General features: G+C 45.5%; 1 protein-coding gene and 1 long non-coding RNA gene across 4 annotated transcripts; one reads left to right on the top strand and one right to left on the bottom strand.

Moving 5' to 3' along the window:
- The first annotated feature begins 7,323 nt into the window (after positions 1-7,323).
- Positions 7,324-8,931, top strand: LOC143926938 (uncharacterized). The gene is made up of 3 exons (XR_013262159.1): positions 7,324-7,459; positions 8,043-8,186; positions 8,268-8,931. It is a non-coding gene; the product is annotated as an uncharacterized LOC143926938 (long non-coding RNA).
- A 35,296-nt stretch (positions 8,932-44,227) lies between these two features.
- LOC143927403 (P2Y purinoceptor 2-like) lies at positions 44,228-104,907 on the bottom strand. Of its 3 annotated transcripts, none has more exons than XM_077451468.1 (3): positions 104,746-104,903; positions 53,367-53,526; positions 44,228-46,226 (listed from the first exon to the last, which is right to left on the bottom strand). In XM_077451468.1, exon 3 carries the CDS (start codon positions 46,208-46,210, stop codon positions 45,263-45,265), a length of 948 nt encoding a protein of 315 aa, XP_077307594.1. In that variant the 5' UTR covers positions 46,211-46,226; positions 53,367-53,526; positions 104,746-104,903; the 3' UTR covers positions 44,228-45,262. The 3 variants fall into 3 exon arrangements, with proteins under 3 accessions (XP_077307594.1, XP_077307593.1, XP_077307592.1); XM_077451467.1 differs by lacking the exon at positions 104,746-104,903 and adding an exon at positions 69,824-70,014; XM_077451466.1 differs by lacking the exon at positions 53,367-53,526 and having other exon boundaries at positions 104,746-104,907.
- Between the last annotated feature and the right edge of the window lie 39,272 nt (positions 104,908-144,179).

Raw genomic sequence — 144,179 nt, 5'->3', positions numbered from 1 at the left:
TGGGGGATATTTATTATAACAAAAAGTAAAAAATAATGTGTTTTTTTCAAAATTGTCACTCTATTTTTGTTTATAGCGCAAAAAATAAAAACCGCAGGGGTGATCAAATACCACCAAAAGAAAGCTCTATTTGTGGGAAAAAAGGACGTCAATTTTGTTTGGGAGCCACGTCGCACGCCCGCGCAATTGTCAGTTAAAGCGACGCAGTGACGAATCGCAAAAAGTGGTCTGGTCTTTGACCAGCAAATTGGTCCGGTCTGAACGTGGTTAAAAAAGAAAACAAATACATTTAGACAAGCTATCTGCCAATATAACTTAACCAAAAAGTGCATTCTATGCATCCAAAAATAATATACCAAACCAAATCATTATTCAACCAAAAAAATAATGTCAAAGTAATAACTCCAAGGCCAATAATAAATAACACATTATCTCCGATTCCGCAACATGTCTGTTTGATGAACGGCCATTCAGAAACGAACTGAAAAGCAGGAAATGAAAAGCGCAAAAAAAAGCGCGAATTTAGCAGAAGGAGCCCAAAGAGTGGCGCTAAAGAGCTGAAAAACAGCGTAGTCCGTCACTACGTTCGTATTTATTAGCCAACAATTGTGTGGCTGTGTGTATGCAAAAAAAGTTTGGGCCAATGCCCTTCGGGCAAAATTCCACATTTTTGTTGGCCAACAATCCAATCGTGTTTACAAGGCTTTATGTTTTCTCAATTATGGACAAGCATTATGTTACCAGCAGGCAGCACCACTTATTCCCATCACCAATTACTCTGTCTGGTTTACACATAAGCCTGGCGTTCCAGCACAGGCACAACACTTATTCACACCCCACCACAAAGCCTTTTAATTTGTGTTTACAAGGACAACACCAGCACTGTTGTGCAATGAATATTCAGAATCAAATTGCAGGAAACTGAACTGTATTAACCATTTCAGCCCCAGAAGGATTTACCCACTTCCCGACCAGGCCATTTTCTTGCGATACAACACTGCATTGCTTTAACTGACAATTGCGCGGACGTTGTATCCAAACAAAATTGATGTGCTTTTTTTCCTCAAAGATAAAGCTTTCTTTTGGTGGCATTTGATCACCTCTGCGGTTTTTATATTTTGCGCTATAAAAAAAAAGAGCGACAATTTTGAAAAATATATATATATTTTTAACTTTCTGCTATAATAAATATCAGAAATATCCCCCCCAAAAAATGTCTTCATCAGTTTAAGCCAATATGTATTGTTCTACATATTTTTGGTTAAAAAAAAAATCGCAATAAGTGTATATTGATTGGTTTGCACAAAAGTTATAGCATCTACAAAATAGGGGATATATTTATGCCATTTATATGCGCCCTATAGCCATTAAATAGGCCGCCATACATCTACGGAGATTCGCACAGAGGAGCCAACCTGTCGTCGTATAACGACGGCGGCTGGTCAGCAAGCAGTTAAAGTTAGCCTCTATTTACCCTTCTGCAATTTGTAATGCGACTTTGGACACTAAAGTTGCATGACAAGTCTCACCCCATGTTTTTCAATGACAACCGTTGAAATATATGTGACTTAGAGTAGCAGCGACTTTAAAAAAGGTTCCTGCACTACTGTTGTCTGACTTTCATGCAACTTCAGTGCCAAAGACTGCAATGTAATCCCTCAAACGTTGCATGAAAGTTGTACTTGGATGCTATACATGCAACAGTTGTGCAACAGTTGTCCATTGTCATTGGTCAAAGCCAAAGTCGCATCCAAGTCGCACCCATCCAAAGTTGAGTCAAAGTTGCACTCCAAAGTCATACAAGTGTGAATGGCACCTTAAAGATTGAAATTTCACAACAAGCCCAACAGAAGTGCACTTGATTGGGAGGGCTCAAGGATGAAACAGTAATGTGTAGTAGAGCGGGTGTCGAATGTGCCAACAGCGTCTGTCTCAAGGGGCAGAATGCAGCCTGGCCAGGAAGGAACTGGAGAAAGTGCAGAGAAGATCAACCAAACTGATAAGAGGCATGGAGGAGCTCAGCTATGAGGAAAGATTAGAGGAACTTAATTTATTTGAGAAGAGGAGATTAAGGGGGGATATGATCAACATGTTTAAATACTTACACGTTTAAATACAAAGGGTCAATATAGTGAACTTGGTGTTGAGCTATTCACTTTAGGGTCATCACAGAGGACAAGGGAGCACTGTTTACATCTGGAGGAAAAGAGATTTCATCTCCAAATATGGAAAGGCTTCTTCACAGTAAGAGCTGTGAAAATGTGGAAGACTCTGTCAAGAGCTGGCTCTGGCCAACTCAGTAGATTGTTTAAAAAAAGGCCTGGATACTTTTCTAGATACACCCCCCCAGAGCAAATTGGATCATGCCTTATTGTTTTTTTTTTTTTGCCTTCCTCTGGATCAACTGCGGGTTTAGATAGTGTATGTGGAGGTTTTCAGTTTGTAAGTGTTTTGTTTTTTTCAAAAAAGATTAACTATGTAACTATACATGTAACATTGACTTTCCTAAGCACTGTCTCTACGAAAAAAATGAACACCGTCTAGGGAAACGAGGAGGGAAAAGGGAGGGTCTAGCTACTCTGAACTAATTAGCGCTAAACAGAAGTGGGAGACACATAAGTAAGCATGTTGTAGTGGCCCTAAACTGCCACTAGATGTCAGCACAAATCAGAAAAATAATAACCTGGCATAGTCCAATAAATAGTAAAAAAAAGCTTAAAAGAAAAAAATAAATATAGGTGGATAAAACACTTCCAAACACTCTCCTCCTCCCCTGTACTTTACTTTTAGGGTTAGGAGGCATTCCACTGTGCTCAGTAAATAAAATAAATATTGGATTAAGAACAATAAAACAGATTTATTACTTCCGTTCTGGCAGTCCCAACTGAAATACCTGTCCAATGCAACCTGCACTGTTAGTGTGCGTTTCTAATACAAATAAACAGTACAAAGAAGCTGGTTATAGTGAGGTGGGATTGGCCGGCCCTGAATAAATACAGTTTACAAAGTTTAGAAAGAACGTTACTACATAAGCCACAGTGTGCAGTGGACAATCTTCTCCCGGGTATTAAATGCAATCTAAATATAGCTTTTTTCTTAATTCTATCAAATGCCTTGTGCAACAAAAAAAAGAGACAGCCTAATGGTATAAATGAGGCATATCATTCTCCGGGGTTTCAGGACGCACTGATCAGTGGCTGCAGCTGCTGATCATCTGAAACATTTCCAGCATGGCCCTTCAACAGAAGTTGATTAAGTAATTGACTTCTGTTAAGGAGGGGAGGCCACACATGGAGCAAAGTTTAACTTTTCTTCTGCTAGCTTGAGGTCATGTCCTCATGTTCTTGATCAATGTAATATTGCAAATTATGCCCTCCTGAACCTTATACGCACCCTTCATATATTTAAAGGTGTCAATCTTGTCTCCCGTTTCCCTTCTTTTCTCCAGACTGTACTTATTATTATTATTATTATTATTATTATTATTATTATTAATAATGATTTATATAGCGCCAACAGTTTATGCAGAGCTTTACCGTACAGGGAGGAGGTGGTGGTACAAAAGGTAATAGATGCGGGGAATGATTTGATGGGGTTGTTAGGTGGGTGTTGGATAGGCTTCCCTGAATAGGTGAGTTTTCAGGGATCTCCTAAATTCCAGAGGATGGGAGAGGCTCTGGAGAAGTCCTGAAGACGAGCATGAGAGGAGGTAACAAGGGAGCTAGAGATATGTACCAGAAGTCTCTCCTGATATTTTTTTTATCCTCAGACTTTTGACCATTTCTGTTACCCGTCTCGGGACTTGTTCTATCTAAGGCCGCGTACACACGCGCGGACTGTTCGCCCAACTTTGTCCGTCCAACAGTTTCGGCAAACAGTCCGCTCAAACTTAGCATTGACGGACATGGCCACACACGACGGACGAACAGTTTGCTGAAACCGTGCGCGATGACGTGAACGGCACGTACGACGGGACGAAAAATACGACGTCCTATACACTGCATTATAGCTTTCGGCGTGAAAATCCTTTCTGAGCATGCGCGCAACTTTGTTTGACGAACAAGCCTACACACGAGCGGACTGTTCGCTGAAACAAGGTTTCAGCGGACAGTTTTACGGAATTTCCGAAAAACCTTGTCCGTCCAACTGTCCGCTGAAACTGTCCGCTGAAAGCCCACACACGAGCGGACTGTCCGCCCAAACACTGTTCAGCGGACAAAGTTGGGCGAACAGTCCGCGCGTGTGTACGCGGCCTTAGTGATATCTTTTTGTTTGTGAGATCTCCAGACCTGGACACAATATTCTAAATGAGGTCTAACTAATGATCCATTTAGGGGAATTAGGGCCTCCTTCTTCCTGCTGCTGACCCATCTAGTGATAATTAAATATATATTTAGAGGAATCAGGCCCCCCCCCCCTTCTTCCTGCTTGTGATCCTTCTACTGATAACCAAAGATCTATAGGATGGTAGACTTCAATAGTGCTCACTTATTACTTAAAGTGGTGTTGCCACCAAAAAATAAAAAGCTGCTTAAAATTCGTTAAAAAATATAAATAAAAAATAATTGGCAAAAAAAATTTTTTTACTCACCTCTAAATACCTGTTGCTAGGGGGTCCCTCGTAGTCTGCCTTCTTCCTTGCCCAGACTGGTGACATCACTTCCCCTCGCGCCGCACATTCACCTGGGATCTGTCACGTGTCCCAGGTGACTGTACGGCGTATCACGGCACCCTGCGCCGCTTGCGCAAGCTCAGTGGGTGCCCGGCTGTGAAGCCACAGCTGGGTGCCCACAGTACGCATGACGGCGCCGCGAGCAGAGTGGGCAACGAGGGGGGGCTTCGTTCCCCCGCATCGCTGGACCCTGGGACAGGTAAGTGTCGGATTATTAAAAGTGAGCAGCTGCAGTATTTGTAGCTGCTGACTTTTAAATTTTTTTTAGGGGGTACCCCACTTTAATTATGACTCCTTATGTTTTCGAAATTCACCTATTCCAGCAAAAATTGTCCATTTGAAATCCAAAACTTTAGTTTTCAGGTATGATTTTTTTAGTTTTTGTTTTATTGTAAAACCAAAGACATTGGCGAATGCTAGAATCCAAATTCCCCCACTTCAACATCAGACAATATATCCCCATTTGACAGTACGGGGTCTAGAATATGATCTCCCTGGAATGGGCTTTTGAATAACTGTTTCAGAGAAACCCTATTCAGTGCCTCCATTATATCTCTGTTCCTGTTTATAGTTGCAATTTGGAAATTCCAGTTAATGTCAGACATGTTGAAGTCACCCATAGGTAAAACCTCTCCCTTGACCCATTTAAACTTTTACACAGAGCCTTAATTGCCTTTCTGGTCGATAAGAACAACCCAGACTCTTCAATCTGCTCTTGGTGTGGCCTTCATCGTTGAAACTTAGCTCACAATTTCTGTAACTGTTCTATCATTTCCACTTTCTGGTATCAAGTTGTGAATTACATCTTTGGGGTGACAAATGCGTCTATCTCCAAGGACCTACTTCTAAATCTTTTTGGTTGTGACAAAGATATCCTAGTCATTTTATCATGATCTTATGGTCAGCTTCCACAATAGCTTCATCTTGGCCCAGTGACAGCTCATGGAGTTATTCTTAAAACTTGGACCACATTAGCTGCCTTGACAGTTGCAACCATAAAGAAAGAACTGCAAACTTTGTTGTTTACTGAAAAATTGGACTTCATAGTACAGAGTTTTGAACCCACCAACTGTTTCTTTACTAGATTGTAGCTTTTCATAGAAAGCACACTATCCACTTCGGAGATATAGCTGCTCATGTTATCATTTACGTACACAGAATGGTATGCCAAGGCACACATTACAAACTCCCTAGGACTTCTGAAACTCTAGTTATGTCCTTAATATGCTCTTTGTTTCTGATGTAAGGACAAATTTGAGTTTTTTTACACTTAATCACATACATGGTATTTGAAATGTTTCTTTCCTGTGATCTTTTGTTATGCTTATCTGTTTTTCTTCCTATACATGCATTATTATTGATCTCTATTATCCCACAACCTATTTGGGTTCGCCCAGATACATGATTTGGAGGAGTAACATCTTAAAGGTTCTATATAGTGTATATTCCCTCGTCAGCGGTGTTAAAGCGGTACTAACCCCAATTTAAAAAAACACTTACATTCCCGGCATGCGGAAATGCTAACTTTCACATTGGCTGTGCTCTCAACCAAACTTTCAAACTATCCAATGTCTGGTTTCATAACTGATCACATGTGCAGCATTATGGCAGTTGAAGAATTATTAGAGGCCAAGATGGCAGCTTCCTTGACTGAAAACGTTTACTTCCACTTTAAGCCTCATAAACAAGATGGGAATATCAGACAAATGATCAACCGTTTTTTTTTTTTTTTTGCATGCTGGTCTCATGTGGAAAACCAATAGCTTACTAAAGTTACGAAAATTCTCGTACGGCAGAATAGAATAGAATCGGAAGCAATGTAATATGTTGTATTGTATTGTAAAGTATTCTTTCATTTCTGAGCATGTGTGGTCTTGGTCTTCCGATTTTTTTCGGACTAATACTGTACTGATTAAATGAAAATTGTTATTTTACGATTGCTTAAAAATTATTTTCTAGTGATCTCCATATAATTAGATTTTTTGGAGTGTCAAGTTACCACAATAACATTATTATCTTATATTTTTTATTAACCTCAAGGAGGTTGTTGTCCCTTGTTAATTTGACATTCTTTTTTAAATGTACCTGCCTACTCACAAACGAACTGTCCTTTTTGAATAAAAACACATAGGAAAGTATTTTGTGAAAATAAAATATCCATTTATTCTGGGTAACAAAATAAAGAAGAAGTCAGCGTTGGAGAAACTTTTGGTATTTGCAAAGCCTTTTGCCCCCCAGGGCACACATAAACAAATCTGTGGAAAAGAAAATTGTAAGCTTGAGGAGTCCATATAATAGGGAGCACAATCTGGTCCAGGAAAATCCCAGAGATCAGGACCAGCAGCAAATGACATATCTGTCCCCAGGCTGTGGTACTACAATAGCCTGCGTCTTCTGTCAGACCAGACTGAGCCCAGGCCATCACTTTTTTCTCTTCCCTGCAGACTTCCCTCCACGCTTCCCTGCAGCCTTTCTTGGAGGTTGTGGCTCTGGTGATGGACTTGTGGCAGGAGGAGGAGGAGGAGGATAGGCTTGTGGCTGTTCTCAGTCAGCTGGCCTCTCAACCCCTTCTGAATGACATCATAAAGAATTCCCTCACAGAGGAGGCGTTGGCTCTTCTCCAATTCCAGGAACCTGGTGGCTAGATAGCAGCCACAGGCCTCTTCAGCGTTGGGAGGGCTCCTGAGAAAATCACTGGCTCCAAAGACCAATTAAGGAAACACTGGTCCGACCTTAAACTGAGGGAGCCGGATCAGTATAGAAGAATAAAGAAAGTGCTTCAAAAAAGTAAGTACTTGTCGTGTGTTCCTATTATGATTATTAACTTGCATGCTGCTCCATGTGCTTTTCTTTACTGTTGTACAGTTTTAAATGGCTACTTTCATGTTCGTGGGCACAGTAATTGTTCGTAGGAAACATTGTTCGTTTGCAAATAAATACAATGTTTTTAGCTGATACAGGGTTAACTACATTTTGGTCATGCTAATTTGTCTTAAAAGAAGTTTAGGACATTGTTGTCTAGATGTCTTTGAAACTAGAATGAATTGCAAACTTCATTCAGTGGAATATAAGGAGAGGACACTCAGCAGCTGTTTACACATCTGGACTCAGGAGCACTAGTGTGGGACACCAAAGCAAATTTTTTAGGGTGACCCACACAAGTGCTCCAGTGGATACTTGGGGTGTCTCCATCTGTAAAACTTGGCCAAAAAAGGTAAGTATTCCAGCTTCGTTAAAAAGGAATTAATCATGTCTTCAACTTGGATCTCTGCCCAGACAATTGTACACCACTTCCAAGCAATGTTTCATATTGCTATTTCTGGACTTAAATATCTGTGTGCTAAGTATACCTTTTGTTTCATTCTCATAGGGGAGATAAGACTTGGAGGACACCACTAAGAGGACACCAGAGACCCCCCACATCATCAACAAGATTGGGAAATCAGCACAAGCCGCCCCGAGGATCTGGCAGAAGGAGAAGGGGAGGAAGTGGGCGAGATGGTCACCCAAACAGGTGAGTGTCTGACACCCCAGCTTCAGGTAATCTATGTATGCCTGCATATTTCTAAATACATGTTTTTTAACCAATTTTTAGGTGATGTGCTGGTCGTGGAACAGGAAGCTGAACCTTTAACTAGGGCCAGCGCCCAAAGGCTCATCTACAACATCATGCTGTGGAATGGGGAAATCGACAATATTCTAAATAAACTGAATTTTATGGAACAACAAATGAAGAACATGTTAGATGTGTTGGGGAGAATCTACATTTTTGGTGAATCACATCCATTTTCCCATTTATTGGACTCCCCAAAAAAATTGTTTTTTTCTACATTTTAAAAGCCACATTTTGAAGATGCCCACGGTGTGTCAACATATCCTATCTGCCATTGGGGGATCTCAATGTATGCGTTTTGTGGGTGGATCCCTTCCTCGTAACTCTAGTAGGTGAGAGGAAGGGGTTACACCCCCAAAACACGTCCATTGATCCCCCATAATGGGAGATAGCACATGTTGACATTACCCATTTGGACTCCCAATTTGTGTGCATCTTCAAAATTTGGCTTTTACAGGGGTGACATCACTCCATAGGATGAACGCAATATGAAGACATTTTGGACACTATAATGTCTGATATTGCCTTCAGTTTTTATATGTTGAACTTTGTAAGTTGCAGAGTTGTGTATGTTATGTTTTAAAACATGCCTGTTTGTATAAAAAAAAAAAAATATTGAATAAAATAACAATAGTTTGTTTTTAAATCGTCTAAGTAATTTTGTGTTTATAGTGACAATGGGGCTTATTTACTAATGGAAAATCAATTTGGCGCTACAAGTGCACTAGGAGAACCTAGGAGACAGCCAAAAAGAAAAGCAAGCAATAAAGAAATTTCTAGATTTTATCTGATCATTTTTTCTATTAATAAAAATGAGACATTGTCTGGCATTGCAATGTCCGCCCTAGCCGTAAAATAATTAACATATTTCTCCCTAACTTCATGGGCACTTTAGGGCTCAAGCCAGTACGGCCAGTATCCAGGCCATCAGAGAATTATCTGTAATAAGTCTGGCCTCAGGCCCAACTGAGGCTATATAATTCTGTGAATTTTTTCTTGAATAATTGTGCAGTATGCAGCAGCATAGGATAATATGGTTGATTTTGTAGTCTGCACATGTATTGCTATCAGAAACAGGCAGAACTGGCTGGCCATTATCCCGCAGGTATTCTGAATGACTCTTCTCGCTCTGGCCAGCCAGTAGTTAAAAATCCTCCTCTCTGGGGTGAGGGTCCTTTGGGGGAATGACCTCATCAGGTGCTCGCCCAGCCTGAAGGCTTCATCTGCAAAAAAGACGAAGGGGAGTACTTCCACATTATCCACATCAGGTGCAAGGCCACCAGTCTGGAGACGCTGGTAAAACTCCGTCTGGGCTAAGACTCCTCCATCCGACATCCGGCCATTCTTCCCCACGTCCACATAGAGGAACTCAAAGTGTGCCGACACCACCTCCATTAACACTACACTATGAAAACCCATATAGTTATAATAGTAAGACCCCAAATGGGGTGGTAGCACAATGTGGATATGCTTCCCATCTATAGCCCCTTCACAGTTGGGAAAGTCCCAACAGTCAGCAAAATAGGAGGCCACAGTCTGCCATGCCTGTGGCGTTGAAGGAAACTGTGGAGTCAAACAAGAAAAAAAATATAAGTACTTTTGCACATAACATTGCAAGCAGATTAGACACAAACATTCTTGGCCAACATCAGAATACCATTTATTTTAAGGAGTATTTAAAGACAAAAATATAAGGCCCACTTATCACATTCCTCATCCCATCTGATGGCCCATTGATAAAATTGTATGGGGAGGGAAGGATTTGAGGTGACTTTGGGAGCCAAAAAAAAGCGCCTCCAGCCCTCTACCTGAATTTAAGGACACACATAACATTTGGACACATTTTAGGGGGTGTTTCGGGCAAAACAGTACAATGGAGCTGACAATATATATTGTTAAGGGACTAGGCTATAGGTGTACATGGGCCCAGGATAGCATGCTGGGGAGGTTAGTGAAGGCAAATATGCATGTAGGCCAAAAAAGGAGCATTAAAAGCTCCCAGCATGCATGAGGATAAAGGGGACATTCACAGCATATTCCAATTATGGTAATTAAGGAATGATGAAATAAATACAATACATTAGCAAACATTAAATACATATAATGTGATGTTAAAGGAGAAAACTTACCTTAATATAGTCCTTCTGCAGGACCTGAATGCTGGCAGAACAGGTTTCTGGAATAATGATCCCCAGAGCCTGGGGAGAGATGTCTGTTGAGAACTTGAGGTCCTGCAGGCTTCTCCCAGTGGCCAAGTACCGCAAGGTGGTAACTAGCCTCTGCTCTGGAGTGATGGCTTGCCTGCTGATATAAGGGGTGAGCAAAGCCAACAGATGGTGAAAAACGGGGTCCGTCCTCCTGAGATAATTCCTGAAATCATCAGGATTATTCTTCCGGATCTCACAAAGCAAAGGCATGTGCAAGAATTGGTCACGCTGGAGTAACCAATTCTTGGTCCATGAACTCCTCCTCAAAGTATAAACCCCAACACCAAGCCTCCACACAGCACAAACTGTACGACGAGTATGTACCCGCACCATAGTTTCAAAACGGTCGGCTGGTCAGAACAAACTTAACAGAATGCACTGAAGAACAGCAAGGCCTGTGAAGAGCAAGCTGAAAATAAGCAATGAGCGGACCAGAACGCAATGAAAAACAGATACGAACTGACTGCACGCACTGAAAACCAGATACAAACCCACAAGCACAAACTGAACAGCAGTAAAATCATCTGAAAAAGCGTCTGAAAAGCGCAAATTGTCTCTCACCAAACTTCTACTAACACGAGATTAGCAGAAGGAGCCCAAAGGTTGGTGCACTGGGTATTGAACTTCCTTTTTCTAGTCCCGTCGTACATGCTGTACGTCACCACGTTCTTGACGATCAGACATTGGTGTGATCGTGTGTACGCATGACAGTTTCAGTGGAACTCCGTCGGCAAAACCTTCAGAGTTTATTCCGACGGGAAAACCGGTCGTGTGTACAGGGCATAAGTGAAGATTTCTCCCTGGTTGGACGGCAGACCCAGAGGTTTTCAAGTATTGCATTTGTCTTTTGTAAATAACTTTAGCCTTACGCTATTTTTGACATATATGGAAACTTCACCCCTCCACCTTTCCTACTGTCTTCCTTGTATAGTGTGTACTCTGGTTTAGTTATATCCCAGTCATTTGAATCCTTGAATCATGTCTCTGTAATCACAACAAAGTCCAAGTTATCCCTAGACATAAGAGCTGTCAGCTCACAAAGCCTGTTGCCTAAATTATGAGCATTAGTGTACAATACATGATGAGATAAACCCTGCTGTCTACTGCCGTATTTTTAGTACCAGAATCTTTAACTGAAAAGATTATCAGTCATCATGCAGCCCATCTATGGTGGAAGCCCAGTTGTTTGCATTGAGTAATTACTGCACGCCAAGTACGGAAGCCCTGCAGACTGGATAAGATTTACTTTCGCACCTAATGGCTGTCGAAGTCAGTAGCCCATGAAGCAATGATAACAGTAACATTTTTACTTTTAATAATGTACTGTTCGCAATATTCTTGTTTGCAGTAGACAGTCACTGTAAGGTCAGAAGTAAGTAAATCAATATGAGGACAATTAACAGAATTTTCCTTCTTCCATTTTCCATCTGTCAAATCTAGAAGGACCATAAACTCGAAATCTTACACACGTTGCTTACATAACTTTATTGTCCATGGACTTTGTTCCCAGAGATCGCTGAACTTTGAAAGAAATATTGGCAATTGTTGCAGTTAAAGTGGAAGTGTTTACAACACACTTAAACATTATGGCGTACTTACTCACTAATGTTTCCTCCTCCAGCAATATGAGGCCCATGCGCTCCTATATCGCTGCCTCCACTGACGCTGCTTTTTCTGGTCATTGGGTGACCACTGATGATGAATCCTGTGTATGCACTATGGGAAGTTCTCATCCTGGCATCCAACTCCATTCTCAGCATATTACAGATGCTGGGAAGTGGCCGGGAATGTACACTGTATACAGTATCTCACAAAAGTGAGTACACCCCTCACATTTTTGTAAATGTTTTATTATAGCTTTTCATGTGACAACACTGAAGAAATTACACTTTGCTACCATATAAAGTAGTGAGTGTACAGCTTGTGTATATATATTAAATTTGGTGTTATTGCTCGCACTTTCTCATACTGGTCACTGGAAGTTCAACATGGCACTATACGGCAAATAACTTTTTGAGGATCTGAAAAAAAGAATTGTGGCCTTAGGCTATAAGAAGATTGCCAAGACCTTGAATTTGAGCTGCAGGACTGTGGCCAAGACCCTACAGTGGTTTAACAGGACGGGTTCCACTCAGAACAGGCTTCGCCATGGTTGACCAAAAAAGTTGAGTGTTATGTGCTTAGCGTCATATCCAGAGGTTGTCTTTGGGAAATAGACGTATGAGTGCTGGCAGCATTGATGCATAGATTGATGGGGCGGGGGGGTCAACCTGTCAGTGCTCAGACCATACACCGCACACTGGTCTGCATGGCTGTCATCCCAGACTTCTAAAGATGGTACACAAGAAAGCCTGCAAACAGTTTTCAGGAGACAAGTAAACTAAGGACATGGATTACTGGAACCATGTCCTGTGGTCTGATGAGACCAAGATAAGCTTATTTGATTCAGATGGTTTCAAGTGTGTGTGGCGGTAACCAGGTGAGGAGTACAAAGACAAGTGTGTCTTGCCCACAGTCAAGCATGCATGGTGGTGGGAGTGTCATTGTCTGGGGTTGCATAAGTGGTAGGGAGTTAATTGGGGGAACCATGAATGCCAACATGTACTGTGACATACTGAAGCACAGCATGAACCCCTCCCTTCGGAGACTGGGCCGCGGGGCAGTATTCCAACATACCTCAAACACACCTCCCAGACGACCACTGCCTTGCTAAAGAAGCTGAGGGTAAAGGTGATGGACTGGCCAAACATGTGTAGCACCCTCTCTACCAGAAGGTAGGTGCTAGTAAGGGTTATTTTATCAGATTGTTCAGCACAGGCAAATGTAGGCAGGCCTATGCTGCAAGCTAGGCCTGTCTGTTTTCATATGGGGGTTGGGAGTGGTCAGTGTAGCAGTGGGTGTGATCACCTGAGACGGCTCCCCTGCTTCCAGGGAGAATGTTCTGGAAGTGGAGGCTCGGCCTAGAGCTGGAGTGGCAGGCAACTCATGTGGGAGCCCTAACCAATCCCGGTGTTGGCAGGGGGCGGGCCTCCTATATAAGTTGAGGTCACATACTGCTGGGAGGAGTAGTCAGCTGGGTGACGTGAGGAACGGAATGCTATACAGCCCGGTAGTACACCCCCATCTGGGGGGGGGGGGGTGTAGCGATTGCAGGAGGAGGCCTGGGGGGAGAACTGTGTGGGAACATTGCATCTACATGGTCATTGGCAATGTCTTTGTCTCCACACGGTCGGTGGCAGGGAACTCATGGAGCAGAGGGGCAGGAGAAGCTGTCAGAACACATGGTCCGGAAAAGTTCCTCATCATGGACTCAGGGCTGGTAGGTCGGTGAGCAGGGATGAGCTTCGTGTTTGAGTCAAACGTACGTTCGAATACTGAACATTATGGGCCGTTTGCGCCAAATTCGTGTGGCACTCACGGCCCACGATGCACTGCGCCATCGCAGTGCATTGCTGGCTCATGATTGGCCAAGCATGCACTGTGACCCCGCATGCTTGGCCAATCACAGCACCGGCAGCGAAGAGAGCCATGATTGGCCACAGGCAGGATGCCTGTGGCCAATCAAAGCTCAGGCTGTGTAGTACACGCCCCACACTATATAAGGCCGCCAGCGCGGCGGCCTTGTGTAGTGTGTTGGCGTCTGTAGGAGTTAGTGGGTGTTCTGTGTACCTTCAACACAGTATACACCTTTCGTTATCGGCCGATTTTGCGTTCTTGCTCTTCTATAGTGGTTGTTGTCTGCGTGCCCTAAACCCAGTATACACCATTATATCCACCTATATAGCTAGCTATATTGCTCTTTTTTAATAGAGCTTGCAGTCAGTTGTAGGAGATTGTGCGTGCTGTCTGCGTGCCCTGACCGCAGTATACACCGTTATATCCACATATATAGCTCTTCTCTAATTGAGCCATCTGCCATCTGCAGGAGTTAGTGGGTATTGTGTGTGCCTCCAACACAATATACACTACCCAATTGCTGGTTTTCCCATCTCCCTTCATGCCATTACCATGTCTGGAAGGCCAACAAGGAGAGGCAGACAAGTGCGAGCCGATAAAAGAGGGCAAGCAGGCTCTGTGTCTAGAGACAACAGTGCTGATCGTGGACGCGGTGCATCGTCATCATCAGCACGTGGCCATGGGACACGCTTGTCCTTCTTTTCGGCAGCTGGACATGTTGAGCCGCAACATGCCGAAGACTTGGTAGAGTGGATGACTAAGCCCTCATCATCCTCCTCATCCTCTCTCACCCAGGCTCAAGGTACTAGCAAAGCAGCTGCCAACGCATCGTCTTTCCTCCTCTCAATGTCATAAACAGTGATTCCTTCCCTAGACCCACCACGTCCTCCTGAGGAGTCTCCTGAACTCTTTGAGCACAGTGTTGGGTACATGCTCCAGGAGGATGCCCTGTGTTTTGTAGGCTCTGATGATGATACTCAGCTAGAGGAAGGCAGTAGCGTGAGCGCAGAAAGAGGGGATGCTCAAGAAGGACAGCAATCTGGCAGTCATGTTCCACAAGCTGCAGCATACTGCCAGGTTTGCTCCAGCGATGAAGAGGGAAGGGATGATGAGGGCACTGACTCCACGTGGGTGCCTGGTAGGAGAGAGGAGGAGGAGGAGGCACATGTCCAACGAGGCAGGATGCCCTCCGGGGGCCAGCTTAGGGGCAGCACACTGATTGTATCACACCGCAGAGCTCCGCCTGTGCAGGGCGCTGCCTCTGTGCGTTATTCTAAAAGTTCTTTGGTGTGGGCCTTTTTTGAGACGAGTGCATCAGATCGCACCGCTGCTATTTGCAACATATGTCTCAAGCGTATCTCGCGTGGCCAAAACATCAGCCGCTTGGGCACCACATGCTTGACGAGACATATGTTGACCTGCCATGCAGCTCGTTGGCAAGCGTACCTCAAAGACCCACACCAAAGAACAAAGCGGACCTCTACTTGCTCCTCATCAGCTGGGATCTCCAACCCCACTACACCTTCAGTCCTCTCTGAAACCTGCTCTGAGAGGAATGAAGGTGTAGAATTAGGTGTGTCACAGCCAAGTGCTTCCGGGCACTCTGCTAGCAGTACACCCTGGTCCGATTATAGCAGGCAAATGTCCCTGCCCCAGCTGCTGGACCGTCGAAAGAAGTTCACTCCCAGCCATCCACATGCCCAGCGCTTGGCTAAATTGCTAGCACTTCAACTGCTGCCTTTTCAGTTGGTAGACTCGGCCCCCTTCCGTGAGTTTGTACAATGTGCGGTTCCTCAGTGGCAGGTCCCCAAACGTTACTTTTTCTCACGGAAGGCGATTCCGGCTCTCTACCGGCATGGGGAAGGCAATGTCCTTGCCTCGCTGGACAGGGCAGTCAGTGGTAAGGTGCATATTACCGCTGACTCATGGTCCAGCAGGCATGGACAGAGACGTTACCTGTCTTTCACGGCCCATTGGGTCCCTCTTCTGGCAGCTGGGAAGGATGCAGGACAAGGTGCAGTAGTGTTGGAGGTTGTTCCGCCACCACGCCTCCAAAATGCTACTATTGGTTGTGACACACCTCTCTCCTCCACCCCCTCCTCTTCTTCTTCCTCCATGGCCTCTTCCAGTGCTCTGTCCTCAGAACCTGCGGTGCTCCGTAGGCGTTCCAGGGGCTATGCAAGTACGCAGGCAAAACGATGCCATGCCGTGCTTGCGTTGGTTTGTTTGGGGGACAGGAGTCCCACTGGGGCAGATATTTTGTCAGCGCTGCAGGGGCAGGCCGAGAGGTGGTTGACGCCACGCCAGCTTAAGCCAGGAATGGTGGTTTGCGACAATGGCACCAACCTCCTCTCCGCCCTCCGACAGCGACAACTGACCCATGTGCACTGTGTGGCTCACGTCCTTAACCTGGTGGTGCAGCGGTTCTTGGGCAGGTACCCGGGCTTACAGGATGCCCTGAAGCAGGCCAGGAAAGTCTGTGTGCATTTCCGCCGATCATTTAATGCCTGTGCTCGGCTGGCTGAGCTCCAAAAGGAGTTGAACCTGCCCAAGAACCGCCTTATATATGACATGCCCACCAGGTGGAACTCAACGTTGGCCATGCTGCAGCGGCTGCACACGCAGCAGAGGGCCATCAATGAGTACCTGTGCGACTACGGCACCAGGACAGGGTCAGGTGAGCTCGGTTTTTTCTCACCACGCCAGTGGGGCATGATCAGGGATGCATGCACTGTCCTGTCACCGTTTGAGGAGGTCACAAGGATGGTGAGCAATGACAGTGCATGCATCAGTGACACTGTACCTCTTGTCCACCTGTTGGAGCATACGCTGCGTGGAATAATGGACAGGGCACTTGAGGCAGAACAGAGGCAGGAAGAGGAGGACTTCCTTGCCTCTCAAGGCCCCCTTTATCCAGACAGTGTTCCTGCTGTGCCACCCATCACACAGGAAGAGGATGAGGAGGAGGAGGAGGAGGAGGATGATTGTGTCAGCATGAAGGTGGAGGCTGGCACTCAGCATCAGCAGCAGCAACAGTCTTGTAGGGATAATTTACAGTCCCAAGAAACCCGTGGACTTGTACGTGGCTGGGAGGAGGTAGCTGTAGATCATGTTTTTCTTAGTGACCCAGAGGACTCCGGACCGAATGCCTCAGCTAACCTATGCTGCATGGCCTCCCTGATCCTGCAAAGCCTGCGGAAGGATCCTCGTATTCTTCAGATCAAGGAGAGGGACCAGTACTGGGTGGCCAATCTCCTTGATCCACGGTACAATGGTAAGGTTGCCGACCTTATCTTGCCGTCGCAGAGGGAGCAGTGCATGAGACATCTCCGGGAGGCCTTGCAGAAAGTTCTGTGCAACGCGTTCCCAGAGACTGGGAGGTTACAAACTCCTGGTCCTGGACAACGTGTTGCTGAGGCATCGGTCAGAAGGAGCGGTGGAGAAGGTGGCCGTCTGACTGATGCTTTCAGACAATTTTTTAGTCCGCAGCCCCAAGGTATGATCGGTTCCAGCAACCATCGCCAGCGTCTGATTTACATGGTACAGGAATACCTAGGGGCAAGGTCAGACTTGGACACCTTTCCCACCGAAAATCCTCTGTCTTACTGGGTCTTGAGGATGGATCACTGGTCTGAGCTTGCACAGTATGCAATTGAGCTACTGGCCTGTCCTGCATCCAGCGTTCTTTCGGAACGCACCTTCAGTGCTGCTGGTGGCTTTGTTACCGATCACAGGGTGCGCCTGTCCACCGACTCAGTTGATCGACTGACCTTCATCAAGATGAATCAGTCTCGGATCACCCACAGCTACCAAGCACCTGAAGCTGATGTAACCGAATAATTTTTTTTGAAATATCACATCCCTTCAAGACTGCCTATGCTGAGTGACTGTCCTGTTATGTTGATTGTCTATCCTCTTCCTCCTCCACTGATATGTTGGAAGAACATTTTTGGTTCTCGGTGATGCCACCAGCCCAATTTTTCAGCCCCGTTTAACAGGGGCGTTTAATTACAATTTTTGATGCAATGCTTTGCAGCAGGGCTCATTCCTGCACCACAACTAGAGTATATGGGAGAGGTTGCAGTGTCGTGGCACCAGCACCAGTGCCTAATGCCCAATTTTTCTGCCCCTGTTCAACAGGGGCGTTTAATTACAATTTTTGATGCAATGCTTTGCAGCAGGGCTCATTCCTGCACCACAACTAGAGTATATGGGAGAGGTTGCAGTGTCGTGGCACCAGCATCAGTGCCAGCAGCCCAATTTTTCAGCCCCTGTTTAACAGGGGCATGTAATTACAATTCTTGATATAATAGTTCACAGGAGGGCCCGTTCCTGTGCCCACCCAGAGTAACTGTGAGGACTTATAGTGTTGTGGCACCAGCACAACCACCAAAGGTCAATTTTTCTACCACTGTTTAACAATGGCATGTAATTACAATTCTTGATATAATCGTTCACAGCAGGGCGCTCCAGCGCCCACCAAGATTCACTTTGAGGGCTTACAATGTTGTGGCAACACCAACACCATGTTCCGCCATTTCTGCAGAGCATATAGGGCAGGCTCCTACTTTCAAACATCCAACTTACAAACGTCTCCTACTTGCAAACGGAAGGAGACAACAGGAAGTGAGATGAAAAAAGACAGACGGCAAAACAAATTATACAGGGGTGATAACCCTTCCCTATGTTTTCCAAAATGCTTAAAAATAGATTTTTTGACTGGAGCTACACTTTAAAAATGTACCAGTTCAAAATTACACACAGATTCTACTTAACACAACAAATCTACACAGTCCCTGTCTTGTTTGCACCGCCTGTATAATGCTGTTCTGAGTATATAGGGCCTGGGGGCCCCACGTCTTTCCTTTTTTTAATATGGGTACGGGGTTCCCCTTAATATCCGTACAAGACTCAAAGGGGCTGGTAATGGGCAGGGGGGGCTACCCATGCCATTTTTCTCAATGATTTTCATCCATATTGCCGGAACCAGATATTACATTTTGCAGTTTGAAATTACTTTTTTTCCGTTAAATGTCATTATATGCAGGGACTGTTCTAAACACGGGAAACATGTGGCACTTCACAGGCATACTACAGACACCCCCCAGGCACGATATTTAAAGGAATATTTCACTTTTTTTTTCACTTTAATCGTCATTAAAACCCGTGCTCCCGCCAAAACGGCCATTTTTAAAAACATTTTAGGCATTGACCCATGTCCCCTGGGGCAGGAGCCAGGTCCCCAAACCCTTTTTAGGACAGTATCTTGCATATTAGCCATTAAAATTAGCACTTTTTATTTCAAACGTTCGAGTCCCATAGACTTCAATGAGGTTCTAACGTTCGTACGAATTTGCGGTCCGTTCGAAAGTTCTGGTGCGAACCGAACCGGGGGGTGTTCAGCTCATCCCTATCAGTGAGTGTTACCACAGTGGATGGCTGGAGGTGCCAGGGAATCTGTAAGGGAACTCTGCTTCTACATGGTCACTAGCAGAGTCTTTATCATGCACACGGTGGATGGTGAAGAGTCCTGGATCAGAGAAGAGACTGTGGGGATCTGTGTCAAATCAGTGTGGCCGGCTGGCACATGGTTTGCAAGTTGGACTGCTGGGAGCAGTAGTCCATTTCAGTGGCGTAACTAGAACCTTCAGGGCCCCGATGCAGGAAACCTTGGAGGCCCCCCCCCCCCCCGACCTCCGGACAGGGCTCTTTTCTCCGAGCCCGATGGTGGAACACCAGGGCCCAGTCCCAAGTGGGTGGCCGCATATTAAGGAACCGATTTAAAAAACATCAATTACAGCCACTGTGCCCATCAAACACCACCACTGTACCATCAAACGCCACCACTGTACCATCAAATGTCACCACTGTGCCCATCAAACTCTGCCGCTGTGCCATCAAACTCAGCCGCTGTGCCCATCAAACTCAGCCAATGTGCCCATCAAATGCTACCGCTGTGCCCATCAAAGGCTGCCAGTGTACCCATCAAATGCTGCCACTGTGCCCATCAAATGCCGCCACTGTGCCCATCAAATGCCGCCACTGTGCACATCAAATGCTGTTGGTGTGCCCATCAAATGCTGCCACTGTGAATCCCCACCACCCGTTTGCTGTCTGCCCGCCACTTACCCTGTCTTGGTGGGGCAGCGGGTAACGGCCATGAGCGGGGTCCTCCATGCATCTTCTGCCATCCTCATCTCCCGTCCTCTCCTCCTGATAGGCGTCCAATAGCTGCGCCTATCGTTTCCCGCACACCTGATTGGTGGAGAGGCGGTTCAGTGTTAGGAAAGTGAATATTAATTCACTTTTCTAACACACCTGGGTAGACTGTGAGCGTCAAGCATGGCGCTCGCAGTTCACCTATTTTGAAGCCTATTAGAGCACATGGCTCTAATCAGGTGCTGCAAAAACACCCCCCGCCGCTGTAATTCAGGCGCCCGGCGCCCCAAAAGGGATCAGACACCTAAATATGGGGGTGGCAGCGATGGCCATGGATAGATTCATGCTATGCTATAGACACATGCGATTCGTTTCCCAAAATTCGTACGTTCGGGAGAATCCGAAATACGAATTGCCGTGCGTCTGAATTCTGTACGGAATACGAACTTTTGTTTACGAATTTCGGATTTCGGATCAGTTGTCGTCGAATCGACGACGACTCAGTCATTATGCTTATTATGAGGGGCTCCCACCATCCCTGTGCTGTGCTGACTTCCTCCTGGGGCTGCTTATTATGAGGGGCTCACACCATCCCTGTGCTATGCTGACTTCCTCCTGGGGCTGTACCTCTGCTGTGCATATTATGAGGAGCTCCCGCCATCCCTGTGCTGACTTCCTCCTGGGGCTGCTTATTATGAGGTGCTCCCACCATCCCTGTGCTATGCTGACTTCCTCCTGGGGCTGCTTATTATGAGTTTCTCCCACCATCCCTGTGCTATGCTGACTTCCTCCTGGGGCTGTACCTCTGCTGTGCATATTATGAGGGGCTCCCACCATCCCTGTGCTGTGCTGACTTCCTCCTGGGGCTGTACCTCTGCTGTGCAAATTATGAGGGGCTCCCACCATCCCTGTGCTATGCTGACTTCCTCCTGGGGCTGCTTATTATGAGGGGCTCCCACCATCCCTGTGCTGTGCTGACTTCCTCCTGAGGGTGTACCTCTGCTGTGCATAATATGAGGGGCTCCCACCATCCCTGTGCTGTGCTGACTTCCTCCTGGGGCTGCTTATTATGAGGGGCTCCCACCATCCCTGTGCTATGCTGACTTCCTCCTGGGGCTGCTTATTATGAGGGGCTCCCACCATCCCTGTGCTATGCTGACTTGCTATGCTGACTTGTATGTGTATGCTCACACACACATATAAACACAAATGCAGTAGCTAGTCTTACAAAAAAAAAAACGGCAGACATTTACAGTACCTTGGCTCTTCCTGCCGGGTACTGCACTGTAGGGGGAGACAAAGAGCACACACTTTACCCTAATGTGAGGAGCTCCCGCACAGTGCCGATTTCAGTTCGGCTGATGATCGAGGAGCTCCTCTCAGCCTCCCCTCCCACGGAAGAGTACAGGGGGCCCTTGAGGGGGGCCCGATCACCATGGTGATCTTGGCGACCCCTATAATTCCACCACTGTTCCATTTCCTAGAAGATAGACTTGAACCTACTAGGCCTCTGGGGAGAGGTTCTGCAGGCCTCAGGCTTAGTAGCAGCGAGTCACCAGAGCCAGTAGCGGGGCTTATTCAGAGTGAGTTTATGCATGAAGTCTGGCAGTGGGGTGATTTGGCAGATCATTTGTCAGTTGTGCTAACACCATAGCTACATATGGAGGTCCCACCAAGATCTGCCTTCATGGTTCACCTGCTGGCCATTGCCCTTAGCAACCGCAAAAGCCAAGGGAGAGTTTGCCAAGTTTTGAGATACAACTAGGGAGAAAGAGTATGTTTGCTCTAAAATTTACTTTTGCCACATGCCGTTGCCCATAGCAACCTAATTCAGAATTGTTGCTAAGTGTCGTTGTCCAGGATCAACGATGCCATCATGCCCCTGCACTCTATTGTTTCAATGGGTACTCACTACCAAGAAAAAGCCCTGCAACCAGTGACTGTAACCTTGTGCTATCAACCGTGGCAACCACAGCAAGCGGTTGCGCACTGGATTACAAATATGTCCAGCGCTCTGCATGGCTCGAGCATTGCTCACTGCATTGCAGAGAAAATAAAAATGTTGTAACTTTATTAATCTTGCTTAACACAGTAAAAGGAGTTGTGGATGTCTGCCATTGCCCCTAGTAATGGTATGCAATGAGGGGGTGTCTTTTATGGGATGCTGCATAGTCAGTCCCACACAGTAGGATATCATGGAGGAGAGACATTACCTTGTTAATGGTGGTCACTGTATAGTTTGCCCGCTTTCAGTTCCAGCTTCTGTGACGCAGTTTTAAAACTAAACTTGGACAGTGCCTGCAATTCAACAGCACCTGCCACCAGGTGTCACTACGGCGCACACTGTATAAAGCCTGCTTACAGTTCCTCGCACGCTGAACCAACGAGCGGAGTCACACCCCAGCAGAGGACAGAAAATAACTCAGCATGAGGCGGAGGAAGATGGCGGAGGGTGATCGGAGGATGCCCGCTGTACAGCGATTACCTGATAAGCAGGACCAGGTGCTACACATGTCTCCAGACCTAAACCCTATTGAGCATCTGTGGGGCATCCTCAAATGGAAGGTGAAGGAGCGCAAGGTCTCTAACATTCACCAGCTCCGTGATGTCATCATGGAGGAGTGGAAGAGGACTCCAGTGGCAACCTGTGAAGCTCTGGTGAACCTCATGGCTCTTGGGGTTAAGGCAGTGCTGGGAAATAATGGTGGACACACAAAGTATTGACACTTTGGGCCCAATTTGGACATTTTCACTTAGGGGTATACTCACTTTTGTTGCCAGTGGTTTAGACATTAATGGCTGTGTGTTGATGATGTTTGAGGTCCTCTGTTCCTGCTGTTCCTGGTGTTGGAAATTCACTGCACAATACTGCACTCTGTAACACACTGGGGTTGCAAGAAGAGTTGTTTATTCAGGCAACATGCCCAGCTGAGTAAAGCTGATCATAGATTGGTTGAAACTTGTATGGTTCAGCAGGGACTACCAAAATTTCCATCCATGTGTGGTCATCTCATTTCTAAAGAAGTCAATAGCTTGATCAACCTCTTTCACATAGGATTGTTGGATTACCTTTGTCTATCAGTGCCTACAGATGCATTAGTTAGTGACTGGCCCGGGCTGCGGGGGGGAATAGGTAATGTGTGTGTCTTCGTTCCCAGGCTTTTCGGATCCAACCTACTCTCCAGTAATATAAATATGGGAGAAGGCTGGGTTCGGGGCTGGCTGGCGCTGGTGTGTGTTCTGGCTGGATGCTCATCAACTTTTTGGCAAGACATGCTGTGAATCCTGTGGAAGAGGCATCTGGAAAACATCCAACCAAGCATGGGAAATGCCAACATGGACTAATACCTTACAGAGGTATGCCTGGGCATTCATTCATTTGTAGTTAGGGTCAGGATATGGACTCTATTCACGTTGAACTGTATCGTTGAAGGACTTTTAAGTAAAGTTGCATCAACTTTTCTGCAGTTTTTCAAATGGGTGGATGTTGGGTCTGACATATAAAAATAATCTGGGTCTGTAAAGCACATGTGGGGTATGAAGCTCAGCTGCTACAGAAGGTCCACTCAGCAAAGAAGCAGTGTAGTTGCTATGAGTAACCAAGCACTAGTTCAAGACACAAGGCAACCAGTCATTGGATGTGGTACCTAGTAAGATGACAGGTCCTCCGGTAGCAAGGGGGTCAGTAATCTGGCTTCCTCCCTACCGGTCAGTTTTCAGCCGAAACTGAACCCATGTTATGGGGAACTATAACCTGATCACACAGGTATGGGAAGCAAGGAGTTAACAAGTGCATGTAGGTCTATGCTATGTGCATAGGGAGCCCCTATTCTGTTACTGGGATTGAGGTAACAGAGGTTCGCTGGACTGGTGGAGAGGACACAGGCTAAGTGGTGTCCCTGCTAATGCAACATACATCAAGTTACTGTGTAGTGACACGGGACTGAACCAACAGATGAATTCTGTACTTTTACTGCACACAATGTGATGGCTTATCTCTAAGTTGAGGATCTGCCTTAATGTTAGACTTTTCCCATGACCGCAGTCTCCAACTCATCCCGGACATTGATGAGAGAAAGGTACCCCCACGTGCAGGGCGAGTAGACCCCTCAACATGCTGATCAGTATATTCTGACCGTGGAGAGTCCCGCTGTGGGAATATAACATCCCGGTAGGGGAAATTCGAAAAGAAAAAAATGGAGGGACGGGTACTTCTCATGGAACCGTAAGGCTCAAAGAAAACCTGTCTGAGAAACCTTTGTTTATGGTATTGTTGTTATTGTCTTAGATGATCAGTTCATGTTCATGCAGGCAACAGGCTGAACGAAAAAAGAAAAATGAAAGGATACCTCCATCCACCTTGTTTGTGTGGATGGAGGTATCCTTTCATTTTCCTTTTTTCGTTCAGCCTGTTGCCTGCATGAACATGAACTGATCATCTAAGACAATAACAACAATACCATAAACAAAGGTTTCTCAGTCAGGTTTTCGTTGAGTTTTACGGTTCCATGAGAAGTACCCAGAGGTTCCATTGCGATGCAATTCATGATTAAAGCTCAAATCGTTTTCAATGCATGTTGACAGTAAGTACTGCCAGAGTGCATTTGTACCCAAACACTTCCCCTGTAGTCTTGGCTCCTGACATATTTGAGGACACAACATACAGGGCAGTGTAAGACGGAACAGCAAGAAATACTGGTCTTGGAGGGTTCCGGATATAGAGGAGGGATACACAGCAAGAATTGGCATTTAGTTGGCGACTGCTTCTGTCTATTTTCATGACTTTGAGTAATTGTGACAGTGTGCGTGTAACTACAGGTGTTTTGGGTGGAGATAGGATTTCTTTTGCGTATACTACTAGATTTTTCTTCCCTAAGCAGTGGAAATTTGGTAGTGGGAAGTTCAGGGAATAAGCTGGCATAGCTCCAAACTGTCCCTGATTTCGAGGACTGTCCCTGAGTTGATCCCCATGTCCCTCTTTCCTCCTCATTTGTCCCTCATTTTGGTCTGATCTATGTAGTTGTATATAAAATGCACTATTCGTCTTTTAAAAAGTGCACGGGCGGCCTGCGTGCCCCCTGAGGGGCGCGCGCGGCGCGCTCTGTGATCGGCGAGTCTATGAGACTCGCCTGATCACTGATCCGAGCAAGGGATCGATCCCGACCCCTTATCACGTGATCAGCTGTCAGTCAATGACAGCTGATCATGTGATACAATGGAGCCGGTAATCGGCTATTATTCCTCCTCGCGCTCACAGTGCGAGGAGAAAAAAAAAAAGCCGATCACCGGCGGCCGTGATCGGGACATCAGTCCCGATCATGGCCAGCCCTGCCAGTGCCCACCTGCCCCCTGCCAGTGCCACCTCATTAAAAAATAAGTGCCCCCGTCAGTGCCACCCAGCAGTGCCCACAGTGCCACCCAGCAGTGCCCACAGTGCCACCCATCAGTGCCCACAATCTGCCTCAACAACGGTGCTGCACCTCAGTGCCACATATCCGTGCCCATCAGTGTCATCTACCAGTGCCCATCAGTGCTGCCCATCAGTGCCCAGCAGTGCCACCTATCAGAGCCACCTATCAGTGCCCATCAGTCCCATCTATCAGTGGTACCTATCAGTGCCCCTTAGTGCCACCCATCCGTGCCACCCATCCGTGCCATCTTATCTGTGCCCATCTTTGCCCATCAGTGCCGCCTTATCTGTGCCCATCAGTACTGCCTTATCTGTGCCTATCGGTGCCACCTTATCTGTGCCTATTAGTGCCGCCTTAACTATGCCTATCAGTGCCCACCAGTGCAGCCTATCAGTGCCCACCAATGCAGCCTATCAGTGCCCACCAATGCAGCCTATCAGTGCCGCCTCATCAGCGCACTTCAATGAAGGAGAAAAAGGACCTGTTTGCAAAATTTTATAACAAACTATTAAACATGATTTTTTTTTGCATCTTTTTTTGTTTGTTTAGCAAAAAATAAAACTCCCAGCTGTAATTAAATACCACCAAAAGAAAGCTCTATTTGTGGGAAAAAAATGATAAAAATGTCATTTGGGTACAGTGTTGTATGGCCGCACAATTGTCATTCAAAGTGCATCAGCGCTGAAAGCTGAAAATTGGTCTGGGCAGGAGGGGGGTTTAAGTGCCCAGTAAGCAAGTGGTTAACTAATAATTTGTTGCGTATAATTCTCCTTTAAGGGGGGTGTGTCCTATGCCAACATATTTTTGCTTGATAGATGTCCCTCGTTTCCTTCTCAAAAAGTTGGGCGGTATCAGCTGGGTGATGCACATAAGAGGAGGCACTTGAAGTCAATGTCAAGTGAAAGGAAACAAGCATGAGTGGACCATGAGAGCAGAGGCACAGTTTTCTCTCTAAGCTGACAGTAAGCAAATGAAGTGCTGCTATTAATGTTATTTCTAAACAGATCTCTTATTACAATAATGTTTAGTGAGCTGTAGATCTTAAAATTAGTTCAGGGGTTCCTCGTGATCTCTTTTTGTCAAAGGTTCCTCCATGATATAAACATTGAGAAAGGCCGCCATAAGCAGTGACCAAACCCTGGCAATGCCATGTACCTTCGCTGTCACATAACCTAAAAGAGGCCATCTTTTGCCCTATAGCTACATCTGAAAATGCTATACACCAGTTTAATATGTGTAGCGTCTTGCCAAAGGTTAGGCTAAATTTAGATTTTGGCCCAATTGTACTTGGACCAAGAGAGGAGCAGTGATCAGTTTTTTGGTCTTGGCCAAGAAAGGAGTGGTGATCTGTTTTATTCTTTTTGTCTGGTCAGGTTTTCCTAAGGTCAGTGGTTGCCTTCTCCTGTCTGCCTTTGGAAGAGGCTTCCAAAAAATAGAAGGGGAGGATCAGCCACTGATTTATGAGTATTTATCAGACACTGGCCAATCCCTGGGGAGTGGGTGCCCGGAAGGTGGCTGGGGATATTATAAATGTTTGGGGAAGCCTGAGCAGATGGTTCTTCCTCCGCTATGTGGATTCCTTTTTCTCTTGGGGCTGCTGCCTCGGGGTCACAGCTAGTGTGAGACAAGAGACATAGTCTGGGCTTAGGGCTTGGAGAACATTGCTAAAGAATGTTTGCTGGAGGGCATCGTTCTGGAGTCCTGGTCTTGTGGAAGATGGATGGCAGAAGACTCCAACGACATTGTGAGTAAGACCTGGTTTTGGGGCTCTCCGGTATGCCTGCTGTTAGAGGCAAGTGAGTGCTAGGGGTTACTGTATGGACGGGGTCTGCTCTTAGGCTGGATTCACACCTATGCATTTTTAGTGCTTTTTGCATTTTGCAGATTTGCTCTACAGAACGTGTTCCATAGGAAACCATGTTAAATGGACTGTAGTGCAAATCTGCAGAATGCAAAAAGCCCTAAAACTGCATAGGTGTGAATCCAGCCTTATAGAGACCTAGAGTTATTGGCCAATGGCCATTCTCTAAAACCTGCAGTCAAGGCTGCTGCTAAAGAAGTTTACCATACTGGTGATTTCTGATATTGTTTTGGAGTATAATGAGTAAATGAACCCAAATATCCCCTCCTGCTCAAGGTTCTGCATTAAAGTTCACAAAAGATATCCCCTAGACCAGTGATGGTGAACCTTGGCACCCCAGATGTTTTGGAACTACATTTCCCATGATGTTCAACTACACTACAGAGTGCATGAGCATCATGGGAAATGTAGTTCCAAAACATCTGGGTTGCCAAGGTTCGCCATCACTGCCCTAGACTAAACCTGTATTGTTGGTGTGCATGGAACTGTGTTTGTGGCAGGAAGCCTTGTACTAGTAAGGGAGACCTGTGCATATTCTTAGCAGCACCTTCGGGGATGAGCACAACATATGAATCATCTATTGTGAAAGTGCTGCACTTAAAGATTAGTAAAGTGTTAAACAACCTCTATTATAGACAGTGCTGCTGTCTGTGTAAACATGAATTAAAAGGCTTTGTGGTGGGGTGTGAATCGGTATTGTGTCTGTGCTGGAACGCCAAGCTTATGTGTAAACCAGACAGAGTTATAGGTGATGGAATAAGCAGTGCTGACTCTTGGCAGTCTGTGGCGGTGATAGCAGCAGTCCTGAACACAGCAATAGTGACCCAAGATGATACAGCAGACATCCCGGATGCAGACGTTTTCTCTGGCAGCATGATGAGCCATGTAGTTCCACTAGAACATTATCTGAAGAACACAACTTCAGTAGGACCCCACAGGCAAGGTTACAGGGAAACAGTCTCTTGCCAGCTGTGGGACACTGTCCTCCACCAGAACATTCATGGGTCCCTCTCCAGGTGGCAGTGGTCTCTTGGCTGGTGCAGCATTTCTGACTCTCTGTCCCAACACATGCAGCACCATCGTCTCTCTCTGCAGTACCTGGAGCTCTCAGCAGCCCCAATCCTCTGCCCTGACCCAGCACAGCTTGGGCTTATCCTCTTCTCTGCTCAATAGCTCCTACCGCTGGGATTTGTTGTCCCACGCAGTTTTTATTTCATTCAAGGCAGTCCTCTGGGGGATCCCACCAGTCTTTGCAGTTCCCATCCCTGATTATGAAGCGGGCTGCTCCTCTTCAGGCTGTGGCTGCAGCCTATGACAGCACCCCCTTCTCCTCAACATTCTCTGATTGAATCGGAAAATGTTTTGCATCCATTCAGAAAATGCAAAGCATTGTCTGACTGGTGCCAGTGCCAAGCTACAGACCTCCTGTGTTCAGAATGGAGCAGGCCAGCCTCTCAGCATGGGGCCCGGAAGCAAGTGGAGATCACGGGAGTAGCTGGGTCTACTTCAGTGATTTCCAGCTTCTAGTGAGGTCAGCCAGGTATGGCATATAATATACATAGTGACATTGGTCCAAGCTGGAGCAAATGTAACTATGTGAAAATATCCATACCTGGAGTTCTTCTTAAAGCTACAAGTGGACTTTAAAAAAAACATGTGCAGGGCCCTGGTGTTTAGCCAGGGAGCTTCTCAACAAATTCCTTAGCAAAGGTAGCTACCATAGTTAAATTGTTCCATTGAGATCCATTGATTTCTACCTAAGTTTGGCATTGTTGTAATTTTCTCTTCTACCACTAGGTGGCCGGGCACTTGGTGGTACTAGATATGAGAAGGGCAACCCAAGGTTAGGTTATGGGTATGTGGGGGTCCCAGCCAATGGGCAGGGGTTTTCTTTAATTTCTTGGCCTACTGGGAGAGCCTATATATTCGGGTGAGGTCAGGTGATCTGTGTTCTGTGCCACCCGGACTGCCGTCTGGGTGGACGTGTGTCATCTGCCCCGAACTGCTAGGGCGGAGATTGGACCTATCCCTGGGGCATTTGGCTGCCAGGCTGTGTGAGGGCCTATCCAGAAGTAAGAGGGTAGCGCAGGGTGGGGATTCTTGGAGGATTCATAGTCAGTGAATCAGTGGGTCTAGTGAGAGACCAGGAGCTCAGTGTTTAGGAACTACAAGGAGCAGTTGTAGTGGAGCTGAAAGGTTTGATATGTTGAGTTAGGAACTGTTAACGACTGTTACCATAGGAGACAGCAATCCTACACGTGCAGAAGTGCCGCTTTGCTGGGGCCTTTCTCTGTACAGCTGTTCTCCTATTGGAGTCTCGGTGTCTACCAATTGTGTTTGCAACTATCTAAGGGTGTCCTGGCCCTAAACCTCTTTCCCCCCAAAATATATAAAAAGGACTGTCAAAAGAAATAAAACCACTTTTACATCCAAGAAGTGTCTGGCGCTCAGTGACTTTAACCATCTTTGCACCCTCTATGCCTCACAACCCACCACATATTGAAGGATGTCAGCTTTCTTTGGTGGTTCTCATTAAAAAACCTTGCTACACATGAATCAAAAGCATTCAAGAGGCATTAGATGCAGCAGACTGACACTTTAGATTATTGGTCAGCTTCTTTTGCATATAGAAAGCTATCAAGTAATTGTAAACTAAAGTAATATAAAATGATTTTCATTTATCCAGTTTCTGTATAACAAGGCTCCAAATTTTGCTCTACACTGGCTGAAGAATCTTCAGCATGCAATGCTTCTGGGTGTGTCAGGTGGCTGCACCCCCACTGCAGAAGGAATCACAGCAAACAGCTCTGCTCTACTGTCTCTGTAACTAGCCAACAGTACTCTGGGAATCCTTTAACGCATTAAATTATTATTGTAAAACAAGGTTTGTGTTATATATATTTATATACATATTATGCATATGTATTTGTTTATTTTGGGGGTTTCTTTGGGGACACACCTAGATACGTTCATAGATAACTGTTTTTCCCTGCTGGTACTGTCCATCCTCCTTACACACACACACATACACACACACACACACACACACACACACACACACACACACACACACACACACACACACACACACACACACACACACATATATATATAGTAATGTTCGGGGGACCAGGTAGATCGCAGGACACAGGCTTTGCACACAACAAAGGGTTTATTAAACTTAAATCGCTTTACAGCAGCCAAAAACAAAAGGAAAAAAGGTTTGTAGTCTCACCGACTTGCAAAGTCCAGAACAGCAGTCTTTATCAGAAACAGAGCTTGATCTTGATGGCAGGTAGCTTCCCCTGCCAGGAGCCTTCCAAACAGGACACTGCTGTCCACTTCAGCTGCTGCAACCCAAACAAACACCATCCACCATGTGTTCTCCACTCCTCCACACCCACCTACCACTTCCTGTCTTGTTTTTTAAAGGCACTCCCTTAACAGGTGGGTTAATCAATTTTATTCATTTAAAAAGACCACAACCCAAACAGAGGGGAAATATAGCGTCCTTCCAGGACCCAGCCACGGCGTCCTGTACATATCCCCCCCCCCCTGTGCCTCAACGCCAAGGAGGTGGAGGCAACAGTGGAGCTCAAACAATGGACTCGGGAGAGGGCATCTGCATTTTGATGCAGTCTCCCGGGCCTATGCTCCACTACAAATTTAAATTCCTGGAGTGCCAGGAACCACCGGGTAACCCTGGCATTAGTCCCTTTTCCCTGTCTCAGCCATGTTAAAGGGGCATGGTCAGAAATCAACCTAAACTTCCTTCCCAAAAGGTAATATCTGAGGGATTCCAGAGCCCACTTAATGGCCAGACACTCTCGTTCAATTATGGCATAGTTTTTCTCCGCTGGTGTTAACTTCCTGCTGAGGAAGACTATCGGGTGTTCCTCGCCATGAATAACCTGTGACAACACCGCTCCCAATCCTACATCGGAAGCATCAGTCTGGACAATAAATTCTTTTGAAAAATTGGGTGCTACAAGGACAGGGTGTTGGCACAGCGCCGACTTGAGCTCCAAAAAAGCCTTCTCAGCGTCTGCATTCCACTCCACCATGACCGATTTCGGACCCCTAGTCAGATCGGTCAACGGAGCCGCCAACGTGGCAAAGTTGGGTACAAACCTCCTGTAGTATCCCACCATGCCCAGGAATGCACGTACCTGCTTTTTTGTGAGGGGGCGGGGCCAATTCTGTATAGCCTCTATCTTGTTGACCTGAGGTTTCACTACCCCTCTACCCACGATATAACCCAGGTATTTCACCTCCTCCATTCCCAAAGCACATTTTTCAGGGTTTATTGTAAACCCCTCCTTCCAAAGAGAGTCCAGCACTGCCTGCACTTTGGGCAAATGTGATTCCCAGTCTTTGCTAAAAATGACTATATCGTCCAAGTATACTGAGGCATACTTCCGGTGAGGTCGTAAAATCCTATCCATTGCTCTCTGGAACGTGGCTGGAGCAGTTTGCAATCCAAAAGGCATCCTTTTGTACTGAAAACTCCCCTCTGGGGTAGAAAAAGCTGTTTTCTCTCTAGCGGCCTTAGTCAACGGTATTTGCCAATACCCCTTGGTAAGGTCTAACGTAGTGATATACCTGGCTGGACCTAGTCTCTCGATAAGCTCATCTACCCGGGGCATGGGGTAGGCATCAAACCGGGAAACTTCATTAAGTTTCCGGAAATCATTGCAAAATCGCAGAGTCCCGTTGGGCTTCGGTACCAACACAATCGGGCTCGACCACTCACTCTGCGATTCCTTAATAATCCCTAGGTCTAACATCTTTTTTACTTCCTCTGAAACGGCCTTCCTTTGAGCCTCTGGGATGCGGTAGGGCCGGACAAAAACTTTGACTCCTGGTTCTGTGACAATATCATGCTCTATGACACTAGTGAGCCCTGGCAAGTCTGAAAATTTTTCTTTATTTCTCTGCAAGAACTCCTTTGCCTGCTGACTTTGGGTTTTAGACAGGGTATTTGCTACTTGGACACTCTCCACCCCAACCCGAGGCTCAAGTTTTGTACTAGCCAGGGAGGTCACTGGTTCCCTGTCTGTCCAGGGCTTTAGCAAGTTTACATGATATATCTGGAAGGGTTTCCTCTTGCCTGGCTGGTGGACTCTATAATTTACCTCTCCCACTTTTTCTACAACCTCGAAAGGGCCTTGCCATCTGGCCAAGAACTTACTTTCCACAGTGGGAATCAACACTGCTACTCGATCCCCCACTTGGAAGTTCCTAATTTTGGCTGCCCTATTATAGACCCGTCGTTGAGCCTCCTGGGCTTTTTGTAAGTGTTCCTTAACTAGCGGCATCACCGTTCGGATCCTCTCCTGCATTTGAGAGACATATTCAAGAACACTTTTATGCTGAATTGGTTCACTTTCCCATTCTTCTTTAACAAAGTCCAGTAATCCACGAGGTCTCCGCCCATATACCAATTCAAAGGGCGAAAACCCAGTGGAGGCCTGGGGCACTTCTCGGATAGCAAATAGGAGAGCTGGTAACAGGCAGTCCCAGTCTTTCCCATCCCTTTGTACCACTCTCTTGAGCATAAACTTAAGGATCTTATTAAAATGTTCTACCAATCCATCTGTTTGGGGATGGTAGACCGATGTGCGCAGCTGTTTAATCCGGAACAGTTTGCATACATCAGCCATAACCTTCGACATAAACGGGGTGCCCTGGTCTGTGAGAATTTCCTTGGGAAAACCTGTCCGTGTAAACAACTGGAATAACTCCCGTGCAATAGCCTTAGAGGAGGTATTCCGTAGGGGTAGCGCCTCAGGATATCGAGTGGCATAGTCGAGGATCACCAGTATGTAAGAATAACCTCGAGCCGACTTTACCAAGGGACCCACTATATCCATGGCTATCCTCTCGAATGGGACCTCAAAAATGGGCAGAGGGACCAACGGGCTCCGGAAATGGGTCGCTGGAGCGGTCAACTGACAGGTGGGACAAGAGGTACAGTATCTCCTTACCTCTGCTTTCAAGCCTGGCCAGTAAAACCGGTCTGCGATCCGTGCCTCCGTCTTTTCAACTCCCAGGTGTCCCCCTAACACATCATCATGGGCCAGGTCCAGGACCTTGCGTCTATACTGTTGGGGTACCAATAATTGTTCTACCACATTTTCTCTCACTTTAGTAACCCGATAAAGCAATTCATTACATATTGAAAAATGTGGCCACCGCTCATTAGCACCTGGCTCTTGGGGCTCCCCATTTATTACTACAACCTGTTCCCGTGCCCTGGCCAAAGTGGGGTCCTGCATCTGGGCAGTACCAAATGCCCCCTGGGGAACACCCAAATCTGGCAAGTCAGGGGTAGAGGCCATTTCCTCATCCTCTTCCCCCAGCATTACCTGGAGCGGGGAAGGTTCCCCCCCCTCAGTGTTCAGGTAGGTCTGAGACCCCCACATATTGACATCCTTAACAGTATCAGCACTATTTTCATCATTATTAACCAAAGTCTTGGCGTTTTTATCAACTGGGTCCATATTACGAACATGTGGCATCTCAGGGTTATTACCCTCAACAACAGGAACAGAGGGACTAGTTTCTTCCCAGTCTCTGGACCTTTCAGATAGTTCTCCTTGTCTCCAAAGTTTTGCAAATAACGGACAGTCACGTCCTATGATAACGTCATGTACCAAGTTTTTTTACCACCCCCACCTCTTGAGTACTAGTGCCACATGCTGTGGAGATGGACACGAGATGAGAGGGTACTCTCTAGTGTCCCCATGAATGCACACAACCCGCAAAATTTTGCTTACCGGACCAATCTTCCCAATTACTCTAGGGTGAACCAGGGTTACCATGCTTCCAGAGTCCAGCAAAGCCTGTGCAGGGTGGTGGTTCACTTGGACTTCACACTCAAACTTCCCCTCTCCAAGGTCAAGATGTGTTGTACACGCTTTATGGGCATAAAAAGACTCCCTCCGAAGAACCCCGCATTCCATGGGTTCTTCCTGCAATGGGCAGTGGGCCCGGGTATGGCCCCAGGCATGACATCGCCAACATTGTACATCCCCTCCTCTCCGATCAAGAACAGGTCGCTGAGGGGGTAACGGGTGTGACTCTTGGCCTTCCGGGGTGTTGGTTCCAGGGCTCCTGGGGACATCCTTTCGAAGGGCGGCAGTTGGTCGGAAGGGCCGTGGCAGACTGGGCCCTTGACGCTTGGTGGGGCCAAGCAGATCCTCCACTACCGTATATCGTTCCACCATCTCAACAAGGCAGTTCGCGGTTTTGGGGTCTCCATGGCTGACCCACCGTTGAAGGTCATCTGGCAGTGACCTTAAGTATCGGTCCAGCACGACCCGCTCCACAATTTGGGGGCCAGACAACACTTCAGGCTGCAGCCATTTTTTTACTAGTTGCACCAGGTCATGCATTTGAGATTGCGGTGGCCGGTTTGAACGATACTTCCATTGGTGCACTCGTTGGGCCCGAACGGCCGTAGTCACCCCCAACCGAGCCAGTATTTCTGCCTTTAGTTTTTGATAATTTTTAGCATCTTCTGGTGGTAGGTCAAAATAGGCTTTTTGAGAATCTCCGGTGAGGAAAGGAGCAATTAAGCCGGCCCACTGGTCCTGGGGCCACCCTTCTCTCTCTGCCGTCCTCTCAAATGTTGCCAGAAACGCCTCTACGTCATCACTCAGGGACAACTTCTGCAAAAAATGGCTTGCCCTTATGGTCACCTGGTTGCCAGGGGCAACGGCCACTTGTTCACGGCCCTGAGAAAGCTGCTGCACTGCTTCTTTTAAGGCCGCCATCTGAGCCTGCATAACCTCTTGTTGGGTCGCTAGCTGGGCTGCTAACTGGGCCACCAACTCGTTGTGGTGCGTTTTTTGTACCTCCAGCTGGGTTGCTAAGCGCTGATTAGCTTCCTCATGGCGAGTCTGCGCTTGTATATTAGCTAAGGACAGCTGTTTAATTAGCTCCTCCATTGTTTCAGCTTTCAACAGCTGTGCAGCTTTAACCCAGGACATAAATTCACTGTACTGTCCCTTTAAATGTCAGTTCAAATCCCATGCAAAAAAAAAAAAAAATAGCAAGAAAAAACGCCTGTTACTTTGTCCTGCCCGCATTCGAGCACCACTTGTAATGTTCGGGGGACCAGGTAGATCGCAGGACACAGGCTTTGCACACAACAAAGGGTTTATTAAACTTAAATCGCTTTACAGCAGCCAAAAACAAAAGGAAAAAGGTTTGTAGTCTCACCGACTTGCAAAGTCCAGAACAGCTGTCTTTATCAGAAACAGAGCTTGATCTTGATGGCAGGTAGCTTCCCCTGCCAGGAGCCTTCCAAACAGGACACTGCTGTCCACTTCAGCTGCTGCAACCCAAACAAACACCATCCACCATGTGTTCTCCACTCCTCCACACCCACCTACCACTTCCTGTCTTGTTTTTTAAAGGCACTCCCTTAACAGGTGGGTTAATCAATTTTATTCATTTAAAAAGACCACAACCCAAACAGAGGGGAAATATAGCGTCCTTCCAGGACCCAGCCACGGCGTCCTGTACAATATATATATATATATATATTATAATAATATATGTAGCACCCTCTACCTAAAGGTAGGAACTAGAATAGGATTTTTCCCAGATCATGATATATGCAGGTAAAATTAGGCAGGCTAATTTCTGGAATAGGGGTTGGACCTGAAGTCTGAGTGGCAGGCAGCTCATGTGAGGAGCCCTGACCAATTATCTTTTGGTATTGGCAGGGGGCAGGCCTCCCATATAAGCTGGGGTCACATGCTGCCAGGGAGGAGTCTGGAGTATAGAAAAGACAGCATGGAGGTTTGCGGTGCTGTTCCGGGCGTCTCCATGTGGCAATGCGCCAAACGCGGAGGAGGGATGGAGGAACCGCGGAGAGGGAGTCTAAGATAAAGTCCTTCGCCTTTAAAAAAGGTATCGGGCTGCTGTGACCGGGGAACACAGGACTTGAATACTAGACAAGATCAGAGCAGAAGAAGTAGCAGTGAAGTGGAAGAGAGTAGAGCAGCGTTCTGTGACCGGGGACACAGAATGGTCAAGTAATCAGAAGTCAGTGTACAGAACAAGAGAAGTTACCAAGAACAGTGTAGAATGCTGTGGCTGGGGAACACAGCATTGATAGCAAAGGGCAGGCTGGGAGCAGCCGTCCATTACCATGTGTCATGCCATCGGGGGCGATAACGTCTCATCTCTGGTCTGGTTAGCACATTGGTAACATTTTCCCAAAGACTGTGTGGTTGTCTAACTCATTGATCCATCGGGGAGAGGCTGTGTTAAGCCGCGTACACACGTAGCGGTATGTCCGACGTACTTAGTCTGGCGGACTTCCCGCCAGACTGTCCGTCGGACTTTCCGAACGGGCTACTTGCCCACACACGGCACTTTTTGAGTGGACTAATACGGCGTACCAAGTCCGCCGTACTATCCGCCCTACTTTTGAAATGAACGGACTCGCCCACACACGCAGAGGAAAGTCCGCTCATTTCGAGCGCCTCTCCAGGTAGGCGGGGCCCATGAAGGAGACGTCGCTGGCCCCGCCGCCTGGTATGGACTTAAAGGGGAACCCCCCACGCCAAAAAAAAACGGCGTGGGGGTCCCCCCCAAGTCCACAACAGGCCCTTGTCCGAGCACGCTACCCGGCCGGCCAGGAAAGGGGGGGCGAGCAAGCGCCCCCCCCTCCTGAGCCGTACCAGGCCGCGTGCCCTCAACATGGGGGTGCCTTGGGGAAGGGGGGGGCCGCGCGGCCCCCCCACCCCAAAGCACCTTATCCCCATGTTGATGAGGACAAGGGCCTCTTCCCGACAACCCTGGCCGTTGGTTGTCGGGGTCTGCGGGCGGGGGGCTTATCGGAATCCGGGAGCCCCCTTTAATAAGGGGGCCCCCGGATACCGGCCCCCCACCCTATGTGAATGAGTATGGGGTACAATGTACTCCTACCCATTCACCTGTAAAATAAAAGTACAAAAAAAACACAACACACAAGATAAAATACTTTATTGCACAGCTCCGGGGGTCTTCCGTCTTCGGGGGTCTTCTCGCCGGACTCCTCCGCTATCTTCTTGTAGCTCTTTTGCTAGCGGAGGAGTCCGGCTTTCTTCCTCGCCGCCGGCCTCTTCTCCCGACTTCGGGGGTCTTGTCCCCCTCTTCGGTTCTTCTGGCGGGCCACCGCGCCTTCTTATAGCTCTTTTACAGGCGGTGGCCCGGTCTTCTGTCGCCGCCGCCGCCTTCCGTTCTTCTTCTTCTTCTTCTCCAGAAGATGTTGACTCGACGATCTCTCCGGCCACAATGCCAGGGACGCGCTGCGCTGCCACTTATATAGGGACAAGGGGCGGTGTCACATGGCTTTATGTCACATGGGTTGGTCACATGGGTTAATGTCACCTGGCGAGAGTCCCAGCATCCTCCGGGACTGTGACATCGTATAGGGGGCGGGGTCACCATGTGACACCAACCCATGTGACATAAAGCCATGTGACACCGCCCCTTGTCCCTATATAAGTGGCAGCGCAGCGCGTCCCTGGCATTGCGGCCGGAGAGAAGAAGAAGAAGAAGAAGAACGGAAGGTGGCGGCGGCGACAGAAGACCGGGCCACCGCCTGTAAAAGAGCTATAAGAAGGCGTGGTGGCCCAGCAGAAGAACCGAAGAGGGGGACAAGACCTCCCGGATTCCGATAAGCCCCCCGCCCGCAGACCCCGACAACCAACGGCCAGGGTTGTCGGGAAGAGGCCCTTGTCCTCATCAACATGGGGACAAGGTGCTTTGTGGTGGGGGGGCCGCGCGGCCCCCCCTTCCCCAAGGCACCTCCCACGTTGAGGGCACGCGGCCTGGTACGGCACAGGAGGGGGGGCGCTCGCTCGCCCCCCTTTCCTGGCCGGCCGGGTAGCGTGCTCGGACAAGGGTCTGTTGTGGACTTGGGGGGGGACCCCCACGCCGATTTTTTTCGGTGTTGGGGTTCCCTTTAAGTCCATACCAGGCGGCGGGGCCAGCGACATCTCCTTCGCGGGCCCCGCCTACCTGGAGAGGCGCTCGAAATGAGCGGACTTTTCTCCGGGCGGGAAAAGTCCGCTCATTTCAAAAGTACGACGGACTGGCATACACACGGCCGGATTGTCCGCCGAAATGCGAGTCCGGCGGGAAGATTGGAGTGTAAAACTACTTTCTAAGTACGCCGCACTTTCGGGTCAAAAAAGCATGCCGGAGGCTACACACGGGGGGATTGTTTGGCGGACTTGAGTTTGCCGGACTTTTCCACCGGATTGTTTGATCATGTGTACGCGGCATTAGGCCTCTGGATCTCTGATGCTCGGGAACCGTCATAGTCTGCAAGGTGGAATTATTCAGCGTGATTCTTCTTTGTCAAAATGGGAAGTGAAGACGTAGTGTTCTATAATTTTCTGAGAATGCTAGATGTCCAACAACTTTCAAGCTAAGGCTATTCAGTATTAGCAATCAATACATCAACTTCTATGGGCATCTCATATCACCCCCTTTGTTTCATCCAAGTTGTATCCTGCAATAAACACAACAAAACTGTGAAAATGACTGTTTCTTGTCTTATCTGAATGTGGGGAGCATGGTAGCAGGGTGACTGGTGGGTACCGCTACATATATAATATATATATATATATATATATATATATATATATATATACATACATATATTACCTTTTATACTGACCCAGATTCACTGAGAAACTTTATTTTTTATTCTGGCATCCCTCTTGTCAGCGGGTGTCCCTTTTTTTTACCAGATCCCTCTGGCTGCCAGTATTAGCTTCTAAATGCTGTTGAATCTGAGCCTGGGAAAAGGCAAGTTGTGTTCTCATGTACCAGTTAAATCCTCAGAGAGAAAGACTGTACTAGACAAAATCACCTGACAAGAGGTTGCAGTCCTGCACAGAAGCACTATAAAAACCCTGCTGAGTCTGTTTGCAGTGGATGACATGAGTCTTAGATAAATACAAAATACACATAAATATTAGTGGACTTTTTGACTTTATCTCACTTGCAGTATACCCTGGAAAACATTGGCGAGTCTCTTCTTGAATTTTCTTAATGCATATAGATGTTCATTATGTCACGTCTTTGTCTTTTGTTAATATATTTTATGCGATATGTGAAAAAAGAAATGGAATTTTTTGGAAGAGCCAGTACATTGGCAGTATACTGAACATGTGTAATGGTATTGCTCTTCTGACCTGTTCTATGGAGATTCTGGAAGTACACACTGCCATCTTGTGGGCAGTTTACAGATTTACGCTATTGATTTTTTTTTTTATTAATACTTTATTACTAAGTATATGTATTACGTATTATCATTTTGTTTGACAGTGGGCTGTAAGTCTTTAAGCTGAAGTGTAATGTATTTACTATGCCAGCGACCATGGCATAGCTTACCTGTAATGAAAGATGTCCATAGTGTAGAAATGCCTTCACTGCTGCAGGGTCCTCCCCACACCCTTTAAACCACCTACTGGCGCCAAATGGAAAATATAGAAATATTCAGATGCACTATTTCATGTTTACTAGAACTTTTTTTTTTTTTTTTTTTAGAACTAAGCAAGATATGCAAATATATATATATATATATATATATATATATATATATATATATATATATACACTGTGCATTCCCCTTGGGCAGCTGTGCTATATTCTTGCAAAAGGAACATTTACAAGAATAGCAAATGAGTAGATAAAATGTTATTGGCCATAAAAAAAAACACTTTTATTAATGGCCGTAAATAATGAGAATGAACGGGGACACAGACAGTAATAAAAACCTGACAGGGTATGAAGTTTGTATGAAGTGGTGCACAGGAGGAGGTAGTGAAGTGTGTAAATGAGAGGAAGCGCACAGAGCTTTGTTTGGATAAAGTTTGTATGAAGCACAGAGCTTTGCTTGTATGAAGTTTGTTTGAAACACAGAGCTTTGTATGAAGTTTGGTTGAAGCACAGAGCTTTGTATGAAGTTTGTTTGAAGCACAGCGACTGCGCCATTTTTTTGCAAGGAATGATTGACGGCCACTGTTGGTGCGTAAACTGTGGGCGGAGTTGGAAAAAGCCCGTGAGTTGCGTGACTGGAGGAACCAGTGGGAGGAGTCTTGCCTGTTTCTTTTCCCTGTACAAGGCACCGCCTGAATGGAGAAAGAAGAAAGAGATTGCGTTTCTTTGCGGAAGAAAAGCAAAATGTTTTGAGCGCCAGGAGCATCGTCCATCATGGGACCCAGGATGCCTTCGGTGGGGAATCCCACAAGTGTGAGACTGCCTGGGACTTTGCTAACTGATACAGGAATTTGCCTGAGACCGCAAGGGCTTTTGGACTGTACACGACGGGAGACGTCGAGGCATTGGGAATGCTCTGCAACAAGTGTGGGGGACTGGTCGTAAGTCTCCGGCCGTTTGTCCGTTGTCTGCATTGTGGAGAATATTTGTTCAAAGTGGAGTAACCCCCCGTGCCGCCTTGAGCGTACCGCATGGACTGGTCCACAGGCGTTTCCCACTGAGGAGCCTGCTGTATATGCTCCTGTGACGAGGCCTACAACTTCTACACTGATTACTACAACCAGTGTCCCAGAGGGAGATGTTGCCACCACCATTACCGGAGGAGCCACCCTGGATGTCATGGACACTGCCTCATCTACTATCGCAACTACCATGCCTGCTTCAAAGAAAGTGGGCTATGTCAAGGCCTCCTGCAGCTGCAGTAGAGGTCCATCCCAGAACTTGTCCAGGTCGGACCGGGGGAAGGAGATCGCTACCAGGGAATCCGCTACAGATATGGGTGAGCAATCTTCTGAATTTGTGTTACATACACTGTATTGTATGTAACAATCTACCAGCAGAGGAGTTGCGAGATTCAGAGATAGATTCCCTCTTCGATGTGTCAAGTGATGCCGATTTGTTTGAGACTTTGTCCCAGGAGATGTTGTGGGCCAATGCAGATGATGTGGCCGCAACCTGCAATGTTTCCGGCTGGTTAGCCCTTAATTCGGGGAGTGCATCGCCTCGGGCAGGAACCCCTACAGCTATTGATTTGACTTTGCCTAAACCTGTAAATTTGCCTGAACCCAAGAAAATGTCCTTTGCTATGGTGCGCAAATCACCAAACTGCTGTGTGCCTCCCGGGGATGGAAGTGCTCAAGCCCTGCCCAGACTCGCTGAACAAGCGGGAGGCAACATAATATGGTCTGGAGTTCCCCTACGTTCCCCAAGAAATTATGAAAGAAATTGAGGAAAATCGAGAGCATTGGTATGCAAGTGATGTGTGGGACTATTTGAAAGTTCCTAAACCCTTCAGGAAGCAAGGATGTTCCCCTGCTATGTACGAGCGTTTCACCGGGTGTCTTCAGCATTGGAGCTTTGGGAGACACATTTACTCAGACAAGGTTGTTATTTGCCGACTGGGAAAGGACAATGTTGTCTATTTTATCACTATGGTGGATACTAAAGGGAAGACATTAACTTTGCCTGATCCAAGATTCTATTGGTAGGACAACTGTGGAGACTGTGTTTTTTTTTTTCTTCTTCTTCTCTCTGCTTAAAAGAGTTTTTGAAATACAAGGACTGTGGGGCTAGCTAGATAGAGTTAGTTTTTTGCTAAAGGAAGCTCCGTGTCCAGGTCGTCCACAGTCTACAGCACTTGTTTTAAAAGGACTTGCAATTCGTTACTCTTACCACTAGGTGGTGTGGGTTTGCACAAATTACTTGGACTGTAGCACACAAACGTGTAGGTTTTCAGCAATGAAGAGAGAATCTCATTTTTTTTTTTATGAGCATGAGATTCTGCCTTATAGGATTATAGTCGTAGTATGTGTTTTTTGTTGTTCTTTTGTGTTTTTGTTTTCAGGAATCACGAAGAGCATCTATTAAGCTACCGGAGAGTGGGATTTGTGTACTATGATTCTTGCTTGTCAACTGTTGAAAGTATTACATGTTCCATGTTTGTTTTGTTTTTTGTATGTTTCTTTTCCCATTTCCCATTCCAACCTTAAAGTTCAGGTACTCAATTTTTAGGACTGAAAGTGTTTTTTCTTTTCTTCCCAGAAGATGAGGACATCGTCTAAATGGGAGGGGGGAGTATGTAGCACTGGCTCCTGACGAACATGCGCTATATGTTTTTCAAAGTTAATTTTCCTGAAACCACAGTTGGGTTTTGGGGCTAATTTTACTAAATTTATGGTTTCAGTCTGGCTGGGTTGCACTGGGTTCTCCTTGACCGCAGGTGTCGCTGTCACCGCCGGCAAGTGTGAGAATGCACTCTAGCTGGGTGTATTGAATGCCATTTTTTATTTCGGAACCAGCCCAGTGGGAGTGTTCTCCTGCTGTGCATTCTGGGAGGTGTTATTTAAGTTACTGACATCACGTGCTCTGGGGTTCTGGTCTAGAGAGGTTCTCTGTCTGTTTGGTTCCGGTCCTCTTGACCAGCCCCCATGGCCCTCCTGGCCAGGGGTGCAGAATCATGCATTTCCAAGTCTCGGGGCTGGCTGGCCCAAGCCAAAGCAACTGCAGGGACAGGTCTGAATGGATATCAGGGTCCTGTTGATTCAAAGGTGGTCTGGTGCTGTCTCGTCTAAGGGAGAGGCCCAGCAACTGGAGAAGTACCCAGGGGAGGACTCTTCAGGAGAACACCATGCGCAAGCCTGGACGATCAGTTGAAGGACACTTCATGGATCTACACTCATACAGTATTGCTGGACCGGCTAAGAGATACTGGTACCATATGATAAGCTCTTTAAATTTGCCTACGTCCTTCAGTTACATTCAAGTCTGTGGCAGAGACTTTTTCCTTAAGTATTCTACATTCAAGTCTGTGGCAGAGACTTTACTTAGCACCCCACTGGCTGCTAGGCCTAGTGAGAGGAGGTCTATCCCGGGGGTTGTGAAGTCCAGCTGTGAAACGGTTATTCTCTGGATTTCTTCTATAAGAGACTTATCATTTTTTGCATTCCAAAGTACCTGAACTTAATCCTAACCCTCTACCCTAAATTGAGTGACTCTGTTTATACTTCAAATAAATAACCCAAAAGAAGATTCAGTGTCAGTGTCCACATTTCTTTGGGCCATCTACCACGGGAAACCCTAGATGGAGAAACAGTCAAGAAGGTAACGGTAAGCCCAATAAAACCAGCAGCTCCTTCGGGGGTCAGTGCTACATATCACAAACATAGGTTTTATTATTATTTTTTGGTTAAGAGGTTCTGTGGAATATGATATTTTTGTGGCTATGCTGGTATATGGTTTAGAACTGGGTGAAGAGTGAATGTAAAGCCTCATACACACGATCGGACTTTGTACAAACTTTCCCATGGATTCTTGTACAAAGGGCGTCGGCCGTGAACTTGTATTGCATACACATGGCAGGACTTTTTCAGCCAACTTTCACCAAATCACATGGTTTTTCTGCTCTTTACCGCCACCTTTGGTCAACTTCTGTATTGTTGTCTGATCTTTTGCATTGGTTCTGAGCATGCGTGGGTGTACTTTGTACAAAAGTCCTATGGTTTTCTGTACATACGATCGGACTTAGCTCCGTCGGACTTTTGTTGCCGGAAAGTTTGTCCGTTCGCACAGCCAACAAAAGTCTGATGAAAACCGAAAAAGTTTGTCCGATGGAGCGTACACACGAATGTTGCCGGATGTTGCCTTAAAACAGCAAATTTGCATGTTTGTTGTCAAAAAGTCAGATCGTGTGTATGGGCCTTTACACTTATTGTACGTATTACCTTTTACACTTGTGTAACTGAGCACCATGTCATTCAGTATTTTAACAATTGTAAACCTGTGAAATGTCACCATACTTGTCCATGCAAACTCAAACTGAACTTCATAGAAGCAGCATTCAAGAACAACACTTTTATTTTAATATCTTTTTGATGCCATCTCAATAATTAATAATATGACATAACAAAGCTATTGTGTGGCCCTCTGGATATGTTGAGGGCCACATTTGTGTTGACTGCCATTCATCTAGGTCTTCTAGGCTATCAAGGTACACTTGTTTAGTGTACTAATCCTTCTAGGGTCTTACATCAATGTAAGTTTTGAAATACCTGGGCTGCTATTGCCGATTTCCTCCTAAAAGTGCTATTTGCTTGACTTTCGCTCAACACTTGAAATTATTCAGAATGAAACATGACTTTCGTGGGTCACATGGCTGGGCCTGTCACCTTCTGAAAGTTCTATTTGCTTGTCTTTCAATCAATCCTTGAAATGATTCAAAGGAAACATGACTTTGATGGGTCACATGGCTGGGCCTGCCACCTTCTGAACGTGCTATTTGCTTTGCTTTCAATCAATACTTGAAATTATTCAAAGGAAACATGACTTTGATGGGTCACATGGCTGGACCTGCCTTCTCCCAGCTTGATAAATGCCTCTACTCCCTCTAGCTAATCGCTCGATTATATTTAAATAAAATAAAAAAAACAACAACATTGAAAGCTACAAATACTTCTGAATCTGCAATCATGTGACGCATAGGATATCAAGTCTTTTATTTGCTAGACTTTAGAGTAGGAAAGTCCATCTTTGGGTGTCCAAGTGGCTGCTTGTGTGATGTGGACACTGCGCATTGGTTGTCCAGCAGTGTAAATTCTCAGAATACTGCATCAGTGTAATGACATTACAGCAAGAGGGGGCGACAAGTCTTGTCAGTGGCCGGCATAGACTGAAGCACTGGATCAGTCTCCATTCCTTGAAGAGGTGATGGTGATGGGGTTTCATTTTGCACAGAGATTGGCTTTAATGATCATTTTATCTACCAGGAGTACAGCTTTAGGTATGGGCCTTATTGGTTAAAAACACAACAGAAATCAAGTCAAAACTTGACTTTGGCTTACCCAAAATATTACCTATTGATGCACAGTCGCTAAGTCAACTTTCTCTTTCTGTCATATTCCTCCTTCTTTTCCTGACTAAGCGGAACCTCCAAACCAAAAAGTACAAGACCGGATCGATGCAGCTATTGAGGCTGGCAAAAGGTCGTGTGGATTTGTAGGCTGCATTAACGGCATCTAAAGTAGAACAGGGGGCTGTGTCCACCTTACGGTAGTAATAGTAGAGCGTACGGGTAACATGATATGGCAAAAAGCAGGCGATGAAAACCACAAGGACCGTGATAATAATTTTAACCGACTTCCTCTTGGATTTCGATGCCTGTGTGGCAGGCACAGTTGGCGTTAGAAGCACGTAAATCATGAAACTGTTGCAAACAAGGAGGGCTGTGAAGGGGACACAAAAGAGGAAGACCAAGGTCACCGTATTGAAAACGACAAACTGGTCAAAGAGTTCAATACTTGCTGTGTCATGGCAGATCCTGTTGTCTTCTATTTGGCTGGTGGACACAAAATACAGTATCGGTGACTGAATGCCAATAATGACAACCCAAATAGTAATACAGGCAATCCTTGCGTATCGAATATGGCCCCATTGTAGAAAGCCCATGGGGTAACACACTGCCATAAAACGGTATACACTGATGCATAGAAGGAAGAGGATACTGCAGTACAGGCTGGTATAGAAGAGGAAACGGACTATCTTGCAGAGCGGCTCTGAGAAAGGCCAATCATTGGCTTTGGAGTAATAGTAGGCCAGCAGTGGAAGAGATAAGACGTAGAGGAGGTCTGACAGAGCCAAGTTGAACATAAAAAGTGTGACCACCTTCCATGGCCGAATTTGGAAGATGAAAATGTACAAGGCGATGATGTTGAGGATGAATCCAAACACAAAAACAATCGAATAGGCCACGGGCAAAAGGATGTACTTGAAGTCTTCTTCAAATATACATCTGTAGGTCAGATTCCCTTCCTCTGAGTCACCCATGAAGTAAACCAAAAGACTGAAACAAAAAAAGAGAAAAATTTAAGAAAATACACAAAATACCCCAATGGAATTTAAATTGATAGATTGATAGAATGGGCAAAGGTTACATCTGTGTTCTTATTGAGGAAATTTCCCCTCACGTCTTGGCAGGGCAGGAAGTGATAGAAAATATCCCCAATGAGGCCAAAAGAGAGAAGTTGAAAGGAATTAGGACATCTGACAATGGGACTGATTTACTAAAACTGTAGAATTTTAAATCTGGTGCAGCTCTGCATAGAAAACAATCAGCTTCCAGATTGTTTGTCAAAGCTTTATTGAGCAAGCTGAAGTTAGAAGTTGATTGGCTACCATACACAGCTGCACCAGATTTTACACTCCTCAGTTTTAGTAAATCAAACTCAATGTAAAAAGGTATATGTAAACCCCCAGCGATGGTGTTCCTTTATTCACTCCTACTTGGTCTGTTAAATATACCACTGAGACCATTTTGTTATAGTTTTTCAGACAGCGCAAAAAATTAGACATGTGCACTGACAAAAAAAATGTTTTTGTTTTCGTTTCATTCTTTTTTTTGCTTTTTTTGGAAATTTGGAAAATCAAAAATGTCAAAATTCCGACATTCGAAAATGTGAAAATTCGGAAATCAAAAATTCGGACTTTCACATTTCCAAATTTTCGAATTCCGAATTTCCCAATTTTTCGATTTTAGGAATTCGGAAATTCGAAAATCTGAAAGAAAGAAAGAAAATCAGTAAAATTCTAAATAATAACTAACTAATAATAACTAACTATTAAATAATAGGTATTGAAATGTATTTTCAAATTTGCCTGTTTGTGAACGTAACGAATACAAATTTATCTGAAGTTACGAATTATCCAAATTAACAAATGGCATTCATTTAGATACAGCATTCGTTATTTCAGATAATACGTAACTTCGGATAAATTCGTACTCCTTACGTTCACTAACAGATCAAATTTGAAAGGAAATTCCAATACCTATAATTTAATATTTATTATTTCAGATTTTTGAATTTTCAGATTTTCATTCTTTTGAATTTTCAGATTTTCATTCTTGTTTTTGGATTTTCAAATTTTCAAATTTGTGAATTTTCAAATTTTTGAAATTTTGAATTTCCATTTTCCAAATTTCGAATTTCCGAAACTTCGAATTTCCCATATTTTGAATTTCCCAAATTTTGAATTTCTGAAACTTAGAAATTTCCAATTTCCTACATTTCTAATTTCTGAATTTCCGAATTTCCAAAATTAAAAAAATTCGGAAAATTGATAATTCAGAAATTCTAAATACGGAAATTCAGAACTATTGAATATGCCAAAATTCATGAAAAAAGCTCATTTGGAACTAAACCAATTGCACATGTCTACCAAAAATATTCCTTTTGATTCTGCCAGAAATACAGACTGATGCCTATTAGCATTGTGCCTAGCAATCCCTGTGCACTACAAAACACTTTGCCCTATGTTATGGAGAAGACGATTGTTCTTTAGTCCTGGCAAACATCATGTCCCTAGGAAACAACATTGCTCCTCCATAGATAAAGTACACTAGGGCCTGATTCACACCTATGCATTTTTAAAATTCCCCCATTTGGGATCCAGACAAATGCAAAAGAAAAACAAAGTCTGAATATAATAAGCTATTTAATGCTTATGGACTGCCGGTGTTCTGGCATATAGTGTCCTGGCATCATATAGTGTCCGCCCCGTACTGCGCTTGCGCAGTACGGAGCAGAAGAAACTCCAGAAAATCTCAGAAGATGAACGACGTCTGCAAGGTGAGTTGAGGTGGTAGCCCCACCATCCAAGCGGACATAGGGCTGGGAAAATTAGAGGGCCCCTCGCTGGCTCGCTTCGCTCGCCACGCTTCGGGCTCGGCCTCACTGCGCTCGGCTCTTTTTATTCCAACTCTATGTCCACTTGTATATGACTGTATATGATAGGACACCGGCCCACATTGTACTGCAGACAGGCGGCTCATACAGGCACAGCGGCGTACCTGTACGTCACTGCCTTCTTCCAGGTTCGGGGTGCACAAGATAAAGCAGGGAGAAGAAACAAACAGGTTTTTAGTAAAAAGCAGCACACATTACACATATTAACACTTGTTAGGCGCACACTTAACCCCTTGATTACCCCGAGAGGTTATCCCCTTCCCAGTCAGTGTCATTAGTACAGTGACAGTGTATAGAATTATCACTGATTACTATATTAGTGTAACTGGTGATGTCAGTGGCAGTTGGTCAGTTTGAATAACTCCCAACCAGTGTCTGTTAGTGTCAGATTGCCAACTGCACTATCACAGTCCACTGTAAGTTGCTTATCACCACCATTACTAGTAATGCCCCATACACACGATCGGACTTTCCGCCAACAAAACTGTGGATTTTTGTTCAAAGGTCATTGGCTCAAGCTTGTCTTGCATATACACGGTCACACAAATGTTGCCCAACAATTACAAACGTGGGAACGCGGTGATGTACAAGATGTATGACTAGCCGAGAAAAAGGAAGTTCAATAACCAGTGTGGCTCCTTCTGCTTGATTCCGAGCATGCGTGAACTTTTGTGCGACGGACTTGTGTACACACGATCGGACTTTCCGACAACAAAGTTTTGTTGTCGAAAAATGTGAGAACCTGCTAGCAAACATTTGTTGGCGGAAAGTCCGACAGCAAATGTTCGATGGAGCGTACACACGGTCTGACTTTGCGACAACAAGCTCACATCCAAAATTTCCCATCAGAAAATCTGACTGTGTGTACACTACATAATAAAAAAAATAATTACTTTCCAGTTTACTGTTTATACAATAGTTTGTAGACACTATAACTTTCACACAAACCAATCAATATACACTAATTGGGTATGTAGCAAAATACATTTTGGCCTAAATTATGAAGAATTTTATTTTTTATTGGATACGTTTTATAACAGAAAGTAAAAATATTGTTTTTTTTTGATAATTTCCAGTATTTTTTGTCTATATAATAAAAATTATAATAAAAAAACCCAGTGGTGATCAAATACCATCAAACAAGAGCTCTATTTGAAAAAAATGGTATCAATTTAATTTAGGTACAGCATTGCATGACCGCGCAATTACTAGTTAACCACTTCAATACCGGGCACTTAAAGAGGAAGTAATCCCTGATGGGTTTACTTCCTCTTTCATTCCCTGCAAAAGCAAAGCATAATGGACTACTATGCATCGCATAGTAGCTCATTATGTGTCACTTACCTGACACAGGAGCCAGCGAAGTCGCCGCTGTCCCCTGTAGTCTGCCGCATCCATCTTGCTGGTGGCGTCTCGCAGCTCCGACGAATGACAGCGGCGAAGCCGCAATGACGTCACTCCCGCGCATGCGCACGGGAGTTGCGTCTCGCAGCTCCGCCGCTGCCATTCGGCGAAGCCGCGATGACGTCACTCCCGCGCATGCGCACGGGAGTCGACAAATTAGGCAAATCCATTCTTGGACTTGCCGCATTTAGTGCGCCTGCGCGCCGCTGTCTACGGCGCATGCGCCGTAGACAGCGGTGCCCATTTTCGGGCAAATATCTCCTAAACCATATAGGTTTAGGAGATATTGCTTGGACCTACAGGTAAGCCTTAATCTAGGCTTACCTGTAGGTCAAAGTGGTTTGAAAGGGTTTACTTCCTCTTTAAACACCTTCCTGCCCAGACCAATTTTGAGCTTTCAGCGCTGTCGCACTTTGAATGACAATTGCGCGGTCATGCTACACTGTACCCAAATTAAATTTTTATCATTTTTTTCCCACAAATAGAGCTTTCTTTTGGTGGTATTTGATCACCTCTACGGTTTTTATTTTTTGCGCTACAAATAAAAAAATACCGAAAATTTTGAAAAAAATAATGTTTTTTTTGTTTCAGTTTTTAAAACTTTGTAAATAAGTACGTTTTCTCCTTCACTGATGGGCACTGATGGGGCTACACTGATGGGCACTGATAAGGCGGCACTGATGGGCACCAATGAAGTGGCACTGATGAGGTGGCATTGATGGACACTGATAGGCGGCACTGATAGGCGGCACTGATAGGCGACACGGATGGGCGACACGGATGGGCCACACGGATGGACACTGATAGGTGGCACAAATTGGCACTGATAGCTGGTACGGATTGGCATGGATGGGCGGCAGAGATGGGCATTAATAGGCGGCACAGATGGGCATGGATAGGCGGCACAGATGGCATGGATAGGCGGCACAGATGGGCATGGGTGGGCGCTGATAGGCGGCACAGGTGGGCACTCATAGGCGGCACAGGTGGGCACTCATAGGCGGCATTGGTGTTATACTGTACTAATGGATGCCAATCAGTGCCAAACAATAATGCATGCCAATCAGTGATGCCCATTGTGGGCACTGATTGGCATCCATTATGGGCACTGATTGGCATCCATTGTGCTGACTGGCCTCCCTGGTGGTCTAGGGAGGATTACCTTTTCCCTGGTGGTCCAGTGTGGGCATCCTCGGGGGGGCTGTGCTGATAATCGATCAGCACAGACCCCCCCTGTCAGAGGAGCAGCCGATCAGCTCTCCTCTACTCGCGTCTGACAGACGCAAGTGAGGAAAAGCCGATCACCGGCTCTTCCCATTTACACTGTGATCAGCCGTGATTGGACACGGCTGATCACGTGGTAAAGAGTCTCCGTCGGAGACTCTTTACCGAGATCGTAGTTGCCGGGTGTCAGACTGACACCCCGCAACAACGATCGCCGCGATGCGCGCCCCCGGGGGCGCGCAGCGGCTCATAATCCTGAGGACGTCATATGACGTCCGGTCGGGATTATGAAACCACTTTGCCACCGTCAATTTGTAATAGGGCGGGCGGCAAGTGGTTAAAATAGTGCAGTGCTAAATAGCTTTAACCACTTAATTGAGGCCTACATCCCCGAACAGAAAGTTAAAAGGTATAGACTGGTGTAGTGCTGTGTGCCTTTTGGTTTGGTACCTTTCAAAGAACAAGGGTCATTACAGGCTAATTACTCACACTGTTTAAAACATTGGCTACTAATGGTATGGCCTGGTCATGAAGGGGGCAAAACCTTCCAGAACTCAAGTGGTTAAATATGTGGCAAATATGAAGAAGAGCAGAGATGAATAAGGTCCATAAATGGTGGCAATAAGATCTGTATCCATTCTAGATATCCATTTGTGCTGGAAACTGTTATGCCGCGTACACACAAGTGAAATGTCCGACAGAAATAGTCAGACGGAAGCTTTTCATCGTATATTCCGATACTGTGTGGGCCTCATCTGACATTTTCTTTTTTTTTTTTTTCGAAAATTCTGATGGACCTAGAAATAGAACATGTTCTAAATATTTCCAACGGAACCAATTCCTATTGGGCAAACGCTCATCTGTATGCTGTTCCGACGGACCAAAAACAACGCATTCTCTGAAGCAAGTACGAGACGGAAGCTATTGGCTGCTGGCTATTGAAATTCCTTTTTCTAGTCCCGTCGTACGTGCTGGAGGTCACGGCGTTCTTGGCGATCAGAATTTGGTGTGATCGTGTGTACGCAAGACAGTTTCAGCGGAATTCCATCGGAACAACCTTCAGAGTTTATTCCGATGGGAAAACCGGTCGTGTGTACAGGGCATTAAACACATAATTGTTTCAAGGTTTGTGTGGAGGCCACCATTGCTGACCTTTCCTTCTTAAAATGCTTTTTTTTTTAACTGGCTACCATAATAAATCATTGGTTCCAGTGCTTTCTGGGGCTCTGGCCTAGAACAAATTTGCAAGATCGCAAATTCTGGCTTTCCTCAGTATCCAGCTCAGATTTATCCTGCATGTTGGTTGGTAGTAAACTCAACGGGAAGAAAAAAAAATCTCTTTTTTGTTTTTCTGTCAAATTGGTCATGGTAGGCCTTGTACAGTCGGACATTCTGACAACCAAATCCGTTGGATTTTGTCCGACGGATTTTGTCCGAAACTGTTGCATACAGATGGTCGGACAAAGTTGTCGGAAAATCCGATTGTACATAACGTGATGACGTTATTTCATTACGACGGGACTACATTCAGGCTAGTAGCCAATAGCTTTGGTCTAGGAATTTGATCTGAGCATGCGTGGCACTTTGTCCGTCGGAGTAAGCTACACATGATCGGAGTATGTCCGATCGGAGCATGTTGTTGGAAAATTTTATAGACAAGTTGGAAAACTTGGTCCGTCGGATATTCCAACGGAAACAGTCCAATGGAGACCACACACAGTCGGATTATCCGACAATACGGTCCGATAGGACACATTCCGTCGGAATCTCCGACCTTGTGTACAAGGGCTTACACACACACCAGCAATAAATTTGCTATTGTGGACTACAACTTTCATCCGCTTTCCATTCAACATTATGTTAAAGAGGAAGTAAACCCTGATGAGTTTACTTCCTCTTTCATTCCCTGCAAAGGTAAAGCATAATGGACTACTATGCATCGCATAGTAGTCCATTATGTGTCACTTACCTGACACAGGAGCCAGCCAAGTCACCGCTGTCCCTTGTAGTCCGGCGCATCCATCTTCTCGGAGGGTCTCGCCACTCCGCCGCTGTCATTCGGCGAAGCCACGTGATGTCACTCCCGCGCATGCGCATGGGAGCCGCCATGCGCGGCATATCGCCGTTGACGGGTGCCGCGCTCAGTGCGCCTGCGCGCCACTGTCTACGGCGCATGCGCCGTAGACAGCGGTGCCTGTCTTTCGGCAAATATCTCCTAAACCGTGTAGGTTTAGGAGATATTTCTTGGACCTACAGGTAAGCCTTAATCTAGGCTTACCTGTAGGTCAAAGTGTGTTGTAAGGGTTTACAACCACTTTAAATGGAACCCAAGAATAGTAACGTTGGATACAAAGACATCTTCGATTGATTAGATTGTGTCTGCATGTTCCATAATTCTGTAATGTCCATGGCTATTTGTAGAAGGGCTCTTGCTGTTGGATGAAGGTGGAGAGCCTCAAGACTGTAGGTAATACCAGTAAGTGGCTCCGTGATGTACAGTCCACCTGACACACGGTTTACAGGTTCATTTACTGACTGGGAAATATATTACAAAGTTCTAGTTCTGTTTAAAAACTACATGGCATCAGATTATGAACTCCCGTTAAACCAACCTGTGTATGGCTTTACAGGTCTGTGGATTGGCTATCACCTCCAATATCCTTTACTCTTTCCATGCCTCCCATCCTTTGTTTTCAGGCACAAACTTTGAGTGCAGACGTGGTTGCCACTTCCACAGGGCTTACATCAATAATGATGTAACAGATCTGCAGACTAAAATACAATAAAAGTGCATGGTGAGTTTTGTAATCATTCCTAAAACTTTCAATATATTTTCTTAACAAGCATTGCTATATATCAGGAAATGACACATTTTTATTCTTAAGCCTCATACACACAATCCGATTGTTGGCAGACAGAGCGTCAGACTTTTGTGCGTGTGCTGTGAACTTGTCTTGCATACAAATGGTACACAATTGTCGGCCAACAAACACGAACGTAGTGATGTACTATGAGGAATTTCAGCTCTTGAGGGCCACCTTTTGGGCACCTTCTGCTAATGTCGTGCTTGGTGAGCATTGATTCCGAGCATGTGTGTTTGTACTTTCAACTTTTGTGTGACTGACTTGTGTACAGATGATAGGTTGTCTGCCGAAAATGTACTAGCCTGCCATCCAACATTTGTTGGCGGAAATCTGGACAACAATTGTCTGATGGAGAGTACTAATGGTCAGATTTTAGGCAGTCTGTCATCACACAATTCCCTCCCGAAAACCCAATGGTGTGTACAAGGCTTTACACTTGGAATAACAGAGTTTTTTCTTTATACTTACTAAACTATCACACATTTTTTTTTTTGCAAATATAAGTTTATTCAAGAAATTTTTCACACACAAAAAGGGTAGAGCCCCCGAATAATAAAAAAAAAAAACAACATAGGTAGTGGAGGTCGCAGCCTCCAGGATGTGCAGCACATTAACAGGAATACGACTCCCAGCTGATATAATACCTCGTAAATAGTAAGTCGACTGTACCATAAACCTCCCCTCTGCCGGCTCCGGCATAGGGGGTTAACGACACACCAGAGCCAGTCAATGTCTCAGCTTCTAGACCCATAGGCCAGGATCATGACCATAGTAAGCAGTTAGCAGGTCGTATTGATACAAAAAAGAAAAGAAGTGGGTCAACAATTAGCGCACCCTCAAGAGAGAAAAGAGGGGGGGTGGAAATTACAGAACAGAAGAGAAGGGAAAAAGAGAGGGGGGGTGGAGTAAAAGAGAGAAGCAGTGAGAAGGAAGGTGAAGGAGTGCAAGAGGTGGGGGATAAGGGAAGGAAGGCAAGGGAAAGATTAGGGAAGGGAGTGGAGGTGATTCGGAGTTCCCAACCGTAGCGTCTCTCACCGCCCAAGGAGGGCTCTGCCTTCTGTCGAATACACAAACGTGTTCCAAAGGGACCAGGTCTTTCGGTAAAGTTCCTGCCTATCCTGGGTAGTCATTATCAGATCTTCCAGTTTGTTAATTTCTTCCACCCGCCGTAGCCACATCGCCACGGAAGGAGGAGTTTGTTGCTTCCAGAGCAAGGGGATGCAAGATTTGGCCGCATTGGTGAGATGACGTAGCAATGACCGCGCATATCTCTTGGGGGGTATGTCTGACATATGCAAGAGGAAGAAGGCTGGGTCATTCGGAATTTGCCACTCCGTGAATTGTTGGGCAATGTTTCGGACAGCCGTCCAAAAGTCCAAGAGCTTGGGGCAGGACCAAAAGACATGGATGATCGTACCTCTACCCTCCCCGCAGCGCCAGCAACATGCGGATGCGTCAGGGAAGATAAGGTGGAGGCGACTAGGGGTCAGGTACCATCTCGTGAGGATTTTAAAATTCAACTCCTGTGTCTTGGTGCATATAGAGGACTTCAGGGTGAACCGCAGAGTCTGTGCAATCTGCGCAGGTGTGAAGGTGCAACCCAGGTCTCCCTCCCATTTCGCAAGACTGGAGATACGGTGCGTTGGTGGTGGCGTATTAAGCTGTGCGTACATCTCAGAAAGAAGTCTGGAGATAGGTTCCGTATCCGATAGGTTCCGGGCCGCGGGGTTCGGGATGGACTGAAGAAAATGATGTAAACGCACGGCGTCCCAAAAATTTAAACCATAAGGACCTCTGAGATCCATAAGGTCACTGATGGAAACCCAGCCGTCACGACCTACAAAGTGAGAGGCCCTAGTAAGGTCGGAGTCCCGTAATCGACGAAACTGCGTCGCCGGTATGCCCGGTGGGAATCTAGGGTTGCCGAGAATTGGTGTCTGCGGTGACGACCCGTCTGTCAGGGAGTGGTGGAATGCCGCTTTCTCACTCTGATAGAGGGTGTTGCCTATAAGCGGGTGGTCTTTCACTTCCCTCGGTAGTTCTGTCCTGCACCATAGGGCGAACTTCAACGGGACCGGGCACTGGTGCTGCTCTATCTGGGCCCATAATTTGGTGGGGAGATTGCGGGCCCAATCAATCACCCTACTCAGATGAGAGGCGTTATAGTACTGCTTAATATCTGGTAACGCCACACCTCCGTGCCGCTTAGGAAGGGATAGTTGGGAACGTGGTATCCGAGGCCGCTTCTGTGCCCAGACAAAGCGGGTAAACAATGCCTGCACCTGTTTAAAATAAACAGGGGGAATCCTGATCGGTAGAGTCTGAAATAAATATAGATATTTTGGCAAGATGCACATTTTTATTAAGTTACATCTACCGAACCAGGAATGCGTCCCTTTGTGCCATGAGTCCAGAAGCAGCCGCGTCTTAGCAAGCAAGGGAGGGAAATTGCATGCGTATAGGTCCGCTAGGTCCGGAGGAATGTAAGTGCCTAGGTACGTCAGGGCGGTCGTCGTCCATTTGAATTGGAAACTGGATTGCAAAGCAGGGAGTAACCGTGGTGGTATCAGCAGCCCCATGGCTTCCGATTTGGTGAAATTGATCTTAAGGTTAGACAATCTCCCATAAACCTCAAACTCCTTGAGCAAGTTAGGTAAGGAAATGGCAGGGTTAGTTAAAGTAAAGAGCATATCGTCAGCATAGGGCGATATTTTGTGCTGCACACCCCCCACGGCCACTCCCCGGATATCCAAGTTCAGTCTCACCGTCGCTAGAAAAGGTTCAAGAGTCAATGCGAACAGAAGAGGGGATAACGGGCAACCCTGGCGCGTCCCATTAGTTACCGGGAAAGGAGTGGACAACGTCCCATTAACCTTGACTTGCGCAGTCGGCCTGGAATACACCCCTGATATACGTGCTATCATCCGGTCCCCCAATCCCACATGTCTAAGCACAGCAAACATAAATGGCCAGTTTACACGATCGAAAGCCTTTTCGGCATCTGTGTTCAACAGTACACATGGAAGTCCCGCTTTTCGCACCACGTGAATCAGGTTAAGCACCTTTGTGGTACCATCTCTGGCCTCACGGGTGGGAATGAATCCAACCTGATCCAAATGAATCAGCCGCCGGAGATGACCCGCCAGCCTGGCAGACAGGATCTTGGTGTAAATCTTCAGATCCACATTGAGGAGTGAGATAGGTCGGTAGCTACCACAGGCTGTCGGGTCCTTCCCTTCCTTATGGATCACCGAGATGTGCGCGTTCAATGAATCGTTAGCGAACTCCCCACCCTCCCCTATTGCATTAAATAGTGCTAACATGGGTTGCTCCAGCAGGTCTAGTAGACGTTTATAATATTGCAATGTATACCCGTCTGGGCCCGGGGCCTTCCCCGGCTTCATTGTCCCGATTGCTTTATGAATTTCCGTCAAAGTAATGGGGGATTCCAGCTCTTCCCTCTCCGCCGGGGACAAGGAGGGAATTTGGGACTTTGTCAAGTAGTCGGTCAGGGCGGTCGGGGGAGGGGGGCGCGCCTGCAAATTGTATAGGTCTGAATAGAAATTCCTGAACTCCCGAGTGATATGCATGGGTAATTGGGCCTTCCGGCCCCCGGGCGCCACAACAAGGGGAACATATGTTTGAAGCTTACGTTCTCTGACCAGTCGCGCCAGTAATTTCCCACATTTGTCGCCGGATTCATAAGTCTTCCCGCGACAAAATTGAATGGCAGCCTTAGCCCTATATTGAAGAAGATCGGTAATCTGTTTCCTGACTGCCTGCAAGTCATTCTCCGAGGATTGCGACGGAGCATGTCTATGTCTGGCTTCTAGAACACGTAGCTGTTCCAAAAGCCGGTTTAGCTGTGCGGTGCGTTCCCGCTTAATCCGGGCACCATGCTGTATGAGGACCCCCCGTATCACTGCTTTGTGGGCCTCCCACAGAACCCCCGGGGGACAGTCCGGGAGGTCATTTTCCTGCAAATAACATCGTAGGGTCTTGGTGACATCATCCAAGACTTCCGGGGTCTGGAGGAGGCTCTCGTTCAGCCGCCAAAACCTATGCGTCTGGGGGAAAACATCCGACAGTCTATATGTAAGGACGATCGGCGCATGATCCGACCACGTCCTATCTCCTATTGAAGTGCCTTCAACCGCGTGTAATTGAGAGTGGGGGACCAGGAAGTAATCAATTCTGGTATAAAGTTTGTGCATGGGGGAGTAAAATGTGTAATCTCGTTCTCCCGAATGCTGGAGTCTCCAGACATCTATAAGTTGTGAGTCATGCAGAGTCTTCGTAATGCGTTTAATCTGAGCTATCGGCATGGATGTCCGTCCAGAGGACGTGTCCACCGAGGGGATCAGTGGGGTATTAAAATCTCCTCCTAACAACAATTGTCCAACTTTAAATTCCTGCAGTTTCTCCATGGTCCTCTCTAGAAAAGTGGCTTGGAGTTCGTTAGGGGCGTAGATGGCCGCCAGAGTCACCTGTGTCTGGCCAAGAAACCCCTTCAGAAACACATATCTGCCGGAAGGGTCTAACAGAGATCCCTGGCAACGCCACTGGAGTTTACTAGAGAGGAGTATGGAGACCCCTTTGGATTTAGCTAGTGGGTTGGTTGAATGATACGTCCATTGGTAGTGTCTATTGCGTAGATATGGCAGTGCATTTGGTTTAAAATGCGTCTCCTGGATAAAGGCAATGTCAGCATGCAATCTTTTCAGATCAGCCAAAAGCATGCGGCGCTTCTCAGGCGTGTTTAGGCCCTTCGCGTTTAGCGACAGCACATTGACCCTTGATACCGACATGTGTAAATCCGGGGGAACTCCGAATCAGATAAATGGAAGGGAGGGAGCAGACCGGGTAAAGAATAAGGAGCGGGTGGGAGGGGGGACACTGGGCCTAAAAGACGAGGACAGTAAGAAGGGAGGAAGGGAGGGCGTAGGCAGAGTCAAAGCAGGGGTGGGGAGAGGGACGGGCAGGGAGTGGTCCGAGGAAAGGAGGGATGTGTCGAGGACTCGGAAAGAGGGGTGCAGCAGGGAAAAAGCAGAAAGAAGAAAGAGAAATACAAGAGACCGACAGCCGGTCCTGTCACAAAAAAGGAGAGAACAAAAACAGAAAGGAAGTGAGCGGAGAGGAGGAAAGAAGGAGAACACAGAAAACAGAGAGCACGGGAGTGGGCCTAATGCCCTTGCCTCCCTATAACACAAGTAAGAGCATATAAACACCCAGGGGAAACTAGTCGTCACCCCTAGGACAATATGCCGGCCTATTGGTGGGGACAAGGCTGTCAAGGAAACCAATGAGACAGCTCCATTGGTCCGCCCCCCGCCTCTCGCAGGTCACAGATGCACCAAATGTAACACCTCAAAACTAAACAAAATTCCATAAAATAAATAAGCAAACCACAAAACCACACTCAGGGTAAATTAGGTAAGTGAAGCAAGCAGCTTATACTAAGAAGCAGCAACCCAGACAACATAGCGGACAGGGCACACCGTATCCGGTTAGGGCAAGCCCAAGCCCCTTCCCGTGGACACTTAACTATCCCCTACCCCCAGCCCCCCCCACCCCCAAACAACAAGCGCCACCCACCGGGACACCCACCCTGGACCGTCCACTCTCCCCCAGCCCAAAAGATATGGTCAAAAATAACGTAATATACATTACAACGTAATAACCAGATAACAGAATGTAAGTGCATTGCTGTAAGTGAAAGGAAAAACATCCCACCACCCCCCTCCTGGGAAACACAACGAGCAGGATCCACAGTTCTGCAGCAGATGCAAGGGCTGGCATACGTCCGAACGTCTTCCCCGCTCGGAGCAGTCCACCGGTTCATCCGGTCGAAGGGTCCCTTCGATAGTGCCTGTACGTAGGGTTTAAACGTTCCCACTGCGTGTGATAGAGGAACCGTTCGGTGTTACAGTAGTGGAGAACGAGAAGAAAACAGTCAGTCCGTTCGAAACAGGCGCCTCCTACACCACAGCGAAGTCCAGCAAACAAGCCGGGTTGTAAGGACACGCGGGGATAGTCCGTCGTGCGTGGCACGACAGCAGCAAGCCACAACCCATGCAACGATCCGCCGCCTTGAGGTGAGCCACCACAAGAGGCATAGACTCCCGGACATGTAGGTAGTAGAGGGGCTCCGCGGATGGCACTTAGACACAGAGGGGAAGGCAGGATAGCAACAGGGAGGCAGCAAGGGGGGGGGGGGTCACCAACCCCTAGGGCGCAGCTCTAATTCAGTATATCCGTTCGTCGCACTGGACCACGATGGCGGTGACAACTGCAATGGTGGGGGGGGTGGGGGGGGGAGGAGGGGGGGCAATGGGCAGGGGACCCGAAAATAAGAAGAGTTACCTCAGAGTTCACGGGAGTCCGTTCCGGAAGGCGCCCTGGGTCTACGACGTTGCCGCTGCTGTCTGGGTTGCAGGTCACCCCTCCGTCCACGGTTCAGGTCCGGACCCTGCGGACGGGGTATAGACGCCAGCCAGTTCGGGATGGTAATAGGCTCCACATCTAGGAAGCCAAACAGAGCGGGGAGAGAGTGCACGTCTCGAAGAGTAAAGACCCGTTGGTCCTTGCGAAACGTGACCGACAGCGGATAGCCCCATCGGTACGTAGCTCCACATCGCCTTGCTAGGTCCAGCAGGGGCTTCAATAGGGCACGTCGCTGGAGGGTGGCACGGGATATGTCCGGCAGGATCCGCACCTCAGCGCCATCAAATTCCAGAGCGGGGGCCTCCCAGGACTTCCGCAGAACCTCTTCTTTGAGGCCATAGTGGTGCAGCCGACACACAACGTCCCGTGGCCTTGTCAGATCAGCGGACCGGGGGCCCAGAGCACGGTGTACCCTGTCAAACTCCAGGCGGGGGGGCAAATCCACCCCCGGGATGCTGCGGAAAATCGCGGCGACGGTGTCCGCCAGGTCTTCCGATCCCGTTGCCTCAGGTAGCCCCCGCAACCGCAGATTGTTCCTGCGGCTGCGGTCTTCCATCTCCTCCAATCGCAGCTGCTGGGTAAGAAGTAAGTCCTCGTGCGCTGCCTGTGAGGCCTCCATGGCCTCTACTCTCTTCTCCAGTGCCGACAAGGAATGTTCCCCGCCAGTGACCCTATTTGCCAAGTCTTGGACTTCTCCCCGGACAAGCGCCATCTCCGTGCGGTGAGTCTCTGCCACCTTATCAATCAAGGCGGTAATGTCGGCTCTCGTAGGTAGGGCCTGTAGGAGCAAACGGAAGTCCGGTTCCAGCAGTTGTGACTGTCGAGGGGACTCCATGACTTCCAGCGTAGCACAATGGAGTGGCTGAGGTGTCCCCATGGGAGGGATGGGTAAAGAAGCCTGGGAAACCTCCAAATCTACCTCTGGCGAGGAGCAGGAAGCCCGGTCAGTTTCCACGTGGGTGCGCTCCGGCGCCATATTGGGGCCCTGGGAGCGGTGCTGAGGGAGCTGAAAAAGCCTCCCTATATCACCCGAATGCGATGCAGGTGTCGGTGGTCGGGTAGGTTTGCCGTTCCTGTGTGTGGTCTTCTTCTTAGAGGTGGGCATTGTGCGGTCTATCTGCACAATTTGTCCGTCGAGGCGGGAGATGGCCGGGAGCTCAAGCAATGCACGTCTCTATCCGTCCATGTCCAGGCCACGCCCCCCCAACTATCACACATTTGAGTCTGTCAATAAATATTCTGCAACCGATTAACAACCATTACCCTTAATAAGAAAATTATTGATTTCTTTTGTAAAAAAAAAAAAGGAAGAGAAAGAAACAAATTCTAGGTTTTGGTATCCCTTGAGACAAGCAGATGTCCTATAAGAAGTTTGTCAACGAATGGATGCCCTTTATTAAGCCTCGTACACACGATCAGATTGTTGGCCTTTAGACTTTTGTCTGAAGGGGCGTGTGCCAGGAACTTGTTTTGCATACAAACAATACACAATTGTCGGCTAACAAACACGAAAGTACTGATGTACTACGAGGAATTTCAGCTCTTGAGCACGACCCTTTGGGCACCTTCTGCTAATGTCCTGTTTGGTGAGCATTGATTCCGAGCATGCGTGTTTGTATGTTGGGCTTTTGTGTGTTGGACTTGTGTACACACACAATACGAAAATCTAAAAACAGATCATTGCCTGGCGAAAATTTACTAGCCCGCTATCCAACATTTGTTGGCCGAAAGTTGGACAATTGTCTGAAGGAGCGTACTAACGGTCAGATTTTAGGCAAACAGTCTGTCATCACACAATTCCCTGTCAAAAATCCGATTGTGTGTACAAGGCTTTATTGTGGCAGCAAGGGACCAATAGGCTATTTTATATGGTGGTGTGAATACATTCTTTGGGCCATTGCAATGGGAAGGATGTGAACACCAAATATGAGTGATCAAAAAGCAAATGAACAGGTAACTCAGTTCTGTGTTGAGGGCAATGGACAATAACCACTTAATTAAGGCCTACATTCCTAAAAAGAAAGTCAAAAGGTATAGATTGGTGTAGTGCTGTGTGCCTTTTGTGGGGTACCCTTCAAAGGACATGGGGCAATACAGGTTGATTCCTCACACCGTTTAAAACATAGAGTACTACTGGCCAACAGTGATGTAAGTAACTGAGTTAAAATAAACGGAGTTACATAACGCAGTTACTTTATTATTATTATTATTCAGGATTTATATAGCGCCAACAGTTTGCGCAGCGCTTTACTATATGAGGGCAGACAGTACACTTACAATAGAAATCAATACAGGAGGATTCGACAATTCGAATTGCAGTGCAATCGATCCATCCCAAGTCCTCCACCACCTCTGCTTCTTACTGATCCCATCCCTACCCACCCACCATCACTTCTACAACAGAGGTGATAGGTGGGATACGGTAGGGATGAGGTCAGTGGTGGTGGGGGATGGGATCAGTAAGAGGCAGAGGTGGTGGTGGGAGAGGATGGCACTACCACCACTGCCACCCCCCCAAGTACTACCGCTGCCTGCCCCCCCCCAAGTACACCACCGCTGCCACCCCCAAGTACTGTACACCACCACCACTGCCACCCCCCCCCCAAGTACACCACCACCACTGTCACCCCCCCAAGTACCACCGCTGCCACCCCTTAAGTACCTCCCCTGCCACCCCCTCAAGTACCACCGCTGCCACCCCTGTCACAGTTACTTTGCTGAGTAACTAATTACTTTTCCAATGTAGTAACCGAGTTACTAAAGCAATTACTTTTTGGGAGAAGTAATTTGTAACTTAACTAATTACTTTTTTAAAGTAAGATGACCAACACTGCTGGCCAACCAGTATACAACAAGGTCTGGTATACTCCTTGTAGGCAGGTGCCTACATGGTGGGTTGTTGCTAATCAGGGAGTATGGGCTGCCCAGGTGGGGAAGGGTTAATACTGGAGTAGCACCCTGGAGTTTAGGCAGGGTTGCTCCTCCCAAATTTACTGTCAGGAATAATTATCCTGGTTGATTGTTAGCGATCTATTGATTTCTCCCTAAGTTTGGTCTTGTTGAACTTTTCTCTTCTATCACTAGGTGAATAGGTACTTGGTGGTATTAGATATGAGAAGGGCAAGGCAAGGTCAGATTATGGGCATATGGGATATCTCAGCCAATGGGCAAGGGTTTTCTTGAATCCCTTGGCCTGCTGGGAGAGCCTATATATTTGGGTGGAGTCAGGTGATCTATGTTCTGTGCCACCTGGATGGCTGTCTGAGTGGATGTGTGTTGTACTGCCCAGGCTACTGCTAGATTGGGCCTATCCCTGGCTGCTAGGTTGTCTGAGGGCCTACCCAGAAGCAAGAGAGCAGCGCAGGGTTGGCACTGTGGCTTGCAGTCCAACCAAAAGTAACGGTTCTGCCACTAAGGGACCAACCATCTTATTACCAGGGACCACAGTGAGTAACTGAAGCAAGTACCAGAGTAGCATTCTCACCAACTGGGACCCAGCCAGTGAAGGTGACACTGGGAGAGCAGCCTTGTGTGTCAAGTCAGGGAATGAGCAGGCCAGTGGGGGTGAAGCTTGAGAGGTATCTTGAGTGGCAAGCTAGGGACCCAGCAGAGTGATGCTTGAGGAAGATACCACCGTGAAGATTGGAGGAGCTCAAGGGATTCAGTGGCAGTGAATCAGCGGTTCTAGTGAGAGACCAGGAGCTCAGTGGGATGAAGAACTACCAGCTGGGAGTGATATCCCGAGCCCACCGGTCATCACCGGAATTGTAACCAGAGGCTGCTGCTCTTGCCTTGGTGACTGCCTCAGGATCCAGCACACCAATCGCTGCTTGAGGCTGCAGTCAGGGCCAACCACTCGCTCTGATGTCTGTACTGCCCAGGAGGAAAGTACCGGAGCCAACCAAAGCCATCTGACGGTCTTTAGGAACTCTTTTCTGACACGTTGTCTTACACTGGAAAGTGGGGTGAGAGAGATGAAGAGCTAGTAAGCATTGTGCAGGACGATGAAACACCTGTTACTACTACCACTAGTGTGCACATTACGCTGTCAGCCAGTGCAGCTCTGCTGATCAGCATCAGCAGGTCTGTTGAGGATGACCATGGGGCTCACTGGGTCCCCAAAGTCCGCCCTAGCATTCCCATGCCCAGCATTAAACCAGACAATAAGCCTGATGTGGTCGCTGGGTGCTTGGTTGGCCATTTGGAGTGTTGACAATAGAAGTGTACAGAGATGGCTTTCATGGAGTTTTGGCAATAGAAGTGTAGGGAGATGGTGATCATGGAGTGCTGACAATAGAAGTGTATGGAGATGGCTGTCATGGAGTTCTGGCAATAGAAGTGTACGGAGATGGCTGTCATGGAGTTCTGGCAATAGAAGTGTACGGAGATGGCTGTCATGGAGTTTTGGCAATAGGAGTGTAGGGAGATGGTGATCATGGAGTGCTGGCAATAGAAGTGTAGGGAGATGGTGATCATGGAGTGCTGGCAATAGAAGTGTATGGAGATGGCTGTCATGGAGTTCTGGCAATAGAAGTGTACGGAGATGGCTGTCATGGAGTTCTGGCAATAGAAGTGTAGGGAGATGGTGATCATGGAGTGCTGGCAATAGAAGTGTAGGGAGATGGTGATCATGGAGTGCTGGCAATAGAAGTGTAGGGAGATGGCGATCATGGAGTGCTGGCAATAGAAGCAGGGCCGCTGATAAGCCAGTACAACTGGCCCTGCTGTACCGGGCCCAGCCAGCAGGGGGGCCCGGCAATCAGAGAATAAAAGAATGCAGAGTAAAAAAAAAAAAAAAAAAAAGTCTCAGCCAGCATCCGACTTATCTGAGCTTTTTTCATCTTTCTGGGTGCCTCCGTATTCATGTTTTGTTCTTGTGGATGTGAGGTACTATTTTTTCTATTTCGGGAGCATGTCACTTCCGCAGCCACTCCACAACTGGCTCAAGTCCCGCCCTGCACATTCCCTTCCCATGCGGAGTGATTCATCTCCTTCTGCTTAAGGCAGGAGCAGACATATAGGGGTCACCATTGAGCTTGGGCTGCATGCTGCAGGGGGCACGTGTGCCCCCCCCCCCCCCCCCCCATGCCTGAATTGTTAGAGAAGTGGCTGCCTGATCCTCAGCTGATGTGTAAATCGGTGATGCAGGAACTCGATCTCACTCTTTACAGTTACACTGAAAGTGAAAGCAAAGGGAGAGCTGGCTTGCAGTGTGTACTGTGCTCTCTGCCTCCCCCTAGAGGTCAGTACCCGGCATGGAGATTGAAGGTATAGTGCTGCTGACAATTAAAACAAAAGCAACCTGTATATGTTTGTAATTATGCATGTGTGTGTGCTCAAAATTAGAGGGCAGGGAAGAGGGATTTAACCGACTATAGTAGATGGTAAATTCTCACAGTATCCCCTCAGGAAAGGAGACAATAGACCCTTCAAATGCACAGATTTTGGATATACAGTAGAAGTGAGGGGCCAATTCTGTTGAGAAAGCATGGCCAGAAATCTGTCATTTTTGTCCCCCTGTCCCAAAAAAAAGTTGCCGGCTGCTATGCAAATCTAGCCTCATGACCTCTGCCATGTGTAACAACAGGTCCTCCTTAGCAGACAGCTACCGTTTAAGAGATGTGTCTGTGTGTGCTTTTATGTGTGTGTATATTTACGTGTGTGTGTATGTATATGTGTTTGGATTTATATGTATGTATATGTGTGTGCATTTATATCTGTGTGTATGTATTTATATGCATATTTGTATATGTGCGCGTGTGTGTGTGTATACACTACTTTTAAACTTGACACCCTTTTTCTGTACGATCAGAGCTGATTTTCTTAGAGCGGTTCATAATACCAACAAGAAAACACCATTCCTCTGAAAAGCAATCCAGGCTCAGATAGCTTTTCAGAGACAGTTGACAGGCAGTAAAGAGGCAATATATTGTAACATGACTGGTAAAATGTTGATAAACACTGATCTAGAGGAACCGATCTCTCCAATTTCCTCCTGCAGCCGCTGAAAGCCTGGAAGAGGATAAGGGTGGGGCTAAAGGGGGCCCCAGACAGGTATGCTGTATGGGGCCCCATGATTTCTATCAGCTGCCCTGAATAGAAGTGTAGGGAGATGGTGATCATGGAGTGCTGGCAATAGAAGTGTATGGAGATGGCTGTCATGGAGTTCTGGCAATAGAAGTGTACGGAGATGGCTGTCATGGAGTTCTGGCAATAGAAGTGTAGGGAGATGGCTATCATGGAGTTCTGGCAATAGAAGTGTAGGGAGATGGTGATCATGGAGTGCTGGCAATAGAAGTGTAGGGAGATGGCTATCATGGAGTTCTGGCAATAGAAGTGTAGGGAGATGGTGATCATGGAGTGCTGGCAATAGAAGTGTAGGGAGATGGTGATCATGGAGTGCTGGCAATAGAAGTGTAGGGAGATGGCTGTCATGGAGTGCTGGCAATAGAAGTGTAGGGAGATGGTGATCATGGAGTGCTGGCAATAGAAGTGTATGGAGATGGCTGTCATGGAGTTCTGGCAATAGAAGTGTACGGAGATGGCTGTCATGGAGTTCTGGCAATAGAAGTGTAGGGAGATGGTGATCATGGAGTGCTGGCAATAGAAGTGTAGGGAGATGGTGATCATGGAGTGCTGGCAATAGAAGTGTAGGGAGATGGCGATCATGGAGTGCTGGCAATAGAAGTGTAGGGAGATGGTGATCATGGAGTGCTGGCAATAGAAGTGTATGGAGATGGCTGTCATGGAGTTCTGGCAATAGAAGTGTACGGAGATGGCTGTCATGGAGTTCTGGCAATAGAAGTGTACGGAGATGGCTGTCATGGAGTTCTGGCAATAGAAGTGTAGGGAGATGGTGATCATGGAGTGCTGGCAATAGAAGTGTAGGGAGATGGTGATCATGGAGTTCTGGCAATAGAAGTGTAGGGAGATGGCTATCATGGAGTTCTGGCAATAGAAGTGTACGGAGATGGCTGTCATGGAGTTCTGGCAATAGAAGTGTAGGGAGATGGTGATCATGGAGTGCTGGCAATAGAAGTGTAGGGAGATGGTGATCATGGAGTTCTGGCAATAGAAGTGTAGGGAGATGGTGATCATGGAGTGCTGGCAATAGAAGTGTAGGGAGATGGTGATCATGGAGTGCTGGCAATAGAAGTGTATGGAGATGGCTGTCATGGAGTGCTGGCAATAGAAGTGTAGGGAGATGGTGATCATGGAGTGCTGGCAATAGAAGTGTAGGGAGATGGTGATCATGGAGTGCTGGCAATAGAAGTGTATGGAGATGGCTGTCATGGAGTTCTGGCAATAGAAGTGTACGGAGATGGCTGTCATGGAGTTCTGGCAATAGAAGTGTACGGAGATGGCTATCATGGAGTTCTGGCAATAGAAGTGTAGGGAGATGGTGATCATGGAGTGCTGGCAATAGAAGTGTAGGGAGATGGCTATCATAGAGTTCTGGCAATAGAAGTGTAGGGAGATGGTGATCATGGAGTTCTGACAATAGAAGTGTAGGGAGATGGCTATCATAGAGTTCTGGCAATAGAAGTGTAGGGAGATGGTGATCATGGAGTGCTGGCAATAGAAGTGTAGGGAGATGGCGATCTTGGAGTGTTGGCAACAGAAGTGATAAATATGTTTTGGTGGCAAAAAGGGGACCAACTCAACATTAGGTGGCTGATGGATGTATAGTACAATGACTGGACTTTGTCAGCAGGATCACCAGGTGAAAATAAAGGGAACAAAAAACCTGAAAAGGGTCTTAAGTTTAGATGCAATTTAACTTACAGGCATACATCAGTTTTGAATGAACTGAACATATTGAATCTATTAGTAAGGGGTTTTACCAGATTCTACTTTAATTTTGCACTGAGTAATCCTTAATTATTATTGGATTGTGTAATATTCTTTCTAGTAACTGGCCTACCCAGATTGTCATTCATATGTCTCAGTCTGTGCCACGTATTATCACATGGTTCACGTGAATATCATCCACGCCCAGCTCTGCTGCTAATAAAAACAACATAATTTATAGATAGCTATATATAGATCATGCTAAATGTTTTAATTAAGGGCATAGAATGGTTTTCCCGTCTTAGAGGGATATTTTGGTGTAGTGTTTACCATGTGACCAATAGAATATAATATAAGCCAACCTTTAATTATCGTACCAACACCCCTAATCACATCATAGTATTCAATTAAAGTGTTTGATGGTCAAAACCTTTTTTAGTTTCGGATCAGGGCCAGATCTAGTCTGTCTGATGTGGGACTACGGTAAATTTCCTGGTCATTATCAGGCTTACCCAACGGATTGGTGAAGCCCGGGAGCAATCTGATGCGCCATTAGGCTGCATTCACACCTCGGCGTATTGAATCGCAGGCAGATTTCCTACGATTCTGCCCACGATTTTAAAATGCCCAGATGTGGATGACAAATCGTAGAAAAAACACTTTTTGAGATGCCATTCATTTGAATGGCACCTAAAAGTGCGGTGTGGTTCTGCCGCAATTGTCTCACGATAAATGGTGCTGCAATCACTGCAAACAGCATTGCGTGAACTATGTCGCCCAAAAGAAGTTCCTGACCTTTTTTGGGGGGGCGAGAAGCTTCACGTGATGTTAGAAGCTGCATGACAATCACGGCAGAACCGCATTGTGATTTCAGGTGTCATAATGGCATTTCAAATGTGCATTCTGCGATTTGTCATTCACACCTGGTCATTTTGAAATCGCGGGCAGAATCGCGTCAAATCTGCACACAAATTACGATTCAAAATGCTGAGGTGTGAATGTAGCCTTAGGTGGGCATGGAGACAAGTGAGGCCATGATGGCAGCCACTCGTCTCTATGCCCTTGGAGGACCACAGCGACATCTGGCGTCACTTCTGGGTCCCGGGCCATAGTAAATACATTTTTTTTTTTTTAAAGCAAACGTTTTTTTTAATTTATTTTTTCTTTTTTATTATTTTTTTTATTGCTTTTGCTTTTAAAAGGTAAATGAGAGATTTGAGGTCTTTTTGACCCCAGATCTCCCAATAAAGAGAACCTGTCATTCCTTATTTCGATATTTATATACCTTGTAATAGGAATAAAAGTGATTAAAAAAATACAATAAAAGGACAGTGAAAAAAAAAAAAATAAGTTGCCCAAGCATATGTAAATAGTGTTCAAAACAGACCTGGGAGGTATGGCCATGAACGTTAGAGAGAGAGCAATAATTCTAGCACTAAACCTCCTCTGTAACTCTAAACAGGTTACCTGTAAAACATTTGAAAGTGTCGCCTATGGCGATTATGATGTATCGCAGTTTGTTGTCATTCCATGAGCATGTGCAATTTTAAAGCATGACGTGTTAGGTATCTATTTCGGCGTAACATCATCTTTCATATTATACCAAAAAATCAAGGTAAATATTGTATTTTTTATTTATTTTTTATTCATTAAAGTATATTTTTTCCAAAAAAAAATGGTGTTTGAAAGACTGCTGCGCAAATACTGAGTGACATAAAATATTGCAACAATTACCATTTTATTCTCTAGGGTCTCTGCTAAAAGAAAAAAAATTAAATAAATAAATAAATATATATATATATATATATATATATATATATATATATATATATATATACATATCATTTTCTATCAAAAATAACAAAAACTTAACAAATAACAAAGGCCTGGTCTTCAAGTGGTTAAAAACAAAACAATAGACTATACATATACTTCAAACTCACAAGAGAGAAAAGAAAAAGAAAAAATACCTGTTTCTGTAGGGCAGTGGTCATTAACCCTGTCCTTAGGGCCCAATAATAGTCCAGGTTTGCAAGATAACTGAAATACATTACAGATGATATCATTTGCTGCTCAGTGATTGCAGTATTCTAGTCTGCATCTCCCCAAAGTAATACATAAAACCTGGCCTGTTAGTGGGGTTGATGACCACTGCTGTAGGGATTAGTGCTCTGAAATACATAATGCAGGAAAGTAATACATTATGGCCACTAGATGGCGCTGATGATCATAGCAAATAATATTAGACATATTTACAGGGATTGTTTGCAATGGCTTTGTGAATGCTGTGACATTCGCACAGCAAATTTTATTTTTTATAAATAGACCCCCAAGAGTAAGGAGAAAGTCTCCTTTATTGCCTGGTAAGTGGAAGTCACAAGGCTGTGAGTTTCCAGGCACATGTTCATGTTACCGTTCCTTAGTTCTAATAGCACTTTTTTACCCTCTCAGGTATTGAAGCCTTTGGGAATAAGCCAGTAGAAGGGGCTCTGCCCAAGTGGTCATAGGCAGAGTGAGTGACGTTGCAGCTTGTTCAAAGCGGATGTGAAGCAATCGATGGTCCATGCTTATCCTGAAAGCACCACCCTCACAAGAAGCATTCCAGCAAGCACTGAAAAATTGCTCAAAGACTTAGGGGCAGTGGCGTCCATACAAGGCGCTGAGGCAACGCCTCCCTACTCCATGTGCCCGACCTATAATCTACATGCAGGGTGCCAGACACATGGATTCCAATGGGGTTTTTTTTTTTTCGAAGCACGTGATTAGAGCCGGAGGCTATAATTGGATTTAAAAAGGGATGGGCTTGGGGCGTAGAGCACTGTGCCCCGAGCAACCACACACTTGTGACAATAGCTAATGAATATTGGCTATTGTCTTCCTACTTCTCCTCCCAGCCAATCAGGAAGCAGGTCCTGAGACCCGATTGGCTGAGAGGAGACGCAGGGCCTTCCATTCCTTCCTCTCATCCGGCTTGGTGGGCTGCAAGTCATCCATGTGCGCCTGACACTTCGGCTCCACTCCCCTAGTCTCTGATCCAGCTTCCCGAAGGGGTAAGTGCGGGGCTGGTGAGGCAGACGGACGTACAAGCAATGGGGGGGGGGTCGACTGACCAGGGGGGTGGCAGGTGGTTTGTTTGCCGACCCCCCCCCCCCAAATGGAGCACCAGCCGCCATTGCTTAGGGGGTCTATTTAAAAAACATTTAATGCACATATGTCAGAAGCATTCACGCACGCTGAACACAATTTTTCTAAGTGCTAGTTCATATCAGATGCAGTCCAGTGTGTTTTTTTTCTTTTCTGAATGAATAATGCAGGCCCAGTGTTTTCCATGTATTCCGATGGCCCTGGTTTTCACCAGTGCAGTCAGTTCCAATCAGTTTCCGGTGCAGAAAAAAAAAGTAGAACATTTTGCATTTTTTATGCGCACAACTATACTGGAACACAGCAAAACATATCAAAAACGCACCGGAACTGCGTTTGGTATGAACTGTAAGCAATAACTCATCTGAAAGGTATCCGGAGTGCATTTTTGGGGTGAACTGACCCATAAATAGGGATGAGCCGAACACCCCCCTGTTCGGTTCGCACCAGAACCTGCGAACAGACCTAAACTTCGTGTGAACTTTAGAACCCTATTAAAGTCTATGGGACTCGAACGTTCACAATCTAAAGTGCTCATTTTAAAGGGTAATATGAAAGTTACTGTCCTAAAAAGTGTTTGGGGACCCGGGTCCTGCCCCAGGGGACATGGATCAATGCAAAAAAAAGTTTTAAAAACGGCCGTTTTTTCAGGAGCAGTGATTTTAATAATGATTAAAGTGAAACAATAAAAGTGTAATATTCCTTTAAATTTCGTAGCTGGGGGGTATCTATAGTATGCCTGTGAAGGGGCGCATGTTTCTGGTGCTTAGAACTGTCGCTGCACAAAGTGTCATTTGTGCAGGAAAAAAAGTCTTTTAAAATCACTTGCGGCTAAATTGTCGGGTCTCCGTAATACAGAGAACACTCAATGAGTGTTCTCTGTATTAGCCGACAATTCATTCATTCATTGATTAAAAAAAAAAAAAAAAAAAAAAAAAAAAAGCGTGGGGGTTCCCCTAAATTCAATCAAAAGGCCCTTCAGGTCTGACATGGATATTAAGGGGAACCCCGTGTCAAATTTTAAAAAAAAATTGACGTGGGGGTCCCCCAAAATATCCATACCAGACCCTTCAGGTCTGATATGGATATTAAGGGGAACCCCGCATCAAATTTTAAAAAAAAATTGACGTGGGGGTCCCCCTAAATATCCATACCAGACCCTTTATCCGAGCACGCAACCTGGCAGGCCGCAGGAAAAGAGGGGGGACGAGAGAGCGGCCCCCCCTCCCTCCTGAACCGTACCAGGCCACATACCCTCAACATTGGGAGGATGCTTTGGGGGTCTGTGACCCCTCAAAGCACCTTGTCCCCATGTTGATAAGGACAAGGGCCTCATCCTCACGACCCTGGCCGTTGGTTGTGAGGGTCTGCGGGCGGGGGGCTTATCAGAATCTGGAAGCCCCCTTTAACAAGGGGACCCCCAGATCCCGGCCCCCCCCCTGTTTGAAATGGTAAGGGGGTACAAAAGTACCCCTACCATTTCACAAAGAAAGTGTCAAAATGGTTAAATAAGACAAACACACTTTTGAAAAATTCCTTTATTAAAAATAAAAAAAATAAAAAAAAAATTCCAGCGGTGCTAATCCACTCTTGCTATCCAGCGACGGGTCTCCGGGGTCCAGCGATGGATGATCATATCCAGCGACGGGGGATCTCTCAGTCCAGCGCTGTCCATACCTTCTTCTTCTGTCTCCACTGCGGAGACACTGCAGAGAGCCGAGCGCTGACATTTCTTATATTGGGAGGGCGGGGCCACCCGTCACCTGACCCCGCCCCTCTGACGCAGGAGAGGGAAGCCAGGGGTTCCCCAGTGACGTGTGGGTGACCCCGCCCCCTCTGATGTAACGGAAACCTGCGTTACATCAGAGGGGGCGGGGTCACCCACACGTCACTGGGGAACCCCTGGCTTCCCTCTCCTGCGTCAGAGGGGCGGGGTCAGGTGACGGGTGGCCCCGCCCTCCCAATATAAGAAATGTCAGCGCTCGGCTCTCTGCAGTGTCTCCGCAGTGGAGACAGAAGAAGAAGGTATGGACAGCGCTGGACTGAGAGATCCCCCGTCGCTGGATATGATCATCCATCGCTGGACCCCGGAGACCCGTCGCTGGATAGCAAGAGTGGATTAGCACCGCTGGAATTTTTTTTTTATTTTTTTTATTTTTAATAAAGGAATTTTTCAAAAGTGTGTTTGTCTTATTTAACCATTTTGACACTTTCTTTGTGAAATGGTAGGGGTACTTTTGTACCCCCTTACCATTTCAAACAGGGGGGGGCCGGGATCTGGCGGTCCCCTTGTTAAAGGGGGCTTCCAGATTCTGATAAGCCCCCCGCCCGCAGACCCTCACAACCAACGGCCAGGGTTGTGAGGATGAGGCCCTTGTCCTTATCAACATGGGGACAAGGTGCTTTGAGGGGTCACAGACCCCCAAAGCATCCTCCCAATGTTGAGGGTATGTGGCCTGGTACGGTTCAGGAGGGAGGGGGGGCCGCTCTCTCGTCCCCCCTCTTTTCCTGCGGCCTGCCAGGTTGCGTGCTCGGATAAAGGGTCTGGTATGGATATTTAGGGGGACCCCCACGTCAATTTTTTTTTTAAATTTGATGCGGGGTTCCCCTTAATATCCATATCAGACCTGAAGGGTCTGGTATGGATATTTGGGGGGACCCCCACGTCAATTTTTTTTTTAAATTTGACACGGGGTTCCCCTTAATATCCATGTCAGACCTGAAGGGCCTTTTGATTGAATTTAGGGGAACCCCCACGCTTTTTTTTTTTTTTTTTTTTTTTTTTTTAATCAATGAATGAATGAATTGTCGGCTAATACAGAGAACACTCATTGAGTGTTCTCTGTATTACGGAGACCCGACAATTTAGCCGCAAGTGATTTTAAAAGACTTTTTTTCCTGCACAAATGACACTTTGTGCAGCGACAGTTCTAAGCACCAGAAACATGCGCCCCTTCACAGGCATACTATAGATACCCCCCAGCTACGAAATTTAAAGGAATATTACACTTTTATTGTTTCACTTTAATCATTATTAAAATCACTGCTCCTGAAAAAACGGCAGTTTTTAAAACTTTTTTTTGCATTGATCCATGTCCCCTGGGGCAGGACCCAGGTCCCCAAACACTTTTTAGGACAGTAACCTGCATATTACCCTTTAAAATGAGCACTTTAGATTTCTCCCATAGACTTGTATAGGGTGTTCCGGCTTTTCGAATTTGCTGCGAACAGCCCAAATTGTTCACTGTTCGCTGAACAGGCGAACAGGCAATGTTCGAGTAGAACATGAGTTCGACTCGAACTCGAAGCTCATCCCTACCCATAAAGATTAATGCCTGTATCTTCAGCTCCATCTAGTGGCAAAAATGCAGTATAGTTTTCAGAAACATCTCAATGAGGAAAACTGTACCACATTTTAGCCACTAGATTGGGGTGATATTTCATTCAGCATGCACAAATCCTTCAATGAATGTTTTATAAATAGACTTAGACTGAGTTTCATAAAATCCTGTTTTCTGCTGAATTACAACTTGCCTATAGCTTATTACAATAATACATTTCCGCTGGGAGAGATATACAGAAACCAAAGCATTAGCATGACAGTCGGGCAGCTAACTGGGAGAAGAGATGAAAAAAAAAAAAAAAAAAAAAATATATATATATATATATATATATATATATGTATATATATATGTATATATGTGTATATATATATATATATATATATATATATATATATATATATATATATATATATATATATATATATATATATATATATATATATATATATGTATATGTATATGTATATATATATATATATATATATATATATAGATAGATAGATAGAGATATATATTTAGTAATAAAATAGCATCACCAATAAAAGTATATCATTTTAGGTTGTTTTCTTTCTGAGCAGCACCAAACCCCCCCCCCCCCCCCCCACCGTAACACCTAAAATACCTGGCTATACCCTCCCCCCTGTAAACTGCTGTAAACTGACCACGGTGTATCATAGCTACTGAGCCCTGACACCGTGGTCAGTTTTCGTGCCTCTGTCATCTGTCATCTGCAGCCCTGCTGTGTCCTTCTCTGTCCTCTCCTCCATCTCCTCTCCCCCCTCCCCTCCCTTCCTGTCTACTCGCGTCGGTGCCTGCCCCCTCCGCTCCTGCTGCTCAAATTACTTTTCTTGTCCTATATAACCCTCTCTTTGTCCTAATGCTGTGCCCCACTTTGTGTGTTTTGTAAAAAAAAAAAAAAATGCCTTCTTTATTTCATATCAGAGTGCCTCCCGGCGATCATGTGACTGTCTGGCAGGGTTGCCAACCGCCAGTAAATTTACTGACAGTTTGTAACAAATCTTTTTTACAGCTGCCAGTATATGAGGGGCTGATAATTTCATGCTGTGTTGACTTTTTAAGCTTAAATCAAGCAAATGACTTTGGTATAGGTATTGTCAGTGTTTCCATATCATTTTTATACTGTTCAAATATTCACTGTGTTAGTTTCCAATAGGAGTTCTGTAATTTTTCAGATTGCCAGTAAATTTACCATGTTTTGTCAGTAAAAAATGCTGCTGGAGGTTGGCTCTCTCTCCTCTCGTCCCACCTGACATCAGCGGGGAAATCTTGGCCCCACCGGCTGCAGCTGTCAGACAGGAAAAGGAGAGAGTCGGCCGGTCCCATGAGCGCCGTGAGACGCTCTGAAATGAGGTAAAGAAGGGATTTTTTTTAAAATAAAACGCACATACAGGGGGAACACAGCATTAGGACACAGAGAGGATTATGTGATGTTATGAAAGTGGGTTAGCAACCACTTTAACCACTTGCCCTCCAGAAGATTTACCCCCCTTCCTGACAAGCCATTTTTTTGCAATACAGCACTGCATCATTTTAGCTGACAACTGCGCGATCATGCGACGCTGTACACAAATAAAATGTATGTCCTTTTTTCCCCAGAAATAAAGCTTTATTTTGGTGGTATTTGATCACCTCTACGGCTTTTATTTTTTGCGCTGTGAAAAAAACTGTTTTTTTTTTTACGTTCTGCTATAAAACATATCCAAAAAAAAAAAATCTAATTTGTTCATCAATTTCGGCCAATATATATTCTGCTACATATATTTGGCAAAAAAAACCCAATCAGCATATATTGATAAGTAAAAAACATGTGTCATGGAGCCACAGAACGAGGAAGTACCTATGTAAACAAGGAATTTCCCCGTTCTGCCTAGTGACATGACAGAGATCACTGCTCTCTGTCATCGGGGGCAGTGATCGCTGTCATGTGAGTTGAAGCCCATCCCCCCCAGTTAGAATCACTCCCTAGGACACGCATAAACCCCTTCATCACCCCCTAGTTTTTAACCCATTCCCTGCCAGTATCATTTACACAGTAATCAGTGCATTTTTATAGCACTGATCGCTGTATAAATGACAATGGTCCCAAAATAGTGTCAAAAGTGTCCGCCATAATGTCGCAGTCACGATAAAAATCGTAGAGAGCGCCGCCATTACTAATAAAAAAAATAATAATAAAAATGGCATAAAACTATACCCTATTTTGTAGACGCTATAACTTTTGAGCAAACCAATCAATATACACTTATTGCTAAATTTTTTACCAAAAATCTGTAGAAGAATACATATCGGCCTAAACTGAGGAAAAAATTTGTTCTTTTATATATTTTTGAGGGATATTTATTATAGCAAAATGTAAAAAATATTGCCTTTTTTTTTCCAAAATTTACACTCTATTTTTGTTTATAGCGCAAAAAACCCCAAAAAAACAGCAGAGGTGATCAAATACCACCAAAAGAAAGCTCTATTTATGGGGAAAAAAAGGACTTCAATTTTGTTTGGGTGTAACATCGCACGGCCGCGCAATTGTCAAATAAAGCGAAGCAGTGCCGATTCGCAAAAAGTTCTCTGGTCAGGAAGGGGTTAAAATCTTCCAGGGCTGAAGCGGTTAAACACATAATAATATATAAATCCAGCACAATGTCCTCATTATAAACAAGGATAAAAAAGTATAAAAAGTCTCTGTTGAGTAATCAGCTGTAACAAAATAACCAACAGTACGTGGGGGGGGGGGGGGGGGGGGGGTGTTGAAAATGTTTTAATTATAATTAATTCCTCTGAATCTTCATCCCTTCATCACACCATGTCAGACACGGCTCTCTTAAGATTTTACACTCCCCAGGAATGTGACCTGTCTATTTTAACAGATTCATGAGCACTGAGGGAAAGTGGATGTTTGCTGTTAAGTGATTATTTACTTTTACTGTTTTGGATAAAGCGTATATCGATTGTTTTGCGCAAAAAGTTATAGCGTCTACAAACTATGGGATATTTTTATATTTTTATTTATTTTTAATTATTTTTTTTACTAGTAATGGCAACGATCAGCGACTTATAGTGGGACTGTGATATTGCGGCTGACATTCTGACACTAACTGACACTTTTGACACTTTTTGGGGACCGGTGACACTTATGCCGCACACACACGATCAGACTTTCCGGCAGACTTGCTCCGGCGGACCGGAATCCATCGGACAATTCAGTTGTGTGTGGGCTCCGGCGGACTTTTTTTTCCCCAAAAGTCAGACGGACCTAGAAATAAAACATGTTTCAAATCTATCCAACAGACTAAAAATCAGGAAAACCTTTGTCTGTGTGCTGGTCCGACGGACCAAATACGGCGCAAGGGGAGCTATTGGTTACTGGCTATTGAACTTCCTTGTTTAGTCCCGTTTACGTCATCACATTCAAAATGAACAGACTTGAATGGACTTAGTCCGGTCATGTGTGGCCAAGTCCGTTTCGTTCAGAAAGTCAGTCGGGAAGACCGTCGGACCTAGTCCGTTGAAAAGTCTGGTCGTGTGTACGCGGCATAATACAGTGATCAGTGCTAAAAATATGCACTGTCATTGTACTAATGACGCTGGCTGGGGAGGGGTTAACATCAGGGGCGATCAAAGGATTAACTGATTGCCTAGCCAGTGTTTTTTTTTTACAGTGTGGGAGGTGCTTTTACTAGGGGAAGACATGAATTCTTCTCCCTGCTTTGCAAAAACACAGGATCCATGCCCTCCCTCTGACAGAATTGGCGATCTGCTTTGTTTACATAGGTAGACCGCTGTTCTGCTTCTGTGCTGGTGGGTGCCGGCGGACATGGAGTCCGCTGTACCTGGCCTGCAGATCAGCTCCCACTGTGTATAATCACAGCGGGGGTGGGCTGCCAGCGGAGCGCATTCGCCACCCCCCCAACCCGGAAGTGTTGGATCACATACTAGGTACCCGATCCAGTGCAGCAGTGCCCCTTTCTGCTATATATTTAACGTATATGGTCAGCAAGTGGCTAAGCTTTGATTATGGAAGATGATTGGTACTATGCAGAACTGCACCAGATTTTGAACTCTCCAGTTTTAGTAAATAACCCCCATTGCGTGTGATGGTTGGTTGGAATTGGAGCCCATGAAAGCCAGATGTTCTCTGACATAGGCTTTGTATCTTGTTATACCAGGACTTTATTGAACATCCAAGCCATACATGCAAAATCAAAATGCACATCAAGGTATGATTTACTATAAGTTACGTCCAGGTATTTCAGCTCCTGCGCTGTGATTGGCCGGAGCCGCAATGACGAAACCATGCACTTGTGAGCCACTGGTGACGGCACACTCACTAAAGCAAATTGCGCGTACGTACCATTGCTTCAGTGCGCATGTGCCGATAATGTCGACACATGTAGATACATCGGATATCTCCTAAACCGTGCAGGCTTAGGAGATATCCGAAGTAGCTACAGGTCAGCCTTATTATAGGCTTACCTGTACCAAAAAGTGGATTGTAAGGGTTTACAACCACTTTAATATCTGAAGGTGTGTGCTAGTATATATTTGAGCTGGTGTGAGTCGTGAGAGCACCATGGCACAGCGTGGAACATGATGATTGTTCTCTTCCAGGCAGTCTGCCAGTTGAAGAGTTTGATAATCCAAATATAAATCTTTGGATCTGACAATCTCAACACTGGAAAAACTAACACGGCTTAGGTCAAACCCTAAGAGAAACTTCTGATAACCTGTCACACAGGTCTATGGACTGTTTTGTACCCATTATGCTGCAATCTCTATGCTGGCTATGCACATGGAAATTTGATAGAGAGCTTAAAGTGGAAGTTGAGCCAAAAATGTTCTAACGCTAAATCTACTCTCAGCCACATTCTAAAACAAATCTATCTAACCCTGTGTAGCGGTCTCCCGACCTCCAGAGGCCTGGTGACCCCCAGAGTCAGGGAGGGCTGACATTCCTCCTCAGGGTGCATGTTACTAGGCACAGTGGGTGTTGTGCAAGATGAAAAATTGGGCGCCAGTCACTTTTAACCACTTCAATACCAGGCACTTATACACCTTCCTGCCCAAGCCAATATTCAGCTTTCTGCGCTGTCGCTGTTTAAATGACAATTGTGAATTGAGCATTTTTATAATTTTGTTCTCACAAATTGAGCTTTCTTTTGGTGGTATTTGATCACCTTTTATTTTTTTGCTAAACAAATAAAAAAAGTTTTGTAAATAAGTAAGTTTTCTCCTTCACTGATAGGCACTGATGTGCACTGATAAGGTGGCCCAGATGAGGTGGCACCAATGAGTGGGCACTGACAAGCACTGATATGTGGCACTGGTAGGTGGCCCTGATGAGTGGCACTGATATGTAGCACTGATGGGCATTTATAAGCGGCACTGATGGGCACTCATGAGTGGCACTGATGGGCATTGAAAGGCAACACTGATGGGCGCTGGAAGGCTGCAAAGATGGGTGCTTATGGGTGGCATTGATAGGCAGCATTGCTGGGCACTGATAGGTGGCACTGATGGACATTGATACGTGGCACTGATGGGCACTGATATGCAGCACCATCCCTTGTGGCACTGGCAGTGGTAGGCATTTTGAGTGGGCATTGATTGACAGCTGCCTGGGCATTGATTGGCAGCTGCCTTGGCACAGATTTGTATTTCCCTGGTGGTCGGGGGGGCATACCTGGTGGTCCAGTGTGGATGGCCATCCTGGTGGTCCTGGGTGGCATGATGGTGATCCTGGGCGGGATCCGAGGGGGGGCGGCACTGATAAACAATCAGCACAGACCCCCCCCCCCCCCTGTCAGGAGAGCCACCGATCGGCCCTCCTCTACTCACGTCTGTCAGACGCAAGTGAGGAAAAGTCTGAGGCTCTTTACCCAGATCGGTGGATCGGTGTGTCAGACTGACACACCGCACCACCGATCACCGCATTTCACGCCCCCACGGGAGCGTGGCGGCTGTTATCCTACAGGATGTCATATGACGCCCAGTCAGGATAAGTGAACCACCGCCCAGCTGTCATTCTGCTATAGGCCGGGGCGGGAAGTGGTTAAAAATGAACAAAGAGGTTTTTATTTCTCTTAACAGGAACGGTGGGAGAGAGGGTCTAGAGAACAAGACACCCTTAAAGTGGTTGTAAACCCTTACAGACCACTTTGACCTACAGGTAAGCCTAGATTAAGGCTTACCTGTAGGTCCATGAAATATCTCCTAAACCTACACGGTTTAGGAGATATTTTCAAAAAGACAGACACTGCTGTCTACGGTGCATGTGGTGCCTTGCCACACTTTCTATACCTCATTTTGAGCAGTACATCTATCTGTGAAGAGCCTATCTGTGCCACCTTGTGTCAGACTTCAAGGTGGTGGAATTGTATGTATCCCCGGCCAATGAATGCCTTACAACAACTGATGCTTCTGGTTCAACCAAGGGAAGCCTGGACAGACCTGCTCAATCCTCTTTCCCCATCTCGTAGAGCAGGGTTTCTCAACCAGGGTTCCTCCAATGGTTGCTAGCGGTTCCTTGAGCAATGGCCAATTTTTCCTTCTCAGATAAGTTCCCAGTGACACCGATTTATCTTTTTAGCTACCGTATCTGTAGGGGGGAAATTCTTCCTCAAGATGACAGTTGTAACGAGCACTCTTCCATTGACCATCACACCAATGTATCATGAGTTGTAGATATAGCCATTTTTAACAGGGGTTGCCTGAGACCGAAAGGTTTTTTCAAGGGTTCCTCCTTGTTGAAAAGGTTGAGAAAGTCTGTCATAGAGGATAAGACAGATGGACGTAAGGATGATGATGATGATGTTGATGATGATAAAGGGTATACTGAATAGCTTACAGAAGTTATGGCTTGCCACAAATGTACAGTTGCCAACCGGGCAGGTTTGTGATAACAAAATATCAAAGTTCTGGAAAATATCACATGCTGACAACTTCAATACTCTGTTGCAGAACAATACATGCTTACAACCTCTGATGATGTATTTAACCGCTACTTCTGAAAGCATTACACAACATCAAACGAATGAAAGTTTTGTTGTATTTCTTTCCATTGCAACATTAGATATCTCAGCAGTGTTGTGAAAGTTTCAATTGATGGCTTTTATGTGCAAGATGCACTTCTACAAAGTGGGCGATCTTATTAATTTCTGCAAATTAAGGGGCACTTCTTATCTTTTCATTTCTGTTTTTTGGAAGACATAGTTTTGCCGTTGAAGCCCAGTTGAACTCGTAGTTTAACCTAGTTGCTTACTGGGCACTTTTACCCCCTTCCTCCCCAGGCCAATTTTCAGCTTTCAGCACCCTCACACTTTGAATGACAATTGCGTGGTCATGGTCAACACTGTACTCATATGAAATGTTTATTATTTTTTTCAAACAAATAGAGATTTCACCACAAAGAAAAAAATACTGAAAATGTAGAAGAAAACAAACAAAACTTTAAAAAAAAAAATTGTTTTAAAATTTTGCAAACAGGTAATTTTTCTCCTTCACTGATGTGCGCTAATGGGCACTGGTATGCTGCACTGATGGGCACTTTTGAAGCAGCACTGATAGGTGGCACTGGTGGGCACTGATGAGGCTGCACTTGTGGGCACTGATGAGACTGCATTGATGGGTGGCACTGATAGGAGGCACTGATGGGCACTGATAGGCGACATGGAGAGATGGCATTGATAGGTGGCACTGATAGGCACTGATAGGTGGCACTGGTAGGCGGCACAGATAAATGACACTAATGATGAGGCACTGATGGGCACTGATAGGCCACATGGAGAGGTGGCACTGGTAGGTGGAACTCATTATGGGGCACTGGTAGGCAGCACTGATAAGTGACACTAATGATGAGGCACTGATAGGCACTGATTGGTGGCACTGGTGGGCACTGATTAGCAGTACTGATGTGCACTGATAGATGGCATTGATGGGCACTGATAGATGGCATTGATGGGCGCTGACTGATAGGTGGCACTGGTGGGCACTGATTAGCAGTACTGATGGGCACCGATAGATGGCACTGGTGAGCACTGATTAGCATCACTGGTGGGCATTAAGGGGGCCAATGTCCCATTAAACAGAAGCCAGTTAACGCGTGAGGGAGAATAAACCGATAAACAGCTTTTGCTTACTTCTGTGATTAGCTGTTAATGGCTGAAAGCTGTCCACATGGTAAAGGGCCCGCTGTGATTGGCCCTTTACCCGATCTCTGATTAGCCAAGTCCCAAGGACTCGCGATCACAGAGCGTGCCACTTGGGTGGCATTTAAGGCCCACACTGTAGCCGTCTTTTGGCTATAGCGTGGGCAACAAGTGGTTAAAATCGTCAAAATGTAAAATTATATATTCATTACCAAGATGTATTGAGGTCATTTAAAACCAACATTTTATGTACTTAAGTGCTATGCAATCTTAGCAAAAAAAATGCAATTGGAAGTTCAGTTGTTCTACCACATTGACACGTATATGGCCAGCTACTCCTTTCTAGCCTACTATTATTCTGAATGAATTTGAAGTTTATAAACTTACTTTGTGAAGATCCCCACACATATACTTCCTGGAATTCTGTGACACGTAGGGGTTGATTTACTAAAGGGAAATAGAATGTGCACTTTGCAAAGTGCAGTTGCTCCAGAGCTTAGTAAATGAGGTAAAGCTTCACTATGCAAAGAATACTCAATACTCAATCATGTGGAAGGAAAATTTTAAAAAAACAACTGTATTTTTGCTTGCACATGATTGGATGGTGGAATTTAGCAGGGCTTCTGCTCATTTAGTAAGCTATGGAGCAACTGCTCTTGCAGAGCAAGTGCAACTGCACCTTGCAAAGCGCACAGTCTACTTGCCTTTAGTAAATCAATGCCACAGTCACCATGCCCTATGAGTGGGCACTGCTGTGTCACACCTTACACATAGCCTGCAGTGCCTTCTGAACTACAGAGGAGCTGAGAGGAGGAGGTTCAGGAGTCACTTCTTGCAGGTGTTCCGTCAGAATAGGTTACCCATTGGAACTGCCCCAAATTAAAACACTTTTGGACAGAAATTCAACGCATCCTCCAAAAATTCACAGAATGCTAAATACCGGAGGATCCGGCCTTTTACCTCCTCCACGCTTCCTATGTTCCTGGGAAGATATACAAAAAATCTATTATTCGCCACCTCCTTGACTCTGCCAAGGCATGCATCCCTCTTAAAGCGGTAGTAAACCCGCAAATTATTATTTTTTTTTTAAACCTGCAAAGCAAAAGGCATAATGAGCTAGTATGCACCGCATACTAGCTCATTATGAAATACTTACCTTAGAACGAGGCCCCGACATCTGGCCCGATCCACCCCGAGGGAGCTGACATGCTCCCTCTGCGTTTCTTTCGGGTATCGCGGCTCCGGCGCTGTGAGTGGCCGGAGCCGCGATATCGTCACTCCCACGCATGCGCGCGGGAGATTTCATTCCGGCCGGTCGGCCACTGCCGGATTTTCAGGCCGAGAACCCCCTTGTGCGCATGCGCCGCTGCAGTCAGCGGCGCATACCGAGGGGAATATCTCCTAAACCGTACAGGTTTAGGAGATATTTTTTTTACCTACAGGTAAGCCTTATTATAGGCTTTCCTGTAGGTAAAAGTAAAAAAATTGAGCATACAACCACTTTAAATGGAAATCCCCACAACCCCCTACACTAGGGATGTGGATTTGTAAAGTAAGGGAAATCGGTAGAATGGAAAACGTAGTTCTTTCAGCAGAAGCGATACTTCAAGACCTGGTCGCTATGGAACGTGTTTTACTTTTCTGACGAGGGAAGAGCCGTCCTTGACGAGGACCTGAACGCCTAAACTCACTCTACCAACTAGTGACCCTACCGGCTATAAGGCACCCATGGGCTTCACCTTATCGTCACCGAGTTTGGTGAGTTCACACAGGGTACACCTCTGCTTTCCCATCCTCTCCCCCCCTCCTCCCTTCCTCTCCTCCACCCCCCACCAATCCCTCTCTCGCAACCTCTCTCCTTCCTCCTTACTTTCTTTTTTCCTTCCTTTCTGGGTTTTGAACCTGGACTCCCGGGCTCCAAAATACTTTTCTAAAAATAAAATTATAAAAATTGACTAGGACTGGTCCGGGACCCTATTAGGGACAGCATAAATGGATCTCTACTGCGTTTCCCTCGAAAATAAGACCTACCCCGAAAATAAAACCTAGCCTTATTTTCCAGCAGGGCTGGAATATAAACCCTACCCCGAAAATAAGCCCTAGTTTAAAATGCTTGTAAAATCCTATAATCCACACTAGTAGGGATATCACAGTAAAATATAATGTACAATGTGTGTTTTTCTGTAATATAATTGTGGGGAAGAGAGCTCCGACGGGTCACATAAGCGCAGAGCGGCGCTATAATGGTATTTGGCACAATTATATTACAGAAACACACACATTGTACATTATATAATACTGTCATAAACTGAGTATAGCCTCAAATACAAAATATACTTAATACATATAACAGTACCATCATCCCAATTGATAATTGTCAAGAAATGGGAATTCTAATATCGGGGCAGTTGCTGAGGCTGCTCCCTTGGTATCCACACCCAAAAATGTTTGTTGAGGGGACTATTGCGGTACTAGATAAAAAATTCACAGAAGACTTTATTATAAAAAATTACAAATAATTTAATAAAGGCAAAAAAATTTAATCCATCAAAACTTCCATATTGCTAAAATCATATACACTGCAGTTTAACAAACTACCGACAGGTGACCCCATAAGGTTTCTGTTGAAGAGGGGTATAGAAACGTTACCTCTACCGGTTTCACGGCGAACCGCTTCTTCGGGAGGATAGTCTACAGAATAAATAAAAATATTTGCAAATAATCAAATAGCAGCGAATCATATAATGACATAACAGAAGATTTACAATAATTTAAATAGTGAGGGGGATCAGCTCACCCCCAGAAGAGGAAGCAGTAGATCACAGGACCCTGCAGGAGGGAGAGGCCAGGAGGGACTGAGAAGAGGAGGATCGGGGCTGCTCTGTGCAAAACCATTACACAGAGCAGGTAAGTATAACATGTTTATTATTTTTATTTTTTTTAATGCAATGCTAGTTAAGGCTAGTTACTTCTATTGATCTTGAGTTTACTTACAACTAGGAATTGTTATTTCTTTGTTACAACTAAGGATGAGCTTAATGTTGGGGTCGAACTTTGGGTGTTCACCAAATTTGGGTGTTCGGCAAATTTGAGCGCCGTGGAATGCCCCATAATGCACTGCGAGGTCACAGTGCATTGCTGTATGATGATTGGCCAAAGCATGCACCTGACCTGCATGCCTTGGCCAATCACAGCGCCCTCTGCTAAGAGAGCCATAATTGGCCAGTCATCCTCTGGGACTGTGACATCATAAGGGGGCAGGGTCACCATGTGACCTCACCCGGTGACACCGCCCCTTGTCCCTATATAAGTCGCCGCACAATGCATCCCTGTCATTACGGCCGGAGAGAGCATCAAGTCAAAATCTCAAGGAAGAAGAGGAGAAGAAGAAGAAGAGAAAAAGAGAAGGCGGCGGCGGCGACAGAAGACCAGGCCACCACTAGTAAAAGAGCTATAGAAAGATAGCGGAGGCCCGGTAAGAAGAACCAAAGAGGGGGACAAGACCCCCAAAGAGGGGGACAAGACCCCTGAAGTCGGAAGAAGACCCCTGGACGGTGGCGGCGACGACGAAGAAGAAAGCCGGGCTCCTCCACTAGTAAAAGAGCTAGCAGAAGATAGCAGAGGAGTCCGGCGAGAAGACCCCCCAAGACGGAAGACCACCGGAGCTGTACAATAAATTATTTTAAAAACATGTGTTGTGTTTTTTTCTTTACACTTTTTTTACCAGGTGAATGGGTAGGGGTACATGGTACCCCAATACTCATTCACATAGGGTGGGGGGCCGTTATCTGGTGGCCCCCTTATTAAAGGGATCTCCCGGATTCCGATAAGCCCCCCGCCCGCAGACCCGACAACCAACGGCCAGGGTTGTCGGGAAGAGGCCCTTGCCCTCATCAACATGGGGACAAGGTGCTTTGGGGTAGGGGGGCCGCAGGGCCCCTCCTTCCCCAAAGCACCCCCATGTTGAGGGCACGCGGCCTGGTACGGCTCAGGAGGGGGAGCTGCTCGCTCATCCCCACCCCCTTTCCTGACCGGATAAGGGTCTGATATGGACTTTGGGGGGACCCCCACACCCTTTTTTTGGTGTAGGGCTTCCCCTTTAAGTCCATACCAGGTGACGGGGCCAGCGAGGTGTCAATCTTGCTGATGGAGGCGGCGACATTGACCTCCTTCACTAGTCCCGTCTACCTGGAGCCATGCTCAAAAAGTCTGTTCATTTCAAAAGTCCGGCGGACTAGCGCACAGATGGATAGATTGTTTCTTTCTGCCGGACTTTTGAGAAAAAAGTCCGCCGGAGCCAACACACGGGCATATTGTCCGTAGGGGCCTGGGCTCGGCCACATGAGAGGCCACTTGAAGCGGCTGTGCCGTATCACATGCCGCGATAATGCCGATTATAATACTGCTAACAGCGCGTTGCTCCCCGTCAGCCCCTCCTTCCCTCCCGTCTGTCCCAGGTGATGTCACGATGCATACAGTATAAGCACCTGAAACGGACTGGAGGGAAGGAGTGGCCGGCGGGGAGCAGCACGCCATTAGCAGTATTATAATTTGAATGATCGCGGCATGTGATATGGGCACAGCAAAAGAGTGGAGGGGCCGGCGGGGAGCTGCGCCATTAAAAGTATTATCGACATCCGGTAAGTGAAGCCTGGGCCTGCCACTAGTGATGGGGGATGGGGATGGGGGGGCGGCGTTACAGATGCCTGGGGCTCTCGGATCCCCCAACCCACAGTGTCCCCCTGTGTGAGTGTCCCCCTGTGTGTGTGTCTCTCCCCCTGTGTGAGTGTCCCCCTGTGTGTGTGTGTGTGTTTGTGTCCCTGTGTGTGTGTGTCCCCGTGTGTGTGTGTGCCCCTGTGTGTGTGTTTCTCCCCGTGTGTGTGTGTTTCTCCCCGTGTGTGTGTGTGTGCATGTGTCTCCCCCTGTGTGTGTGTCTCCCCCTGTGTGTGTCTCCCCCTGTGTTTGTGTGTCCCCCCTGTGTTTGTGTGTCTCCCCCTGAGTGTGTGAGTGCCCCCCTGTGTGTGTCCCCCTGTGTGTGTGTGTGTGTGTCCCTGTGTGTGAGTGTCCCCCTGTGTGGTGTGTGAGTGTCCGTGTGTGTGTCCCCCTGTGTGTGTGAGTGTGTCCCCCTGTTTGTGTGTGTCCCCCTGTGTGAGTGTGTCCCCCTGTGCATCCGTGTGTCCCCCTGTGTGTGTGTCTGTGCGTGTGTCCCTGTCCGTGTGAGTGTCCCCCTGTGTGTGTGTGTGTGCCCCCGTGTGTGTGTGTGTCCCTATGTGTGTGTGTGTGTGAGAGTGTCCCCCTGTGTGTGTGTGTGAGAGTGTCCCCCTGTGTGTGTCTCCCCCTGTGTGTGTGTGTCCCTGTGTGTGTCCCTGTGTGTGTGTGTGTGTGTCCCTGCGTGTGTCCCTGTGTGTGTGTGTGTGTCCCCCTGTGTGTGTGTGTGTGTGTGTGTGTGTGTGTCCCCCTGCGTGTGTCCGTGTGTGTGTCCCCCTGTGTGTGTGTCCCCCTGCGTGTGTCCGTGTGTGTCCCCCTGTGTGTGTGCGTGTCCCCCTGTGTGTGTGTGTGTGAGTGTGTGTCCCTGTGTGTGTGTGTGTCCCTGTGTGTGAGAGTGTGTGTGTGTGTCCGTGTGTGAGTGTGTCCCCTGCGTGTGAGAGTGTGTGTGAGTGTGTGTGTGTGTCCGTGTGTGTGTCCATGTGTGTGAGTGTCCCCCTGTATGTGAGTGTGTCCCCCTGTGTGTGTCCCCCTGTGTGTCCGTGTGTCCCCCTGTGTGTGTTTCCGCCGGAGCCAACACACATATTGTCCCGGTCTCAGCCACATGAGAGGCCACTTGAAGCGGCTGTGCCGTATCACATGCCACGATCATGCCGATTATAATACTGCTAACAGTGCGCTGCTCCCCGCCGGTCCCTCGGCATTGCGGCATGTGATACGGGCACAGCAAAAGAGTGGAGGGGCCGGCGGGGAGCTGCGCCATTAAAAGTATTATCAGCATCCGGTAAGTGAAGCCTAGGCCTGCCACAAGTGATGGGGGATGGGGGGGCGGCGGTACAGATGCATGGGGCCCCTGGTCCCCCCAACCCACAGTGTCTCCCTGTGTGAGTGTCCCCCTGTGTGTGTGTGTCTCTCCCCCTGTGTGAGTGTCCCCCTGTGTTTGTGTCCCTGTGTGAGTGTGTCCCTGTGTGAGTGTCCCCCTGTGTGTGTGTGTGTGTGTGTCCCTGTGTGTGTGTCTCCCCTGTGTGTGTGTGTGTGTGTCTCCCCCTGTGTGTGTGTGTGTGTCTCCCCTGTGTGTGTGTGTGTGTCTCCCCGTGTGTGTGTGTCTCCCCCTGTTTGTGTGTGTCCCCCTGTGTGTGTGTTTGTGTGTCCCCCTTTATGTGAGTGTCCCCCTGTGTGGTGTGTGAGTGTCCGTGTGTCCCCATGTGTGTGTGTGTGTCCCCCTGTGTGTGTGTGTGTCCCCCTGTGTATGTGTGTGTGTCCCTGTGTGTGTCTCCCCCTGTGTGAGTGTCCCCCTGTGTGTGTGTGTGTGTGAGTGTGTCCCCGTGTGTGTGTGTGTGAGAGTGTCCCCCTGTGTGTGTGTGTGTCCCCCGTGTGTGTGTGTTCCCCTGTGTGTGTGTGAGAGTGTGTCCCCCTGTGTGTGTGTTTGTGTGTCCCCCTTTATGTGAGTGTCCCCCTGTGTGGTGTGTGAGTGTCCGTGTGTCCCCATGTGTGTGTGTGTGTCCCCCTGTGTGTGTGTGTGTCCCCCTGTGTATGTGTGTGTGTCCCTGTGTGTGTCTCCCCCTGTGTGAGTGTCCCCCTGTGTGTGTGTGTGTGTGAGTGTGTCCCCGTGTGTGTGTGTGTGAGAGTGTCCCCCTGTGTGTGTGTGTGTCCCCCGTGTGTGTGTGTTCCCCTGTGTGTGTGTGAGAGTGTGTCCCCCTGTGTGTGTGTGTGTGTGAGTTTCCCCCTGTGTGTGTGTGTCTCATGTGTGTGTGTGTGTCCCCGTGTGTGTGTGTCTGTGTGTGTGTCCCCCTGTGTGTGTGAGTGTGTCCCCCTGTGTGTGTGAGTGTGTGTCCATGTGTGTGTCCCCCTGTGTCCGTGTGTGAGTGTGTCCACCTGTGTGTGTGAGTGTGAGTGTCCGTGTGTGTGTCCCTGTGTGAGTGTGTCCCCCTGTCTGTGTGTGTGTGTGAGTGCGTGTCCGTGTGTGTGTGTGTGTGTGTGTGTCCCCCTGTGAGAGTGTCCCCCTGTGTGTGTGTGAGAGTGTCCCCCTGTGTGTGAGTGTCCCCCTGTATGTGAGTGTGTGTGTCCATGTGTCCCCCTGTGTGTGTGTCTCTCCCTGTGTGAGTGTCCCCCTGTGTGTGTGTCTCCCCCTGTGTGAGTGTCCCCCTGTGTGTGTGTGTGAGTGTCTGTGTGAGTGCCCTCCTGTGTGAGGGTCCCTGTGTGTGAAAGAGTGTGTCCCCCTGTGTGTGTGTGTGTGTGAGAGTGTGTCTCCCTGTGTGAGAGTGTGTCCCCCTGTGTTTCTCCCCCTGTTTGTGTGTGAGTGTCCCCCTGTGTGTGTGTGAGAGTATGTCCCCCTGTGTGTGAGAGTGTGTCCCCCTGTGTGTGAGAGTGTGCCCCCCTGTGTGTATGTGTGCCCCCTATGTGTGTGTGCCCCCGTGAGTGTGTGTCCCCCTGTGTGAGTGTGTCCCCCTGTGTGTGAGTGTGTCCCCCTGTGTGTCCGTGTGTATCCCTGTGTGTGTGTCTCCCCCTGTGTGTGTGTGTGTGTGTGTGAGTGTCCCCCTGTGTGTGTGTGAGAGTGTGTCCCCCTTTGTGTGTGTGAGAGTGTGCCCCCCTGTGTGTGTGTCCCCCCGTGTGAGTGTGTCGCCCTGTGTGTGTGTCTCCCCCTGTGTGTGTGTGTCCCTGTCAGTGCCCCCTGTGCGTGTGAGTGTCCCCCTGTGTGTGTGAGAGTCCCCGAGTGTGTGTGTGTCCCCCTGTGTGTGTGTGCATTCTCCCTCCAGTTTCTCCCTGTGTGCTCGCAGGTGTGGCGCCCAAGGGGGCCCCATGAGCTTCTATTGCCCGGGGGCCCCATGAGATGTCAGTCCACCCCTGTTAGTGACCCAAAGGACTCTGAATAAAATGCCTCTGCAAACTTACGCTGCATGGCCTCCCTGATTCTGCAAAGCCTGCGAAAGGACCCTAGGATTCGTGGTATCAATTACTGGCTGGCAACCCTTCTTGATCCACATTACAAGGGTAAGGTTGCAGAACTCATCCTGCCTTCTCAGAAGGAGCAGAGGATGAAACATCTTCAGGAAACCTTGAAGAAAGGTTTGTGCAATGCATTTCCAGACCCTGGGAGGTTACAATTTCCTGGTGCTGGCCACGTGTTGCTGAGGCTTCATTCAGTCAGAGGAAGAGCGGTGGAGAAGGTGGCTGGCTGACCGATGCCTTTAAACAATTTTCCTGTCCTCAGCGCCAAGGTCTGATCTTTCAAGCAACCATCACCAGCCTCTACATTACATGGTGCAGGAATATCTAGGAGCAAGAGCAGACTTGGAGACCTTTCCAACAGAGCATCCACTGGGTTACTGGGTCTTGAGGATGGACCACTGCCCAGAACTTGCTCAATATGCAATTGAGCTACTGGTCTGTCCTGCATCCAGGGTTCTTTCTGAACGCACTTTTAGTGATGCTGGATGGTTTGTAACGGATCATAGAGTGTGCCTGTCCACAGACTCCATCGATAGGCTCACATTCATAAAAATTAATCAGTCTTGGATCAGCAGCTATCAAGCACCTGATGCTGATGTAACTGATTGAATTTTCTATGGATGTGGGATCCCTTGACAGAAGACCGGGCCACCGCCTGTAAAAGAGCTATAAGAAGGCGCGGTGGCCCGGCAGAAGAACCGAAGAGGGGGACAAGACCCCTGAAGTCGGGAGAAGAGGCCGGCGGCGGGGAGGAAGAAAGCCGGACTCCTCCGCTAGCAAAAGAGCTACAAGAAGATAGCGGAGGAGTCCGGCGAGAAGACCCCCGAAGACGGAAGACCCCCGGAGCTGTGCAATAAAATATTTTATCTCGTGTGTTGTGTTTTTTTTTGGTACTTTTATTTTACAGGTGAATGGGTAGGGGTACATTGTACCCCATACTCATTCACATAGGGTGGGGGGCCGGTATCCGGGGGCCCCCTTATTAAAGGGGGCTCCCGGATTCCGATAAGCCCCCCGCCCGCAGACCCCGACAACCAACGGCCAGGGTTGTCGGGAAGAGGCCCTTGTCCTCATCAACATGGGGACAAGGTGCTTTGGGGTGGGGGGGCCGCGCGGCCCCCCCTTCCCCCAAGGCACCCCCCATGTTGAGGGCACGCGGCCTGGTACGGCTCAGGAGGGGGGGGCGCTCGCTCGCCCCCCTTTCCTGGCCGGCCGGGTAGCGTGCTCGGACAAGGGTCTGTTGTGGACTTGGGGGGCACCCCCACGCCGATTTTTTTCGGCGTTGGGGTTCCCCTTTAAGTCCATATCAGGCGGCGGGGCCAGCGACGTCTCCTTCGCGGGCCCCGCCTACCTGGAGACGCGCTCGAAATGAGCGGACTTTCCTCCCCGTGTGTGGGCGAGTCCGTTCATTTCAAAAGTAGAGCGGATTGTCTGGCGGACTTAGTCCGCCGTATTAGTCCGCTCAAAAAGTGCCGTGTGTGGGCAAGTCCGTTCATTCAAAAGTTTGGACGGACTGTCTGTCGGATTGTCTGACGAACTTAGTTGGGCAGACAATCCGCACGTGTGTACGCGGCCTCAGTGTTAATTTTGACATCAAATTTTGATTTCGTTTTAGTCATAGCCTTTTGACTAAAATTATATTTTAGTTTTAGTTGTATTTTAGTCATCTGCGTTGTTTTAGTTTTCCTCGTATTTTAGGAGTTGAGGAGATATTTCTTGGGCCTACAGGTAAGCCTTAATCTAGGCTTACCTGTAGTTCAAAGTGGTCTGTAAGGGTTTACAACCACTTTAAGATCATGTTCGGTACATTGTTATTTGTATAAGTATAGGATTAGCGATGGGTTAATGTTTTTGAATGAAAGTAATATCTGGGTTACCTAATTGCAATCGTTATGGATGCAACTTGTTGGAATGACAAGGGGCTGTATATACGGCTCAAAACTGTTGCCAAAATGATTTTGTAATGTAACTAATTTGTTTTACAACAGAGAGGAAGTAAGTGATGAAACCATTTGTTCTTATTCATTTTTTAAATGTTTGTAGCTGTGTAAGAGAATGCTGCCTTTAATTCACCCTCAGTTTCTAACATACAGCACAACGTTGCGTTTTATTGCTCCCAAGGCCACTGGTTTTGCTGTAGCTGGTCTGAAGTTCCTCCTGGATAAAATCATGGGTTTGGTGCAGTGGCGTAACTACAGGCAACTTGACCCTAAGCTCCAGGGGGCCCGTGCAGACTCCTGTACACCGGTATAGGAGGAGCCTAAGGCTGGATTCACACCTATGCATTTTTAGTGCTTTTTGCATTTTGCAGATTTGCACTACAGAACGTGTTCCATAGGAAACCATGTTAAATAGACTGTAGTGCAAATCTGTAAAATGCAAAAAGCACTAAAACTGCATAGGTGTGAATCCAACCTTATATAGAGAAACCAATCCTCTAAATTTTCCCCTCTGCAGCTGCTGAAATCCTTCTTCTCCTACTCTCCTTCCTGGATGCAGGAAGAAAATGGAGGGGATCAGTCTCTTTACATCCCGCCCACTGCCCTTCCTATCCGGGTCCTGCTGCCCCTCCCGCCCCCCAGTGTGCTCTCCTGCCTCCCCCCCCCCCCCCACAGTGCTGCTGGATCCTGCCCTCCCCCACCAGCTGCTGCGAGGGATGTGTCAGGATGGAGACCATTTTCTGAATGGACAGAGTCAGTGATCGGTATCGAGCACTGACTGTCCACTCATAACTGAAGCATAGTAAATTGTATTTACTAAGCTTTCGTTGGTGAATGAATGGGAAGCTCTGTACAGAGTTATTCCTTTCAATTGCTGAGGATGCAGAGATGGAAATCGAGGGCTGTGGGGTTGATTTACTAAAATCTGAGAGTGCGAAATATGGTGCAGCTGTGCATGGAAGCCAATCAGCTTCTAACTTCGGCTTGTTCAATTAAGCTTTGACAATTTTTAGGAAAATGTAAAATAATTGCATTTGGGTGGCAAAAATATGAATGCAATCTACTCATTGGGGGGAGAACCTCTGGAGGAATCTAGGATGGAAAAGGACCTGGGGGTCCTATAAGATGATAGGCTCAGCAATGGCATGCAATGCCAAGCTGCTGCTAACAAAGCAAACAGAATATGCAATAACCACTTCAGCCCAAGCCTCTTATTTTACACTTGTTGTTCACAAGTTAAAATATTTTTTTTTTGTTTGGAAAATAACTTAAAACCCCCAAATATTATATATATATATATATATATATATATATATAGAGATATATAGATATATAGATATATAGATATATAGATATATAGATATAGATATATATATATATATATCTATATCATATATAGATATCTATATATATATATATATATATATATATATATATAATGTGTGTTTTTCTAACACCCTAGAGAATAAAATGTCGGTCATTGCAATACTTTCTGTCACAAGTATTTGCGCAGCAGTCTTACAAGCGCACCTTTTTTTTAAAGAAAAAAAGCATGACAGTACCTCTTAAGTATGAGATCTAGGGTCCAAAAGACCTCAGATCTCATATTTACACAAAATAATTGAAAAAAAAAAATGGAAAAATTTCTCCTTTTAGAGCTATGGGTGGAAGTGACATTTGATGTCGCCTCCGTCCTCCCATGCCATGGAGCCAAGTGGGAGACATCTTCTCCTCAGTCGACAGCCAGGCATCCACGGGAAAGCACGCAATCATCTCCGTCGCTACCGGCGGGTCCGGTAAGCGGCGGAGAAGACCGGCGGGAGGGGGGTGAGCACCTCTCCCGCTGCCAATAAAAGTGATCTTGCAGCAAATCCGCTAGCTGCTGCCATAACCCTGGTATTTAGCGCCAAAGTACCAATGTACGGGTACCGTCATTTGTGTGAAGTGGTTAAAAAGCAGATTAACTCCAGAGATAAAGCGATAATTCTCTTACTCTACAAGACTCTGGTCCAGCCTCCCCTGGAGTATGCCGTCCAGTTCTGGGCACCAGTTCTCAGGAAGAATGTGCTGGAAATGGAGCGAGTACAAATAAGTGCAACAAAACTAATAAAGGGTCTGGAGGATCTTTGTTATGAGGAAAGATTACAAGCACTGAACTTATTCTCTCTGGAGAAGAGACGCTTGGGAGGGGATATGATTTCAAAAACCGTACTGGTGACTCCACAATAGGGATAACACTTTTCTGCGAAAGGGAATTTAATAAGACACGCGGCCATTCATTAAAAATTCAAGAAAAGCGGTTTAACTTTAAACTGCGTAGAGGGATCTTTACTGTAAGAGTGGTAAGGATGTGAAATTCCCTTCCACAGGTGGTGGTCCCAGCGGGGAGCATCCATAGTTTCCAAAAACTATTAGATAAGCAACTGAACGACCACAACATACAGGGATACACAATGTAATACTAACATAAAATCACACACATAGGTTGGACTTTGATGGACTTGTGTCTTTTTTCAACCTCGCCTACTATCTAACTATGTAACAATAAAACCTTGGAGCTTAGATTGGTTTATATACAGAGCTGCACCACATTTTGCATTCTCCAGAGTTAGTAAAACAACTCCTGTGCCCTCAATCTCCTTTCTCTGTCTCCAAGGTGAAACATCAGAGGTCTGTTTAGACCCCTGATATTTCACCAAACGGGGCTTCTAAAAAATAAATAATAAAGAAATGTAACTGTAACAAAAAAATAAAAAAATGGTAAAAATGTATTTGAAAAATAAAATAACAAAAATGAAAAAAATTACTGACACCAGTGGTAGAACTTGCTTTCTGCCACTGGGCTTGGAGGAAAGGGCCCCAGCCGGGGCTCAGGTGGGCCTTTCATGGTTTCTAGTTATGACTCGGTTTGGTGCGAAGGAAGAGGGCACCCTTAACTGTTGCTGTGACTTGGATCGCAGATGATGCCTCAACTGGGCTTAGATGTTCCTCACCCTGGGAATGGTGCCAAAAGTCCCTTCTTGCAAAAGAAGAGCTTGTTGTATGTTGCCAAGTTTATACTAAAACCTAGGACTTTAGGATATGAATAGAGTCACTGTCCCTGCCCAAGCTCCAAACCACAGTAATAGCATATAAGTAGTCTACTCAACACTTGTCACTAATGTACATGAAAGAAAAACAGTTTTGTTCTGGCACTGAATAGGAGATATGGCCTTAGGGGTTGTTGTATCCATAAAAATTTTAAGACCTACAGTAAACACAAAACCTTATTTTTCTTTTAATTGGAGAGGTTAAGAAAGGGTAAAAACCCATTTGGAGGTTATTTTTGCTGCCTGTGTAATAGAGACATAACAGGAAATTAGAGAAAATCTCACAAAACGGGAATTTCCATTTTATACAGTTGTCACTCAGACATTTGTCCTCAGTTGATGATTAATCCTAATATTTACTCTGATGACGAATCTAAAATTTAGCATTTCTCTTTATTTTCTGTCTCAGTGACAATGGTCACCAAAAAATAAATAAAGAGGTAAATGTACCCAATGGTGATACAGACAGCAATATAACATTTAACAGAGGGTCCAATCTTTCACATACTATCCAAAACTTTGAAGCTTCATGCACTAAAACCCCGTACACACGATCGGACTTTCCAACGGGAAATGTTGGATGTCAGGCTGTTGGCGGTAAATACTGACCGTGTGTACGCTCCATCGGACAATTGTTGTTGGACTTTCTGCCAACAAATGTTGGCTAGCAGGTTTACAAATGGACAAATCATGGACAAATGTGTGTGTCGGATTTTCCGAGCGTGTGTACACAAACTAACATGTGTAATGGAGAACATTTGTGATGTGGCAAATTATGAAAACTCCAAATGCAGTGGACAGTTCTCTTCTTCTTTAATGGGATAATAATGAAGCTGCTTTGTTGGTGATACTGATGGATTATTGCAAACAAATTTTCAAAGGCTTTTTTTTCTAGTGATATCAAGAATAATATTATTATGCTTTATTTTTATTTCCTTTGGGCATTTTTTTTTTTAAGATCAAAGATACAGCTATGTTGGTGTCCCTTGTTAATTTTACATTGTATTTTTTAACCACTTGCCAACCGCCGCACGACGATGTACGTCCTATTTTTGAAGAGGGATATCTCGGTAACGGCAGCAGCTGCTGCCACAACCGAGATATCCATCTCTTCAGGCGGCGGTCGGCTGTACGATAACGGTGGTCTCCGCGGCGGATTCGCCGTGAGATCACCGCTATCGGCGGCGGGAGAGGTGCCACCCCCCCTCCCGCCGCCCTCCTGCACCTTCCGCCGCTTACCAGAGCCGTCGGTAGCGGCGGAGGCGATCGGGTCCTTTCATCTGCTGGGCATAGAGACAAGTGAGGCTAAGATGGCCCCCACTCGTCTCTATACCATAGGAGGGCGGAAGCGACGTCAAAACGTTACTTCCGCCCATACCTCTTAAAGGTATATTTTTTTTAAATGTCAGATTTTCTTTTTTTTTTTTTTTTGCATTTTAGCCCAAATATGAGATCTGAGGACTTTTTGACCCCAGATCTCATATTTAAGAGGACCTGTCATGCTTTTTTCTATTACAAGGGATGTTTACATTCCTTGTAATAGGAATAAAAGTGATCCATTTTTTTTTTTTAAACAGTGTAAAAATAAATAAAATCAATTAAAATAAATAAGAAAAAAAAAATTTTTTTTAAAAACACCCCGTCACGACGAGCTTGCACACAGAAGCGAGCGCATACGTGAGTAGCGCCCGCATATGAAAACGGTGGTCAAACCACATATGTGAGGTTTTGCCGCAATCGGTAGAGCGAGAGCAATAATTCTAGCCCTAGACCTCCTCTGTAACGCAAAAAATGCAACCTGTAGAATTTTTTAAATGTCGCTTATGGAGATTTTTGAGGCTAAAAGTTTGACGCCATTCCACGAGCGGGCGCAATTTTGAAGAGTGACATGTTGGGTATCAATTTACTCGGCGTACCATTATCTTTCACAATATAAAAAAAAATTGGGCTAATTTTACTGTTGTCTTATTTTTTTATTCAAAAAAGTGAATTTTTTCCAAAAAAAGTGCGCTTGTAAGACCACTGCGCAAATACGGTGTGAAAAAAAAGTATTTCAATGACCGCCATTTTATTCTCTAGGGTGTTAGAAAAAAAACAATATAAAATGTTTGGGGGTTCTAAGTAATTTAGTGGTTAAAATGTAACTGCCTACTCCCAAACTGTCATTTGAAATAAGAAAACATAGCCAAGTATTAGTCTACACAATATTTTTATTGTGCATTAAAAAAAGAAATCAAATAAAATCAGACATGCTATCTGCCAATAGAACTCAACCAAGAAGTGCATTCTATGCATCCAAAAATATAGAAAATATACCAAATCAAATCATTATTCAACCAAAAAATAATGTCAAAGCAATAACTCCAAGGCTAATAATAAATAACACGTTATCCCCTCCGATTCCACAACATGCCTGGTTGACAAACGGCCGTTCAGAAATTAACCCGAAAAGCACGAACTGAAAAGCGTGAAATTAAAAGTGCGAATCAACACTCACCAAACTTCTACTAACACGAAATTAGCAGAAGGAGCCCAAAGGGTGGCGCTAAAGATTTGAAAAACCAAGTAGTGCGTCTAGTACATCAGTATGTTCGTAATTGTTGGCCAACATTTGTGTGGCCGTGTGTATGCAAGACAAGTTTGAGCCAACGCCCTTCGGACAAAATTCCACGGTTTTGTTGGTGGAAAGTCCAATCGTGTGTACGAGGCATAAGAGAATTTACTTCCAACCGCATGCATGGACAACTGTTGTCTAACGTCTATAAGGAAAAGGGTTGGAGCAGAATCATACAAGTAAAATTGATAATGATAACAGGTGTAAGTTACACAGCCAACATGCTATTCATGAAAAGTCAGTTCTACAAGCTACTTTGTAGTTCACGCTATAGAGAGTCATAGGTTTTATCTGTGTTGCAATGCAAAGGATTAATGAGCCACTGATGAGCTAAGCTTCATCCACATCAAGGACCATTCACCATGCGCTAATGCGTGTTATACGCGTTATCTGATCATGGGCAAAGTTAAGTCAGCCTATTCATTTTGAATAGGCTGGCAGCATACTTTAATGCATTAAAAAATTGGACATGATCCTGTTCTTTTAAGAAAGTTCACCACAATGTACGAGTACGTTGGAGTGCCATTCAAAATCACACTCATTTCATCACGTTACTGTAATGTATCAGTGAGACTGGGTCCTAGCTGTTTCAGATGATCCACAGAATGTTACACTGTCTTCCCCCAGATATAATAAAGTGTTATGAAACATGCAACTTTAAATTGATCACCGACTTGGTTAATGTCTAATACCCCAATCTTTGCAACAGATCAACACCATTATTAAAATCTGCAGAGCTGGAGGTCCTTTGCCATTTTGCATTGTACAAATTTTACATAATTAGTTTGGCTGAAAAAAAAAGTCCATCTAGTTGAACCAATAAAAGAAAAAAAACAGCAAAGCTTGATCGAATTTGCTCCAGCAGGGGAAACAATTCCTTCCTGATCCCCCAAGAGACAATTTATTCCCTAGATTAACTTTACCTATAAATGTTAGTATCCAGTTATATTATGTACATTTAGGAAATAATCCAGGCCTTTCTTAAAGCAATCTACTGAGCTGGCCAGAACCAGCTCTTGAAGGAGTCTATTCCATATTTTCACAGCTTTTACTGTGAAGAAACCTTTCCGTATTTGGAGATGAAATCTCTTTTTCCTCCAGACGTAAAGGGTGCCTCCTTGTCCTCTGTGATGACCTTAAAGTGAATACCTCAACACCAAGATCACTATATGGACCCCTTATGTATTTATACAATCATATCTCCTCTTATCATAGCTGAGCTCCTCCATGCCTCTTATCAGTTTGGTTGCCCTTCTTTCTCCAGTTCCCACATGTCCTTTTTGTGAACTGGTGCCCAAAACTGAACTGCATATTCCAGGTGGAGTCTTACTAATTTTCTCTTTTGTTGTCTATTTTCCATCATAAGACAATTAGGGATGTGAGTCTAGTTCTGATATTTATGACATTTGCAGCACCCGGACACATATTTCCAAGTTTGTCTGGCATGACTGCATGTGTATTGTGTGTGTGTGTGAGATTTTCTCAGTATTGAAAGTCTGTTTATGCAGTATTAGTTCATGCAAAATTCTGTACGACCAAGTAATACAGTTCACTAAGATAATCGGATTGATATTCCAGTTGTATCTAGTAAATATCCAATTGCAGGCAATTTTTAAAATCATTTTCCATACATTTTTAAGGATCAAAGTGGAAAAGGTTGTCATTCATTTTTATGTGGCATGTGTGGTATATTTAAAGGGGTTGTAAAGGTAAATGTTTTTTCACCTTAATGCATTCTATGCATTAAGGTGAAAAAACATCTGCCAGTGCCTGCGCCCCCAGCCCCCCCGTTTTACTTACCTCACCCCTTGAAAGTCCCGCGCTTGTCCCCCGACATCCTTTCCACCGTTTAGCCTGGCCGCTGATTGGCTGGAGTGGATGGATGGATCAATCACATCCACTGACGCGGAGCGCCGGGGAGGCGGGGCCGTGTGATACAGCGAGCGGCTATAGCCGCCGGCTGTATCACGGGAGCGCGCCCGCAGATGCTTCTCACCATGCAAGGGAGCTCGCATGAACGTGAGAAGTACCTGCGTGAAGAAGCCGAGACAGCCGCCGAGGGACCCAGGAAGAGCAGGTTCGGGGCCACTCTGTGCAAAATGAGCTGCACAGTGGAGGTAAGTATAACAATATTTTTTTTTTTTTAAATAACAAACATAACTTTACAATCCCTTTAAATGGGTTTTTTTGCACATTTTTCAAACTGTGCAGAAAAAAATGATCATGCAATCATTGGGGCTGATTTACTAAAGGCGAATAGCCTGTGCACTCTGTAAGTGCAGTTGCTCCAGATCTTAGTAAAGGAGGTGAAGCTTCACTTTACAAAGAATAACCAATCATATGCAAAAATAACATAGGAGCATGTTTTGCTTGCACATGATTTGGATGATGGAATTCATCAGCGCCTCCCCTCGTTGACTAAGCTCCGGACCAACTGCACCTGCAAAGTGCACTGTCTATTTGGCATTAGTAAATCAACCCCATTGCATCACACATCCTTCTCTGTGCAATAAAAAGCATTTACTTTGTTGCAGTGCTGGGGCAAGGTCATTTGGTGCCCTGGGCGAAGATGTCAAACTGCACCCCCCCCCCTTTTAATAAAGAATCAATGTCGTTTCAAAACAAGAATATACTTATTATTATAATATTAAGGGACACTCTGATGGGCAAATTGTATGTTAAGGGGCACTCTGATGGCACATTTTATAGTAAGGGGCACTCTGATGGGCACAACAAAACATGCCCCTTAACGTAAAATCTGCCCATAAGAGTGCCCCTTAATACAAAATTGCCCATCAGTTTTGCTCTTAAAATAAAATGTGCCCATCAGCGTGCCCCTTAACATAAAATAAGGGTCATGCTGATGGACACCTTTTATGTTAAGGAGCACTCTGATGGGCACATTTTATTTTAAGGGGCGCGCTGATGGGTATATTTTTAATGTACACGCTGATGGGCACATTTCATGTTAAGAGGCACTCTGATGGGCACACCAAAATGTGTCCATCAGTGTGCCCCTTAAGATAATATGCCCATCAGTGTGCACATTAAAAATATACCCATCAGCATGCCCCTTAAAATAAAATGTGTCCATCAGAGTGCCCCTTAACATTAAAAAAAAGGTGCCCATCAGTGTGACCTTTAACAAAATATGCCCAGCAGTGTGCACAATAAAAATATGCCCATTAGTGATCACTGGTTAACATGTGGCCCACATACTTTGAATGCAGGAGGGCACAACTGAAATACCAAAGGGGCGGAAACTGCAAGATATGGAGAGCCAGGACCCAGGAACCGAGAGTAGCAGGGGGGTGAGCCGTGGGGCGGGCAAGTGACGCCACACCCCTACTCACGGCCCATGAGAGCAAGCTGGTCTTCTGTCAACTGCGAGACCTGCAGTGAGGAGCAGGGGGCAGGCACACGCACGCAGCGCCACTGGTTTCCGGAGGAAACCCATGGTCCCAGCAAACTAATGATGGCTGTTTTAAATGGGCACTTCACTGTGCCCCCCCACCCCCAATAAATTGTACCGCCCAGGAGATCCACCCCTTTCGCCCCCCATCCCCCCGTACCAACTCTGCTTAGTTGTCTTAGCAGTGTAGATTTATTGCCCTCTAAACTTCTCCTACAGACTTAAATTGTAGGAGAAGTACGACCAAAGCATTTTGACCCTACTTCTCCTATGGAGCACAGGAGTACAGTTATTTCTGCACTCCTGTGACAGCCACTGTTGACTGACATCATTCAGCCTGTCCAGGCTGTTGGAAGATCCCAGCTATAAAGAGCCAGAGCCAGCCACTCTCACCCCCTCCACAGCCCAGCGCTCCAGTGAGCTCTGGAGGGGCAGAGCAGAGAGCCGGTGACTGACAGTGCTCTCTTCTCATTGAAGAGGCTGAGACAGCTATCAGTCCAGGCACCTGGCGGATCCAGACTCCCATAGTCGGGATGACACGGTGCCTGGACTGATATTGGTGATGTCAGCAGAAAGCAGACTTCAGTACGTTCTCCCCTGAAAACGGGTCACAGGAGTAGGGATGAGCCAAATACTCCCTCGGTTTGGTTCGCAGCAGAACATGCGAACAGGCAAAAAATTTGTTTGAACATGCGAACACCATTAAAGTCTATGGGACAGGAATGTGAAAAATCAAAAGTGCTAATTTTAATGGTTAATATGCAAGTTATTGTCATAAAAAGTGTTTGGGGACCTGGGTCCTGCCCCAGGGGACATGTATCAATGCAAAAAAAAGTTTTAAAAATGTCCGTTTTTTCAGGAGCAGTGATTTTAATAATGCTTACCTGTGAGGTCTCGATATAGTATGCCTGTAAAGTGTCACATTTTTCCCATGTTTAGAACCTTCCGAGAGCAAAATGACATTTCTAAAGGAAAAAAAGTCATTTAAAACTACTCGTGGCTATAATAAATTGTCGGGTCCTGGCAATACAGAAAAAAATCATTAAAAAAAAATGGTATGGGATGCCCCCCAGTCCATTACCAGGCCCTTTGGGTCTGGTATGAATATTAACGGGAACCCCAAACCAAAATTTAAAAAAACTAATTTGCGCGGAGTTCCCCTTAAAAGCCATACCAGACCTGAAGAGTCTGGTATGGATTTTGGACGGGACCCCTATGCCATTTAAAAAAAAAGATTGGCACAGGGTTTCCCTTAATATCCATACCAGACCTAAAGAGTCTTTATACTTGTGCCCTGTTGCTAGGTGGTGGCTCCTAATCTGCCAATTCTGGCTCCGCGGCTGTGCTCCTGGGAAATGTGGGTCATCATTTCCCATGAGTCAGTGAGCAGGAGTGTGTCAAAAAATCGTGTACTTTCCTTACAGGAAAATGCCGCAATTTAAAGCGGGGTTCCACCCTAAAGTGGAACTTCCACTGATCGGAACCCTCCCCCCCTCCGGTGTCACAATTGGCACCTTTCAGAGGGAAGGGGGGTGCAGATACCTGTCAAAGACAGGTATTTACACCCAATTCCGGGCATAGACTCCCACGGGAGTCTATGCCTCTTCCTGTCCCTCTGCGCTGTCTGCTGGGACACACACGGGTCCCAGAGACAGCGCGGACAATTCCTATTGCGCTGCGCAACTCGCGCATGCGCAGTAGGGAACCGGAAAGTGAAGCCGCAGCGTTTCACTTCCTGTTTCCCTCACCTAGAATGGTGGCGGCAGCAGTCGAGAGCCGAGCGTTCGATCGGCCTCGACTGCCGGCATCGCTGGACCCCGGGACAGGTGAGTGTCCATTTATTAAAAGTCAGCAGCTGCAGTATTTGTAGCTGCTGGCCTTTAATATTTTTTCCACAGTGCAATCCCGCTTTAAGGCAGATCTATCTATCTATCTTCAAAACCTGAAGAAGCACTAGTCAAGTGTGAAACGCGTCACCTCTCCTGTGTCTTTGTCTTGATGGTAGTCATTATGACTCTTATGTATCAAAAAATCGATGTTGGATTGTTTTGGAGATGTGCAACCTTATCTTTCTTTTCTACCACAGGGACAGGAAATTGCGCTTGAACAGCATGCCTAAGCTGTAAAAACCTGAAGAACATCCAGGGAAAAAGCCAAAATTGACGCTTCAACTCTACTAATGAGAGAAGATGTCCCTCAGGCATACTGAGGGTTATTTACGAAAGCCAAATCCACTTTGCACTACAAGTGCAAACTACAAGTCCAAAGTGCACTTGAAATTGCACTGAAAGTGCACTTGGAAGTGCAGTCGCTGTAAATCTGAGAGGTAGATCTGAAATGAGGGCAAGCTCTGCTGATTTTATCATCTAATCATGTGCAAGCTAAAATGCTGTTTTTTATTTTCCTTGCATGTCCCCCTCGAATCGACAGTGACTGCACTTCCAAGTGCACTTTCAGTGCAATTTCACTTTGCACTTGTAGTGTAAAGTGGATTTGCCTTTAGTAAATAACCCCCATTGTGTTTCGCAATGTCCAGAACACCATACCTAGCCCAGATCTGCAGATTAGGTAGGAAGCCTAGGTGTGATAAAGAAGGGTATCCCCCATAGCGAAGTGTTAGGGGACACAGTGCCAGGGTCATTAAGATATAAAGTAGCCTGCCTCCAAACTGCTGTATTATTTAAATAGAATTATTATTAACCTAATCTTATTTTACGTAAAAAAATAAAAAAGGATTATTTTGTGAGATTAAAATTACTTAAATAATCTGGGGGAAAAAAAAGCTTTTGGCTTTTCGAATGGATCCCTTTAACACATTTTGAATTGAAATATTTACTGCAAAAGCCCAATCAACATTTATCGGTGCTAAGAATAAAAAATGACTTCTGTGGGGAGGTTGGTGATGAATAAGACTGGGGGTAATTGTCAAAGATGACAGTTTCTTAAGGCAAATTTGCAAGATCTGAGACTGTTCCCTATGACAGCTGTCAGTATTTTAAGAATGAATATATAAAGAGAAATATAGAGAGGACCTACCTCCCATCCCAGTGAGCTCCGGAGGACAGTGAACTTTCACAGACAAGGTTGCGCAGTGTCCAACAGCTCTGCATAAACATAGAAGTTGATCATTCACTTATAATTAAATTGAATCACTGACATAGAGCTCCACCTTCTCGTGTCTGTACGAGGATGTGTAGTGAGTGTACACACACCGGGGACAAGGACTTTGTTGCTTAATATCAGTACTGTGATTGACTTCATCAAGTATCTGTCCTCTGATGCAGCCTGTGGCAGGAAGCCTACAAAGCCATTACAAAGAAACCAGGGACAGAATTTCCAGTATTACAGATTTACTGTCATTATAAAGGTAAGTGAATGGGTGTCATCTATCATTGTAAATGGAATTTGCTGGGTCTTAAAGTGAAACCTCTGTTACATTCACCTATGAACGAGATCATTTTTAAAGATCTATTGCAGGTATATAAAAACGGGTTTGTGATGGATCCAAATCCAAAACATTTGCTTTCAGTTTTGGATAGAGGAGGGAAAGGATTAGAACCCCTGTCAATTTTTTTGCTGCCGGTGTCCCTGCTAGCAAGATAAACCTTCTCCTAGTAAGAGAAATAGGGGTGAAGCACACTCAATAGCACCCATTTCTCTTTCTTTTGTGTATCCACCAGATACTCCCTGGTTCTTTGTTCAATACATTTTTTAGGTTATACATCAGTGGCGGCACATGCATTGAGGGCACATGGGCGGCGCCCCCCCCCCCCATCCCTGCCATCGCTTCCCTATCCATGTGCCCGGCCCAGGACGCTGGGTGCATGAATTCCTATGGTGGGGGTGGGGGCGTGTTTTTTGAAGCACGTGATTAGAGCCGTAGGCTCTAATAGGCTTCAAAAAAAGGATGCGCTCGAGGCGCAGAGAGTGCGCCCTGATCCCACTCAATTGTGTAACAATAGCAAATACATTTTCGCTATTTTTCACACTAACGTTCCTCACCGCCAATCAAGAGGCAGGCCGTGAGACCTGTTTCCTGATTTGCCAAAGCATCAGGCGGTCCTATTGGGAGGAGTGGACACCGGAGCCGCTGCTCGCACCCGAGGAGGAGAGGAGACCACAGCTCCAGCCTTAGATCGGGTAGGTGCTTGATGCCTGATGGGTGGGGGGGGGGGGGGCTTTTTCGGCCCCGTGCCATGGGCCGTGAGTGGGGTGAAGGTTGCAGCCGCCACTGCTATACATACGTACAAGGTGAGATGATAGTGTACAAAAAATCAAGAAAATAACATTATATAGGACAGTATGTAAAATATATCAGGTACAACAACAGTCTGGATAAATCATGAAATGCGTGAGGTTTAACCTCCCTGGCGGTACGATTATTTCGGATTTTAGGTGCTAAAAGCAGTACAATTATTTTGCATGAAAATTTGGCATTTTATATTATAGTCCTGCAATTCTTAGGAATAACTCACTTAAATCTGTTCAAACCAGAGTCTAGTAGACATCCCGGGTATGATAAAGTTTGAAAAATGAAATCATAAATTATAATATAATAAATAACTATAAATAATTATACCAAATAATAATATAACAATAATAAAAATTATTCAATAATGTAATCAAATCAAAAACACTGAAATTTGCTCAGTTGCAGAATTGTCACTGTCATTACTTTTCAGTATTTGATGACGGATCTCCCCACAAATCGCTATTGATCAATTATGCGAGTGATTCCAATTTATTATCGCTGTTTTCTAGCTGGTCTAAAATCATTTTTGATGTAAAGTGACAGTTTTGGTTACTATGGACAATCTCCAGTTTCCAGGCATAAAGAACAGTTTTTATATTATAAAACTACACGCAGGACACTGGGCAGACCACTAGGGACAAAGGGGATGTGAGATTAATACATACTGCAATGTAATCTGTAAGATTACATTATACTGTATGTATACTGTGTGTTTCACTTTTTTAATTTGGCGCCGATCTCCGTCCCCGTGCGTCGCAACGCTCGCAGGGAACGGAGATCGGCTCCGTGATAGATCCGGTGGAGGACGAGCCGCTCGTACAGCGGGGGGACATTGCTGGATCCAGGGGAGAAGGTAAGTAATCTCCTCCTGCATTCAGCAATGCGATCCCGAGTCTGGCTCAAGGTTACCGCTTTTGGTACAAAACTTCCACCCCGAGCCAGACTCGGGAACACCACCAGGGGGGTTAAGCAATATAGTACGAACTCAAAGAAATTCAATGACAGTGACAATATCTACATTACAGTAAAACCTTGGATTGCGAGCATAATTTGTTACGGAAACATGCTTGTAATGCAAAATTTTCCTATAAGAAATAATGGAAACTCAGATGATTTGTTCCACAACCATTTATTCAGAAGTCCTTCAGTTTATAGACCATATAAAAATAATATAGCAATGTTGTGTAACAAAGGTTGTGTAACCATAAAATGTCCATCCACAATTGGAAGCCTCCACAAGGGGATTAAAAGCAAAATCCAGCAGGAGCTACAAAGTATAAAACAGGAGAGAGCCACTTTTAAGTGTAGCAATATGGTTACATTTAATGAAGGTACAACATTCCGCAACTCACATGGTTGATAATTAAAAGAGGCACATCTAAGTATGTAGGTATCCGGGGTAAAGATGTCCACATAGACCATCCTCCGCACCGCCAGCTCTCACCGCTGTCAGTCTACAATCGTGACCGTGAAGACTACCCTGCAGTAGAGCGATCTGAAAGCAAAGCTTGAAGCGCTTGTGGAAGGGATGACGTCTATAGTGGGGAGGGATATGGTCTATGTGGACAACTTTACCTCGGATGCCTGCATACTGATGTGCCTCTTTTAAACATCAACCATGTGACTTGCTAAATGTTGTACCTTCATTAAATGTATCCATATTGCTACACTTAGAGGCGCCTCTCTTTTCTTTTATACTCAGTTGTGACATGACGCTACTTGTATATAAAGACATCGCTTGTATATCAAGTCAAAATGTATTTAAAAATTTTGCTTGTCTTGCAAAACTCTCTTAAACCAAGTTACTCTCTAACCAAGGTTTTACTGTATTAAGTATTGACCCAGGAGGACCACGGTTTTCATGAACAATCAAACTTATCTATCATACCAGCTCTCAACGATAAGATTTTTTTGTATTCATAAGTAAGGATGATAAAAGTAACCACTTCGGATGGATTAGGGGCAAAGTCTTTCTTCCAGTGTCTGGTTATTATGGTTCTGGATGCCAACAGTATATGCAGGGCTGGACTGGGACAAAAATTTGGCCCTGGACTTCATCCAGACCGGCCCACTTTAATTTTGCAAACACGCAAAAAACAGTATAGAAACTGTACGCAGTTGCGCAAAAAAGCCCCTAGAGAGCCCCCCCCTTACATCTGGGTCCCCAGAGAGCCCCTCCTTACATCTGGGCTCCCAGAAAGCACCCCACTTACACCAGGGTCCCCAGAGAGCCTCCCCTTATATCAGGGTCCCCTTATAGCCTTCCCCTTACATCAGGGTCCCCAGAGAGCCCTTCTTACATCAGAGTCCCCAGAGATCATCTGCCTTACCTTAGGGTCCCTACAGAGCCAACCCCTTACAACTGGGTCCCCACAGAGCCCCCCCTTACATCCGGGTCCACAGAGAGCCCCTCCTAATATCAGGGTCACCAGAAAGAGGGCAGGTAGTAGGCCGGGACCTTGTGGTTGGGGACTCCTGCACTGACTTGGGGCTATGGGCCCCAGATTCGGGGCTATAGCCCCAAAAGTCCCCCCAGCGATGCCACTGGCTGTCACTGAAACCGGCCCACTGAGCCATCGGCCCACCGGGAAACTCCCTATAGTCCCTATGGCCAGTACATGCCTGAGTATATGGACAACTATGAAGCAAAAATTAGGTGGAATTTAGAAGGAATTAGGATAACGGAGGAGATTAGGCGAACCACTTGGTTACAGAAATTCGTGAGACTCTTGTAAGGCAAAAGAATATGGTAGAGGTTACCTACATGACCACAGTTCCACCAAAAGGCGATTGGGAGTGATAAAGTTGAGATACTTGATAGGGTATCTCCTTGGTTCTTTGGAGCAGCGCCAGGATATATCCCTTTTGGGATGCCAAGCTATTAGTCTCATATTGCTATCATCTTTCACAGTGACCATCCAATCATCTTTATTGTTCCAGGTCATTATACTGTTTTTGGTGACATGACATTTTGTGTTGATTGTCTATTTGTCCTAGAGACTAACATCATGGGGACTGGAGGTCAGGGAAAATATTGAGTTTTCACTGAAACAGAAAGAGAGGGGAAATCTTACCATGGAACAATTATTCAAAGATTAGTGTCTAAGTTCTCTCACTTCCTGTTGTGTGTATGTGACAGGAAGGGGAGAGATATTTCACTGATGGGATACAGATAGCACACAAAATAATGTCTTCTTTTCCAAGTCTACCCAAAACAAGAATAGAATATGTTGTCCGCAGATATACTTTAAACCCTTGCCGACCGCCTAACTTAGCTATATGGCAGCAGAGCGGCTCTCCTGTGCCAGATCACATATCTAGTATGTGATCTGGCACTTCCTTGTAGGGGATGCACGTGCGGTGGAGCATCTTTGCTGTGATTTGACAAAGCACAAGCCGATCGGCAAAACGGGCCTCTCCCTATGTAAACAAGGCAAAGCTGACAGCGGGAAAGTGATGGATTTTGTGTCCCTGCAAAGCAGGGAATAAAATCTACCACCTCCCTTAGTAAAAGCAGCACATATAGTACACACAAACACTGGTTAGGCACACATTTAACCCTTTGATCACCCCTGATGTTAACCGCTTCCCTGCCAGTATCATTAGTGCAGTAACAGTGCATATTTTTATCACTGTATTGGTTCCCAAAAAGTGTCAGTTAGTGTCAAACTGTCCTCTGCAATATTGCAGTCCCGCTCTAAGTCAATGATCGCTGCCATTACTTGTATAAAAAAAAAGTAAATAAATGAATAAACATTCCAGTATATATCCCATAGTTTGTAGACATTATAACATTTGTGCAAACCAATCAATATATGCTAATTGGGATTTTTTTTAATACCAAAAATATGTAGCAGAATATTGGCCTTATAAGAAATTAGATTTTTTTTTTATGGGATATGTTTTATAGCAGAAAGTAAAAAGTATTGTTTTATTTTATTTTTGTTCAATAAAATTGTTGTTCTTTTTTTGTAGCACAAAAAATAACAAACCCAGTGGTGATCAAATTCCACTAAAAGAAATCTCTATTTGTGGGAAGAAAATTACATACATTTAATTTGGGTACAGCATTGCATGACCGCGTAAATTCAGTTAAAATAATGCAGTGCTGTATCGCAAAAAAAAATGACCTGGTCATAAAGGGGGGTAAATGTTTCAGAGGTCAAGTGGTTAAAGAAAAACTATGGCCTTCCTTTGGAAAACAATTGCATCTGCTCTTACAGTTTTCCTAGTCACCTGTAAAGTCCCGCAGTTACAAAATGCTGATGATGAAGTCTACCATTTGAAGTTCCCTGTGATGGTTTAGTGCAGTGATGGCGAACCTTGGCACCCCAGATGTTTTGGAACTACATTTCCCATGATGCTCAACTATACTGGAGCGTGCATGAGCATCATGGGAAATGTAGTTCCAAAACATCTGGGGTGTCAAAGTTCACCATCACTGGTTTAGTGTCAAGAACATTGCTCCAGCTGTAAGGATAATGTGCCTGTGCACAAGCACGCACACACGCGGATAGGCAGGCATGTCCACTACTGCCAAGCGGACTATTTAAACCTGCACAAGATTAGTGCCACTTGCCGACCGTGCCATAACTGAATGGCTAGTTCTGGGACGCCCGCCAAAAGCGCCTGCTTGTTCCAGACACTGCTGAGCACAGATTGAGGTAAAGAGCCAATCAGTTGCTCTTTACCCCATGCTCAACAGTGTCCAATCACAGCTGATCAGGGATGTAAACAGGATCCAGTTATCGCCACTTCTTTCCTCGCGCTGACAGCGAGAGGAAAGGAGAAGATAAGAGAGCTGATAACCAGCTCCTGTTAAAGGGATATGTACATTGATAATTAGGGCACTGATTATCAGTGTCCTGATTATCAGTGCAGTCGCAATAGTGCCCACCAGTGCTGCCAATCTGTACCTATCAGTGCCTCCTCATCAGTGTCACCTATCAATACCGCCTACCAGTGCCCATCAGTGCCGCCTATCAGTGCTCATCAGTGCTCACCAGTGCCAGCTATCAGTGCCCATCAGTGCCTCCTCATCAGTGCCCACCAGTGCAGCCTATCAGTGCCCATTAATGTCCATCAATGCCACCTCAGTGACCATCAGTGTAACCTCATTAGCGCACATCAGTGAAGGAGAAAAATTACCTGCTTGCAAAATTTTATAACAAACTATGAAAATATTTTTTTTTTTTCTAAATCTTCAGTTTTATTAATTCATTTAACAAAAAATAAAAAACCCAATTGTGAATAAAAACCACCAAAAGAATGGTCTATTTGTGTGAAACAAATGCAAAAAATTTTGTTTGGGGAAAATGTTGCATGACTGCGCAATTGTCATTCAAATCGTGACACCGCTGAGAGCTGAAAATTGACCTAGTGGGTGAAAGTTCCCAGTAGGCAAGTGGTTAATGGTCTTGAGTCTTGCTCATGTGTTCCTGATCCTGATACTTATGTTTACCCTGTTATTGACCTGGCTTTCATCTGACCTGCTTTCAGGTTACCCTTGTCAGCTTCCTATCTCTGTTATCAACCTCAGCCTGGACTTCTGTCCAATATTCTGTCCATCGGTTTATACCTTACTGCCTGCTCATTCCCGGCCTCTGCTTATTCCTGGCTCTGATCCTTTCTATGATTCTGTGCCTTCTTTCTCAGCTGTTACAAATCCCGGCATGTGACTCAGCTTAAAGCTGGACTTTGTGAATCCACTGTGGACCACCAGCTGTACACCAAGTTCCAGTCTTCAATGTCTGTAGCCTTCCATCCCCCTGCAGACCCTGTCTGAAGTTCCAAGGGTGCTCAGGCCGGAACTGTGCAAAAGGCCACTCTTATCATCTCGGGCTCTGCGTACAGGTACGTAACAGTTGGTAACAATGCTGCACTGTTCCTGAATTGAGAGCAGAGTTGCCACTTTCATGTAAGTGGGATAAAAAAATATTGCAGGAGGTGTTGTGTGCCACTGCTGATTCAGAACAAAGCCTTTAACTTGTCAGTCATCACCTGGCCCCACACAGTCCTATCCACTACTTTCTAGATTGAAGCAGAACATTTGTTGCTGAAACTCTCCTAGTGATAGTCAAAAATTTGCCAGGGTTTTTTTTTTTTTTTTTTGTTTCACAAAAGTTCAGGGGTTTTAACTATCCACCACTTTAAACAAAATGGGACAGAAAAAAATTGGATTAGATTTGCTTTAGGCACCTCCAAAAGGCAAAAATTAAGAATTTATGCTTTGGCCAAATTTTGATCTACCTCTGCTCTTCTGAATTCATTCAGGGAAATTCAGAGCAGGAATATAAAGGAGAGGCAATCCCAGTCTGTTAAACCAAGTGGAATCTGTATGAAAATATAAAGAAAAGAACCAGGAGACTTACAAATAATTTATTGATCTTTGAATGGAGATTGAGAAAGATGTGGAGAAACTGTAGGGATAGGTCAGGTTTCTACTTGTAGGAATGGAAAATTTGACTCACTTGCCGTCGTATCCTTTGAAGAATGTCATAGAACTGGTTTGGGGACGATTCATTTTATAGGAGCTGATGAGCCTGGAAGTTCTCCAAATATCCATGAAATTACTTCACTTACTCCTGGTCTGTGTAAGACACGTGTGTTCTCATCGTTGGCTTGGTATTATTAAACGCTAATAGTATTCAAGGTAATTTCAGGCCTAAATTCCCATTGCTTCCTAATGTTAGACACACCCTGATGAAGAGCATACCCAGTTACTTGTTTTAAATGGATGCAAACATTTTTTGATTGTTTCTTATACATAGTAAAGGTGAAAGCAGTTAGCCTAAAGTAACCTTTTTGCTTCAATATAAAACAATAATTAGAACGCCCAGACTGAAAAGAACACGGGTAAACCAGATTGCTGCTAGCAGGGTAGGTGAACCCTCATCACAATATTCAAGTATTCATAGCACATTATGGCATTTGTCCTCTACGGTGCACTCCTCCACCATTGCAAAATCCACACTCCCTTTCATGCTTTTTCCATGACCCCTGACATCTTGTCCTGTCTTCTACCAGGCTTGGGTTCCCTGTTCACCATTGGGCAGCTACTCAAGATATACACTCACCGGACACTTTAATAGTACACCTGTTCAATTGCATGGCAACACAAATTGATAATCAGCCAATCAGATGGCAGAAACTCAATGCATTTAGGCATCTAGATGTAGTGAAGACAACTTGCTAATGTTTAAACTGAGCCTCACAATGGAGAAGAAAGGGGATTTAAGTAACTTTTAACGTGGCATGGTTGTTGGTGCCAGACGGGCTGGTCTGAGTATTTCAAAAACTGCTGATCTACTGGGATTTTCATGCATAGCCATCTCTCGGGTTTACAGAGAATGGTCCAAAAAAGAGAAAATTTTCAGTGAGTGACAGACCACACCGGGCGCCACTCCTGTCAGCTAAGAATAGGAAACTGAGGCTATAATTTGCACATGCTCACATAAATTGCACAATAGAAGATGGGAAAAATGTTGCCTGGTCTGAGGAGTCTCGATTTCAGCTGCAACATTCAGATGGTAGGAAAAGGAGCAAAAATGCAGCAAGAAAAGCAGCAAAAATGCAACAAAACGGGTGGGACTTTATATGAAGTTCATGTTAACGAAAAGAATAGAATGGTGGATAGTAAAGTATTTAATAATACATAGATACATGCAGGGATTTTTCTCTCAGAGAATAGGTGCAGGAACTCCCCCCTTATGAGTCACCCCTCGTCTCTGCCCCCGTACCCACCTCCGAGCACTGTCTCTTGGCTCCACCCCCTACACACCTCCAAGTATCGCTCCTTTTAGAGAGTACAGAACCAAGTATCATTTTGTGCTACTAAATTGTATGGAATTTGATAGACCCCACCCAAGCAGCAACAGACTCCACCACAGCAAAGATAGATCCCCCTACACACGACAGACCTCCCCCCAGCAACAATGGACCCCCTGCAACAAAATACCACCTCAGCCACAATAGGCCCCCGATCCCCAGTGACAATAGATCCCCCGGGCAGTCAGCATCAATTGACCCTCCAGCACACCTTGCCATAGAATACATTCAGTGCTGGAGGTGCCGGAAGTGCGTTCCTCATCCCCAAAAAAAGCCCTGGATACATGTTTACACATTAAATTTCATATAGAAATGCACACTTCCATAGTGCCAATTTCTGAAACAGTAATATCTGGTAATAACATATTTATAAACATTAATCACATGATAATTTGCAAGACCCAAAGAAACCAATCTCTATAATGAAAGGGCAAGTGATTGTGTTTACCCTTCAAGGCAAAGAGTTTCCCAGACCTCCCCTGTGCTGACCATGTGTTATTAGCGCAATCTATTACTGTCAACTGATAGCAGCACTGGAAGCATTTGCTCCATTTCTCTGGAAGTTTTTAGTGCTGCCATCATAGGCTATGTAAGGAGGGATGGTCTGTCCTTACTAGAAACCCTAACCTCAGATTTGGTGACATCATATGTCAGGTAGGGTGCAGAGGGCATTAAAAGTACCCCTGTCATCTGGGAAGTACAGGAGCCGCAATTGCTGACTTCCTTTTGTAAAGATTCAGAACAAGTAAACTGTAAATGATAGTCATGAATGTGTCAGAATTCCTTATCTCTATTAGGGATGAGCTTCGTGTTCGAGTCGAACGTACGTTCGACTCGAACATTGGCCGTTCGGCCGTTCGCCGAATTCCGAACGTTTTGGCCGTTCGCGTCAAATCTCGAGTGACGCGCGCGCGGACCACAATGCACTGCGTTGGCGCAGTGCATTGCTGCCCGATGATTGGCCAAGCATGCACTGTGACCCCGCATGCTTGGCCAATCGCAGCGCCGGCAGCGAGGAGAGCCATGATTGGCCACAGGCATCCTGCCTGTGGCCAATCATAGCTCAGGCTGTGTAGTGCACGCCCCACACTATATAAGGCCGCCTTTAAGGCGGCCTCCTGTAGTGTGTTACTTTGCATCTGAAGCAGTGGGTGTTCTGTGTACCTTCAACACAGTACACACCAATCGTTTTTGGCTGATTTCCTATCTTGCTGCTGTGTAGTGGTTGTTGTCTGTGCCCTGACTGCAGTATACACCACTATATTCACCTCACCTATATAGCTAGTGATCTAGCTTTAACCACTTAACAACTGCCCATTGCCGATTAACGGCTTCAGGGCGGTTGTTTAACTCAGAGAGGCCGTTAATTAACGGCCTCCCAGAATTCTGCTCTCGCGTGCCCCGAGGTGTGCGCACTCGAGAGCATCCGTGACCGCCGGGTCCATGGGACCCGGCGCATCACGGTAAACGCCCGCTCATAGCGGCCGTTTACCACGTGATTGCTCCGTCAAATGACGGAGTGATCACTTGGAAACAAACCGGCGTCATGTTATGACGCCTGTTCCTACCTCCCCTTTCTGTACCGATCGGTACAGCGGAGGGGAAAGAGATCGGTGTCAGCAGCGATGTGGGCTGCATCTGCAGTGCCCACATCGCTGCTCACCGAATTTAACCCCTCAATTCCCTGCCAATACTCTGCAATACCAGTGCATACTCTGCAGTACCCTGCCATTACTCTGCAGTACCCCGCCATTACTCTGCAGTGCAGTACCCCGCCATTACTCTGCAGTGCAGTACCCTGCCATTACTCTGCAGTGCAGTACCCTGCCATTACTCTGTAGTACCCCGCCATTACTCTGCAGTGCAGTACCCCGCCATTACTCTGCAGTGCAGTACCCCGCCATTACTCTGCAGTGCAGTACCCCGCCATTACTCTGCAGTGCAGTACCCCGCCATTACTCTGCAGTGCAGTACCCCGCCATTACTCTGTAGTACCCTGCCATTACTCTGCAGTGCAGTACCCTGCCATTACTCTGTAGTACCCCGCCATTACTCTGCAGTGCAGTACCCCGCCATTACTCTGCAGTGCAGTACCCTGCCATTACTCTGCAGTGCAGTACCCCGCCATTACTCTGCAGTACCCCGCCATTACTCTGCAGTGCAGTACCCTGCCATTACTCTGCAGTGCAGTACCCTGCCATTACTCTGTAGTACCCCGCCATTACTCTGCAGTGCAGTACCCCACCATTACTCTGCAGTGCAGTACCCTGCCATTACTCTGCAGTGCAGTACCCCGCCATTACTCTGCAGTACCCCGCCATTACTCTGCAGTGCAGTACCCCGCCATTACTCTGCAGTGCAGTACCCCGCCATTACTCTGCAGTGCAGTACCCTGCCATTACTCTGCAGTGCAGTACCCTGCTATTACTCTGTAGTACCCCGCCAATACCCCGCCAATACTCTGTAATACCCTGCCATAAATTGCCATACCCAGCCATACTCAGAGATACCCAGCCATACTCGGTGATACCCTGAAATACCCAGCCATAGACGCCCCCCACCCCTCACCGCCCTCCGGTGCTTCTACCAACTCGCCAGTACGATCAAAGCCAGAATCTTTTTTTTATTTTTTATTTCAGGCTTCCCAGCCTAGAGGTGAGATGTGGGGTCATATTGACCCCCCAGATTTCACTGTAAAGAGGACCTGTCACCCCATATTCCTATTACAAGGGATGTTTACATTTCTTGTAATAGGAATAAAAGTGATCAAAAATATATTTTTGGGAAAAAAAATGTCAAACTAAAATAAATAAAGTAAAATGAACAATAAAAAAATAAAATAAAAATTAAAGCGCCCATGTCCCCATGTGCTCGCATGTGCCACACATGTGAGGTATCGCCGAGAATGTTAGAGCGAGAGCAATAATTCTAGTCCTAGACCTCCTCTGCCCCTCAAAACATGTAACCAGTAAAAAAATATTTAAAGCGTTGCCTATGGGGATTTTTTAAGTAGCGACGTTTGGCGCCATTCCACGGGCATGTGCAATTTTGAAGAGTGACATGTTTGATATCTATTTACTCAGCATAACTTCATCTTTCACTTTATGCAAACATTGGGCTAACAAGTGGTTAATAATAGAGCTTGCAGTCAGTAGTGTTAGGAGTGCGTGCTGTCTGCGTGCTCTGTACCCAGTACATACCGCTATAATATAGGGCAGGCCCCTACTTTCAAACATCCAACTTACAAACATCTCCTACTTGCAAACGCAAGGAGACAGCAGCAAGTGAGATGAAAAAAGATGGACGACAAAACAAATTATACAGGGGTGATAACCCTTCCCTATGTTTTCCAAAAAGCTTAAAGATAGTTTTTTTGACTGGAGCTACACTTTAAAAATGTACCGGTTGAAAATGACAAACAGATTCAACTTAACACAACAAACCTACATAGTCCCTGTCTTGTTTGCACCGCCTGTATACTGCTGTTCTGAGTATATAGGGCCTGGGGGCCACACGCATTTCCTTTTTTTAATATGGGTACGGGGTTCCCCTTAATATGCGTACAAGACCCAAATAGGCTGGTAATGGGCAGGGAGGGCTATCCATGCCATGTTTCTCAATGATTTTCAACCATATTGCAGGAACCAGATATAACATTAAAACCGCAAGCAGTTTTAAATGGTGTTATTTCCGTTTAATGTCATTTTGTGCAGGGACTGTTCTAAACACGGGAAACACGTGGCACTTCACAGGCATACTACAGACACCCCGCAGGCACCATATTTAAAGGAATATTTCACTTTTTTTTTTTTCACTTTAATCGTCATTAAAATCAGTGCTCCCGCCAAAACGGTAGTTTTTAAAACTTTTTTTTGCAGTGACCCATGTCCCCTGAGGCAGGAGGCAGGTCGCCAAACCCTTTTTAGGACACTATCTTGCATATTAGCCGTTAAAATTAGCACTTTCCAATTCGAATGTTCGAGTCCCATAGACTTCAATGGGGTTCTAACGTTCGTACCGAACGCGGGGGTCGTTCGCAAGTTCTGGTGCGAACCGAACCGGGGGGTGTTCGGCTCATCCCTAATCTCTATATATGTACCAGGTTGGAATTGTATCCAAAGACAGAAAATTTACATTTTCAAGGAGAGTTCAGAATGACAATCTACATCATTCTTTTATGATAGGTGTACTTTAATGTACACCTATCTTACTACTTACTACTTAGGAAAAGGAAAAAGTCAAACAAATTTACTAAGGTGTGGATGTGACATACTTTACTTTCTCTGCGCAATTTACCCTATACTCTCAAATGAAACATTTATTATTGCATTTATAGTATATATAAAGCCCAACCTTTTTTTTTTTTTTTAATCTTTTAATTCCGATAGAGTAGGAAAGGATTGAAACCCCTGCATTTTTTGTGGCATTAGTGTCCAATTGGAGAGATTTTCCTTTGCTTCCTTGTCCTGTAGACACAACAAAGGATAATAGAGGAAAGCTTTCCAAAGTGAGAAAAATCCACATTTTTCACCAAAACTGGTTCCCCCATTTTCTCTTTTATTCCTGTTTTGGTGAACCAGAAGATGTTGTATTTTCCTCCACTTTCTGTCAAAGGACTGATAAAGTGAAATTCTCTCCAATTGGACACTAATGCCACCAAAAATACACAGGTTTCAATTCTTTCCTACTCTATCGGAATTGAAAAAAAACAAAAAGAAAGAGAAGATGACCTATCCACTATAGATAAACAATTATTCATAGATACACCTAAGGTTCTTTTCATCTTGCTGTAATGCATGGTTGACTGATTTCCCACAATTAGACGCTGACGACTGGGATGACCTGTGGGGACCTTCTAGATTGGTGCCAGCACAAGATCAACTCCTACAATATGAATTTCTCCATAGAATTTATTTTACCCCTGCTAAATTGGGGATCATTTTTCCCACACAATCATCAAACTGATGGAGATGTGCCTCTCCTAGGGTGGATTTCATATATTTTGGCATTATATGGCCATTCAACAATTGAAGGTTGTACAATGTGTAAGGTTGGTCATGACTATCAGTATTAATCCTTCCATTGACATCTGTTTATTGGGCCTGATCGACCCGCTAGCACCTACAAAGTTGATGCGTACGCTACTTACTTTACTTTTTTTTATGCACACAAATTAATTATTATTTCATGGAATAAACCTGTGGCCCCCCTCTGTAATGGCATGGACGGAGCTGATAAATAAAGCATTACCTTTGTATAAGACTATATATGCCAATAGGGGAGTACCAACTAAATTTGACGAGGTGTGGGGAGGTTGGATGAATGATAAATCCACTGTATATGATGTCTTTATACTTTTGACTTTTCCGAGGGGAATGTACTGGCTTCTGAGGGATCACGTGGCCATATTGTATTTTTGTTCTTCATCCTTCAGGGGGATCGACTATTTGGGTTTACAGCTGTCTATTACATAATGTGTTGTCTCCTTGAATGGTTACGTCTATGTAATTAATAGGAGCTGCATTGCTTACTGGTGCTGATGTATTGTAGTCATAAACACTGTTGACTGTTTCCCTACTCTATACTTGCATAAAATAATAAAAATATGTTTGTTTGTTTTTAAAATAGAGAGAATGAGTCTCTCTAAAGGGGGCACAGACAGCAATAACAACCCAAAAGAGGTTCTAGTCCTTCTTTACTCTATCAAAAACATGAAAAAATCTTTGGCTTTAGACATACCTCACAACTTTTTGAGATGGGAATGAGGGGCAAAAGTATGCAGGCATAGGACACACCCCTTGTCACGCCCCCTTAAAGGATAATTAAAAAAAAAAAGATTGGTTGAACCCACAAGTGCTTTTATTACCACTACTATTCCTTTATATTGGCTTTTGGAATTTACAAATGCAGCAATTTAGAAATCAGATGAAAGGTTGAGCACTGGAAAACACTTTTTGATAGATAAAAAGTATATAGATCAGGCCAAAACTAGTACAGTGACAGTGCATATTTTTAGCACTGATCACTGTATTAGTGTCACTGGTTCCCACAAAGTGTCAAAAGTGTCACTAATTCCACATACACACGAGCGGGATGTCCGACAGAAAAAAGTATTTTCATCCTATATTCCGATTGTGTGTGGGCCTCATCTGACTTTTTTTTCGAAAATTCTGATGGACCTAGAAATAGAACATGTTTTAAATATTTCCAACGGAACCAATTCCCATCTGGAAAACTGTTCGTCTGTATGCTGTTCCAAAGGACCAAAAAAGACGCATGCTCTGAAGAAAGTACGAGACGGCAGCTATTGGCTACTGGCTATTGAACTTCCTTTTTCCAGTCCTGTCGTACGTGTTGTACGTCCCCGCGTTCTAGACAGTCGGACTTTGATGTGATCGTGTAGGCAAGACAGTTTCAGAGGAACTCCGTTGGAAACACCTTCGGGGTTTAATCCGACGGGAAAACCGGTCGTGTGTACGCGGCATTAGTGTCCGATTTGTCCAACGCAATATGAGTTACTGATTGCTGCCATTACTAGTAAAAAAATAAATATGTCCCCGGATTTCATTAAAAAAATCTGGTCACCTTAATTTAGGGAACACTTTGCATGCTTTGCGAAGCATTCTCTGATTAATCTGGTGGAGGGGCAGGGAGGTGCTGTCTATCAGGGATGGAAATTTAACCACTTTGTGGGGGGTTAAAGTGGAAGCCACTGATATAAATTCACCCCACCCCCTCTGTAATATAACAATAAGTGGCTCCAACTTGTCTTGCATACACACGGTCACAAAAATGTTGCCCAACAATTATGAACGTAGTGACGTACAAGACGTACGTGATATCTCCATTATGAACACCAGTTTTACAAGATCTTGCGCTTTCATTCTCGTACTTGATTCCGAGCATGCATGGATTTTTGCGAGATGGACTTGTGTACACTCGATCGGAAAGTCCGACAACAAACATTTGTTGGTGCAAAATTTGAGAACCTGCTAGCCAACATCTGTTGGCAGAAAGTACGACGACAAATGTCTGATAGAGCATACACACGGTCGGACTTACCGCCAACAAGCTCACATCCAACATTTCCCGTCGGAAAGTCAGATCGTGTGTACATGGCATTACTCTGAAAACAGCTTAAAAACGCCAAAAAAACGGCTATTCTGCGTTTATCAGTGCATTTGAGCCATAAGATCTTATGGGAGTATAATTTAGCTAAAAAAAGCTAAAAAACGCTACAGCTAAAAAACGCTAATGCAAAAACTCACTCTACAGCTCTCTACAGCTAACGTTACTGGATTTTTTTTATAACGTCCAGTGTGCACGAGGCCTTATCATTATATTACATCGTTATATTACAGAGGGGATGGGATGATATTATATTAGTTATGAGAGCAGCAGAAGCAGAGGGGGCGGGCACTGACATGAGCAGACAAGCAGGGAGGGAGGGGGGGAGGAGGATGGAGAAGAGGACAGAGAAGGACACAGCAGGGCTGCGGATGACAGAGGCACGTAAACTGACCACATTGTCAGGGCTCAGGATCTATGATAAACTGTGGTAAGTTTAAAGGGGGGAGGGAAGAACCAGGCAGGATCAGCCAGGTTTTTCAGGTAATACAGAGGACCAAATTACATAGCATAAGCTCTGCGCTGTATAACATGCTTTAAGGGAACAGGATCTGTTTTTTATTTTTTTTATTTTTTTGGGGTTAACAAACGCTTTAACAGAGATTCAGAGCAGTACCCAACTCACAGCTCTGCATGGTTTTAACCACCTAACTTGGAGATCCAACTGGGAGTTGTTCAGCATTGAACTTGCGTTTTGCAGTAAATACCTTGCATTAGGTATGTGTGGAGTGATTTCAGCTAAGTTGATTCCAGAAACATTTCATTTCACACACTGAGCTGGAAAATGTGATTGAAAAAATGATATACTCTTTTTTTTTTTTTTTGGTTTCTTTACTTAGGTCATCCACCAGGGTTCCATGGAACCATAGATTTCTTCCATAGGTTGCTAGAGGTTCCTTAAGCTATGACCGAATTAACCGAATTATCTGATGGTACCAATGTAGTTGCGGGTCATACACCAACTGGCAGAGCCAGCAGCATTCTGACCATCACTGTAAGGCCCCATTCACACCTGAGTGTAGCAGAAAGTTGCTAGTTTTGACCACGTTTTTGCAACAATTTTGCCGCAAATTTGTACAGGTCAAAAGGTCACCAATGTAAAAAGCAGAACAATGCCCAAATCTGCCTAAAAAAAAAGTTCCAGAACTTGTTTGAGCTTCAGGCGTTTTGAAACATCTGGCTTCAGGAGTTTTGGAGTGGAGATGTGAACCATCTCCATAGAGAATAATAGATTTTTTTCCCCTCCAGCGTTTTGTAGCTTCAGGCTTCAATCTACAAAATGCTCTGGTGTGAATGGGGCCTAAGGGAGGAATTCTTCCCACTGACCATCAATGTAAGAGAAATTTCCCCAATGACTCCCAAATGTATTTTAGCAGGGTTTCCCTAAGCCCTTGTACACATGGTTGACCATTCCGAAGGAAAATGTCCGATCGGACCGTGTTGTCGGATAATCCGACTGTGTGTGGACTGTTTCCGTCGGACTATCCGACGGACAAAGTTTTAGAGCTGGGCTATAAAACTTTCCGACAACAGGATCCGATCGGACTTTGTCCGATTATGTGTAGAGAATTCTGATCAGACAAAGTGCCACGCATGCTCAGATAAAATTCCTAGACCAAAGCTATTGCCTACTAGCCTCAACGTAGTCCCGTCGTAACGAAATAACGTCATCACGTTGCATACGATTGGATTTTCCCGACAACTTTGTCCGACCGTGTGTATGTGGATTTTGTTGTCGGAATGTCCGACCGTGTGTACAAGGGCTTGGACCTGAAAATTATTTTAAGAGTTCTTCTGGGGTAAAAAGGTTGAGAAAGGTTGAGTTTGTTTATTTCAGTTAGGCATAGCTTACATGTGCTGTCAGGGGGCAATAAAAATGGGTGGTTGAGCCATGATTTTACCACTACCACTTAATCTGCAAAGGCAGCCAAATGGATTGGGCACATGCACAACCAATTGTTCAGCCAGTTGTGTATATGGCCAAATTTAGGGCTATTTTGTAGCAGGAAACAGGTCCAGGATAGTTCAAGGGAACATCTGTAACCCTCAGTAGCCATTTAAACTCCATTGGATAAAAGGATCAAAAAACAAGTTCATTTCAGAATTTCCCTAATGCATTTTGCAATGTATACATTTCATTCACATGTACCATGTATGCACTTAGTGAGATCTCACACCTGCTGGCTGTCGAACTCTGTCACGAGAGCGAATCTCATTAGAGGAAATATCACTGTCTATATACATAAGCTGATATATACACAACTTTTCCAGACCAGTGCTAAATGACACGAGCATAATGTGCACACCATGTTATCTCCCTATAGAGACAATGTGTAACGGGCTATGAATGCAGATAGTCTTGTGTCACACTGACTATGCAAAACTGGCCAGTTGGAGGTGCAAAGCACTTATAAAAATGTAGTCGATCTTATTTTTTTTTCAGAGGAATAACTTAAAGACACCCGCCTTTATTTATTGAAGTTGTTTGTCGTCTAGGTTCACATCTATGCATTTGTGGTTTCATTTGAACAAGCTGCTGCACCTGCGTAAAATGCAGGGAAACCTTCCTTGACCCTTTTCTGAAACCACAACCATACAGAAACTACATGAAGCTTTGGCGCAGTGTTTTCTGATGCGTGGGGTGCCATTAACCGCTTGCCGACCGTCTCACGCCGATATACGTCGGCAGAAGGGCTCATAGGGAAAACTAACGTACCTGTACATGGCCCTTTAAGAGGCGGCCGACGGTGTGCGCCCGCGGAAAGCTCCGTGAGTCGGGTCACGGGTCCCGTGGATTCATTAGCAGCGGGGATACCCACGATAGTCTTACGGCAAGGAAGAACAGGGAGATGCTAATGTAAACAAGTATCTCCCTGTTCTGCCTAGTTACAGTATCACTGATCTCTGCTCCCTGTGATCGGGAGCAGAGATCAGTGACGTGTCACATGTAGCCACGCCCCCCACAGTTAGAAACACTCCCCAGGACACACATAATCCCTACACTGCCCCCTAGTGGTTAACCCTTTCACTACCCGTGTCATTTACACAGGAATCAGTGCATTTGTATAGCACTTATTGCTGTATAAATGACAATGGTCCCAAAAATATGTCAAAAATATCCGTTGTGTCCACCATAATGTCGCAGTCACGATAAAAATCGTCGCTGATCGCCGCCATTACTAGTAAAAAAAAATTATTAATAAAAATGCCATAAAACTATCCCCTATTTTGTAAACACTATAACTTTTGCGCAAACCAATCAATAATCGCTTATTGCGATTTTTTTTATGCGTATCGGCCTAAACTGAGGAAAAAAATAGTTTTTTTATCTATTTTTGGGTGATATTTATTATAGCAAAATGTAAAAAATAATGCATAGCAAAATTGTCCCTCTTTTTTGTTTATAGCGCAAAAAATAAAATAAAAACTGCAGGGGTGATCAAATACCACCAAAAGAAAGCTCTATTTGTGGGGAAAAAAGGACATCAATTTTGTTTGAGAGCCACGTCGCACGACCGCGTAATTGTCAGTTAAAGCTTTGCAGTGCCGAATCGCAAAAATGTGCTCTGGTCAGGAAGGGGGTAAATCCTTCTGGGGCTGAAGTGGTTAAGAATTAATGGCATCCCTGTTGGTCTGCTACAGACTACTGTGGGGAGCACCTCTATGATTTCTATCAGAATACTACAGTTGCAGTGGGTTGACACTTTGTCTCCGACCAGGGATCCCTCCAGTTGTTTGCCTGTGTTACCAGAGCTTCCCTGGACTTCACTAACAGATGCTGTTCATGAGGATAAGTGCAAGTAACTGTCTTTGTTCTGAACTGTTTTACAGTAGTGGTTCTCAGCTAGACTCTCTGTTGCTATAGAGCAGTGATGGCAAACCCTGGCACCCCAGATGTTTTATAACTACATTTCCGATGATGATCATACACTCTGCACTGTAGTTGAGCATCATCGAAAATGTAGTTCCAAAACGTCAGGGGTGCCAAGGTTCACCATCACTGCTATAGAAACTTATATAGCACTAGGTAGGTAGGTGCTAGAGTGAGGATTTTTGATTAGGATTATTTACATTTAGGCAGGACTGGCTGGCAGCCAGGCCTGTTTGTTTTGATTTAGTCTGGGATGGGAGTGGCTCAGGGTAGCAGCTGGTGACTCACAGGCAGCGTCATTGAGACCTCCCTCTTTTTTTCTGGAAGATTCTGGAAAGAGAGGAGGAGATGTGGAGCTGCCTGGAGTTTTCTGAAGAGCCAACCTGAATTGGCAGGGGGCAGGCCTCCTTAAATACCCTGGGTCAGTCCAGCTGGGGAAAAGTTGGAGATGTTTAGAGCTTTCAAGATGGAATGCTCAGCTGTCTGGGCCTTCGGGAGAGCCCCCCAGTCTTGGAGGGGGTGACCTTGGGCCTGGGCTCGGGTGCGGACGGGCCCTTCAAGAAATCGTGGAGATGTTCTGGATAGGAGACACAGTAGGAGCAAGAGAGGAGTGCAGGAGAGAGCACTGCCTGGCAAGTCTGCAGAGAGAGGAACAACTCACAGGAGGGCTGGTGAGTGACATGTCAGGAGGACTGGGGAGGCACACCTGAGAGGACTGGGAGCATGCAGTCTGGGATAGGTGCAGAGCCAGTGGAGTGGACTATGGTGTCATGGGCAGTGGACACGGACAGCTGCAGCCAGGAGGGCTGACAGGGCCTGAAGATGAGTTACTGGGCTCAGTAGCTGAAGTTAGAACAACTAGCACCAGAAATGTTCTACTTCTACACTATAGGGGCCTGCGGTCCCTGCTAGCAAAAGGCAATTTCTAAGGCCTGGCTGAGGCAGTTTTGGGCCTAAACTCAAGAAAGGAAGGTTCTGGAGGAGCTGAGGAGTGATAGTCTGCAGCAAGAGTTGTGCTGGAGGCAGATTAGCGTGTATATATAGGAGTATATATAGTTTGTCCGAAGCAAGTGTCCATTTCCACTGGGCATCCCATATTTGCCTTACCCCATCCAAGTTCAATCTCCCCAGTAAAATGACAAAACAAAGCTTATGGACTGTTCATTGTCTTGGAGCATCTGAGAAGTGAATACCGGGCTGGGCAGGGTGACAGGTAGGCCACATCACTTTGCAGCCCCTTACTAAGGATGAGCCAAACACTCCCCAGTTCGGTTCGCACCAGAACCTGCAAACAGACCTAAACTTCGTGTGAACTTTAGAACCCTATTAAAGTCTATAGGACTCGAACGTTCAAAATCTAAAGTGCTAATTTTAAAGGCTAATATGCAAGTTACTGTCCTAAAAAGTGTTTGGGGACCTGGCTCCTGCCCCAGGGGACATGGATCGTTGGGGGCTTCCAGATTCTGATAAGCCCCCCCCGCCTGCAGACCCCCACAACCACCGGCCAGGGTTGCGGGGATGAGGCCCTTGTCCCCATCACAATGGGGACATGGTGCTTTGAGGGGTCACAGACCCCCAAAGCATCCTCCTAATGTTGAGGGCATGTGGCCTGGTACAGTTCAGGAGGGGGGGCGCTCTCTTGTCCCCCCCTCTTTTCCTGCGGCCTGCCAGGTTGCATGCTCGGATAAAGGGTCTGGTATGGATTTTTAGGGGGACCCCCATGTCAATTTTTTTTTTTATTTGACGTGGGGTTCCCCTTAATATCCATACCAGACCTGAAGGGCCTGGTAATTGAATTTGGGGGAACCCCACGCTTTTTTTTTTTTTATCAATCAAAAATTAAAACAAAAAAGTGTGGCGCTTAGGTGGCAACAAACCACATGAACCAGTAAGGCACTAATTCAAGCAAAGAAAATTACATACACTTCAAAAAAAAGAAAATATTTGTAAATTCTGTTGTATATCAAGAGATCTTACTCCCAGGTGGAAGAGTGCATGAACCTCATGCACACAAAAGGTTAAGGTAAATAAAATTAATTTAACATATACAGTCCATCAAGTGAACGTCTAACAGTCCTTGAAATGTGTAATATCAATCACAATTCCAAACTTGAGGTGACGTGAAAAAAGGTGAAATTCAACTTCTGATGTGTAGAATAATACCACCACCACCGTGATAAAGAAGGGGAGAGGAGGCTTACCAAATGACGTGGACTCAGAGGAAGGCTTACGCCTCTCGAGTCATATGGGCCTGTAGGTTAGCAAACCAGATAAACCCCCTTACAGACATCGCTACTTTCTGACTATGTTATTACGATTGAACCAAATGTGAGTGTAATTTGATTATTATTTTTTAATAAATTGGATGTTAAAACGGTATCACGCTATGCTAGTTTTCTACTTCCATGGTCTTTGATACCTGAGCCCCGTATTTTCGTGGGATGAGCACTATAGGAGGATCGCTACGGATGATTTCATGACCTGAAGACTTGCGGGAGATTACATACTAGATGTATGATTATCTGGTTTGCTAACCTACAGGCCCATATGACTCGAGAAGCGTAAGCCTTCCTCTGAGTCCACGTCATTTGGTAAGCCTCCTCTCCCCTTCTTTATCACGGTGGTGGTGGTATTATTCTACACATCAGAAGTTGAATTTCACCTTTTTTCACGTCACCTCAAGTTTGGAATTGTGATTGATATTACACATTTCAAGGACTGTTAGACATTCACTTGATGGACTGTATATGTTAAATTAATTTTATTTACCTTAACCTTTTGTGTGCATGAGGTTCATGCACTCTTCCACCTGGGAGTAAGATCTCTTGATATACAACGGAATTTACACATATTTTCTTTTTTTTGAAGTGTATGTAATTTTCTTTGCTTGAATTAGTGCCTTACTGGTTCATGTGGTTTGTTGCCACCTAAGCGCCACACTTTTTTGTTTGAATTTTTGTATGTTACTGTGTAGTCTTCAGTAGTGTTGGCAGCTGGGTAGAACACATCTTTTCACAGCGCAGTATTTTTTTACACCTTTATTTTTTTATCAATGACTTTCAATGAGTGTTCTCTGTATAACGGGAGCCGACAATTCATTATAGCCGCGAGTGATTTTAAAAGACTTTTTTTCCTGCAGAAATGACACTTTGTGCAGGGACAGTTCTAAGCACGGGAAACATGCACCCCTTCACAGGCATACTATAGACACCCCCCAGGTACGACATTTAAAGGAATATTACACTTTTATTGTTTCACTTTAATCATTATTAAAATCACTGCTCCCGAAAAAACGGCCGTTTTTAAAACTTTTTTTTGCATTGATCTATGTCCCTTGAGGCAGGACACACGTCCCCAAACACTTTTTAGGACAATAACTTGCATATTAGCCTTTAAAATTAGCACTTTAGATTTCTCCCATAGACTTGTACAGGGTGTTCCCGGCTTTTCGAATTTGCCGCGAACACCCCAAATTGTTCACTGTTCACCGAACAGGCGAACAGGCAATGTTCGAGTCGAACTCGAAGCTCATCCCTACCCCTTACTGCTAAATAGACTATACTATGCAGCCACGTGACTATATTATTCTTCAGTGTATGCATGCTCTTTGCCATTCTGACACTGCTTTGAATTATTGATTCAAACTTTGAACAGGTTTAGTAAAATGCTACTCTCTGTCTGATTATTTAGCCAATTAAGTATCCCGCTACATTTGTCATCACAAACAGGATAGGCCATGTCAAACAATGGTGATGGCAGTGGCGTGAAAGCGGTGTCCGGCAGCAGGGCCGCCTTTAATAATGATTGGACCCTGGGCAAATGTTTTCTTGCCCCCCCCCCCATACAGTTTCCCTCTCCACTTGCTCTGAGACATACAATAAATAGCAGCTAGACTTAAAAGCAGTTTACTGTATCAGATCAGGAAGCAATTGCGATTGGTTGCCAGAGGTTACAGTGTATCATTAACTTTACTGATTCGTTGCTAGAGGTTATATCACACATTACGGATCACTGATTAGTTGCTAGATGTTACAGCACATGATTTCTGCTTGTTGATTGGTTGCTAGAGATTATTGTACAGTAATACTGCTCACTGATTGGTTGCTAGAGGTTACAGCACATCATCTCCTCACTGCAGGGGGGCATGATATACATACGAATGTCGCCTTTATTTACATATCTATGCCGCCGGATGCAGCTATTTACATATGAATGCCGTTTATTTACATGTAAACACAGAGTCTGCAGGTGAGTCATCTGTACAAAACAATAGAGCAGAGCTGGGCAGGATTAATAGCAACACTTCACACTGAGATATCAGGACAAAGCAAGGGACTAAAACTTCAAGGGCCAAGGGAATTTAAACTGGGATAGTTGGCAAGTATGAGGCAGCTGCTTTGGGCCCCACAACAATGACAGGGCCCAGGGTAGCTGCCCCTTTTACCCTGCTTTAAAGACAGCCCTGTCCGGCAGTACTTCTCCAGAGGGAAGCAGGCAAATATCTCCCCCTGTGATAAAATCCTGCCAGCTAAGCAAACAGAACTGCCCATTAAAGGGGTTTTGAAATCTCATGGTTTTTCACCTTAATGCATTCTATGCATTAAGATGAAAAACATTTTGTGCTTCAGCTGTCCCCCAGACCCCCCCCCCCTTTTTTTTTTACCTGAACCTGATCATTCCAGTGACAAGCACAAGCCCAGCCACTGTCTCGGATCCTTATTGGATAGATTGGCTCCCGCTGCTGTGAATCAAATCCAGTGCCTCTGGATTTGCTGCTGTCAACGGACGCAGCAGCAAGACTCTTGAGCATGCCGAAGGTGCCTCCATGGAAATAGGCTTTCTATGGGGGCACCCGATGATAAGTAGGAGCCAGGAGTACCAGGGCAACCCAGAAAGGGAGGATTGGGGTTGCTCTGTGCAAAACTCTTGCACAGAGCAGGTAAGTATGACATATTTTTTATTTAAAAAAAAAACCTTTACAAGCACTTTAAAACTTTAGAGGGAGAAGCAAGAAGGTTGATTCTGCACCTCACAGTGGAGACCATAATTCTTCCCTTAATGGGATAGTTAACCATTTAGTAGCAGTGTATAGACAAGCAGGAAAATTAGGGAACCTTAGGGCCCACTCCACCAGCAGAAAGCAGAGTGGGAGAATCCATTCTGCAAAATGTACCTGATCTGTACGACTTAGGTGCTGAGATGTGCTGTAGGAAAAAGGGCCAAGTAGGATGGCCAAGCTATGGTGATGTGGAAAGATGGCTGAAAGAACAATTTGTAGATGGACTAGTGTCTGAAAAGGTAGAATTTGAAGTTCCACAAATTGGTAGAAGCAGCCATAGTGTGTTAGGAGCAGAGACGTATAGGTCTAAATGCACCCATGGCCATTGTAGGCAGGAAACTGATAGACACATCTGTAACTAGACAACTCCATGGGAAGTGGCCATGCAGAAAATGACAGAACGGAGGATTCAAATGCAGACAAACTCCCAGGGTTCCAGGAGTGCAGACAATAATTTGACTCCAAGGTGTAAAGAGGGCAAGGTCATCATCTTGATGCTGGGGCTTTCAAGAGTTGGGCCATCGCCAGAGAGACTGCCTGTCATGGTTGGGCTCAGCCCTTCCTTCTCAGAGCAGGCTGCTCAGATGTCGGTTAATTGCCAGCTCTAATCTTTCCACAGTGACTCACTTGGTGATGATATCCTGCTTGTCAGTTCTGCTGGCTACTTAAGTTGTTCAGTCCAGATCTTCTCTGCCTTCGCCTTGGTCAACATATCAAGAGACTCTATCCTTTGTTCCTGTTAAGACTTGAATAGCTGGCATCCCTTCTGGTTCCTGATCCTGCTTGCTGTTCCACTACTCTGATTCTCTGGTTTCCTAATTTCCTGGCCTGTTTTTAAGTACGTTGATCACTGGCTCCATGATGTCCTGGCTTGTCTGACTATCCGTTCCGGTTACCAAACTCTGGCTATGTTTTGACCACATTTGCTCTATTTACTTTTTAGAATTATTATTATTATTATTAAACAATATGATTTTTACTGTACTTCTGTCTCAGTCTGATTCATGCTTCCTGACAGTAGGCGAAGGCCATGAATTCAGAAGATGCAGTTAATCCACTTGTTGGTAATATTTTTTCCAGATTGGATGAGCAGGATCACCGCATGGATCAGTTTGCCATAGCATTACAGACGCTTCTGAGTCGTACGGCTCACCTGGAATCTCCTACTCTGGCTGCTCTGGTACAACCTGTGTTGCAGGCCATCCCTGCTGCTGCTCCAGTCTCTGTGCAGGTATCCGCCTCAAGTATTACCTCTTTAAGAGGTATGTCTGGTTCCACTCTGCTTTCCCAGTGATTTGGGGGCAATCCAGTTCAATGCAGAGGGTTTCTCAACCAGGTTGAGATATACTTTGAGATGCTGCCCCAGGCATTTCCCACGGACAGAAGCAAAGTAGGTTTTGTGATATCTTTGCTTTCTGAGAGAGCCTTGGCCTGGGCTAACCCTCTATGGAAGACGCAAAAACCTGTTGTCCTGAGTTACCCAGAATTTATGGCTTCCTTCAAAAGGGTATCTTCTGTTGCGAAGAGCCTCATGTCCATCAGAGTACGAGAACTGTTGCCGATTAAGCCATTGAATTCCGTACTCTGACAGCAGAGTTTGCTTGGAACAATGAGGCCCTTGTGGCTGCTTTTTCTCATGGATCAAAGATCAGATAGCAGCCCGAGATATACCCACTGAGCTGGAGAAGTTGATCACGTTTGCCATCCTCATTGACTTCAGACTCAGAGATAGACTCTCTTTTAAGGAGCGCTTGCGGAAGCCTCCTGTACATTTGTCTCCGAGCTTTGCAGTCCCACCCTTGCCTCCCTCACCTCTCATGCCTTCTGGGTCTGAGTCGGTCAGTGAAGTGGAACCCATGCAGTTGGGCTTTACTTGTCTCTCTGCGGATGAGAGAATACTTAAGAGGACAGAGAGATTGTGCCTTTATTGTGGCCAGACAGGTCACTTTTTGAAGTCTTGCCCTACCCGTCCAGGGAACGCCCAAAACTTGAGGTCCTGTAGGGGACAGACCTTAGGTGGCGTTGTTTTGTCCCCAGCTATCCAGAAGAGTAAGCCTATGGTTCCAGTTACCCTTTCTTGGTCTGAGTTATCCGTCAAGATACAGGCTCTAATCGGCTCTGGTGCTGCAGGCCTGTTCATTGATGCTGCCTTTGTATCTATGCACTCGATTCCCCTGCAGCTTCGTGCCACTCCACTTGCCATTGAGGCTCTTGATGGGACACCTCTACAGCCTGCCCATGTGACTCATGAGACTGCTCCGTTGTCCATGGCTGTGGGGGCTCTTCACTATGAGATAATCCAATTCCAAGTAAATTTCCTCACCTAAGTTTTCGGTGGTTATTGGCTATCCTTGGTTACAGAGGCACAATCCCTATTTTGATTGGCTTTGTGATGAGGTTCTTTCCTGGTCGCCACAATGCAGCAAGACATGTTTTCAGAATGTGGCTAAGGTCCTGTGCACCTCTTCACTTTCCTTCCTGCTGGATGAGTACAGCAAGTTTTGCGATGTCTTTGACAAAGGTCAAGCCGGTAGTTTGCCTCCACACCGGTCGTATGGTTGTGCAATTGACCTGCACCCTAGTGCCATACCCCCTCGTGTTTACTCTTTGTTGGTCTTGGGGGACAAGGCCATGGAGGAGTATGTTGAAGATGCACTTTCTCGAGGATTCATCTGCAAATCCTCATCTCCTGCTGGTGCTGGTTTCTTCTTTGTGAAGAAGAAGAGTGGTGAACTAAGGCCTTGTATTGATTATAGGGGCCTCAATCATTTCACGATTAAAAATGCTTATCCAGTTCCATTGTTAATAGAGTTATTTGACCGTCTCAAGGGAGCAACGGTTTTCACAAAGCTTGATTTGAGAGGGGCATACAATCTCTTGAGGATCAAGGAGCGTTAAGAATGGAAAACTGTGTTTAATACCAGAACAGGCCATTATGAATACCTCATAATGCCATTTGGCCTTTGCAACGCTCTGGCAGTTTTCCAGGAATTTGTCATTTCCACTGCTGGTTTTTTGATGGACCCAGAGAAACTTTCTGCAGTCCTACAGTGGCCCCGAGCCATGGGTTTACTAGATCTAGATCTCTGGGTCTTCCTCCTAAAATATGTGACAGGAACTTCCAAGGATGCATCTCTGAAGTCAGGGTTACATCACCAGTGCCTCACTCAACCAGAATGTGGAAAAACTGTAATTGTAAGTAAAGCAAACAATGTTTACTCAATGAATGTAAAATTATTTTACTGTATATCAGCATGCAGGACAGTTTGCTGATGTGATTTTTAGTTAAATGGGAGAAAGGCCTGCTTCATATCAAGGGAAATTAAAGGGGTTGTAAAGGTTCGTTTTTTATTTTCTACATAGGTTCCTCTAAGCTAGTGCATTGTTGGTTCACTTACCTTTTCCTTCGATTTCCCTTCTAAATGTTTTTTTTCTTTGTCTGAATATCTCACTTCCTGTTTCTCCTCAGTAAACTTCTCACCATCATCCGAGCTGGTGGTTAGTCAGCCAGAACAGCTTACTGAACAGCTTACTGAGGAGGAACAGGAAGTGAGAAATTCAGACAAAAATAACAAAGAAAAAAAAACATTTATAAGGGAAATCGAAGGAAAAGGTAAGTGAACCAACAATGCACTAGCTTATAGGAACCTATTTAGAAAATAAAAAACAAACCTTTTCAACCCCTTTAACCTCTCCCAGGAATTTGGCCCAGGGTGGGAGGTTGGCAAGGGTACAGCTGAATAAAACTCCCTGTGAGGGAAAGTACTGTTAATGTCTTAGCACATATTGCAATAGCGCATATCACATGTCCAATCTAAATAAAGGAAAGTGGGATAAAAATATACTTTTATTGCAGACCTCTGTAACGGAAGAAATAGCAAGTGAAGGTTTACACATTTATACAGCACGTCACTTATTATAAACCTGTTTACTGTATATTGCTACATACATGGGCTGAGTTTTATAGCTTTCCGCCTTTATTCTTTGTAGCATTTTACAGCACCAGAAGCAGTTTTTAAGAGCTGCAGTTTAATCATGAAGCAGGATATTAGTTTATAGGACAAATCATCTCTCTAATTCTAAACTACCAATGCAGTCTAGGAAACATTGCAATCCCACACAAACATTGGGGTTTATTTACTAAAGGCAAATACACTTTGCACTACAAGTGCAAACTACAAGTGCAAAGTGCACTTGAAATTGCACTTAAAGTGCACTTGGAAGTGCAGTCGCTTTAGATCCGAGGGGGACATGCAAGGAAAATAAAAAAAACAGCATTTTAGCTTGCACATGATTGGATGATAAAATCAGCAGAGCTTTCCCTCATTTCAGATCTACCCCTCAGATTTACAGCAACTGCACTTCCAAGTGCACTTTCAGTGCAAGTTCAAGTGCACTTTGCACTTATAGTTTGCACTTGTAGCACAAAGTGTTTTTGCCTTTTGTAAATAACCCCCAATGCCTGTAAAGGTTGAGGAAGTTATCGTTAAAAGACTTAACCTCCCTGGCGGTATTCCTGAGTCTGGCTCGAGGTAAGATTCCATTACCATAAGCGGTATTCCCGAGCCAGACTCGGGATTGCATCGCTGGATCCATCGAGGGGGTTACTTACCTTGTCCCCTGGATCCAGCGATGTCTCCCCGCTGTGATCAGCAAGCCGCCGTGTCTCGCTTGATCTGTCACAGTGCCGAGTTCCGTTCCCTGCGAGCATTGCGACGCACAGGGACGGAGTTCGGCGCCAAATTCAAAAAGTAAAAAACACAGTATAGATACAGTATACTGTAATCTTACAGATTACAGTACTGTATCAAATAATTACACATCCCCTTTATCCCTAGTGGTTTGTCCAGTTTCCTGCGTGCAGTTTTATGTTATAAATACTGCTCTTTATGCCAGGAAACTGGAGATTGTCCATAGCAACCAAAAAATGTCCATCAAAAGTGGTTATAGACCAGCTAGAAAACAGTGATAATAAATTAGAATCACTCGCAGAATTGAGCGATAGTAATTTGTGAGGAAATTCGTCATCAAACACTAAAAGTAATGACAGCGACAATTCTGCAACTCAGCACATTTCAGTGTTTTTGATTTGATTACATTATTGAATAATTTTTATTATTATTATATTATTATTTGTTATAATTATTTATAGTTATTTATTTTATTTATATATATATATATATATATATATATATATATATATATATATATATATATATATATATATATATATATACTATATTCTAATTTATGATTTCATATTTCATATTTTATCATACCCGGGATGTTTATTAGACTCTTGTTTGGATGGATTTAAGTGAATTATTTCTAAGAATTACAGGCCTACAATATAAAATGCCAAATTTGCATGCAAAATAATGGTACCGCTTTCAGCACCTAAAATCTAAAATAATCATACCGCCAGGGAGGTTAAAGTGACACTAAACTCTGGTTTACAAAAAAAAACAACTCTTTTCATGTATGTATTCTTAACTCAGAAAAGTCCTTCCTATTGCTCTCAGCCTCTTCCTAACATGTGTTCTAATCCATTCTATCCAAATCTTTCAAAAGTTTTGCCTTTAGGTACACTTTAACCATACCTCCCAACCATCCCTGATTCACCGGGACCGTCCTGGAAATTGGTCCCTGTCCTGGAATCCCAGCGATTCAGGGGATCCCAGATCGCCCGCAGCGCGTGTGGAGTGTCTTGGTTCCCACGTGCCACGAGCAACACTGTGTATGGCAGCCGCCAGCCAACATCTCTCCCGCCGGTCTGGCTGCCTCTGACACGCACACACGCACAGTGCAGAGGGGAGCGCACTGAACTTACCCCTCCCCCCCTCCTCCTTCTGTGATGTTTTGTTTTCCTGTACAGAGGAGGAGGCAGGGAGCATGTACTCCACTCTGCCAGAACGGCGATCTGAAGTCTGTGTAAGTGACATTTGCAGAGGAGGAGGGCTAGCTTACAGCAAGACACTTGCAGAGGAGGGGCCTCCTTGTCCATGACAGAAAGCCCCGCCCACTGACCCCTTGACTCAAGAGGAGAGTCAGCCTGCTGTGAGAATGAAGGTACTTTGAAGGGGGTCCCATGTGACCCATGTGACCCGGGGGAGAGGGGCAGTCATTGGGGAGTGTAAAGGGGGGGAATGGGGGTGTAAAAGTAAAGTGGGATAGAAGGGGGGGAGATGTGTGCTATGAGGGGGTGGAGGCATTTTGGTTAAGGGGAATGGGGGATTTGACCCCCTATACCCTGCCCTATACCCTGCCCTACTGACCCCTGGTTCTCCGTTCTCCTGACCCCTGTACCCTGCCCTACTGACCCCCTTTCCCTGTCCAGCTCACCCATGTACCCTGTTCTTTTGACCTCCGGTCCTCTGTCCTGCTGAACCCTGTACCCTGCTCTAATGACCCCATCTTCTGATCCCTGTACCCTGCCGTACTTACCCCCTGTGTTCTGTCCTGCTGACCCCTGCATGCTGCCCTACTGACCCCCTGTCTTCTGTCTTGCTGAACCCTGTACCCTGTACCCTGCTCTACTGGCCCCCTGTCTTCTGTCCTGCTGACCCCGTTATCCTGCCCTAATGACCCCCCTTTCTTCTGTCCTGCTGAACCCTGGACCCTGCTCTACTTACCCCCTGTCTTCTGTCCTACTGACCCCGTTACCCTGCCCTAATGACCCCATTTCTTCTGTCCTGCTGACCCCTGTACCCTGTCCTACTGACCCCCTGTCTTCAGTCAGCAGCTGCAATATTTGTAGCTGCTGGCTTTTAATATTTTTTTTAAAGGTGCAGAACCGCTTTAAGACCTAGCTAGTAGCTCAGGACTTGATATTGTGAGCCCTGGTGTATATAGTGCTGGAGTTTGTAAGACAGAGTTCTAGTTTTAGGGGTGTGTAATGCATAGAGCACAAGGGTCAGGAGTACACAACACACATAATGTTGCAGTCAGTGCTGGGTTGAGGAGTACACAACACACAGAATCCAGGAAGTATGCAATACACAGCAGGGGTCAGGAGTACAAAACAAAAAGAGTGCAGCAGTCAGGGGAGTGCATTGCACAGTGTAGGGGTCAGGAGAGTGCAACATTTGCCCTGCAAGTAACACTCTTCCTGACTTTACTTTTTCAACAAAAAGCCCCACTCTCACTTCTCAAAAAATCCAGCATTAATCTGAATGCTTAGACCCCTTTCACACTGGGGCGCTGCGCTGACAGGATGCTAGAAAAAGTCCTGAAAGCAGCATCTTTGGGGCGCTTTAGGAGCGGTGTATACACCACTCTTAAAGTGCCCATTAAAAATCAATGGGCAGAGCCGCCCAAGCGCCTGAAAAGTGCCTCAGCAGTGGCGCTTTTAACCCTTTATTCTGCCGCTAGCGGGGGTTAAAAGTGCCCCGCTAGCAGCCGAAAGGCGGCTCTAAAATGACGGTAAAGTGCTGACGCCACCGCACTGTCAGTGTGAAAGGGCTATTAAAGAGGAGCTCCACCCTAAAAGGGAAGCTCCGCTTGCTTGCTTCCTGCCCCCCTCTCCTGCACAAACTGGCACCTTTCAGGGGGGGAGGGGGGAGCAGATAACTTTCTTTCAAAACCAGGTAGCCGATCCCACTTTGGGGTTAAGATTGCCTTAATCGTTGTTCAGCGATCTGCGCAATTTCCAGCCCCCCCCCCCCCCCGCTGCCTTCTGGGAAACACACAGATCCCAGAAGACAGCGGGACCATCCAACTGTCCCTGATTTCAAGGGACTGTCCCTGATTTGGAGCAATGTCCCTCTGTCCCTCATTCCCCCTCATTTGTACCTCATTTTGGTCTGATCTGTATAGATGTATATAAAATCTTTATCTTTCAAAAAGTGTTTCCTAGTGCTAAACCTTTCATCCAAATTCTATTATACTACTCTACTCTACTCTCTACTATGTGTTTCCCTTGAAAATGCCAGCGCCTGCACCCGCACAGATCGGCTTCGGGTGCCAACATTGCGGGAAGTGTCCTCATATTAAAAATTAGCAGTTACAGTATTTGTAGCTGCTGACTCTTAATTCCCCCCCCCCCCCCAGGCTGGAACTCCTCTTTAACCCTCCCGGCACAAATCATCTTGTGCCCTCCCCCATTCCCCCTTCCCAGCACAAATCGTCTTGCGCCCCATCAAATCCCCCCTCCCAGCATAAATCCCTGTCAATCTCTGCCAAAAGGAATCCTCTCCTCTCTTCTAGCACAATTCCCCCCCCCCCCCAGTATAAATCTTCTTCCCTTCCCAGCACAAACCCGCTTACTTCCCTCCAGAGCATCCCTCCCAGCACAGACCTAAAATACAGTGCGGTTCAATGCCAAGAGATGTTTTTCCTCTCCGGCTCTTTGTGTTATGGTGGGAGACGAGGACTCGAGGAGGACCCTTAGAGAACCTTCCCTTGGTGCTGACATTTACTAATTCACTGCTGTGACAGATGGCAGCCAATGGAGAGATGCCGGCTGCTGCAGTGTCGGCAATGGTGGCGCGGCAAGATGTGCTGCATATGCCCTGGGTGCCTGGCGCTAATGATTGATTGGCTCCTTGCACTGCTACTACTTCCTCCCTTATCCCAGCACTGCTGTACAGGGACTGCAAAAGGCTTTTACCAGATCAGATTCAATTCAGGTACATACACTGCTTATATATAAAAAAAAAAAATAATGTATATTGTTTTAATGCATTCACAGCTGCTTTAAAGTGTTATATCTGCCTGAAGTTTGGCTTGAATCTATATCTATCCGAAAGATAACTTCTACCTAATGTGCAATTCGTTTAGATCCAAATTCGTTTATTAACTAATTTTGACAAATTCGTTAATTCCGAAATTTCCTGAATTTTTGAATTTTTCAATTTCCAAAATGTCCGAATTTCTGAAATGTCTGAATTTATGAATTTCGAATTTCCGAATTTTCCAAATTTCTGAAATTCCGAATTTCCAATTTTCCCAATTTCCGAAATTCCGAATTTCTGAAATTCCAAAATTCCGAATTTCTGAATTTTTAATTTACAAATATACAAATTTACGAATTTCCAATATTCCGAATTTAGGAATTTAGAATTTACGAATTTCGATTTTCCGCATTTCTGAAAATCCAAAATTCCGAATTTCCAATTTATGAAATTCTGAATTTCTGATTTTCAGAAATTCCGAATTTACAAATTTCAAATTTATGAATTTCCGAAATTATGAATTTTTAAATTTCGAATTTATGAATTTTCAAATTTACAAAAATTTGAAATTTCGGAAATTTTTATATTCGAAATTCGGAAATTTGAATATTTGAAATTCAGAAAATTGAATATTCAAAATTTCATAAATTTAAAAATCCAAGAATAAGAATGAAAATCTGAAAATTCAAAGGAATGAAAATCTGAAAACCCGAAAATCTGAAATAATAACTAACAAATATTAAATTATAGGTATTGGAATTTCCTTTAAAATTTGGCTGTTAGTGAACCCAATGAGCACGGATTTATCTGACGTTACGAATTATCGGAAATAACAAATGCCGAACAGCTAAATTTGAAAGGAAATTCCAATACCTGTAATTTAATAGTTAGTTATTATTTCGAATTTTACTGATTTTTTTTCTTTTTTTCAGATTTTCAAATTTTTGAATTTCGGAAATTCGAAATGCGAAAATTCGGAAATTCAAAATTCGGAAAATTCGGAAATCCGAAAACTCAGAAATCCGAAAATTCGAACATTCGAAATTCAGAAATTCAAAATTTTGAAATTCAGAAATTCGAAAATTCTGAAATTTGGAAATCCAAAAATTCGAAATTCTGAAGTCCAATTTCTGAATTCCAAATTTTTGAATTTCCGAAAAAAGCAAAAAAATGAATGAAAACGAAAACAAACACATTTTTTGTCAGTGCACCTGTCTACTACCTAACGCAATGCCTTTCTCTTCCATCTCAGGATTGGTTTGCTGACACCTGCTGGCCACTAGGAGGATTGCGCACAGTCTTAAGATGCATCCGCAAAGTGGAGATGTTGTCGATTTTTTCCTGTCCTTGGTAAGAACAAATGTAGACCGTTATTTGTAAATTTACAGGAAACTCACTAGCTTGAGGCCTACAGGAGCTACATGTCAACCACTCTGTTTCATATACCTGTTTAATCCTCAAAGTATAACTAAATGCAAACTTTTTTGGATGGAGTGCAGAGGGATTAGAACCCCTGCCAGTTTTGTATTGCTATCTGTGCCTCTGTTAAGGACATTCCTTCCTCTCTATTTTTCCTGTTTATCATTGAAAGTGGAAGTAAAAGAAAATCCCAAATTTTGGGTTTTCCCCAGAAAAGTAATAGAGGGGAAATCTTCCAATGGGGACACTATGTCTGGTAACCTGGGGGGCCTAATGGATTCCCTTAATTTGCAGGAATTTTCCTCTCACTTCCTCTTTGGCTGTGGGACAGGAAGTGAAGGAAAATCTCCAAAATGGGATATAGATAGAGAAAAAAAAGTTTTGCCTATAATTCTTCTTTAAGGAATAGCAAATGATTTTGCATTTCATAATATAACCATTACCTATGATGGTGATGTCATCCATGGATTGTTTTACTGGGCCAAACAAAGGATTTTCTTTTGGTGATGGTGCCCATCAAGAGTATAACCATTTTCTAAATATTTTAAACACTTACGGACTGCTTTGAAGAGGGATATCGTTGTTATAGCAGCAGCTAGCTGCCATAACCCCAGTATTCTATTCTTTAGCGGGTGGTCCGCTTTCAGATAAAAGTGATATCTGCAGCGGATTCGCCACGAGATCACTTTTATGGGCTTTTATTTTTTGCATTTTAGTGTAAATATGAGATCTGAGATCTTTTTGACCCCCCAGATCTCATATTTAAGAGGTCCCGTCCTGCTTTTTTTCTATTACAAGGGATGTTTACATTCCTTGTAATAGGAATAAAAGTGACACCATTTTAAAGAACAGTGTAAAAAGAAAAGGTAAAATAAATAAAAAAAATAAAAAGTTTTAACGTGCCCGTCCCGCCGAGCTCGCATGCAGAAGCGAACGCATACGTGAGTAGTGCCCGCATATGAAAACGGTGTTCAGACCACACATGTGAGGTATCGCCATGATCGGTAGAGCAGGGGGAAAATAATTCTAGCCCTAGACCTCCTCTGTAACACAAAACATGCAACCTGTAGAATTTTTTAAACGTCACCTATGGAAATTTTTAAGGGTAAAGGTTTGTCGCCATTCCACGAGCATGCACAATTTGGAAGTGTGACATATTGGGTATCAATTTACTTGGCGTAACATCATCTTTCACAGTATAAAAAAAAAAAAACTGGGCTAACTTAACTGTTGTCTTTTTTTTTTTATTCAAACAAGTGTATTTTTCAAAAAAAAGTACTCTTGTAAGACCGCTGCGCAAATACGGTGTGACAGAAAGTATTGCAACGACAGCCATTTTATTCAAATAATACAATTTAATATCTTTATTCTTTTTTTCACTAATGCTACAAAAAGAAAAACAAAAAAGTGTTAAGAGTTTAAAAGGAAAATTGGAAAATAAGACAACTAGATACCAAGAATAGAGAGAAAAAAGTTAAGGGTATTCTAAACCCAAAAGCAAAAATGTAATATATTGCAGCCTAGCAGTTCTTAGATTCGGTGGCTACATTTGTATTCTTTTTTTAACTCTGCAGATAAAGTGGGGAATAAACTCCCATGTATGATGTTTACCTATAGGCAGGGCAGGACTTAGGGTGCTGGGGGCCCCTGGGCTTGAGTGACTTTCGGGCCCTACCTTCTATATTAATTTGTCGCCATCTGGTGCCGTAACAATATAATCGATCCAATCGTTATTTGAAGTGCCAAGCTACTTTTAAAAGGTGACTGGTACCGTAGACAGTGTTAAATGCTAAACAAAGTAATAATCTATTACTGATTGAAGCTTGAAAAGTTTTTTTCCAATAAATAAATAATGATTAAAAAAGTTCAAAGTGATCAAGTGTTTATTGCAATGCACAAATGTCTTGGTCAGAATGAGCGAATATAAAACACTTATTTACCTGGAAAACATATTGAAAAACAATCAACTACCTTGTAAGGTTGCAATCATAACAAATCAATTGCAATAATATAACAAAATAACTCATTGAACAAAGTAGTGCAAGATAAATTGTACATTCTACTCCTCCTGAGTTTTACGATACCACATGTGTGGGACTTTTCCACAGCCTGGCCACTTAGAGAGGCCCAACATGCAGGGAGCGCCGTCACGTGTTCTAGGAGCATAAATTACACATCTAACTTCTTGACTACCTATTACACTTTTGAAGGCCCAGGAGCACCAGGACTATGACACGTGACACTGATGTGGCACTGATGACACGTGGCACTGATGTGGCACGGATGACAGATGGCACTAATATGTGGCACTGCTGACAGATGGCACTAATACGTGGCACTGATGACACGTGACGCTGATAACAGATGGCACATGGCACTAGGGACAGGTGGCACTGAGGACAGATGGCACTGGGGACAGGTGGCACTGATGACACGTGACACTGATGACAGATGGCACTTATACGTGGCACTGGGGACAGGTGGCACTGGGGACAGATGGCACTGATGACACATGGCACTTATATGTGGCACTGGGGACAGTTGGCATTGGGGACAGATGGCACTGATGAAAGATGGCACTTATACGTGGCACTGGGGACAGGTGGCACTGATGAAAGATGGCACTTATACGTGGCACTGGGGACAGATGGCACTGGGGATAGGTGGCACTTATCCATGGCAGTGGCACTGGGGACAGGTGGCACTGGGGACAGATGGCACTGATGACAGATGGCACTTATACATGGCACTGATGACAGATGGCACTTATACGTGGCACTGGGGACAGATGGCACTGGGGACAGGGGGCACTTATACATGGCAGTGGCACTGGGGACAGGTGGCACTGGGGACAGATGGCACTTATACGTGGTACTGGGGACAGGTGGCACTGATGACAGATGGCACTTATACGTGGCACTGGGGACAGATGGCACTGGGGACAGGTGGCACTTATACATGGCAGTGGCACTGGGGACAGGTGGCACTGGGGACAGGTGGCACTGATGAAAGATGGAACTTATACGTGGCACTGGGGACAGATGACACTGATGACAGATGGCACTTATACGTGGCACTGGGGACAGGTGGCACTGATGACAGATGGCACTTATACGTGGCACTGGGGACAGATGGCACTGGGGACAGGTGGCACTTATACATGGCAGTGGCACTGGGGACAGGTGGCACTGGGGACAGGTGGCACTGATGAAAGATGGAACTTATACGTGGCACTGGGGACAGATGACACTGGGGATAGGTGGCACTTATACATGGCAGTGAAACTGGGGACAGGTGGCACTGGGGACAGATGGCACTGATGACAGATGGCACTTATACGTGGCACTGGGGACAGGTGGCACTGATGACAGATGGCACTTATACGTGGCACTGGGGACAGATGGCACTGGGGACAGGTGGCACTTATACATGGCAGTGGCACTGGGGACAGGTGGCACTGGGGACAGGTGGCACTGATGAAAGATGGAACTTATACGTGGCACTGGGGACAGATGACACTGGGGATAGGTGGCACTTATACATGGCAGTGAAACTGGGGACAGGTGGCACTGGGGACAGATGGCACTGATGACAGATGGAACTTATACGTGGCACTGATGACAGATGGCACTTATACGTGGCACTGGGGACAGAGGGCACTGGGGACAGGTGGCACTTATACATGGCAGTAGCACTGGGGACAGGTGGCACTGGGGACAGGTGGCACTTATACGTGGCACTGGGGACAGGTGGCACTGGGGACAGGTGGCACTTACTTATACATGGCAGTGGCACTGATGACAGATGGCACTGAGTACAGATGGCACTTATACGTGGCACTGGGGACAGATGGCACTGGGGACAGGTGGCACTTATACATGGCAGTGGCACTGGGGACAGGTGGCACTGGGGACAGATGGCACTTATACGTGGCACTGGGGACAGGTGGCACGTATACATGGCAGTGGCACTGGGGACAGGTGGCACTGATGACAGATGGCACTTATACGTGGCACTGGGGACAGGTGGCACTGATGACATATGGCACTTATACGTGGCACTGGGGACAGATGGCACTGGGGACAGGTGGCACTTACTTATACATGGCAGTGGCACTGGGGACAGGTGGCACTGGGGACAGATGGCACTTATACGTGGCACTGGGGACAGATGGCACTGGGGAGAGGTGGCACTTATACATGGCAGTGGCACTGGGGACAGGTGGCACTGGGGACAGGTGGC

The sequence above is a fragment of the Lithobates pipiens genome, unplaced genomic scaffold, assembly GCF_037356315.1.
Source record: "Lithobates pipiens isolate NorthernLeopardFrog02 unplaced genomic scaffold, aLitPip1_a1.2 Scaffold_23, whole genome shotgun sequence".
Taxonomy (NCBI): domain Eukaryota; kingdom Metazoa; phylum Chordata; class Amphibia; order Anura; family Ranidae; genus Lithobates; species Lithobates pipiens.
Note: the sequence above shows the minus strand (reverse complement) of the source record. Positions and strands in the feature narration are given on the sequence as shown.

Excerpts from the sequence above, each read along its gene's own strand:
- LOC143927403 (XM_077451466.1), bottom strand. The coding sequence starts at position 104,825 with ATGTTTATGCAGAGCTGTTGGACACTGCGCAACCTTGTCTGTGAAAGT. Across the intron at positions 46,227-104,745 it reads GGAGCTCACTGGGATGGGAG|TCTTTTGGTTTACTTCATGG; the intron begins GTAGGTCCTCTC and ends TTTTTGTTTCAG.